This window comes from Sphaerodactylus townsendi, unplaced genomic scaffold, assembly GCF_021028975.2.
Source record: "Sphaerodactylus townsendi isolate TG3544 unplaced genomic scaffold, MPM_Stown_v2.3 scaffold_18, whole genome shotgun sequence".
Lineage (NCBI taxonomy): Eukaryota > Metazoa > Chordata > Lepidosauria > Squamata > Sphaerodactylidae > Sphaerodactylus > Sphaerodactylus townsendi.
The window spans coordinates 2934483-3038866 of record NW_025950341.1 but is presented as its reverse complement, the minus strand read 5'-3'; the positions used below and the strand labels follow the sequence as shown (position 1 = coordinate 3038866).

At 44.2% G+C, this 104384-nt stretch overlaps 3 protein-coding genes across 3 annotated transcripts; 1 reads left to right on the top strand and 2 right to left on the bottom strand.

Moving 5' to 3' along the window:
• Positions 1–1506: 1506 nt before the first annotated feature.
• On the bottom strand, positions 1507–12306 carry ARPC5 (actin related protein 2/3 complex subunit 5). Its single transcript, XM_048482522.1, has 4 exons — positions 11793–12306; positions 6261–6333; positions 5198–5374; positions 1507–2846 (listed from the first exon to the last, which is right to left on the bottom strand). The coding sequence occupies exons 1-4, from the start codon at positions 11933–11935 to the stop codon at positions 2784–2786; spliced, it is 456 nt and encodes a 151-aa protein (XP_048338479.1). The 5' UTR covers positions 11936–12306; the 3' UTR covers positions 1507–2783.
• A 1529-nt stretch (positions 12307–13835) lies between these two features.
• On the top strand, positions 13836–89593 carry ADCY10 (adenylate cyclase 10). The gene is made up of 35 exons (XM_048482532.1): positions 13836–13995; positions 17186–17290; positions 17672–17710; positions 18412–18555; positions 19802–20007; positions 23063–23162; positions 27391–27479; positions 27650–27841; positions 28343–28464; positions 31802–31878; positions 32893–33082; positions 35171–35226; positions 36901–37054; positions 38508–38700; positions 40278–40364; positions 44338–44621; positions 46474–46610; positions 49099–49221; positions 50598–50873; positions 51094–51426; positions 56003–56095; positions 61069–61122; positions 61243–61302; positions 62975–63032; positions 66385–66616; positions 68473–68580; positions 69326–69501; positions 72344–72503; positions 76506–76710; positions 76805–76901; positions 79114–79229; positions 80012–80129; positions 82994–83189; positions 87148–87330; positions 89310–89593. The coding sequence occupies exons 1-35, from the start codon at positions 13836–13838 to the stop codon at positions 89502–89504; spliced, it is 5118 nt and encodes a 1705-aa protein (XP_048338489.1). The 3' UTR covers positions 89505–89593.
• Positions 89594–93744: 4151 nt separating this feature from the next.
• On the bottom strand, positions 93745–99375 carry APOBEC4 (apolipoprotein B mRNA editing enzyme catalytic polypeptide like 4). Its single transcript, XM_048482469.1, has 2 exons — positions 99276–99375; positions 93745–95395 (listed from the first exon to the last, which is right to left on the bottom strand). The coding sequence occupies exons 1-2, from the start codon at positions 99276–99278 to the stop codon at positions 94343–94345; spliced, it is 1056 nt and encodes a 351-aa protein (XP_048338426.1). The 5' UTR covers positions 99279–99375; the 3' UTR covers positions 93745–94342.
• Positions 99376–104384: the final 5009 nt, after the last annotated feature.

Genomic DNA, 104384 nt, shown 5'->3' with positions numbered 1-104384 from the left:
AAATTGCTGTGAATAAAAATACAAGACTGGAGACATCCCAGTTTGTTGATCAAATGCAGAGGAAAATTGGGTGTTTGGATCGACAGACTAGTCTCATCATCTTTATATATTTGTAGTATTAGTATCAGAGGCGTAGCTGGGCCAAACTGCGCCCGGTGTGCATACTATATTTTCTCCCCCCCCCCCCCCACGGCGCCTCCCCTTCCCACACTTACCTTAGTTCCTTTCCTTTTTGAGAACTTTTTCAGGCTGCAAAAAGCCTGTTCTCAGTAAAAACGGCCTGATGGGAACTATACTTCCCAGGAGACCTTGTGAGCCCTTTAGTAAAGAAAACGGACAGCAAGATGTAGCTTTGGGTCCCTTCCTTCATTATGAATCAATTCAGTGGCTTTCAAACAGTATTTCAAGGAATTCTGGGTTGCCATGGAAAGTCACTGGGGATTCTTCAATGAGAAGTTCACTGCTAGCAGCCTCACTGTCAGTCTTTGCAATGCGTGACCATGGGCACTGAATGTGTTTCTGGAATGCACTTGGAAGAGAAGGAACCCAGGATCCCGGGAAGCGTTTGAGCCCTAAAGGGAAGGAAATGGCCATGTTGTGCTTTGATAGCTGAACTCTGCCCAGATCTGACAACTTTTCAACAGTGGGTCTTAGTAAACCAAAAGCAACTGAAAAATATATCAGAAATTCCAAGAAGTTGCCTGCGCTCTTTATCATTTCAAGGTATTTAGTAAAAGGCCTGATTTGTTTAAATGCATTGGTATCTTGCAAGGCACTGTAATGTAGTAGTGCTTAATTGGTACACGGACAATATTCTATCTACATAAAGTTACCTTGCACTAGACAATGCATCATTATGTCAATAATCATTCATCCTACGACCAACTGTGTGTTAGAAATAATAATATAGGAAACACATGTTCACATAAAGGTAAGGAAATACATCTAATGAAACTTTACACTACCAAAAAACTGCTAAGCATCTTTTCTTAGTCCTTGTTGCTTCATGGCCTGTACATCAAATTAGCAAAACCCCATATGTAACCATTTGGACCTTGCTCTAGATGAGATGGTAGTAAGAATCACACTGAATTAAATGATCCAGTCCCCTGGCCAGTCATTCAGACACATTCTCAGTGTTTTCTTTATTAAAAAGCCCTTTAGCAAAATAGCCCCCTTTTCTTTTCTTGTCATCTTCATAATCAGACATCTGTTTTAACTGAAGATATTCAATGCTCCAGAAAAGCTTCTGGCATTTTTGAATTCTTCTTGGACATTCCAGTTTCTAGAGGTTCCTGTTAAATACACACACTCACTCTCCTTAACTTCCTATTGAACAATAGTGCAAGGGCAAATGCATATTTGTGCTTCTTTTGGGATCACTGTAATCTTGCCTCCTTCAAGAACATGATTCTCTAAGCTTAAAGGCTTCCTAGCATTTACTACATCATGTTGTATTAACTACAGGCCAACAAGACAACAAAACTATCATTTGAAACAAAATAATTAACAGTGACCATTTTTTATTTTTCTCATTTTACAAAAAAAGCAGGTATAAAAAATGAGCAAAGGTTTCAGAATTCCTTACCAGTTTTTAGATATGAACTGGCTTTAAGTATACATGAAACATACCAGTCAGCTTCACTCCTAAGTAATTCATATTCAAGCTGTTTCCAGGTCTGGAATGCACAAGGTCTGCTGAAAAGTCACACTTTTTAACTTATAAGCACTTAATTTTTTTTCTTGGTCAATACTTTCTCCTATGATACAACAAGGATCATGACCCTCTTAGGAACAGACGTCAAGCTTTTTTAGGTCTCCATTACCTCAACACTGATTTATGAATCTTAAGGCCAAACTACACATTACATTCAATATGTAGTTTCTACCAAAACCAGAACCCTAATCAAACCTCCCCTCCCTCCCCCGAGGGTTACTTGTCCTCTCTCTCACCGTCACACCTGCATCCAATGGAGAGTGGGAGCAGGAAAACACCCAAAGTTATGATGTCAAGGTACAGGTGTAAGATATCCTACGCATTGTAACAGAGGAAAACCTGGCACAGGGATGCATTTTACATAGTCCCAAATAAAGTACAACAGGTAGTTCTGTGCTAAAACATTTAACATGCACATATTAGATCATTAAGAGGTAACTGCTATACTGAATTCCAGGAAAAAAATTGCTTCATTTCCTTCTTTTGATGGCTCATCACAGAAAGAAGGACATTTCTCCTCTTATTGATTCATCATGAAGGGACTGCAAAATAACATTGTGAAAAATCCTTCTGAACTACATTCACCCACTGAGGAATAACCTGACCTTTTGGACAACCTTGCTTGATGATGTACAATCAGAACTTGATCAGGAAACATGAAGTCCAGTTTCCATTATTAGTAAGGGAATGCTGCCTGATCTGCAAACAATATAGACCTCAATCCTCTTCAGGCCTGGCCAAAGAAAGGGGAAGGCAGCAGTATTCTGTCATAATTCTCTGAAAATGCAAATCATCCTAGGCAAACACTGCACATGAGTCACTGAAATGCTTTGAGAATACCAAATCTCATTTTACAAATAAAACTGCATCTCTATAATTATCCAATATTTAACAAAAAAATCTGATATGCGTATTACATAATTGATAAGAAAAGCAAGAAGGCAAGTGGAGACACACAGAAAGAAAGAGAGAGATGCTACCCACAGGGCAGTGATGGCATTTGGTTGTTTTGGTCTTTGTACCAGCATTTCCCACACCTGTAGCAGAAGGGCACTTCCTGCTGGACTTAAACTGTTTTCCTGGCAGTTAAGACACGGACAATGGAGCCTACACCCCCAGCAGCAAGAGCCTGAAAACCCAAAACAAGAAACAAGAAATTAAAGCAATCACAGAATATCAGTATTATATCAGCATAATGTATTGTTCCAAACAATATAACCATCACAATGCCAACTATGCTAGTGGATCCTCTCAAAGGGGAAGCATGAAATATTAAAACCAATAAATAAAGAAATGTCTCTCATGTGAAGTAAGCAGCAATTTTCTATCAGGTGTGTGCAATGAGATTTTGACAGCATTTGTTTCTAATGTGCACGGAGCTCCCTTCATTTCTTCTTTTTCAGTTATTCAGCTTCTGATGATTGACAACTATGTGAACTGAGTCCTCTAAAACTTATTACATGAGATGAGGTGTGCATGTGAATCTGACATCTAGAGTAGTAGCTCTGTGGGGTCTTATTTCCACACACATGTCATTCATCACCTGATGTTGCAGCCTTAAGAATGTTGCAGCAAAATACTGGAAATCATATCAACTCCCATCCCTAAACAACTGGTACGTCAAAATGTGGATCTACATGGACCTTGACCTATTGACTTTCTCTTTACAAAACAAGGATACACAAAGAAACAAGGAAGATGGATGGTCTTTGTTGAAAGAATTTTTTGCAAACAGGTTCAAATCTATTTGAAACTAAAATGTATACAAATGTATATTTGCTATCTTTTTTATAAGAACGATAATGTTTGTTCCGTAATATAGATGGCTAGTAACAATTAACTGTTTTTTTTCTAAATTAACAACATAACAATCGGTGAAGTCAAACCCGTGTTTAGTTAAATATGCTGTACATTATAAATATGACAATCCCCAATAAGGGTTTATAACATTTATATTTTCTTCTCGCTTTAAGTCAATTTCGTGTAAAAAATTTTAACTGATATATAGCACATGTTTTTTCTTGTAATGTTGCATCTTTAATAAACATTTACTAATATAAAAAAAGAATGTTGCAGCCTTAAGAAAATAGAACAGGCATGAATGAATCTGCCTGAAGTGATTATACTCGTACTTACAAAAAGATGCACAGCATAACCACTCTTGCCCTTTTCTAAAAACCCTTATAGTAGTATGAACAGCCACTAGGCTGTAGGATCCTGATGTCATAAAATGAGCTGTAGGTGGAAGAGTCACACATTTGTTCTCCCTCATCTAAAAACTCCAAGCAAATTAAAAACTAGCACATAAGGGTTCTGGGCTACCATATACAGGGAATTAGCAATACAGTACTGCGGAAATAAACCAAACCTAAGTCAAGGGATAGTGAGTGTTATTGCACTATAAAGTTTGCACTTGCTCATTCCATTGGCTTTCATCTACTTCTTTGGAGGAGCAACCTTTCCCATTCATGCATGGCTTTATTTTCTTCTCTCTTATTCTACAATCACATGATGCCTCTTTGAAGCTAAAGTGTTGTCAGACTTTTCTATTCTTCTGAGCAGCTTTTAGTTACATTGTTACAGAGTTACTCCTACCCACGTGTGTGAGGAGGGCAGAACTTAATACAGGCACATGGAAACCAAAACACTCTTTGACTGCTTTAAAACAACCCACTGACCAGAAAGTGACATGAAGAATTATCAGTCAATTCAGTGATCATTCTGTACAAGTACCAGAGGTCACAGGTTTATTTATTTCAGGTTTCAGTGAAAGCCTAGTATCCTAGCTGATGATCACTTAATATTGTAATTTCAGAACTTCAAAATCATACCAAAAATCATTGTTAACAGATGAAATACGATTCACAATTCCACTGCTCTTTTACACTGTACAGAAAACATAATTCTACTGCTCTTTTACACTGTACAATGAATAGCAAGCACACACCATCCCTTCTCTTCCCCAGCCTGCATTTAAAATTAAAATGCAATTTCTAAAATTCTTACCAAGCCTTTTTTATTTAAAAGAAAAGATAAGCCTCACTGCAGCTCAGATCTGAAAGATTTGGAGTTTTGTAAAGATTATTATGTGAGGCTCAAATGACATTATTAAACCATCTGAGCATTCCAAAGAATATTGGTGCAAACTCTGTTCCATTTGTTCTGGGTATAAATAGCCTTTGATTCTTATGTTACCTTTCCCAAGGCTATAAATTGATAAATGAGCTAGAACACTGAAAAAATTAATGTTTACAGCAACCTTCCATGCCTACAGTATCAATGGTTTAAAGTCAAAATACACAGCAATGTTATATCTTTTGCATACACGTGGTTCCCTTTCCTCTTTCTGCCAGCACCTGCTTTAAATACAGAGAAGAGCAAAAAAGATGGACAACCAGTAATACTTGAAGGTATCAAGAAAATAGTTTGGGAGATGCAACAATCAGGCTTAAAGTGCTGCGCCTTGCTAACAAAACATACCTTTTCATGCCACTGCAGTAAGACAGCACTGCTGTTATCAGATGGGCTCTCAAAGCCCTTATAGATGTATTTCATTAAGAGGTCAACCCCATTCTTGTCCAAAGACTGTACAGCCTTTTCAATGTCACTGGCTTTGAAAGAGATGAGAACCTTCAGAACAATGCTTTCTGCACGATCCTAAGGACAAATTAAGAGCATCACAAACATGGGAAAAACCTTTAAAAAAGCATCTCAATCTGAAGATTTAGACTGAACTCCTCAGGCATAAGTCACACAGAACTCAGTTATTCTTACTTCTGAAAGAACATGCACTCTGGATTGGACTGATGTACCTTTACAAGGTGAAAGGTATTTGTGGAAATTCAGTAAGCATCAAGTGACTAATCACACATACACCTATCTCCAGAGCTAAAACCAGACTGGTTGGGGAAAAGTCTTCCCACCCATTCTTTTCCCCCAGGCCTTCACTTTTCTAGTTAGAAGTTAGGAAAAAGTATGTATTAAACCAGGAACCCCCAAACTTGTATCATTTTATGTATTTTTATTTCTTATAGAAATGTCAGCTTCTGACCCAACGAGTTCATAATCGGCCCTGCATTTTTCAACTCACTTTAGGCATTTATTGACCCCTTAGATTGTCCCATCGACCCCTGGGGGTCAATAGTGACCACTTTGGAGACCATCATTGTAAACAAAAATAAAGCAAACATGTGATCTAATATCACTGAAGACCATAAAACCTCATTATTTCATTTCACAAATCAAACGTTCACAAACAATAAAGCAAACATATGCTCTAATGTCACTGAAGAGCATAAAACCTCATTATTTCACTTTCAGAAATGTTCACAAAACTGATCTGAATAGAGCTATTTGCGTATTATAATTAATTCCACATTTCCTAGCTTTATAATAGAATTGGTTTGTGAACATGACTAAAATGGTACTTTTAAAAATATTCTCGCTTTTTGTCCACATTCCCAGTTCAAACACAGTACTAAAAGCCAAAGCAGGTTTCAATGTAAGATTATATAGTCAGGGCACATTTCTCTAGTTACCTCACCTTTACTGCTTGACTCTTGGTGTTAATTGGAGGATTCTTCAAAGCTGCCTGCAAAGCAGCTGTCATGTTCCCTGTTAAAAAATGGTTAAGGAAAACAAAATCTTGACAGGCATTAGAATTCATAAGATGCTACTTAATTATATATGGCAGTTTAATCCTTACAATGACAATGCAATTCAATATTATTATCACCATGGGGCAGTAGCTCACCTAAGTCCTCTCAGAGAAACTATGGACTGCAGGGACATTTAAACTGGGGCTTCTTGGCTCACACCATTTTACCTCTCTTAATCACTATGCTATGCAGGGGTGGAACAGTATTCTTAGTGGGCCCAACAGACAAAGTTGAACTAAACCTATTACTAAAGACAATAAGGTAGACACTAAATGACATTCAATGAAGATCCCAAAGGAACAACTACACAATCTGGGATCCCAAAGGAACAACTACACAATCTGGGATGTGGAGGAACTAGAGTAGAACATAAATTGTAGCAGCTGACAAACACTACACCTTCCAATATTCCTGAATTAAAAACCCACTTACAGAGAGGAAATGGAGATAGTCATCGTATATGTCCATTTGTTTAAACTTATAGACATTTCAGGTTTACAAATATATTTTGTGTGGATAATTATACTGCATTTCCATGCATTTGTGCATTTAGTTATTTATATCCCACTTTTCATCCCATAGTTGGGAATCAAAGCAGCTTAGAACTTTGTTCTCTCCTCATCCACTCTCTCACAACAGCAACCCTGTGAGGTAGGTCAAACTTAGAGCTTGTGACAGGGCCAAGGTCATTCAGTGAGCTTTGGTGGCAGAAGTGGGGATTTGAACTCAGGTCACCTAAGGGCCTAGTTTGTCACTGTCCACTATATCACGCTGTCTCTCCCCAAGATATAAAAGCCCATTCATCAAAAATTATGACAGAAAGAGCTAATCCTAATCAGCTCTGATAAGGAAAGAAATCCAACAGGGAGACGACGAGCTCCCTCTTATCGGCAATCTTTAAGCAGCGACTGAACAAACATTTGTGTGGGATGCTCTAGGCTGAATATAGAAAATTCAGATATCCTATTAACGATGGAACAGTATCTCAATTTACCTCCAGTTCTCTTTTACGAATGAGAATTTCCCCTTCCTAATTTTGCTCTGGTTCATTTCAGAAGCCGTCTGAAATGCATCACAACACCTGGGCTTTTCCTCCAAAAAAATGTGTTGAACAAAAAGCTCTATTCTATGAATTACTATGATCACTTAGAAATAAGCCTCATTGTGTTAAATATGCCTTTCTTCCAAACAAATGCCCATGACTGCAACAATGCATTGATTACACATGGAATCATACATCACTAACTAGATTCAATCATTTCCATAAAAGGAAAGCCCTTGAAGAATTCATGTACTTCCTCAACAGCTTCAGACCAACAGGAGGAAGTCTGATGGCTTGGTCTCCTGTTTCATTACACCAAGATTCAAATGCTTGCTCTACATCTGTGCAAGCAAATCAGGATAAAGACAGATATAAATATTAATTGCAAAGGTGCCATCATAGGAGTTCCGATATGAATATTCACATTGCAATACATATAAAGCATTTAAAAATGTTTGCTGTTCGTATACTGCTGAAGTTTGTTTCAGTAAGTTCCTTAATGGAAACCTACACACTGGCATTTTTTCCTTTTCTTTAAGCCTATTAATTTTGTTGTTTGTCACCACTGAACGAATTACAGAAGATGTAACCGATTTTTGAGATTATTAAGGAAAAAAGACTCTACTACTGCACAGAGATTATAAGATTAGTGACAGAAGCAAGAATCACAGGTCACTAGCAACAACTGCAGCAACCCTGAAACACTTTCATATTAGATGGTTTCTAACAGAAGAAAGCAAGAATCACAGGCCTTATATTCTCAACACTGTCCTTAGAACTAATAATGAAACAACCACAGTCCAGTGGACAGAGTGCTGAGAGATAACACCTTCTTCCCAGACTCATAATGCTTAGGTCAGAAACTGGTGAATGGCTGTCCCCAGAAATCCTCTCTTTGTAGCTTGCAATGGTCTCTCACTGCTCTTTTATATAAACAAAATGTAAGCAAGGCTCATATGAGCTGAAGTAATGACAAGGGCCTGGACTACTCCATTCAAATCTCAGCTCGGTCCTAGACTACAAAGAGTGTACCCCAGATTCCCACCAGTGGAATCTGCTGCCTAGGGAGATGACGAGCTCCTTTTTACGGCAATCTTTAAGCAGCTACAGAACAAACATTTGTGTGGGATACTCTAGCCTGATCCTGCATGGAGCAGGGGCCTGTATGGCTCCTTCCAACTCTATGGTTCTATGAATCACCCTGATCCTTATGAGAGTGCACAAGATTATAAAGCATTTTGCAGTTATGCATTCTGCTCTTGGAACAGGAACTACACCCCTTTTATTACTGGAAGCAATAATGACTGGGATTATTTAAGGCTAATTTTATGCATATTGACTTGACAGCAAATGGGTGTGTGATGACAGCCATCAGCTAAACCAGGGGTCGGGAACCCGCGGCTCGCAAGCCGCAAATGGCTCTTTCGAGCTTGTGGTGCGGCTCCCGGCCCCTTCCTGGGGAGAGTGGGGAATCCCCCCCCCTTTGCAAAGAGGGGGAGAAAAAAGCGGCGGCCGGCGGGTGTCCGTCCGTCGTTTGGGAGAAAGGGAGGAGGTGGCCTGGGCGCCGGTCTCCCTGCCCTGTCCCCGGCTGCTCTGGAGGGCGTTTGGCCTGCTCGACGGCGGCGGCGGCTTCTGCAGCCCGCCTTCCCTCCATGCCATGGTGGGAAAGAGGCTGCAGAAGTCGCCGCCGCCGCCCGTCGAGCAGGCCAAACGCCCCCCAGAGCAGCCGGGGGCAGGGCAGGTACAAAGCAGCCTTCATGGCTGCGATCATTCGCGGGGGGCGACCTGGGAGGGAGGGAGGGGGTGGCCTGAGCGCTGGTCTCCCTGCCCTGTCCCCGGCTGCTCTGGGGGGCGTTTGGCCCGCCCGAGGGGCAGCGGCGGCTTCTGCAGCCTCTTTCCTGCCATGGCAGAGCTGGGGAACTCTCAGCTCTGCCATGGAGGGAAGGCGGGCTGCAGAAGCCGCCGCCGCCGTCGAGCAGGCCAAACGCCCCCCAGAGCAGCCGGGGCTGGCTGCGATCATTCGCGGGGGGGGGGGGGGCGACCTGGGCGGGAGGGAGGGGGTGACCTGGGCGCTGGTCTCCCTGCCCTGTCCCCGGCTGCTCTGGGGGGCGTTTGGCCCGCCCGAGGGGCAGCGGCGGCTTCTGCAGCCTCTTTCCTGCCATGGCAGAGCTGGGGAACTCTCAGCTCTGCCATGGAGGGAAGGCGGGCTGCAGAAGCTGCCGCCGCCGTCGAGCAGGCCAAACGCCCCCCAGAGCAGCCGGGGCTGGCTGCGATCATTCGTGGGGGGGGGGGGCGACCTGGGAGGGAGGGAGGGGGTGACCTGGGCGCTGGTCTCCCTGCCCTGTCCCCGGCTGCTCAGGGGGGCGTTTGGCCCGCCCGAGGGGCAGCGGCGGCTTCTGCAGCCTCTTTCCCGCCATGGCAAAGCTGGGGAACTCTCAGCTCTGCCATGGAGGGAAGGCGGGCTGCAGAAGCCGCCGCCGCCGTCGAGCAGGCCAAACGCCCTCCAGAGCAGCCGGGGGCAGGGCAGGTACAAAGCAGCCTTCATGGCTGCGATCATTCACGGGGGGGGCGACCTGGGAGGGAGGGAGGGGGTGGCCTGGGCGCCGGTCTCCCTGCCCTGTCCCCGGCTGCTCTGGGGGGCGTTTGGCCCGCCCGAGGGGCAGCGGCGGCTTCTGCAGCCTCTTTCCCGCCATGGCAGAGCTGGGGAACTCTCAGCTCTGCCATGGAGGGAAGGTGGGCTGCAGAAGCCGCTGCCGCCGTCGAGCAGGCCAAACGCCCTCCAGAGCAGCCGGGGGCAGGGCAGGTACAAAGCAGCCTTCATGGCTGCGATCATTCGCGGGGGGGGGGGCGACCTGGGAGGGAGGGAGGGGGTGGCCTGGGCGCTGGTCTCCCTGCCCTGTCCCCGGCTGCTCTGGGGGGCGTTTGGCCCGCCCGAGGGGCAGCGGCGGCTTCTGCAGCCTCTTTCCCGCCATGGCAGAGCTGGGGAACTCTCAGCTCTGCCATGGAGGGAAGGCGGGCTGCAGAAGCCGCCGCCGTCGTCGAGCAGGCCAAACGCCCTCCAGAGCAGCCGGGGGCAGGGCAGGTGCAAGGCAGCCTTCATGGCTGCGATCGTGCGTGTGGGGGGGTGTTCATCCGCCGTTTGGGAGGGAGGGAGGGGGTGGCCTGAGTGCTGGTCTCCCTGCCCTGTACCGGGCTGCTCTGGGGGGCGTTTGGCCCGCCCGATGGGCAGCGGCGGCTTCTGCAGCATTTTTCCCGCCATGGCAGAGCTGGGGAACTCTCAGCTCTGCCATGGAGGGGAGGAGGGCTGCAGAAGCCGCCGCTGCCCGTCGAGCAGGCCAAACACCCCCAGAGCACCCAGGGGACAGGGCAGGCGCAAGGCAGCCTTCTTGGCTGGGATCCGTGTGTGTGGGGGGGTCCGTCCGCCGTTTGGGAGGGGAGGGGGTCGCGTGTTTTTTTGTTAATTTTTAGTTATTTTTTTTAAAAGTTCAAAATGTTAAAAATGTGTTCTTTACATAAATAAAAAATATTTTTCTCTGTAGCACTTCGTGGATTTCATAAGCAACACACTATAATTGTTTTATATACAAAGAGTAAAGGTAAATAACCAAAATACAGTGTTATCTTCATTTTAAATGTCAAAAAGTATTTGCGGCTCTATGTGTTTTCTTTTCCGTGGAAAATGGGTCCAAATGGCTCTTTGAGCGTAAAAGGTTCCCTACCCCTGAGCTAAACATACAACCAGGCTGCAAAAACTGCAATATTACACACAACCTGTAATGGAGAAACACAAATAACATCCGACAGAAACAAGTGCCCATGTATGTTCCAGGAGAGGATTCAAAATACTTAATGTAATCCCTTAGACCAACCTTGAAAGGTGGTTCAGTATTACTGTTACTCTCACATTAGGAGCTTTTGGGGGGAAGGGGGAGCCTGAAAGTAATGGCTGATTGAAGTCCCTTATTTATAGTCTGAGACTGGGCGGGTTACAGAGCGCAAATCAAGAACACCACCCAGATGGATATCCAACGAACAAAAGAAGAGGCACTACGGTTTATCATCATCTCTACAGGGGGAAGGTGGTCACAGACCCCAGACGGAATGATGCACCGGTGCTTCATGGAGCAGAAGCAACAGCAGAGTAGGGTCAGGTCAGCATGAGGTTAAACGAAGTGAAAGGCACGCCATCACTGGGGGGGGGGGGGGGGGCGCTTCGAGAGGACCAGGATAGATGTCTGTGAGAGGGAATGGGGGTGGGGGGAGCCTATCCAGCCCCTGAAAAGCATAAGCCACTGCCAGGGAGAGCATCCCTCCACCCACCGAAGGGAACCCGGCGGCGATCCCCAGCCTCCTCCTACTCAGGGCGGAAGGATATTGCCTCAGACAGGAGTCCACCTCGCCCTCGTCGGGACCGACCTGGCCGTCGCCACCATCCTCCTCATCCACGAACTTATTCTCGTCGTACTCGTCCACGTCCACCCGGCGGAAGCGCGCGGAGGAAACCGTGTGCTTCGCCATCCTCTCGCCGCCGCCGCCGCCGCTTAGTTCGGTTAAGTTTGGTCGCTCTGCCTGTCACAGAAAGGAAGCTCCGGCCCACACCCACGCTGGCCTCACGGGAGGAAGGAAGTGGAGGCTGAGTCGGGTGGAGAGTGCTTCGTGTCGCCATTGCACATGCGCAAAAAATGAGTCCGTGGGGGGCGCTTTTTTCCCCTGCGCGCGCAGCCAGCCGTCACTCGGTTTCTCCTACTGTTTGAACAACGGAAACGTACCCAAATTGTAACATTTTTAAAAAATATTGTCTTAAAACTACCCACGAAGGAAATCAAAAAGCAGTTCTCCGTTTCTTCGTGGAGGCTCAGTCTTTGGAATTTCAACTCCTGCCCCGCCCATGAGCTATAGCTGGTCACGTGTTTCTCTACGCAGCACCACGGGACGGGGAGGCGGCAGAACTGGATTGGATTTGTTAAGATCTTGCTGAATCACATGATCCTTACATTCCACTATACTCCCATAACTGAAAGAATAAAGTGTGCCTCTGAAGTAGCAGCACACCTTTTTTGATGGCCCTTTGTCACTAAATATAAGTTTTCTACACTCCATTTTTGTATCAAAATACCAACAATAAAGAAAAATACAAAACATGGATAACACATAACAAACAGAAAGGGGATTCCAAAATATACACTTAAAATTCAAAGTTTCTGTATAAAAGATATCCCTTCAGTGAAAATCCAAAGAGTAACACAAGGATTCCAATTGCTTGATGTTCAACTGGATTACACTTCAGGTGATAGGCCACATACAAACTTCAGTTAGTAGAAACATCAAATGGTGATGGTAATGTTGACTTGGGTGAGTTCACCCCTTTCAACCTTGGTCTTCTTCAGCCACAACAATACAATTAAATACAGCAAATGACAAGGCATCTAGCCCAAAAGTGAGACTTCAGTAGAGTAACAGGCCATATGCATCTAAGCAAAATGGTTTCACCCCCTCCCAGGACTGCAGTGTTAATCTCCACTCTGAGAAGAGGCTGAAGAGTATGGGCTTTGCCATTTCGAGAAAGACTAAGGGGACACAACAGGAGTTCATAAAATTATGCATTGGATGAAGGAAGTGGATACATTTTTTCTCCCATTCCCATATTGCCAGAACTCAGGGGCACCCAATGGATAATAGATTCAGGACACGCATAAGGAAATATTACTTCAGTGAACGGGTAATGAAGTTGTAGGATTTATGGCCAGTGAACATAGTAGACAAGCATAGATGGGTTTAAAAGGGGGTAGCCAAAGCCATGAAGGCTAAGTCTATTAATGACTAGTAAATCCATTAATGACTAGATAAATCCACTAATGACTAGTAGCTATGGTGAGTAAAGTGATCATTAACATCCAGAGAAAGTATAACTCTGAACCCTAGGAGGTCACAGCAAGGATTGGTCTCCATTGCATTGCTTGCTGGCCCTCTAGGGCTACTGTTTGGCCACTGTTTGTAACAGGGTGCTAGATTAGGGGAAACCCTGGTGTGATCCTCAGAGTCCTTGTTATATTCATAACTTTTATGTGGGCAGTCTCTTGTTACTGAGAAAATGGATGTTGGATTCTTGGGGTGGGGGGAGGTGTCCAAAGGTTGCTTGAGCAAAACAGTTTATGGAGAATCATTAGGTACAACAGCATGGGTGCTGTATCTGGGGTCATGAGCTGGCTTATGGCTGAGTTAGTCAAATATTCGTAAGTACAATGAGCTTAGCAACAGTTGTCATAACAGTTGACATAACTTTTACTGAAGGGGAAGCTGATGTCAATCCATTATGACAAGCTTGGCAACACTGATACTACCTCAGTGTGGACAGGACCCTCACTCTCAGGGCATCACTGCAGAAGATCTAATGCCTTAGCAGTATTGGGACAGCGCCATGACAAATCCATCAATTCCACAGGCTGCTAGGAACACAATCTCTATCCTTGGCAAAGTAGCTGCGCATGTCCCTGACCTCATTGTGTATGGTGATTTCTCACAGAACGTGCCCTCCATTGAAACCTTTGATGGAGTCCTCCTCTTCATAGACATTTCGGGTAGGCGAAGAGCAAATTGATCCTGAGATGTGAATGTGTATGGATTTTAATGGCATCTGAGTATAATAAACAGATGAAGTGAACCAAGCTCTCTGTATGGAGAGATAGCAGGCAACAGAGAGCTTGCATATAGGCGCAGACTTCAGTAAGAATTGTCTTCTGTGATTTTATGATATGTGAAAAGTTCTATGTCAGATATTCTCTGTCAACAGCAGAACAGTTGGGCTCAAAGAAATTGTTGTATTTCTAAAATCTTACACTGCAACTGTGAAGACATTTTTTTTCGCCAGGCAGCTGGCTGCTCTAGAATTTCCCCAGTATGCAAATCCTACTGCCCTGACTCTGGGTGCCTTAGTTGTGCAGGGGATAGTTAATTTCTATTAGATATGAAGTCAATGTTGGATCTTGGAAGAAATTGTGGGAAGGAGGACCAGTTGGAAACAGCCTGGAGAAAAATAGATTATCTTCCATTTAGAGGATGAGTGAGATGCCATTGATTGATTGACTGATTGACTGATTGACTGATTGATTGATTGATTGATTGATTGATTGATTGATTGATTGATTGATTGATTGATTGATTTTTACCCCACCCATTCCTCAAGGGGCTCTGGGCGACTACAGCAACAAGATAATGCATTTAAAATTCCAATAAATAGATTAAAACAGTAAAACAGTTTAAAACAAACTAATTAGGCCACTCACTCCAGACGGTGACTCAGCTTTGCACCCCCTTCCCCTGGGAGGCCAACGAACGATGTAACTACTGACCCGGCAGGCCAGCTGGGAAAGCCCGGCAGAACAGTTCCATTTTGCAGACCCTGCGGAAATATTTAGGTCCTGCAGGACCCTGATCTCAAAAGAGAGCATGCTCCACCAGGTAGGGACCAGGACTGAGAAGACCCTGGCCCATGTCAAGGCCAGCTGGATCACTTTAAGGCCAGGGATTTCCAAGAGGTTCCCCTCCGAAGAATGGAGGAACCTGCTCAGGCAGTATGAGGAGAGACGGCCCCTAAGGTATGTGGGCCCAAGACCGGTCACAGCCTTAAAGGTTAGAACCAATACCTTGAAAATAACCTGGTACTCGATGGGCAGCCAGTGCAGATGGAACAGGACTGGTGTAATGTGGTCCCTACTCGAGGCTCCCATCAGGAGTCTCGCGGCCGTGTGCTACACAAGCTTCAGCTTCCAGGATTAGGTTCAAGGGCAGGCCAGCATAGAGCAATTTACAATAGTCCAATCTGAAGGTGACCATTGCATGGATCACTGTGGCCAGGTCAGAACAGGAGAGATAAGGGGCCAACTGTTGTGCCTGGCACAGATGGTAAAATGCAGTCTGGACCATTTTGGTGACCTGGGCCTCCAGGGAAACCCTGGAATCCAGGATCACCCCTAGGCTGGTCACCTGCCTCGCCGTCAAGCACAGGCAGAATAAAGTTGGGTGGCATCTCCCCATGACCTACCCACAGGACCTCCGTCTTTGCTGAATTCAATTTCAACCTGCTACTTCTTAACCATCCAGCCACGGCCTCCAAACACCACTTGATTTACCAGATGATGTTTACCTCTATGCCATTAAAAGTTTCAGCTGCTCTTTCCAACTCATTAAGCCTCTATTAAATACTCAGGACATTTTTTCTCTATACCTGTTGGCAACTGAAATGGGTAACCCCTGGTCGTACGACAGTGTGATTCCCAAGTTGGCAGCATCCATGCTGACAAGTGGATAATTCCAAAATACCCTTTAACATCTCTCCATATAGAATTTTCAAAGGTTTCACTTGGCTTGAGAAGGCTGATTTCTCCTATTTATTTTGTTAATCTTTTGCTTGAAATCTTAAAGCTACCTTATAAACAAAATCTTACCTTCTTTGAAGAAATATTGGAATCCCACCCTATTTTCCTTAGGACCATATAGACCATTTACTTTGCCTTATAAGCTTGTACACACTAGCAAAAGGAGATAAAGGGGTTTTTTGTTTGTTTGTTTTGGAATTCATATTCCTGGGTGGCAGAATTAAGGGAACAAATATTAGTTGGCACCAGAGGTGGGATCCAGCAGGTTCTCACAGGTTCCCGAGAGTAGGTTACTAATTATTTGTGTGTGCCGAGAGGGGGTTACTAATGGGTGATTTTGCCACGTGATTTTTGCCTTAGTTACGCCCCTCCTCCGCTCCTCAGCAGTAGCGCGCAGAACTTGAAGCAGTCTAGCAGGAGGTGCACCGGCGTGCGGCCTGCGCCTGTGTGCATTCATTTCCTCACTCGCGATCACCGGCGATGGGTGCCGCGCCCTTGCCACAGCCCTCGTCCAGCAATGCCCTCACTGCCATGCCCTAATACCCTGCCCTCGTCATGCCCCGCCCAGCCCCATTGGCGCTACGCCACTGTTTGAATCCCACCACCATGGGAACCTGTTACTAAAATTTTTGGATCCCACCACTGGTTGGCACATATATTTATTTATAAAGAAAAAAGGAGTGGACATTGCTTTGGGTGGCCACAGATGGAAGGGTCACTGCAGTAATCCAGTGTGATGTGTACAATTATGTCTTGATTAACCATTCATGTCATTTTGGTTCTGACCCTTTAAGCAATTTGAGAAAAGTAGTTACAATGCCTTTGTGCATCAAAAGACCTTCAACTTTGGTTCAGGACAGTAGGTCTGTTTCCAAACCTGCCTTTTTCCTGCGTTCCTTCTTGGATTGGTAATTCTGGGTTAGGAAATTCCTGGAGATTTGGTAGCTGAGAGTGGGGAAAGCAGGTTTGAGAAGGGTAAGGACTTTAATGGGGTATATTGCCATAGGAGCGCCAGGCCAAGCCTGGCAGCTGGCGGGAGGGTTGGGGCAGGGACATGAAGGGGGTGTGCAACATTGGAGTCACCAACATCACAATATCACTTCTGGGGGAAAACTGATAGCGACATAGGGTAGCTCCAGGAATCTCTAAACCCCTACTTCACTTGATTTTTTTCCTGGAACTGACACAACAAATCTGGCAATGTTGCTGTGTTCGTTCGTTCGCTTAATTCTCTACTGCGGCAGGCAAAGAGGGCTGCCAGAGAGGGACCTCCTGCTGTTACATAGAGAGCCCAAGGCCCATTTAACATTGTTCCCACCCTTTCCATTTTCTGACTTCAGCTGTAAAATTAATATTTCTTACTATTGATGGTAAATGTTTGTGCCTGTTAAAGGTTTCACAGCACTAACAGAAAAATATAGCACGAACACCAACTTGGCGAATGGTGCTGACCAGCTGACCCAAACACTCAATCGCTATGTGGGTGAGATTGTGGAAGGTGAGTATGGCAGCAATGCTCTCAATCTATCACAAGACGAACATCCTCCCGCTCTGTCAAACAGCTTTCCCAGGGTAGGGGGTATTTTGACACCAGTCCAAATGAGTCCCAGTTCAGATTAATCATTTTAGATGAGGATTCAAATCTCAAGTCAACTAAAGATACACTGAGATATAAAAGAATATGAGATCTCCTTCCCTAAATTTGAGATGGGAATCATGCTACTCAAGTTCACAGGAGTGCTATGTGTCTGATTGACACGAGGATTTAAAACACCTTTCGATGCTCAGATGGGCTATTAAAAATGCAAGCATAAGTTTATCCACTGATTCAGTCTAAGGTTTTTTTTTCCTATAATGTTTTTCTCTCTTTTATCAACAGAGGTGATGGTTTTTGGAGGCGATATACTGAACTTTGCAGGTACAGACTGTAGAGAAAAGATGATAAAAAGTTGGGAGACTTCAGGATAAAAGTCCAAAAATAATAAACAATGGCACATCTATGTCTGGCATCTTCAGAGGCATGTCACGGAGAGAAACACATCTTACTGTGACATGCCTCTGAAGATGCCAGACATAGATACGAGTGAAATGTTAGAAGCAAAAACTACTAGACCATGACCACACAGCCCAGAAAACCCACAACAGCCAATCTATAGGCTTTCTTCCTAGGAAAAGGGCTCCAAGCACTTGGTCATCTTAGACTGTTTCCACATGGTGACAATTCACCAGGTAACGTTCTGCTGTGAACACCTTACAATTAGAATACTGTGCTGTGCTGCACATGAGGCTGTTTGTGATGACAGTCTGAAAGCTTTAACTGCGACTCAGTGCTATTGCCTGATTTGCAATGGGTGGTAACTGGTATATAAATTACAACTGTTCTGGAAAACTAAATTGGGTCCAAGGCATTTGCAAGCTTAATGCAAGCTGCTGGTTTTCATTGTGCAAGTCCTAGACAGTTTTGTCTCAGAGAATGCCTCTTATAAAGATGTTTGATCTGGGTGCTTTGAATATGGCTTAAGGAATGGTAGCAGAACAGTGGTTTAAAAATAGTGCTGGTAAATAAATGAATGAGTTCAATCCTTCCCTCCCCCCTCCCCCCCCCCCAATTCTCTGCAGGGGATGCTATGCTCGCACTCTGGAAAGCAAACCGCCAGCACATCAATGACATCATCTTTCTGGTCCTGAAATGCAGTTTGAGAATCCAGCAAGAGTACGGAGTCCGCGATACAGAGGTGGGGCTGGAGCTGCGAGTGAAGATAGGTACTGTCTCGTCTTCCAGGGCAGACTTTAGAAAGCCAGTTAATTCCCAAATTATAAGGTTCAGAGTCATCCTCACAGCATGCTAGGTGAAGTAGAAGAGCAGACAGAGATGGAAAATAGTTAGGCAGGAGCATTCGGGGGTCTCAGCCTCCTGGCTCTATTTCCCCTTGCTAATAGGTATTTCATTAAGATTAGATGAGGGCTTTGAAACCCTGGTTTGAGTAAACTATGCGTACCAGGTGTCCCCAGCATGGTGCCCAATCATGCCTAAAAATTTTCCTGGTGCCTCCCAAGTGTTTTTAGCAAGTGGATGGGGGCACAGTGAAGCTTTTGCCCGGTAGGGCTTCTGGCTGGAAATTTGATTAGCTGCGCACATTAAAAGGTATCCAGTTAAACGGAGTTTATGCCTGAGATGTTAGAGCTGTGCTTAACCTTGCTTCTTGACAATTTGTGGTTGGCTCTGTCTCCCACAGTGGCCATTTTGTGGTTGTGTCCTTCACCCTGTGTCAGAATTCCTGAGGTACCCACAGACTGAAAAGAGTTGGGAACTCCTGATGTAAATGTTAATTGCCTGAAAGCAAACCAATTGCCTGTATTTACAGATAGTTGGAGTCCACCAAACTAGAATCTGAAGGTGATTGATTAAAACACTGCTAGTCCTAATCATGGCTTCGTGTGCTGTATGAATACAGGTGTCCTGGTTTAATCCTGGCTTTGTTAATTAACAGTTTGTTTCCCAGTGATACCCTCCCAGGCTACACAGAGAAGGCAATGAAACTAACATTTGTTGAGGCAAAGCTATGCCCGTTGCCTATGAAGAGAATCATGTTTTCCCAAACTAAGCATGTTTTCATGTGATGACTGAACTGAGCCTGTCATTTCTTCAAATAGCAAATGATGGTTGAGCGTCAGTCAATACAGCAGTAAATTTGTGCCAGCCACAGTTTCTGTATTTAGAAGATTTACCAAGTTTACAGAAAAATATTGCTTTGTACATTTTGAAAAAGGGAAGTTCTCACCTTAAAATGACTTGAGGAGGGCTGAACATTGTCTGGAAACATAGAACTCTGAGGGTAGTTGTATATCAGTTAAAGGACAGAGCAGAAGAAAACTGGAAGGGAAGACCCCAAAGGAACTTAGAGCCCAGACTGACATTTGAAGGCACATGTTAGAGGAGGTACTGTCTAAAATGATCATTGTATGCAGTGGTCAGTTTCCACAGGGAACTTGTTTCGTATCTTGCCAGGAATATCTGCAGGCCACGTCACAAAAGTTGTTGTTGGAAATAACAGGCAACAGTATTTCCTAGTAATTGGCCGGGCAGTGGATGAAGTGCGATTGGCCCAGAACTTAGCAAAAGCTGGTGAAATTATCCTGTCACCAAATGGCTGGGAGCTCTGCCACCGGAACCTCATTGAGATTCAAAAGATCCCAAATGAACGAGCTGTCAAGGTGAGCACATGATGTTGTGGACTGTTGGGGGAAGCGCTCTCTGTTGTGACAGTGCTTTGTTACCAGATCAAACGTTTCAAAGAGTATGATGGAGTCTATGAGAACAACTTGGCTGAGTTCAAAGCAGCTTGCAAATAAAGAACCAACTCAAACAACATCACAGATCATTACACTACTGTTTAAAATGTTTATTTAAAAGAAACAAATAGCTGCAGGGGAAAGATACATTTGTCAAAAGTATTCAAACCAACAAAAAGTAATTTTCACTTGCCATCTGCATAGGTTGATATCAACGTATGTCAGAGGCGTAACTCCAAGGGGAATGGGGGGTGCATGACGCACCAGGTGCACGGCCCCGTGGGGGTGTGGCGAGGGTGTTCCGGGGGCATGCCGGGGCGGGACGGGGCATTCCGGGGCGGGATGGGGGCATTCCGGGACGGGGGCGGTCGGAGGACACACTGGTGCACTGGGCGCTTCCCCCCCTTGCTACGCCTCTGACGTAGGTGTAAAGCAGACATCTCTGGGGGTGGTTGTAGCACTTTACCTTCTTTGGAGCTGTTGGTGATGCTGTGGTATGGCTGGTTTATTTAGATCAATATTTAGATCAATCTGCCAATACTGGCAAAGGGGATGCATTTGCTGTGTACTCTCGATGGCTGAGAGAGCAACTGCCCAATCTTTTGCCTACCTGGCCATAGAAGACATTATTGGTGGACAGGCCCAAAATCCCTGGCTCAGAGGAGAACTTTAGGAGAAGCCAGGAAGAAACATCAGGTTGATGGGAGCAAAGTGGACAAATGGGGTGCTTCTGGAACTGATAATTCATTTCACAGTCCATTATATTTCACAGACAGAATTTTCCTAAGCTAGATACAATTATATTGTTGCTGCTGTTTGGAACCCCACCCACTTTATCACTCAGCTGTGGTTAATAGTTTATACTTTGTCATAAGGGATACTGCTATTCCTTTGTTTTACAGCTTGAAATGATTTTAATTACACAGCAGTCATCATAATGCCAAGTGCACACATTCAACCAGGCAGGGTTTTTTTTTTAATACACACACAGCCCTTTGTGTCTGACGTATATGATTTATGACTGATTTGTCTATTTAAACAATTACCTGCTGTGCAGAGCAGCAAGGATAGGGAGAGTAGAATTTGATTAAAAGGTGAATGAGATCACACATTCCGACTGTTCTGCACTGTTGGGGAAATGGCAAAATATCCCACAGAACTGTTACCCAAATTCATCTGGTCTAGTCCTTTAACAGTTGGGGGAATTATACCCTGTTGAGGATAAAGATGACAAAAGATTTGTGAATTCATCTGCCATTTCCTGGACCGTCTTTGTTCTAGAAATGCTTGGCTTGGGTCCTAGCACTTAGGTGACAAAACTAGATAGGCACTAGAACCCAAGTGGAGCATTCTAGAACAAAAACAGTCCAGAAAATGGTGCATGGATTCACAAATCTCCTGTCAACTTTGTCATGAACAGGGTGTGGCTGAATACGGAACTGCAATGAGAGAGGCAGGTAGGGGAATCTCCACCTGTTTATTCAGAGATCTCTTCCCCCAAAGAAATCCACTCGAAACTGGGATTAAAAGGAAAGGGGGTTACAATTTATTAAGGGATGGAAAATAATAAAAGTACATTCACAAGGTGGAAAACACACACAGTATTTTAAGGAGCCTAGGAAATAGAGCGACGACTGATAGCAGGAATAGAAAAAGGCATTGAAAGGAGGGTGATATTTACTGTTCCAGAAGAAGTCTGAGGAGAGTGATAGAAAAGTGGCCAGCGCTTCTTGCAGGCAAATGTTGGGCTCATGGAGAAAATTCAGGTGTGATTTGCCAAAGATGGGGGTGGGTGGGTGTCTAGTTATAGGAAATATTGACCTCCTGGCAATGATAAGAGGGGCAATCTTCCTGAAACAAAGTTCTTTTCTCAGGCACAGACAATGCCATGGGAAAAGATCTGATGAGATTAAAATCTGGTTGAGCCCAAGACTTGATGAGTTGGGGCAGTTCTGATGAAATCAAAACAGAGGCATTCCAAGTCCTGATGAGCTTGGACTGTTAAAACAAACAAATTCTGGGGGCTTGACAACCTTTAATAGTTGGGCAGGAGATCTGAGATTAAGTTAATGTGGTATTTAGGGCAAAGGGTGCAGGGCAATCTTGCTGGTTTGCTGATGAGATCAGGGTGTGGACATTGCCAGCTCTTTGTCAAGCTGGAGCCAGGCACTCAGTCTTAAGGCTGGGCTGTTGTTTATCAGATTTGAGTGGCTGTGCCCTTCGGAGGGGCATTATCTGAAGCTTTGCATTCTTAATATGGGAGGGGAAAGACTGATGTTATGTGTCAGATAGATCCTCTTGATATCAAAGTAAGAATGGCATCCATCTTACCTTTGCTGTGCCCCAAGAGACTGGACTGCACATGACATCAAGATTATGATTGGTAGAGTACTCAGCTGATCCCAGCAGAAATGCCCCCCCTCCCACATCTGACTACAGCTTGCCTGGGTATCAGAACAGACCCAAATGGGTACCAAAGAACAGTCTGCCAAACAATCAGCCTCCTGTTCACAACTGGCACCCTGCCAGGCTTTGGAGCAATCTTACAACCAAGCTTGTCCCCTCACTATTTTAGTGATCCCTTAAAGCAAATTAGCAGTAGCTCCATGGAACAGACATCAGGAGGAAAATAATTGCAACTGCCTTTAGCACTGAACTACAAATGTACTTTAAAAAAAAACTTCCACTCTCTGACGCTCAAGGAATGGAGCCCCATGATTTGGAAGTTCTTTAGCTACAGGTCAGAATCCTAAGCTCCAAGGACAATTATTTTCTTACCAGTGGAAGTGACTGTGGTAGTCAGAGATCCCACGTATCATGGAGAGACCAGGGTACGGGGACACAGGAGAAGGAAAAAATGGAATACAATTTGCACCATGCGCTGGGTGTGTCGGGATTTGTGCTGGGAAAAGATGGACCTAGATACAAGGAATGGGAGGGACCACTGCTGAATGGCACTAATTCCTTTCATCTTCAGGTTAAATACCTCAAGATTTCCCCTCAGGAGTTTGATGAAGAAAAGTTCTTTAACAGGTGTGTAGAACATCTGGCTGACAATCACATCTGTGATGGTTCAGGTAAGTCCTATTACCATGCCAACAATTCTGGCAAGGAGCACTTTCTATATTGTTTGATTACAGGCACCTCACTCCCTGCCTGTACTGTTTTCCTATTGTGTTTGCCCATCTCACAATTGCTTGTTTGACTTTGAAACAAGTTTCAAAGGGCTGTCCTTAGAACCAGTATCCCTGTTCAATCACTGTCTCCTCTTTAGACTTCCCTATACGTTCTGAGCTGTCTACTTACAAAATAAAGATAATGGCACATAACCTTCCTTACACTGAAGGAAGTCCCTGCAGCCCTTCTTCAGCCTAAGGGGCCTTCCTCCAACTTAAGAATCTCTTTGACTGAAGGAAGAGCCAGTTATGTTGGACAAAGGCTCTTTAGGTTGGAGGACGGCTTCAAACTCTGTTCAGTGGAGTGGTACATGCCACCATGCATTTCATTATTTTTCTGATGCCGTAGAGTCTTGGTACAATGTGATTGGCTGCTAGCTGGAATTGACACCGGGTGCATCTTTTCTGTCACTTATCTGGCTGTAAAATGGGAACTGTGGTGATGTCACCTACCCATCTGTTTTCCCTTCCAAGGTTTATAAGAGCACTCTGTAAGAGAGTAGTTTTAACAAGTAAAACCATGTATGGGTGGAAGGACTAAACCCCTTATCTCCTTTCCACATCACCCCAATCTGAATGGGAGACCTGCATGCTTGAAATTTAGTTTTGAAAGATGTCATGACACCTGTGATCACCAGCTTGTCTAGTTAGATTCTGAGTTTTCCATGAGTAGTTAACTTTTTATCTCTGTGTCTGTACATGGTAGTGAAACATGATTATTGAGAAATTGCTGTCTGGCATTTGGCGGACGGGAGGGTAGCACTTGGAACTTCCATTTTCAGTCTACATTCCTGTTTGTACTCCAGCAGGTGCAAGCAATATCCCTGTCCCCACCCCCACCCCGGCCTTTTAGCCAGCATTGCCTGTCATCTGAAGAAGCAAGTGTAGTCTTTGCCTCTGTCTCTATCATCTGAACCTGAAGTGCACATTCTAAAAAGCTTAAAAAGCAAGAAGAAGAAGAAGAAGAAGAAGAAGAAGAAGAAGAAGAAGAAGAAGAAGAAGAAGAAGAAGAAGAAGACGACGACGACGACGACGACGACGACGACGACGACGACGACAAAACAGGATTTCTTAGACCAAAGATATTCAAAATTTCCAGACATAGTATTGTGCCTAGATATCTTCCCCAAAACCTTATATGATTTTAGCACCTTATTCTCAAGATATGTCAAAGGGTTTCACTGCATATTGAAGTGGGTGGTGGTAGTATTGATTGCCATGGCCACTAGTTCCAGGAAAAAGACAAAAAAGGGCATTCACGCCACAGAAGACATTTCCCTCAACTCTCGAATTTCTCAGGTTCCACCTCTTAATAGGAAAGGAAGGAATGAGAAAAAAATGGTGGGCACAACTTTACAAAAAGGCAAGTCTTACTAATAGCTATCCGGGGCAATATAAATGTTCTTTTCTCAAAGTCTGATGTTTACCAGTGCAGGTAATAATGGTTTTGATGAAAGTGGTACTTCAATAGGATTCTGTAAGGCTAAATTAGAATTGTAAGGGAAGGAAGGCAATCATGAGGATCTCATGGAGCGTTTAAATACAAAGAAGGTTCAGGTAGATGTGGTGGATTAATTCACACGACTCCTGACATGTTTCCCTGAGACAGTAAAGCGTTACATATCTAATAAGATGAAGCCTTGAAGTCTCTGCTGTCAAGTGCCATACATTGATCCACAAAGAAATGTAAATATGTTCATAGAATCAAACAGGCATTTTAAAGAAGGATACTTTGGCCAGAGTGGTGGGCCACTGCGAGTAGCAGAGAGCTGGACTAGATGGACTCTGGTCTGATCCAGATGCTTTGTTCTTATGTTCTTATGTCTTAGAAATATGGGCATGTTCAAGTTAAGGTGACCAGATCAAGTGCTGGCGAGAAGAGGTGGATGTTGGTGGTTTGCTGTAATGTAGTCAAAATCCCTTAAAGAAGGGACAGTATCTATTCCTTTCATATCCAGTTATCTGTAAGGGTCTGTTACTCAAATCAATAATTGTGACTCAGAAAAGGTTCAAGAGCTTTATTGACCTGTGTCAGGACCTTAGGTGCAGAAAGCCAGAGCTGGTGCTCAAGCTTTTACAGCAGGTATATCTTCAAACATTGCCCATTCAGGTGTTCCCCCTTCCCACCGGTTCCAACAATAGCCTGCATGAGAAAAGGATAGTGTGAAGACAGTATTATTATGTGTTCTGCTCAATGACAGTGATAGAACTCACTTCCTTCTCCAGGAAGTGGGGGGAAGGAGTGAGGTATGCATATTTCACTAGTTACAAACACAGCAATAGAAAACAGAATGGGCTGTCAGGACTCAGATAACAGCAAACGCAGGTGTGACCTTGGCTCCAGCCTGTTGATGCCAGACTGGGTGGGAGCCAGGCCTGACATTATCCCTTCCAGAAACAATCCCCCCCCCCCCCCCCGCAATTCCCCCAGTGAATCTGAAGTTCTTGTCTAGTTCAGTACGAAATGCTCAGTTGCCACGTTGGAATGGGGTTTCTCACCAGTTGATTTACTATGCCATGAGTCTGATGATTGATTGGGTGACCCAAGAACTTTTTGAACAGAGAAGGTTTGTGCCTACAGCTCCATTTACAGTTTTAAATGGAAATGAATGTTCCTCATGCCTCTCCACTGCCATTATTTAGTTTGATTCCTGATTGTTCTTTAGCTTTGCTTGCTCCCTCTCTCCCTGTCTTACATGCACGCTTGTCGTACTGTCCACCACTTGCTGTTTCCCTGCTACCTATTTGCCCGCTCTTTACAACTTGAACTTTCTGCCCACTCACTCTCCTTTCCATGTTTTTGCAGGCCCTCTTGTAGCTGGACTGCCATTCATTGTTAGAGGAGGCTTGCTTCTTTGCCTGCATACAGCAAATGCCTGCAAGGAAGAGGTGGAGCTTGTTTGGCATAGCTGCCTCTCATGCTTTTTTCAATGGCTGGGCCCAGTGCAGCAACTAGCCATCTTGATAACAGCCCATTCTTGCACAGTGCCTGGCGGAATGGTGTCACCAGACCTGTAGCTGGAACATTTTTATGGGGTGTGGGGGATGAATGCGTGTTTTGAGGGGGAATCCATCGCTATTTACTATATTTACATTACAGACTCATTTTTACTTGAGGTTCAAGGTGGATTACATGATATAAAGCAACGTAATCAAATAGCATGAGAGCTCTCTAAAGCAAAGCAGCAATTCCCCAGCAATAAGAATTCTTCAGGACTATTATGGAACACTGTCCTGTTTTCTCTGTCCTTTGCTTTGTTCAAAGTGTGGTACAACATGATTTTTACCCCTTCATTACTTAATCTCTTTCTCTCTTTACTTCAACATAATTTTACTTCACTGCTTGCAGGCTTTTAAAATCAGGACTCTTCAGCCGTGTTCCCTATTCATTCTGTTTTAGCCAAATGCATAGAGAATTTATACTTGGAAATATGTATGACAGGATTTACACCTTTTTGCTTCAGCCGTTTCCTTTTCCCTTTACATAGAGAATCGACACTTGAAAAACTTGTGACAGATTTCATATGAACCCCTAGTGCTGATTCGAGAGACACTGCAAATGATTGATGAGGCACTACTCTCTTTTGCCCCACTGTGGCTATGGGCCTTGGTGTCACCCAGCTCCAGGCAGGCACAGAGAGCAAGATTATTCTTTGTACTGGCTGTTGTGTGTTTTCTGGGTTGTGTGGCCATGGCCTGGTAGTTTTTGCTCCTAACATTTTGCCCATTTCCATGGCTGGGATCTTCAGAGGCAAGTCTCAGAGAGAAACACATCTTACTATGACATTCCTGTGAAGATGCTAGTCATAAAGGTGGGTGAAAACTACCAGACCATAGTTACACAGTCCAGAAAACTCACAACAGCTAGTTGATTCCAGCTGTGAAAGCCTTCAACAATTCGTTACTCGTTGTGCTTTATTTTTGCATAAAATTTGAACATATCACATCATAAATGTTATAGTAGTTTTCTCTGAGGTTCAGTTTTTGATGGACATGTTGCAGCTTCATTGACCATGAGTGCTGAAGAACCTTACAAACAGAAAGCAACAAAATGGGGGCAAGCCCTTCAGTCATGGTGGGCTTTTCTACTGCATCTTAATCTTCTAAATGTCCTCTTTTCATCCCCCAGAGATCCTAAGGAGAGCCTCAGTACTGGCTCCAAATGTAGAACTTGAGAAAAGCCTGAGAAAATTCATAACAAGGAATATCTTGAAGAAGGTACTTCAATGAGAGCTTGAATTACTGATTGTTTTTTTATTGCTATAACATGATAAGCCCTCTTCAATACCAGGAACCTGGCAACCATGCAAATTGGGAGTGCCCCCCACCTGCAGTTCTCCCAGTATGTGCAAGTACAATGTTATCCATTACAAAACTCTGTTTTTCAGATTGATGATGACCAGCCGCTGGAGTATTTATCAGAGCTTCGTCCGGTTACCATGGTCTTTGTAAATTTGCAGTTTGATGAAACTGCCGATACTTTCCACTTGTCCAAGGCTGTCCAGGATGCTAACCTTTACCTCACAGAAATATTTCGCCCCTTCAGAGGCAAGATCAACAAGGTTTTCATGTTTGACAAAGTAAGTCTTCTGATCATGGGTTGATTTTCGTGGCTGTTCCAAAGGGATGTATATCCAGTTCCAATTTGACCACTCATCACTTGCTGCAGGAACTGGAAAACTAATCTAGTGTTCCATACTGGTATCATTCCTGCGAAAAGCAAAATTGATTAACCCATGTAATCAAAATTCAGAGCAAACGATCAAAATAAATGGGTATAAGAGAGCTGCCCCCATTTGGACGTACACCTTAACAGAGTTAGGGTGTGTGTGTTTGTGTGTCTCAGTGAAGCTGAGAGCCATACCATAAAGGGTATAGACTCTGTCAAGAAGCTAAACTCCTAGCAGAGTCACTCAAGAAGGGTCACAGGTGGAAGGGAAATCAGTAGCAAAATCAGTGTCTCATCAGCTTTTCATGTCATGGTGAAGGGTATTTCTACATGCCTTTTGCCAACACATGACTGTTTTCGGAACCAACCCTTTCTGATGTTTCTTTTTTTTCCCCTCTCCCCCTCCCTGAAGGGCTGCACATTCCTTTGCCTTTTTGGTCTCCCTGGAGACAAACAAGCGAATGAGAGCGCGCATGCTCTGGATTGTGCCCATAAGATCCACAACTTTTGTTCCGCATCACTCATGAAAGTAAAGTAAGTGACTAAGGGTGGTGATGCCAATGAGATGTATCTAGTAGTGTTACTTCAGAGCTCCACCTTCTGACCTTCTGCACAGTGATGGTCGTTAAACCTGCATGCGTGCCACTTATAATGGCTGCCTCTGCCGCAGTTCCAGATGTGCATACCTATTATCAGTAAGAAACCTGGTAGCTGGGACGTGGATGCAAGCAGCAGAGAAAGCTCTTAGAGCAGGGGTTCTGTTCCAGGTTCTTCTTAGTTGAAATTCATATATACAATTCCCATCAGCCCCTGCCAATTGGTAGTGCTGATGGGAATCGTAGTCCATGAAATCTGGAGGGACATAGATTGGAGACCACTGTCTTAGAACAATAACTGTGATAAAGGAAGAGGAGTCAGGTAGAGAGGCTGAGGAGGCCTGCTGTGTCCCAGGGACTCTGAGGCATTCTGGGATACTATGTATTTATATATTTTCTGCCTTGCTTTTCTCCCAAGGGGTCCCAAAGCAATTACAAAAATACAAATTAAATAAAAGGGGGGGGGGGAATGACAGCTATCTTTGGAGTGGGTGCTGGATTAATGGCTGGCTCATTCAAGGCCACAGTGATGCTGAACAAAAAAAATTTGCTCTTGCCTTCCACCTCTGGTCACAGCCAGGCTTTTATACCTGCAAGGGAAAACAGAAGCTCAGCTTGGATCTGTTGTAGCTGGCAGAGATGTTCCTCCACATTCCTTTCCCTGGTGTCATAAATATGTTTCAAATGGAAAGGGACATGAAAAATGCTGGGGTACTTTATTGTCTCTTGGCTCAAATTTACCTTGAACAGTAACCTGGCCTGAGGGGTCAAAACCTATTTCAGTAGTGTTCTCTGCATACTGATGTAATCCCATGTTAATGCATTGTTAGTTACACACTGACCCCCAGAAGTTGAGACCATAGGGTTATGAGTTCTTGGACTACAGGTGAAGAAGGAGATCTGACACCCACTGAAATATGGCGATCACTGTTCCTGAGTATGCAGCATCCAGCACAACCTAGAAGGGATGTTATCGTGCATGGGGAGTACTCTGGCACATATCCTAAATGCTGTGGTTTTCACAGAGGTTTTCAGTGAGTTCTGGAGCATCACCCAGGTGCAATAGCATCACTTTTGGGTGGCACTGGAAGTTGCATCAACATGCTAGGGACAACTATCGCTTGCTCTCTGTAAATTCCTGTCTTTCCCCTTTTGCGCTGGTAGCCAGGCCATACTCTAGATCAGGGGTCCCCAACATGGTGCCAACTGGCATCTTTTCTGGCACCTGTGCTTTTAAGAAGTGAGTGGGACCCAGTAGGACTTTTGCCCAGCAAGGCTATTAGAAATTTGATTGGCTGTGCTAATTTTTTAAAACGTTCTTTGGCTGCACTGCCACCATAGCACAAAGAGCTGCACTGCATTACTGAAGTTAAGCTGTGACAATCATTTTGTGATTGGCGGCTCCTCCTGCAGCAGCCATTTTGTTGCTGCCCCCACCATGCAGTGAGCAGCTGTAACAAGTGCCAGCCATCCTGAGAGTTTCCTATAAGTACTTCTGCATTGCGCCTGGAAGTGAGATACTAGCACAGAGGCCAGCAGCATTTTCGTCTTTTCTGTAGGAGTGATTGACAGGAGGCCTCCGGATATAAAGGGAGGCCTAGCAACCCTATCTGTACAGTCGAGTTGGAGGATTCATAGAGTGTAGCTGATGTGATGTGATGTTATAATCTCCGTAGCGAAGCCCGGGTATCCTGCTAGTATCCATATGTTGCTGACATGATTACCTGGTGGTTAGCAGCCATCACTAAAACAATCACATCAGCTAGCTACACTCTAGTTCCAATGCGCTTACTCTTTCCCCAAAAGATTTTGGCGATGCCAGAATAGGGCTGGCAACTCTATTTGACCACAAAGTCCTGCTACTGTTATATATACAAAAAGGGACTGCAGATGTGGGCTAACAAAACACAGAGGCAGTGACAAAGGGATGTAAAACTGCGCCCGGGACATGAACTGCCCGCGCACCCCCTCCCGCCCCGCCCCGCCCCGCCCCGCCCCCTCCCTCCTCACTTTCGAAACTCCCCCAGCCCCACCCCCTGACATGTGAATGCAATGGCAGCGCCCGGGCCGAGCCACCTCAGATGTCCACATTGCAGCTCTGCCTCTGCATGGAGGGCCTAACAAAAAGTAACAAAAATAATTGGTGGCCCACACATCAGGGCTCTGTGACATGTGGGCTGAAGAACACTTCTCTACACTTTTTTTTCAAGCTTGTTTTTCACAACAATAAAAGCTAGAAGGCCCCTTTCTTTTCTTTTGGGATTTTTTGGTTGCTGAATCCTTCCCAATCCTCACCCTTTGGGCATTTCTATGCTTGCATGGCATGGTAGGATGCAGACAACTTGTCCATCTCTTTTATGTCTTTACTAGCAGTAAAAACCGGTTGAATGAAGACGTACAACCGGTGCTGGAAAACTGGTGTGTTAAGGGTGCCCACTGAGGGGGTAACTCCTCCTACCTTTCTTGCCTCCTTGGCCCAGCCTCACCAGAAACCATAGGGGGCTTCTTTCACTCCCCCAGGCAGTGTTTCTCCCCACTCACAGGGTCTCACTCCCTCCTTCATCCCCACCCCCCTTCCATGCCCCGATGCCGATGCCTGTTCAGTGCCATGGGGAGCTGCTGGAACTGCCTCCATCTTGCCTCTCCCACTTCTCATGCTCTTCCTGCATTGGACCCGCACTCAGCTGTTCCTGGGCTCAATGCACTTCCCTGCCGCCTGGCCCTGCGGCCCACTCCCTCCTGATTCAACCAGTGTGCTGGCCATCACCTGCCCCTGCTCCCTGCAGCCAGGCACCTGCAGGAGACAAGAGGCTTCTCTTTCGTTGGACAAGCAAGGGAGGTGGGAGGGGATCATCCAGCCCAGCATTGTCTTCTCAATTTATCTGGCTGCTGTGGTGGTTCTTCAGACTCCTGATGACACTGTTGGGAGGAGGAGGAGGGGGGCTTTGGGCTATTGAATCCCAGGCGGCGGCACCTGCTCCAAGAGCCAGACCTGCCACTTTCCTGGGACACATGCCAAACAATTACCTGTTTTGTCTAAGCCCTGCCCCTCAAAGCTTCTCTTTAGTTCAACTGACCAAGCCTTCTCTGCATTTTGATTGGCTGCATCGTTGTCACCCAGCTCTTGGCTTACTCAATTTTCTATAGAGATGTCTGTTTGTAGCTTTGTTCTTTAGACATTGGAAAGAAAGAAAATACTGAGACACTCCAAGGGTGGGCAAAATGTCAGGAGGTTTCTTTGGCCTACTGACCTAATTTTCCTCCTTGTGTTGTAGGCTTGTTTCTGTTGGAGTCACCAGTGGGCCGGTGTTCTGTGGAGTGGTCGGTCATCGCCTGAGGCATGAATATACAGGTACTACCACTGTGGACCTTTGGTAACTGCCCAGTGTCCAAGACAAACCTTTGGTGCTATAAGGGAAACATTAATTCCTCCAACCCTACTTGTACAACTTCCCCCCATTCATCTAGCTGGGATTATGTTGCATCAAATTCCCTTCACAGCCTTCTTCTTCATTGTTTCTACCTTCTGTTATTGTAGCAACTGGCCACCAACTGAGCCTCAGATCTCACCGGCTGCCACAGTCAACCTGAGACAGCTGCTGAGCCCACACTCCACTGAAGTGGTGACTGCACTGGTTTCTCCTCCTTCTGCCTTGCAGGCTACCTCCATATCTACACACCTGTTCTGCTTACTATTTAGCAGGGCAGCTGTAGTGTCTCAGTTATCAGAGAGCGTTTATGGCAAAAATTAAGAAAAATCTCCATTGATGTTAGATTTTTATGGCTTATTCAGTGATTATATTCAAATTCAGTGGCTCAGGTTTGAACAGGTAAATTTGGACAGCTCACCCAAGAAATCCCCCCAAAATAAGAGGTTAGACAAGGTTTTTTGTTGGCAACTTTCTTGATTTGGCTACCATTGATGTTATACGCAGATGACACCGTGCTTCTTTCCTGCTCTTCAATAGGCCTAGGTAAGCTTCTTAAGGCCTTTTCTAACTACTGCTGAAAGGGTCTGGGGGAAGTGGAGAGCAGAACTTGCACTGGGGGACAGTGTGTATGCCGTGAAGTGCAGCTAATAGCGATGCACTGCATTGTTCAGTTGCAACGAGCAGCCAAATGAAGTGGGTTGGGCCTCTTGCCTGTTGAAGTATTGCTTACCTGTTTGCAATTAGTAGGCAGGGCATGGAGAAAGCTGGCAAGAGTTCGAGCAGCCCTAATTCAAACTGCTATAGGTAGCTGCTTAGGTTGATCCATCCCATAAGCGTGGCCTGCTTGAATGTGTTCGTGTAGAAGAGTTCTGATAGTGTCTGATTAAGGCCATAGGCTCAACTTAATCTACTTTCTCACTCTTCCTATGTTACAGTCATTGGCCGCAAAGTGAATCTGGCTGCCCGGATAATGGTCTACTATCCCGGCGTAGTGACCTGTGATGCAGTCACCTACTCTGAATCTAAGCTGCCACACTATTTCTTTCAAGAGGTCCCATCAACTCAGATGAAAGGCATTTTGGACCCTGGGACAATCTATAAATTTCTTGGTATCACTGAGAAAATGTAAGTGCCACCTCCATGTACAGCCAGGCAAAAAAAATGGAAGGACAGGGAGATGTTCCTTGGACTGACTGAAACTTCAATGAGGCACATTCATGGGAGGAAAATGTGTTCAAGGAACACCATCTCCCATAGATGTCATTCCTTGCATTCAGTTCTGAAAAGGCAAAATTCTTGCTTATTTTGATGTTCTATTAATATCAATGCTTTTTGAAAAGATTGCAAAAAATTTTTAGACCAGTAAACTATTGGAGAAACGTATGAACGATACAAAGTGACTTATAGCACTTGATCAGCAGAGTTTGTTGCTTAAACTTTATGCCTTGATTCATGTAATAAAGGAGGGATATAAAAGGACATGGGAGAAACAAAACTAAGAAAAGAGTTAATGCAAAAGATGAGGACCAGAATTTTTAAACAGGGTTTTTGTGTGTCTAGAAATGTTGCATTCAGAGGAAACTGCTTGAAAATAATCTATAGATGGTATTACAAACCTAGTAAGCTGGCAAAAATATATATGGGTAACTAGTCTCTGTTGACAGTGCAAGACTCAACTGAGCTATTTTTGGCATATATGGTAGGGATGCCTAGTGTGAGACATAAGGGAAGTTGCAGATATTCTCACTAAGCCTCTACCAAGACCCTGCTTTGAAGAACTCAGATTGGAAACTACAAATGACTCCTACTTTTCTTTGTGACAAAGCTCACGCGCGTGTTTGGGATATATTCCGCTGTGCTCAGCCTCTGCGCACTCTGCTCGTTGTGTAAGGTTTAATCTCTACAAAGAGATTATGCAACAATTTTTAATTTGCTTGGGGAACACTTTCTTATGAAGTGACATTTGTATAAAGTTGATCTTCAACATCCATAGTATACTTTCCCTTCCTAATAAAATAAATCTGTTTCTTCTCTATTTTCTTGATGAATTTAGGGTGAACAAGATTAATCAGAGCATTTACCAAGGAAGGGGCAAAGTGAATACCTCTGAAGTATAGAATACCTCATGATTTACCTCAGGGGTAGATAGCTTAAATAATGCCAAGTACTGCCAGGCCCATACATAAATATTTCTCTGGTCTCTCTGCAGAAGGTCCTTGGTGGGCATTTTGAGAACGTGTGGTGTAGGCAGTAGTCCTCAAATATTCCTAAAAAATAATCTTGCATTTAACAAGAGGCCTGTGTGTAGAGGGTGGGCTGTTACTAATAAAAATATTTTAGGACCTGTTTATGCCATCCCAACCCATCATACTCATATATATGTAAACAGTTTGGGTTTGGTGCAATTTTTGCTAATAACGTTTCAAAGCTCAATCAGTTAGGGAAAGAAACAAAACAAAGGGGATAAGTTTTTTTCCAATCTGTAAAGTTTTTTAATAAAGAACTGCTTCTTAATACTGATCTAAAATAGAGACAACATGATTACTCTGTTTCCATAGCTCCCAATAACCAAGCAAACCTAAAAAAGATGTAGAGACGAAAAATGGTTTAAAATTTTTCTCTTCAGTCACTGTCTAACTTGCATTACTATATATATTAGCGCTCTGAGGATCTCTGAATATATTGCCGCTCCTTAATTACTTTGTAGGAATGCAGGATTCGTCCAGCAGAACCTTAAAGACCAACAAGATTTACAGGCTAAAAGCTTATAAGAGCTTTGTAGGAATAAGCTTTCTAGGAATGTTAATTTTCTGAGCTTTTTCTCCAAAAGTTTCTTCTGTTTCTGCTTGATATTCTAAGGACAAATAATATGGTTCATAACCATGCTTTTTTGTCACAGAAGATGGGCTTTCATTTTAATTTTAATGTTATTCATTTCAAAGTATGTATTTTCTCCTGAAGTATTTCTCTTCTGTAACTTTTCTGATGAATTTCAGCACAGAGTTGTGATTCCTAGAATTCCTTGGTAGAAACTCTGCTCACTTCTAATAAGCCCCACTCATTCAGGATTCCCCCCCTCCCTTTCCCTTCTTCTCTCCCAGGAATAATAAGTATTTTGCCCTTGGATATTTGAGTGGATATTGTTTGCTGTGGGAAGTCATCTGTTTGGTTTTATGTGTACTGACACTTCCTTGTCTTGTTTCCCCTTTTTAGGGCAATGTTCAAGGCATATCTAACCAAGGAAAGATCTGAATTGTATCCTTTACTAGGTAAGTGGATTACAAGCTTCCCACAATGAGCAGTTACTCAGATGAGAGCCAGAAAGCCATCCGTTTGTGGAGTATGTCAGTAGGGTTTGTTTATTTTCCTGGACATTTATTCCTAAGGCAGCCCTGAACAGGGAAAATACTACAAGAAAAGGGTATCGACAGCCATGATAGGTTTTGTGCCTCAGCTGCAGTATTAGTCTATGATATTTAAGCCAATGCTGCTAATCCCAACATTTTACTTCAGGAATATTATGGGGCAAATGCAATTATGTCTGCTTTCAGCTGTGATGCTTCTTATAACGTTCAGAGGGGAATGTGTTCAGTTATCCCTTCCACATTGCAACTTTCCCCATCACAGTTTTGATATATCTCGGGTTGACGTAAGAAATTAAACCAAATTTTTTGGGGAGTTTTGTGGAAGCCGCAGATGACACACAAAGGCCAGCAGACGACACAGAAACAGTTTAGAAACTCAGAAATGCATACAACGTCTGCACAGTATTGTATAATATCAACATATTTTATCTTTTTAATACCATAAATATACACAATTTCTATTTAAAAGTTAAAAGAAAAGAAAAAAGAAATTTCAGACTTGTTCTCTGGTATCAAGGGGGGGGGCAAATTTTTTTACATGGATTCTTAGATCACAGGGGGTGCTGTGCCCCTTACCCAAGCAATGCAGAAGGGACAACTGTATATAGGGGAAAGGGAGAGGTTATACATTAGTGGTAGAGCACAGGCTTTGCATTCAGAGATCCCAGAAGAGGTGGTCTACCTAAACAATTGCCCAGACTATTAGAAGTATGTGGAGGCACCAGGGGGTCAACCGGCAACCGCAAGCAGCAGCTCATCGCCCCGGCACTGCTTCTGGGGGTCTGCTCAGCCAGCCTGCTGACTCCGTGAAAGAGGGAGGAAGAGAAAGGGAATGAGCTAGCAGTTGCCAGATGGGCCTTTACCAGGTTCCCCATCAACTTGGCTCCTAGTGCAGCAGCGGCAGCACCACAAGTCTGTGCACACCTGGCTCAAGGCACAGAGACTGCCTCTGGGCATGGTGCCTCTGCACAGAGATTGTCAACTCCAGTTTGGGAAATTCCTGGAGATTTGGGGACAGAGCCTGGGGAGGGAAGAGTATGGGGAAGGAAGGGACCTCAGCCGAGTCCCACCCCCACCCTCTTCCATCCCCACCAGATTTCTGCCTTCCAAGTGCTGGCAACCCTAGTTTGGTAGGCATCCTGAAATATTTGAGAACGAAGGGAGTTTACCCAATCCCGCCTCTCCTATGTTTTGTGGCTAGCAGGAATTAGTGCAAGAGCAATCCCAGGGGGCTGGGCAACATCATTTGAATCCCAGTTGCTTGTGGTGCGAGGATGGGAATTAGCTAGGACCCTTGTATTTTAGGTTGCAGGCTTTGAGAGGTGAAATTCAGTAATATTACGGCAATGAGTTTTTGGGCCAGGAAGGGTTTGGTTGATCACTGATAGTCAAGAAGCTTACTTTTATATGGTAACCCACTCTGGAAAAGGGGCTGAAGGTTATGTGAATTTTTGCTGCATATTGGCCATGAATGAAACCCTAGTGTCTTCTTGGTGGGTATGTGGGTATGGATTCAACAAATGATAACGATTTTTGCTGTTTTAATGACATCTCTTCTACATTATCGTTTTCCCCCAGGTCGGAAGAAAGAAACTGATATCTTTGAGGACTTGGTGGAAAATTTTAAACATTCCCGCCAAAGCCATATCTTAATGTACGAAGGCCACTTAGGATATGGGAAAAGCCAGTTATTGTGTGAAATTGCCTACTTAGGGCAAACAGCTGGCCATAAGTGAGTGCATTTTTATCTCACTTTTTTGCATATTTCTGACCACATTGAAAACCCACCCTCTGCTCCTCAAACCATTTGTTACTCTCTCTTCCCCCAACAGGTTTCAGTCATTGTCAATAGCAATACATCACTGTAACACTTCACGTTCCCGACCCAAAACTTTGTGTTCACAGTTGAATGTGCATAAAATTTCTGGGCTCTCATATGAATTTGAGAAGAAAAGGGGTTGTCTAAATTTGTTCTCTCCTTCTAAAGCATAACTCTTCTCAACACAACAAAGATTTTTGAGGGGCCTCTTTAAGTACACCTAAGGGATTCTAATTTTAATGGATGATAAACATCTGTGTTATCCGTTCTTTCCAGAGAGTCATCTGTTCTTAGGTAGCTCTTTTTTTAAAGGCAACTTGGGGCAAATTTCACTTGGTTCAGTTTGGAATGGACTACTCAAGTCAAGTGATTCTTAATTTTTAATGCACTACCACCCTCCAAATATACACTATAATTTAATGTTCCCAGTTTATTCATTCATTCATTTATTAATTCATTTATTTATCTGTTGCACTTCCCACTGACCATTGTTGCTCGAGGCGGTGTACCAGAAAAATTTGACAATTACAAAAACATACGGAAAAGATCCTTGCTTAGGCCCAGAAAACCACAAGGAAGTTGAGAACTACGTGTTAACAGTGTCTCATTCATCAGCTACAAAATGTTATCCCTTAGATCAGGGGTGTCAAATTCATTTGTGACAAGGGTTGGATGTAACATAAATGTGACTTGGTTGGGCAGGGCCCTGTGGAGGATGGGGGGTGCCTTGGCTGGTGAATCTCCAGTATGCTCCTCAACCCAGCTTGGCACTGGAGAGGTGGCTACCTCAGCTTGAGAGGGCTTATCAGGACCACGAATCAGCTGAGGCAACACCCCCCCTCGCTCCCCATCTGGCCTGGTGAGCACATGGCTCACCAGGCCAGATTGGGGGTGGGGGGTTGCCTCAACTGACACGAGGGCCTAATAAGCCCTCTCAAGAGGGCGAATCTGGTCTCCGGGTTGCATGTTTGACAACCCTGCCTTAGATTATGTGCATATCAAGAGTAACGCAGACTGCTATTGTACCTCCAGAATTTCTTCTGAAAACTTGTTTTGCATATGGGGCAGTGCAAAACAGAGTTTCACCCTTCTAAGACCATGGACTTTAGTGAATTTAGAAGAATGTAACTGTGTTTAGGATTATTTAGTGGTATTGCCATTTCAAGCAAGATAGGTGGTGTTACAGGGATCCGAATGCTAGCCATTCTTGCACTGGTTTCTTCATTTGCTTCAAGCTCCCATTGAATCTGATATATCTTTAGCCTCCATATCTTGGACTAAAGGTTGTATTGTGATCATCTCTTGCCTTTTGCATTTCCCGCTCCCTCAGATGAAGATGGCTCACATTCTTCTGTATTCTGGGCAGGGTTGTGGCCATAGAGCTAACGAAGATAAATTTGTCGCAGAACTTCTTCACCATCCGTACACTCATGGCTATGTTCTTGGGGATTGATGTCTGCAAATCCTATGATGCCAGGCAGCATGTCCTACTGAACAGGATCCGTGGAGTAATACATGATTCCGATTTCTGCCTCCTCAACAGCCTCTTTTATGTTAAGGTAAAGGAGCAATTTTTGTTAGGGTATAGTAAAGGAGGGAATGTAAACCGTGGCATAATGACGAGGATCTGGTGATCATTGCCAAGTACAGCTACAGAGACACCCTGTCCGGCATTCGATATATAATGTCAAGTGAAAGCTCTACCCACACTATGGGGCTTTCTCCACTTACCTTCTGCTGCGCGCTACTCCAGGAAAGTAGCACGGGGTCCAGCGGCTCTCCCCACTTGCAAGGGCGGCAACCACGCAGCGCACCTCAGCGCGCGTCATTCCTGGCGCTGAAGAAACGGCACCTTTTGATGACCCCGTGCAGAGCGCGGGGTCGCGGGGAACCCCAAGAGTGCGCCAGGAATGACGCGCGCTGAGGGGGCGCGAGAGCGGCGAGCAGCAGAAGGTGAGTGGGGAAAGCCCCTATGAGGACTGGCTGAATTCCCTGCCAGGTTCAGTACTGCTTCACAGTCAAAGTCTGATGTTTCACAGATATTGGAAACATTTGGCGGTGGTACAGCATTAAGAGCACTGCTTTTCAAACTTTGAAGTGAGGTCCACTTCTGTATTTGTGGAATCACATTTTTTTGCTTACTATGTTATGAGGAGCTACTTGCAAATTAACTCCAAACCACTTTCCCCCTCCTCAACATAATGAAGGAATCTCATGTTTAAAATTGAATAAAGATTTAATTTGGTTTTTTTTCACTGCTCTATTGAGCAACAGACTATGGTGGATTCTGCATGGACCAAAAACAGCGGTGTGAAAACGGTGTAAACCCTTTAACATCATTTTAAACCATTTTACACCACTTTCACACCGCTGTTTTTGGCCCATGCAGAATCTGCCCCAAGGCAGTGCAGCAGCCTCCCCAAAATCGGGACAATTTGTAGAACCCGCGGGATGCGGGACAAATTGTCTAAAGGCGTGACGGTCTCACCAAAAGCGGGACGGCTGGTCAGCCTACTCATGACCCACCTGTGAGTATTAGAATAATGATTGTTAGAATATTAAACTAGGATCTAGGAGACCTCAGTTCAAACCTTCACACTGCCATGAAGCTCACTGGATGAACTTGGGCCTACCCTTCTCTCTCAGAATAGCCTGCCTCACAGGGTTGTTGTGAGGATGAAATGGGAAAGTATATGCCTCCCCAAGCTTCTAGGAAGAAAGGCAGGATTAAAAGGTGAGCATAGTCAATAGTATAATTTCCTGCTTGGGAGCATGGGATCTGTAGTTGTTTCTGACTCCTCATTGAATCAGGTGACGGAAAAGTAGAATCTTATTTTGCCTAGAAGGAAAAGACATTCCAGTTTAGAGGCCTGGGATTTGTATCTGGTCAGTCCTTCCCAGCACCGGTTACTCTCTCTCCCTTATGAAATAATGGTTGTGTGACTGGGAAAGAAGGGAAACTGGCAGAGAATTGGAGAGTTTTTCGCTAATTTGTTGTGTATGTTTTCAATTTTAAAAAACTTGTCTGTCAAGCTTTCACAAGGAAAACTAAAAAAAATATTTTCAAAGTGAGCCAAAGAGACTGCACTACTCATTAACCAGTTGTGTTTTGGGGGTGGGTTTGTTTCCTGATCAGTTCCCTGCTTCAGAAGTCATTTCAAACATGGATGCTCAAATGAGAAACGCACAGCTGGAAAAAATTCTTGTGAAGATTCTCAAGAAGGTAAGTCATGATTTCCATCACCTTGGTGGGGTGATCTGCTAAGTATATACTACTGGTTAACTTCTCAGCAACTTCTGCTATTCCTACTGAGTTGATCAGTTCCTTATTTACCTCCCTTGGATATCCTTAGAAGCTTTTGGTCTTCATTGATACCTGCACTATTCTGTATGATCTTAATTCTGTAGCAGCACTGAACACTGACTGAACCCTGTGAAATAGAAATTATCAACTGGAGGCTAAGATCCATGAGGCGATTTTATATAGCCCCTGGCAACCCACCACATTTTATTCAAGGAATGGTGAAAGCTTTGATCACACTTTTATAGCAAAAAGATTTGTGCATGCCCAGTTGTACACAGCTCCAATGAAATGTTTGATGCTTTGTTGTTGAGGTCTTGAGGAAATAGTTGTAGAAAAGAGATTCCACACTGTAAGACTACATCTTTACATACTTTGTGTGAGTTTTCCACTTATGTGCTGCCCTCATTGCAAGATGGTGCCAATTTTACTGTGCAGCCTGACTACTCAAGAGGAGCAGCAGCAAACATGTTGACCTTACGGTTAGACAGGCTTTTTTTTTGCCATCAAGTCACAGCTAACTTATGGTAACCGATATATCTCAAGGAAAGAGACATTCAAAAGTGGTAAGCCATTGCCTGCCTCTGCATCACAGCCTTGGTATTCCTTGAAGGTTGCTTATGTAAATATTTGTCAGGCCGAGGCTGAGAGTATGCGACTGTCACAAGAACACCTTTCAGACTTGAGGTACTGTTAAATGAAAAAGGTGGATAATCAAGGCAAGATCCTGTCTTTTCATAAATCTCAAGCTGGGTAAAGGGCCTACATGCAACAAAGGAAGACCTTAGTGTGTGAGCACAAATGTAGTTATATCATCAAAATTATAAACCTCTTTTTCAGTGGAATGCTATTGTGTCTATCAATGGTTGTCCCTTTTATCCCTGGTTGACAATATTGGTCGAATCCCCACTACCGTCTTAGCCAGGTTTCAGAACGCAAACCGTCTTAGCCAGGTTTCAGGGATGACCTCCCCATTGCTTGTGTGGCAGATTCTGTTTCTGGTGCTCGTTCTCCCCGTTCTCCCGCTTTCCGGAAGGACCTGGTTGTAAGTGGCACAGACCCCATTGACACGTTTCAGAGCTGATCCGAGGGGAGGGATAAGGGTTGAAACCTGATTCGGGCAACCAATCAGCACTGCTGGCGCTGATGCAGCGTTTCCTTGGTTTCATTTCTGCTTTTGCGATTGGCCAGCAGAAGGGGACACATGTGCAAGCACACGGAAAACGTTTACCCATTCACCAATTAAATGTTTTAATGATAAAACGTGAAATATCAGTGATAACCCTTTAAGCAGCATAAACACTCATAAACATAAACGTTAAATTTTTACACGTTAGTTTTTTTAACACGCCCCAACAAGGTACGTTTCCATGGGGGGAAAAGGTCCCGCCCCATCAAGGCACACCAGCCAATCACGGGAGACTGGCGAAGCAAGATCGCCTGGTAGTGGGGATTGCTAAGAGTTCTGTAACCGGGTGTGTCTGCTGTGTGCACGCTGCGGTGGGGAGGTAGAAACTCTGATGAAGAGGACACAGTTTCACCACAATCCACCATCTCACATAATTTAGTTAAAAAGTAGAAATAGTGTTGCACATTTTCAGCTTAATGACATCTGTTCTAATTTCCAGATGTCCTCTTCTAGAAGTTTTATGTTAAACTGCAAGATGGGGTGGGGAGTGGACAAGAGAAAATCATGGGGGTACTAGAAGCTTGTGTCTGCCTGCAGTGCCATACGGTATTGAACAAGAATGGCAGTACCCCAGTTCCTATCTCAGCTGGGCCAGGAGAATTCTAGGATTTATGTAATCGAAAGCTACTTAGAGATCCACGAGGATCAACAGGGTGTCAGTTTTCCTGATTCTTCCAGCAAAGTAAAGCAAAAGTCCAAAGACATCTTAAAGACTGTACAGTCCAGAAGAGGGGGCTGAAAGGGCTCTGGATGTGGTGTGATCCTGGCAGCAACATAAATGCCACTTATACTGGCATAAGGGGCATTTACACTGGCACTGGGGAGTTCGAGCATGATACCCAAACACCAATGCTGTTGCGCCCCAAACACTCCTCTGGTGACACCATAGGGGCATTCCCATGATGGAGCTGGCTTTCCGAGAGCCAGCATGGTGTAGTGGTTGAGAGCAGGTACACTCTAATCTGGAGAACCGCGTTTGATTCCCCACTCTGCCACTTGAGCTGTGGAGGCTTATCTGGCAAACCAGATTAGCTCGTGCACTCCAACACATGCCAGCTGGGTGACCTTGGGCTAGTCACAGTTCTTCAAAGTTCTCTCAGCCCCACCCACCTCACAAGGTGTTTGTTGTGTGGTGTGGGGGAAAGGAGATTGTAAGCCCCTTTGAGTCTCCTTACAGGAGAGAAAGGGAGGGTATAAATCTAGACTCTTCTTCTCTTGTTGGCTTCCTGAGATCTTTCTGCCTGGGAATGACTCCTTTTTGTGTACGTTTATGCAGTTTACGTAGATTCCGTTTTTCTGATGTTCTGATTGGCTGCAGCTAAGGGGCAGGGAGAGCAGACAGCAAAGCCATAAAAATAAACCGGTCCATCTCCCACAGTGTTTGCATGGGAGCGGGAGCAGCACGGGCTTTTTCAAAAGAATCGCCAATTTCATAGTTTTTTTTAAACCGTGGGATAAGGGAAATCTTGCGGGGCGGCCCCAAGTTAGGCCCAGAAGCCATGCGGAAGCTATGCCTGAAGCGGGATGTTTCACCTCCTTATCCCAGGATATTTTGTCCATGGGGAAAACACTGTGGTGTAGTGGTTAAGAGCAGATGCAATCTAATATGGAGAACCAGGCTTGATACCGCACTCTGCCACTTGAGCTGTGGAAGCTTATCTGGTGAACTAGATTAGCTTGTGCACTCCAACACATGCCAGCTGGGTGACTTTGGGCTAGTCACAATTCTTCAGAGCTCTCTCAGCCCCACCTACCTCACAGGAGAGGGGGGAAGGGAAAGGAGTTTGTAAGCCCCTTTGAGTCTCCTTACAAGAGAGAAAGGGGGGGATATAAATCCAACTCTTCTTTTTCTTTGCCAGCATCACAACAACTTCTTCCGACATTCATATAAATGGTAAGCTTTGTTTCAAGAAACTATCACAGCACAGTTTATTTCTAGGGACTTGTCTGAAATAAAGTTTTTAAAAGCCCTCTCGATCATCGGGGAGGGTGGAGGCAGAGCAGAGGAGGTGGAGTCGAGCCAAAAACACACCTTGTTTGTACTGTTCCTTGCAAAAGTCAACTCTGTTATTATTATACTGATATATTGATTTATCGACATAAGCATTTATAGAAGCAGGAAGGAGCTGAAACATGGAAGGAGGAAAGGTGTGTGGGCAGTACAGGGGAGTGAGAAGGCTGGCTGTCGGAGGGAAGATGTGCAGGACAAATCTGTGCTCACTGTCAAATCTCCCTGCTCTGACTGCGAAGCAGATTCAAAGTAGTGCCAGAAGTGGTCTCGCTTGCTGCAGAGAGAATGGAAAGGGAAAGCGGGGCCCTAGGAAATAGGTCCGTACAAGAAATCTTGAAGCAACAGACACTTGGCCACATCATGCAGCAGACTTTCTGCATAATCAGCCTCTGCTTCTAAGCCAACAAAATTGTGGAACCTTTATAGTATGTGGTGTGTATCCTGCTGACTTGGTGAGCAATGTCTGAAGGATTTCTCCAGTCTTAGGAACCCTCCTCCAACTTAAATGGCTCTTTTTCCTGCAGAAGAGTCACTTATAAGTGAGAAGAAAGTTTCAGACTTTGCTGACCAAAGGGGTAGATTACAGGTTGATATGCTAATTGAACTGGAGAACTCTATGGCTGAAAGATCAACTAATTCTGGGTGATTATATTAAAATGCTTTCTGCTTTGTTTTCTTTGTTCTTACCTTTTTAGGCATCAGAGAAAGAAATTATCATTTTTGTAATTGATGACGCTCATTTCATTGATTCCACCTCCTGGGATTTCCTGCATATGTTGCTGGACTGTGTTCCCATCTTTCTTGTCATATCTTTGTCTCCCTTTGAACAAAGGAGACAACTGCTGTGCTCCACTGCTGCTCAACTCCTGGCCAACACAACTAACACTTACTGCAGATTAAAGGAGTTAACTCCAGCTGTGGTTGTGCAGAAGGCGTGTCAGGACCTTGGGGTAGTCAGCATTGCCAGGGAACTTGAGACGTAAGTAGGAAAAGATGGCGGACTCTACTGGTTACAGTGCGAGTGGAATGTCAGAAGATGTGCTTTCAAATCCAAGCTCACTAGCTAATCCTTGGCCAGTCACTTGTAGCCCAGCTTACTTCACAAAGGTCGATTCCCTACTCATCATTAGATGCATGCTTGTCACTCCAAATATCCAGGTTTACTGCAGCATAGCCACGAAAACAGATTCACCCCATTTCCGCTGCTCCCACCCACCCTCAGCGCGTGTTTTTTCGGAACCTCGATGCATGTACAACTTTTTAAAAAACACGCACCGAACAAGGAGCTGTGGGGAACCTCGGAGATGAATCCGGAATTGAATTCCCCGCTGCTGATAGTGACGTGGAGCCTTTCGTCCAATCAGTGTTCGATACGCGCGCAGCCCCCCCCCCCCTTTTTTTGTGGAGCTGAGATCGATGTCAATTTGAGGCAACATTGAGCCAGTGACATAGTGATGCAAAGGAGCAGTAACCTTGCATTTACTTAAAGCCTAATATTTATCCCTCTTAGCTAGTGGGGTGCTTGTGGCTCAGGTGGCTAAATGTTGCACTGTAGTGTAAAAGGCTGTTGGTTCTAGTCCAGCCACGGACAAGTAATTTTTTTTTAATTGTGTGTGAAGGAATTGGGGCCAATTTTTGAACAGGACAAGTTTTTTGTTGTCTACATTTATCTATTTATTGCAGAACCGTACAGTTTGATCAGGCTGAACCTAAGCAGCATTCCATAGCCGCAAATCTAACTTCTGAACAGAAAGCAAAGTGATCTCTTCGGAAGGGGACGCTGCTGGTTTTCGAAATGGGGTGCTGACACTTTCGCTCGGCTTTCTCACTGTCATTTGGGTTTACTCAAAACACACCATCACAAATCCCTCCAGTTTCTGTCCCCAGCACAGTTCAAACACTGGTCAAAATTCTTGCATACACTTAAAGCCTAGTATTTATACCCTTCTGCCAGTAGGGCTCTTCTAGCTTACGTGGCTAAGCCTTGCACTGTAATAGAAGAGGTTGTTGGTTCTAGCCTAGCCAGAGACAAATAATTTCTTGGTGGTTTTTATAAGCCGTTTCTTCGTCTCCTCGTTTCTCTTTTGTATCAGTCTGCACGTGCTCGCACAGATGAGGATCCAACGGGGGGGGGGGGGGGGAAAAAGTAAAAAAAAATTCCCTCCCAGCAGCAGCAGCAGCCAATCATCAATGTATGAGAAAGTCTCTGTCATTCTTTTACCTCAGCTTTTAGTTTCTTCGGCCTATATCCATTTCCCCTCCATTATTAATTGATGTGCACATTGCTAAAGTAGAAAGGTTGTATTTTTAATTCCCACCTAGAGTGTGAGGCATGGCTGCACCCAGGGTTTATTCAAGATGTAGGATTGTTTTGAGTTCTGTTTCTTTAATCATAAATGCAAGTAGCATGATTTTCCTTTTGGGTCGACAGTACCTTGCTTAATTCAGAACTTGCATTGAAGGGCTGCAGTCTACTTATTTATACTTTTTAATATCTAGCGACAGCGTTAAGTAAAACACTCATTGTGTTACATAGTTTGTTTTAATTCACAATCCTCTGGTTGAGAAATAGCAAGGGCAGTTTTCACTTTTGATTACTGCTTTCTCAGCTGAACATTTCATTTTTCTAATTGCCAGATATCATTGGAAATAACACACAAATGTGCATTTTTTTTGAAATGGTACAAGTCGAGAAAGTCAATTCATCATTTCATTTATAATGCCAAAATTGCTAGAGTAGTGGATGCACAAAAGTTTTTTCTCCATTGTTTTAGATATATTCTGTCTTTGACCAGGTTTCATTAAAATGTGTTACTCAAATGTTGTTCTAGGTTCTTAATACAAAGAAGCCATGGAAACCCATTTTTCTGTGAGGAGCTGCTTCACAACCTTCACCTAAGCAAAGTCCTTCAGTACCACATACTAGAAGATTATGAAGAAACCGAGGATGGGTGGGACAACCTTTTCAGTAAGTTATTAGCCATAAGTCCTCTCCACGGCAATATTTCCTGAACGGGGTGCTCCAGAGACAAACTGTCAGCGCATGAGGGAGTGTTTCATGTGAGTGTGGTCATACTGATTTTCACATTTGACAGCATCACACTGCACAGTTTGTGCTGCTGCTCAGTTTTAATGCATTGGTTTTCCCCCCAGACCAGGGGTAGGGAACCTGTGGCTCTCCAGATGTTCAGGAACTACAATTCCCATCAGCCTCTGTCAGCATGGCCAATTGGCCATGCTGGTAGGGGCTGATGGGAATTGTAGTTCCTGAACATCTGGAGCGCCGCAGGTTCCCTACGCCTGCCCCAGACCTTACCGACAGTAGATTCTTTGCCATTTTCACCCAAACCTTTCCCTGTTTTTTCTGAAACCACCTTTGTGCCAGCCATTGAGGATGGATGAATCCTGAAATGTTTTTGGAGACTGTGTACATTTTGGTACATAGTCAAAGGTCTTGCCCACAGCCTGTCCACTATCTAACACTCTCCTTTTTTTTAGCAGCAGCTGTTTTATAGCACTGCCTAACACTATGGTTTTGTTCTTGATGTTCATATTCCATTGCATCATCTATTATAAACACAGGCAGTATGGTGAGAACTGTTCACTGACATGCCCTGCTTCTTCTGTACAATTGACTGGCTCTTTTACTGACATACTGTGGGAAGACTCTGAGGTAATTTCCTTCTGGACTAAAGAATATCCAGTCCCGTCCCCCCCCCCCACCCCAGTCTGGTTTCACCTATACACTCTTTATACCCCCACAATCAAATAAATAAGGGACACAAGCTTTCATTAAAGATTGGTAGTGTGAAGCTATGTGCTCCCTAAAGTTATCTTATTTGGGAAAGCTGCTAAAATTAAGGTTGTACTTCTGTGTGAGATAAATAAGGACCTATGCTTCTTAGATTTTTTTACTTGAAAGACAAGACGCAGATGGAGATGAATGATGTATTTAACGGAAAAATAAAAATTAAGGTAAATATGATGTGTAAATAATTTAAATAAAGTAAAGTAAAGCTGGCTCCTAAATAAAGTAAACAACCCTTGAGGAGGAATTAGATTAGGAGCAGCAGTGGCGTAGGAGGTTAAGAGCTCGTGTATCTAATCTGGAGGAACCGGGTTTGATTCCCTGTTCTGCCGCCTGAGCTGTGGAGGCTTATCTGGGGAATTCAGATTAGCCTGTGCACTCCCACACATGCCAGCTGGGTGACCTTGGGCTAGTCACAGCTTTTCGGAGCTCTCTCAGCCCCACTCACCTCACAGGGTGTTTGTTGTGAGGGGGGGAAGGGCAAGGAGATTGTAAGCCCCTTTGAGACTCCTACAGGAGAGAAAGGGGGGATATAAATCCAAACTCCTCCTCCTCCTCCTCCTCCTCCTCCTCCTCTTCTTCTTCTTCTTCTTCTTCTTCTTCTTCTTCTTCTTCTTCTTCTTCTTCTTCTTCTTCTTCTTCTTCTTCTTCTTCTTCTTCTTCTTCTTCTTCTTCTTCTTCTTCTCCTTCTCTGTGCAGAGGTTACCTCAGCAGGTTCAAGGCTGCTCTTTTCTCTCACCAAAACACCTTTCTCTCACAGAATCTACCCTACACACCAGATAGGGATGATGGGCCCTTAGGAAGAGGCCTTTTTGTCACATAAAAATAAACCTTCTTCCCTAAGCCACCCCAAACCCTAACTAAAAAGCCAAATAAATGCTTCACTCGGCTGTTGTTCCTTTCTAAAGCCACAAAATCTTTATACGTTCACCCTTCTTAAGCTGAATCTGGCTCACCATGGGCTCTGATTGGCTGCCATTGCACTAGGCCTAAATCACAAGGATTGGTTCAGAGTCCTGGAAGAGAGACAGGGTTTTAAGGATGATTGCCACACGTACAAACATAGTTCCTGATTCCCCAGGGACCAAGGACCTCCAGAGTAGTTGGAAAGAGAGGGGTAATATAAAATCCCATCTACTGGTACATTGAATTTTCATCCAAGTTTCAGGTTGGGGAAGTGGCATGATACAAATGCAAGCATGAAACTCCTAGTGTATGTCCATAGTTCCTTACCCTCATATAGTGGAAGTAATTGGCCTGGACTGCTCTGAGAATCCCAAGTTTTCACTCCCCAGGCCTCTAGGCAAAAAGCACTTCACCCTAACTCCCCCAACTAAATTCAGAGAACACCGAAGCAAACATTGCACGTGGAGCCAGACTATGCAAAACAGGATGGCTTGCACAATTGTTTGTAACAGTGAGTTTATAGAACAGAATTTGGGAACTCTTTTGGCACAGCATGCACCCTGACCCTGATAATTGTTTATTTGCTATTTATTTCCCATAGCTATGATCTCACATAACACTCTCATGAGTCAAAAGAGTAGTCCATTGTTAAGGTACGTGCCCCCAGCTACACCTGGGGGTTTTGCCAGATAAACTGAAAGGTTGTTACTGCACTGCTTTGTCCTTTTCCTCCTCTGTAAAGCTTCTGCTCTTCTGAAGTCTCAAGGTTCCAGATCCGATGAAGACGGTGAGTCCGACCAGTACATTTGCACCATCAAGCAGAATGTGAAGCTGCACAACATTATGCTTCCCCCGACATTAAAAGGTGAGGAAAATTTGTGTGAAATCCTACTTTCCTAAGCCAGTTAAGCCACAGTTGTATTTGGAGGACCAGAGAACAAGAAGCCATTAATTCGACAGACGCCAAAGCATGGAGAAGGTGTTGCTTCATTTCACAGGAGGACTTAATGGGTCGATGTCATTTCAACGGCAACACTGAGTTCTGTGAAATGTTCTGCTTTAAAGCCTCCCAAGTTGGTGGCCCTCACCAAATCCTGGGGCAGAGAGTTCCACAGTTTAACTGTGCAGAATGAAAACAACAGAATGAAAACAAGCCACAAAACCCCTCAACGTAAAATCAAGCCAGGACATAAGACAACATTCAGAAGCTTAAAATGATAGTTGTACATCTGTCATTTGCTGAGAAGTACATCATAAACACACCTTTAAAAGATTGAACTCCCCATTTAAAAGCCTGGATTCAAGTATTTTATCCTGAAGTCTAAAATAGTAGGTGCCAGGCAAACCTCACATTCCAAAGGTGAGGTGCCATCACTGAGAAAACCCTGTCTCTGGTTGCACCCACGTCATCTCTGCAGGTGGGAGTACAGAGATCCAGGATTGAGAAAAGGATCTTAACTGGCAGGCTGGACAGAAAATGGAGTCTTAGATCATCCATCTCCTTCAATACCTTACAGAATAATTTTGTTCAGAGCTCAGTCTAAGGATGGAAAGGTGCATTTGTACTGAATAAGGTGGGAGTGCTTGGAAATCATATCCAGGAGACTGGGATGTTAAAAACGCCCAGGAGCAAGCCAAGCTACATAGTTTCTGGACTACAGCAAGGCAGCTCTTCAGGGGCCACCCAGTCAGCAGCACTGATTATGGAAATCAGCTCACCCATTGCCTCCTTCCAGTCGGTGACAATGCAGGAGGCAATGGGCTAGCAGATAGAAATCAGGGCTGCTGGTAGGTCTCAGCCAAGCAGCCCTTGTGGCACTGGTGAAATTCCTGGGGCTTAACTCTGCTTGTGGCCACACATGGCCCTCCAAGACAGTGGCCTGCCAGGAACGATCCCAGTAAGTTAAATGGGCAGTACACCCCTGACCAGATCTATTCTAAAAATGCAATCTAAATTGTTCCTGCTGAAGGTGGCTGATATAGTTTGATGGTGTCCCTTGTAGTAAATTTGGACTCCACATAACAAAAACAGAACACCAGTATCTCTAGACAAGTGATTCAGCTGTTTTCTCGATGATGATTGATGCTATCTATATAACCTGATGATTTTTCTGTTCCCATATGGCATTAAAAAAAAGACCCACGCATGTTTGGAACAGTGGTGCCAAAATTCTGGTATGTTCTTTAGACTCACAGGTGCTTTTATGTCTGCATAGCTTGATGTGACTTGCTTCTGCATAGGGATTGCTCTGGCCGAATTAGACAACATAAGCCCTTCAGAGCAGATGGTGGTGAAATGTGCAGCTATCATTGGAGTGACTTTTAGCACAGAGTTGCTCCTCCACATCCTTCCTGAATGGACCAAGGTGAAGATGAACCAGACACTAGCAACCCTGGTGGAATTGAATATCTTTGAGTGTTTTTCTGAAAGAAAAACGCAGGAAACTACCACAAAATGGGATATATTCTCACGGGATCTTTACAACTTCTCCTTTATTGCTTCTGCATCTAAAACAGGTAGGTGCATTCTTAGTAAATCATATGAATCAGTAGGCCTGCACACAGGGACAGTCCCCCAATGTGTGTTTTCCCTCAAGCCCTCAATGAACAGCAGTTACAGGCATGTGCAACTCTGTTTTGTTGCTTTTAGCCTCTTATCACAGTAGATTTCTTAAGAGAGGGATGTAGCGGCTTGACAGAATAAAATATTGTGTCCAAATGCCGTCTTGTCTTTCAGATCTTTCAGAAATCATTGCCAGTCAGATTAGGCGAGAGGAGGCAGTGATGCATTGCAAACACATGAATTTCTGCACACCTCTGTTGAAAGAAACAGCCTATGAACTTTGGCTCAATAGCCAGAAAAGAGCATTGCACCTCAAGTGTGCCAGTTACTTGGAATCTGATGCTCACCAGTGCAAGTACTGTGGGGAAAGGAATTTCATTGCCTTCCACCGCAGTGCTGTGGATGAACTACTGGGGAAAATAGATGAACGGGAGGTAATAGATGAGCCAGAGGACACTCTGAGTGAGGTTGCTTCACAACTTGTTTGTACCACGCTGTCAATAATAGGTAAAGTAAAGTTCTTCACTTCCACTAGTCTGTGGTTATATGAGGGTGCCCTTGGTCATAGAGTGCTGGAAAAACCCAAAATGAGGAGGGGGAGAAAGTTTTTGACTGTTACCAGTGGCAGGTAATTTGGGAACAATTGATGTTGCTCACCTAATGACACTCACCTGTGACTGTGGTAAGGAGCTGAGGGATTGTGGACAAAGAATGAAAGCTCTGAAGGAAAGTGAACCCTTTCCTCCTTTCCCTGAGATAGTGGTTCATTATACATGGAATGCTTACCTTGGGTCTCTTCGCTGCACAGTGTGTGTCGCCTCACATTTTTCGGTTAACAGAGGAGGATGCCCACAGCCTCCAGTGCCGTTTATCTACTGAACTCTATCCAGCCTCTGCTTCTCCTGGTTCTCTTTGCGCCACCCATCAACTTAGCCGTAAAGGCACAGTTCTCATCATACCCACTAGTCTTAAGACAAGAGCTGATATTCTCTCCTCCTCCCTTCCCCAGCTCTGTCTCTCTTCCTGCTGCTGCTGCCGCAAGAGGAGAGAGAGGCTTGTTTTATAATAGACTCTTATTTGAAATAAAGTTCTAAAAAGCCCTCCCAATCCTTGGGGAGGGTGGAAGCAGAGCAGGGGTGGTGGGATGGAGCCAAAAATACACCCTGATTGTGCTGTTCCATGCAAAAGTCAACTCTCTGTTATTATTGATATATCGATATGAGCATTTAGAGAACCAGGAAAGAGCTGGCAGCATGGGATGGAGGTGAGGAGGAAAAACAGGAGTGTGAGGGAGTGGGAAGGCTAACTGTGGATGGAGGGAAGATGTCTGGGACAAAACTGCGCTCACTGGCAAATCTCCCCACTCAGTGGCAAAGCAGATTAAAAGTCGTTCTAGAAATGTTCTCACTTGCAGTGGAGAGGATGGAAAGTGAAAGTGAGGCTCCAGGAAATAGATCTGTACAAGGAATCTTGCCATGATGGACATTTGCCCCCACCACTCAGCAGACCCCTTGTGCATAATTGACCAGTGATACTGAAGGGTGAAGGCTGAATGATCAAAGGGTAGTAAGGTTTCTTGTCATTGGGGACTCAGGCAGAACACAGAGTTCATCATCATGGCAGTCCCACTGCCAAATGCAGAAAAGATTTCCCAAAACTTTATAGTAGCCTAAGAGTGCCCTTTTCCTCCCTTTGGCAATTAACTGCCAAAATGATCACATTACCAAGAGGAGGGTCATTACTCCCGCTGCCATATAAAGAGGCTCTCCTACTGTTCTGTTTTTCCTCACCTCATTTTGAGGCCAAGGAGACTTGTTTTTTTCATCAATAGTGATGAGTAAATTACACTTAAAGAAGAAATGTTTATCTAGTGATGGATAAACTACATTTAAAGAAGAAATGTCTTTGCACTACCCAGTTTGACCAGATAAAAATGCACATTATATTGCCGCAAAATTATAGCTAAGCAACTCAGGTTAGAAATTTAAAATTGGAAATTTAAAATTGGAAATTTAAATGGAAATTTTAAAACTCATATAAAACCATAAAATCAGTTTCTCAATTGTCAAACAACATCAGCCAATGACTAGAGTTTGCATGGGAAAGACTTTGTCCCATGAGGCCCCTGTGTCTGCACAGAAGACCACTGGAAGAACAACAGTTACTGCTACATAAAACTTCGTTTCACTGAGAAGTAAAAGTTCATAACACAGCAGAGTAGCTAAGCACATCCCCTGTTTCTCATCTAAAATACCAGTGGAGTAATTATCAAAATACAACACTCTGCCCTATTAATAAATTATTTGTCTTCTAAAGCCCAGCAGGGATGCGGAATTTTTCAAATTCAGTTTTCAGGAAGGGCCTGTCTGTGCCTGTCTTCTGGATTAGTTGGCTCTCCAATACTGTTTTGGATTTTTTTTTTGCCCACTGTTTTTTGTGGGAGCTCCTTCCTCGGGGGTGGAATGACTGGCTGCCAAAAAAAAACCAACAGCAAATTGCAAGGCATTTTGTCCTTCCTGTCCACTAAAGACTCTCCCTAGCCAGTTTCAAGCAAATTGAACCACACCAGCAAAATCCCCATGGATTTTTTCAGTCATCAACATTGCCTGAAAGTTAATATTGAAAGCTTCAAGTAAAGGTGACAGAGCTGATCCAATTGCTGCTGCTTCTTTCTGTCTGCACCTGAACTCTTAACATCACAAGCTCTTGATGATTCACCTGTGCTTTTTTGTATCTGTGCCTGAAGGTTAACATTGCAGGCTCTAAGTGAAATTGACCAAGCTGATCCAATCGCCCCTACTTCTTATCTCTGTCTCAGTATTTCACTGTTAGTTCAATATGACAAAGGGAGAAAAATAGAAAAAAAATTCCTTTAGAAAATGAAGGATGAGGGGGAGGAGAAAATTGCTGAAGGGGAGATTGGGCATGGGGTGTGAGGTTAAAGTAGATACAGAATGTCATGGACTCCAACACCCATGGAAAAGGCAAGGAGCTCTTCAGGATTTTAGCCTTTTATTGTGGCAAGAGGAAGGTTAGCATAGCACTGACCTCAGAGGCGTACCAGCAGAAAATGGAGCCCAGGGCAAGACCTGCTTTTTCTGCCCTCCCCTTCCCCTCTGAGGCAGCTTGCAGGTGCAGGAGATGCCCCAAGATCCTGCAGCCAAGGAGGCATGTATTAGGGACTTGCCAGGAGCCAGTCAGCCAGAGAAACACGGGGGACACGGCGGCGCATGGCAGAGAGGTGCTGCTTAGCCCCATTCGCTGGGACCATCCTACTGTAAGATCTTCGGAGCAAAAGCTGCAATTCAGACTCTCCCTCTCAACTACTTTAACGGGATGGAGGCAACAGACTGGGTACGAACCACACAGCTCTAAACTCGGGTTTTCAAGCTGCATCACGTTTGAACACAACTCTGCATGACAGAACCACCCATGTCTCTGAAGAGGGCCAGGCTGTGCTCGCCCAGGGCACTTATTTATTTATTTATTTATTTATTTATTTATTTATTTATTTATTTATTTATTTATTGTTTAGATTTGTAGACCGCCCCATCCCCACTTAGGCACTTGGCCAAGCCCACCTGCAGGAAGAGCTGGGCCAGGCACATTGTCTCACTATGGAACAGGGAGCTCATCGCCAAGGGGAGCCGGAGGAGAGGCGGCAGCAGCGGCTTCACTAGCCTTCCAGTCACCTTGCTGCCTGGATCATGGACAGGTTCCAAATTTGGGGCCTGGCAGGGTCATCCATGGGCTGTACCAGCCGCCAACACTTCCCGCTCCCAGCTCCCACTTCCCGCTCCCAACACTTCCTGCTGCCCCCCAGCTCCACCTCCACCTGCTGCCTCCCTTCCTCGTTTGTTGGGGGGTGGGGGGTTGCAACTTTGCCCATTGTGGCCCCAGGACAGGGCTGCTATGGCCAGCAGAGTGGGGAGTGCCGGACAGGGGCACCTCTCTACCGGAGGGGTGTGTGGGGGATTTGCATCCCGCCATGTGATCAAATGGGTGACACTCGGGAACATGTGATACCACATGTCCCTCTGGCTGGTACGCCCCTGACTGACCAGGAGGGAGGGAGGGGTGGGGGAAGATGGCTGACCAAGGGCTGAAGGGGAAGTTGGGCACCTACATGGGGACATGAATAAGGGTTGGGTGTTTGAAGGGGCAGGAAAATAAACACCAATCACATACTCAAGGAAATATGGCATAGAAATGGGATAACATTGCAGTAAGAGTATTTGTGACAACAGAGGAAAAAGTAGGTAGAAATGTTTCTGCAACCAAACCAGTCAAAAAGCATACCGAAGTCTAATGATAAAACATAGCATCTGGCGACAGGAAACATTGTAAAAGACTCATGCAGAAATACCTTTGTTTAGGGATGCACTATGAGGTTATAACAAAAATTGAGTCAGTCAGAATAAGATTTTTTAATAATACGAATAAAACTGTAGTAAAAGATAATAATTCAAGTGGGATTCTGAAATGTCTGGAATTTGGGGGCAGTTTTCTTCTTGTTTATTGAATGTGTTAGGCAGTTTGCATTGCATTGTTTTCTAGTAGTCCAGTTTGTAATCCAGTTTTTGGTTTGCATTGTTTGCAGTATGTATTACTTAGTTTTTACTGAATTGTTTGTATTGTTATTGCTCTGATTTCTCATGTTATAATCCACCTTGACTCACTGACTACAGATGAAGTAGGTCAAAAAATAAGTTCCTTAAAATTCTGACCTGCACCTTCCTGACACTTTGAAGCAAAGGCATAGCCATTGTGGTTATGCGGCACATGCAGTGGTGGGATTTTAAAAACAGGTTCCAATGGTGGTGGGATTCAAACAGTGGCGCTGCTGCACACACGCACCTCCAGTCCCTATTGGGCAGGGAGGTTGCTTTAGTAACCCCTTCTCGGCACTCAGAAAAAATTAGTAACCACTTCTAAAGTGGTGAGAACTGGTTGGATCCCACCTCTGGGCACATGTCATATAACATAAAGGTTAGCCCTGAAAGGCAAGGGAAAGAGAACGTTTATGCCTTGTGACCTATAAAGTTGTGAAATGCTCAGATTGGCATCTCTTTCTGCTTGACAGGACCAGATGACAATGGCACCCTGAGTGCTGCTTTTACTTCAGAGGAACTATCAGAGTCGAAGGTGCCAGATACTATCCCCAAGTCAAGTGAAGGTAAATCTCGCTTTTTGAAAGGACGCCAGAACCACATGACTAGAGGATGACTAGCTCTGCTGGCGCAAGCGTCAAGTGGTTAGGGGGAAAGTGAAGAATCAGGTGTTGACAGCTTAATTGTGGGGGGGGGGGGGGGCTAAACAGCATTGTTTTGGGATTCCCCATGATGAAGGAAAATGTGAAGCTCCTGATGACTGCACTGACCTTGAGAATTTCCAACCACTTAGGCTATGGCACCTGTTACATTATTTAAAAGCTGCAATTCACAACCCCAGTGGCAAAGAGAGGGAGGGAGGGAGAGAGAGAGAGAGAGAGAGAGAGAGAGAGGGGGGGGGGGGCTTGTCTTGTCTAACTGCAGTGCAGAGACTGGTGCTATCATTGTCTTGTGGATTCCATAGGTGGCTTCCTGTTTCTTACTTGTATGGGTGTGCTCAAGGGAGGGCTGCATATTCAAGAGAGCATGGCCCCAGTCAGCTCTGGAGCACCGATTTGCTTTTACTGTCCTGATCATGAGAAGAGAAAGCTAGGTATAATGGAAGGAACAGGAAAGAAGAAAGACTAGTCACTTTCAACCATGTCAGTTGTAGTGATGACTGAGCACAGACGACTTCAAAAGGGGGTTAGACAGATTCTTGAAGGAATAGGCCTAACAGTGGCTATTAGCCATGATGACTACCCTCCATATTTTAAGGCACTAAATCTCTGAATAGCAGTGCTCAGAGGCAACATCTGGGGAAGATCTTGGCTGGCGTGCCCTGTTTATTGGTCTTCTGGGGCAACTCTTTGTGTGAAAGATAATGCTGGACTAGATCCAGTAGGGTTCTTCTGTTGTTATGTCAGCAGTGTACTGCCATAGTAAAGCAGAAGATATGACTGTCCATGGTTTGGCCAAAAGAGAATTCCCAGTTCCCTCTGAATTAGCACTGAAAGTTTTGTAGCATATTTTTTTCAGAATCTAGAGAGGTAGCCATGTCAGTCTATTGCAGCAATAATAAACAGGTGGCAACTTAGAAATGAACAATATTTTATTCCAGCCTAAAAATTTGTAGACTACAACCTTCTTCTTCAGATGCAGTGAATCAGATGGAGGAAAATTAAAAACAAAAAGCAGGGTCAAAGGTCCAGGAAATGCAGCTTATATAATTCCATTTTTTCTGTGGTTCATGAATTTCCCAGCCTTTTGACCATGCTGTTTGTTTCTTTCCTCACTTCTTACGTAAAAGGTTTGCATTATGTGAATCTGTTAATTGGAACTGATTGAGTAGGCTGTAGTTTTTGAGGTGCAACATAACTCCTGTTTAAAAATTTTACGTGTTCACCTAACAAAGTACAATGCTTGCAAGCTGGAAATGGGTCCCCAAGCTGCTTCTAGCCATGCCTGGGGTGGGACAGGGCGGGGCGGGGTGTGGAGGAGGTCACTGTACTTGATATGTCTTTCTCTCCCTCAGAGGGAGGGACATTTCCAGTTGGAGGAATGCTCAGGGAGTTAACTTTCATCTCCCATGCAGAACTTTGCTGTCCGAGGGTGGAATTCCCTGAGCAACTTTCTTATTCAGAGATCACACCACACTTTGGCTGGGTTAAATCAATTGACCATAGCCATTCTTTATTAAACATACAGAAGTGTGAGGCCAAGCAGGGATCTCGATCTGGACAATTGAACATCACAGCAAAGCTCCTGCGGGCGGACGCTCCTGGCAGGGGCTCCACTGTTGGAATCTGCTGGGCGGACGCTCCTGGCAAGAGGTGCTTCCCAGATGCCCTGTTCGGCAGGGCAGTTGCCTCTTGCCACTGTCTATCATTCCCGAGGGGAGGGGTTAGCTCCCTAGCTCCCCTCCCCTGGCCCTTCCAGATCAATACCCATGTGCTAAAACCGCCACAAGAGCAACGGGGCCAACCCTCGGCTCCCACCAAACACTTCTCACATCCCCAGCCATTCTTTCAATGTTGCTTGTATGCTACCCAGCCACAGATCCATGCCCTGCTCAGACAGGTGGACGCCTCCCTATACAGGGCTGGGTCCCGGTGGGATATGCCTGTGTGGGCTATGCACCTGCCTCCCGCTGCCTGCGCGGACCAGGACACCACCCTGCAGGTCTTCCTTCTGGCCGCATCCACCTGTCCTGGTGATCGTACCCCGCGCCAGACTCTCCGTTCCAGCAGCTGCGACCAGAAGACTGTGGCACCTGGTAAGAGCAGGGGAACCGCCCCCAGGCTCACCAGCATGTCATGGAGGAGCTGTATGCGCTTCGACTCGGGTAAGTCATTCTCTCCCAGCTGGATGATGACGGTGTGTGGCGAGCTGTGGTGCTGCCGTGCATCACGCAGGAGCTGCAGCAGTGAAGCCCAGCGCATGCCTCTAACACCCAGCCAGTGGATGACTGCCCTGGCTGTAGACCCAGTGAGTCTCCCCAGCCAGAGGTGGCTGCGTACCAAGTTGCTCAGTGCACGATGCTGTGGCTCACGATCCAGACCCATCGCCCCGTGGGACCTGGGGGAACTGAGAAAGCAAAAAGTCATTGTGTGGGGAAGGGGCGCACGTAGGATTATGCGGAATGCATGGCTGCGAACATCAAGACCAGCAACAAACAGTACTTCAAGTACATAAAAAGTAGGAAGCCAGCTAGGGAAGCGGTAGGTTAGATGACAAAGGAACAAAAGGTGTGCTAAAAGATGGCAGGTAGATTGCAGAGAAGCTGAATGAATTCTTTGCAGCTGTCTTCACCCAAGAGGAGGTGAGGAAAATTCCTGCACCTGAACCAAGCTTCTTAGGAGGTGAATCTGAGGAACTAGTGAAGATAGTGGTAGACAAGGAAGAAGTTCTGGCAGCCATTGATAAACTGAATGCTACCAAATCCCCTGGCCCAGATTGCATTCACCCAAGAGTTCTTAAAGAGCTCAAGCATGAAATTGCTGATCTTCTCACTTTAACATGCAACTTATCCCTGAAATCAGCCTCCATCCCTGAAGACTGGAAGATGGCCAATGTCACACCAATCTTTAAGAAAGGATCTAGGGGGGACCCAGGAAATTACAGGCCAGTAAGTTTGACATCTGTTTCTGGTAAATTAGTAGAATCTATCTGTCATGGAATGATGCTATTGCTACAGCAAAGGGAAGTCACACATGACTGTGAAAAGCATCTTTGCCTTTTGATCTCCTGGAGGGAGGACAGGAAACTATGCAGAGGTGCTAGGATGCAACTTCAAAGGCCTAAGTTACCTTGTGGTCTGAACAGAGTTTTCCTGAGAGGGGGAAAACAAAGGTTTTTGGATTCCATCTTGAGATGTGGTCAGAGAAGGATCTCTGGACCATGGGTTCCCGGAATGGGGACAAAGAACTTCCAAATAAGACTGAATTCAGCTGAGTAATTGCATTTAAGTTTTATTTCTTTGTTTTGAACTTTTACAATAAATAGTTGAGAACTCAGCTGGTTGGAGTTATTGGAGAAAAGGACCCAGGTCTTTACTGAAACAAGCATTGGCTCTCCCAGGCTTGCTTTCATCATACTATCATTAAACATGTAGAAAAGCAAGACCTGCTGAGGAAGAGTCAGCATGGCTTTTGCAGAGGCAAGTCCTGTCTTACAAACTTACTAGAGTTCTTTGAGGGTGTAAACAGATATGTGGGTAAGGGGGAACCAGTGGACATTGTCTACTTGGATTTCCAAAAGGCTTTTGACAAAGTTCCTCACCAGAGACTATTGAGAAAACTCAGCAATGAAGGAATAAGAGGCAAAGTCCTCCTATGGATTAAAAACTGGTTGAGGAACAGGAAGCAAAGGGTGGGTGTAATGGGAAGTTCTCACAATGGAGAGACGTAGGGAGTGGTGTCCCCCAAGGATCCGTTTTGGAACCAGTGCTCTTTAACCTATTCATAATCTTTTGCACTCCAACTCATGCCAGCTGGGTGATCATGGGCTAGTCACAGTTCTTTGGAGCTCTTGCTGCTCCACCCATCTCACAGGGTGTTTATTATGGGGTGAGGGAATGGATAGAGAATTGTAAGTCCCCTTGAGTCTCCTTACAGGAGAGAAAGGTGGGATATACATCCAAACTCTTCTTCCTTACTTATGGATGGTCACAATTACAGTTTGAATGTCACTGCATAAGGAATATGTCATCCCAATCTGTTTTTCACAAAAAAGAACACCAGGTATTCACACCTATATATTCACACATTGAGTGCATTGTAAGCAGCAGCTCACCATGTGCTAGCAGAAGGGTGACTTTTTCTAGCATAAAGTTCACATGGGATTTGTTTCTTTCAATCTTTAGATGACCTGGCCAGAAGTTTGGGTTTTTAGTAAGTCCCCATAGGTACTTTTTAGTAAGAATGCATAGGCACTTTGTAAGTCTGGAAATTTTAAATATTTAATCCCTGTTCCAATCAATGTATTTTATCTACTGTTTCGCTATTATGGTGAGTTGGGATTTTAATTGCTAGTCATTGGCTGCAAACAAATAATAATTATAATATTCAGTTCACGTGAATGCCCTCTTTGTATATACCACAGACTACGTATTACCTTTGATCTGTGTTTCTAGTGGGGTTTTTTTGTACACATATAGTCTATGCTAATGGTACTGTGAAATTGATGTCCTTTTTTCTGTTGTACTGGTCGCTGACTGTAAATAAATGAAAAAAAGATTTGTTTCTTTAAGAAAGAATTTTTTTTAAAAAAAATCATTAAATAAATCCGTACTGTGATGAGAAAAGAGAAAATGGCATTCTAGCAACTATCTAAGCTAGAATGGAGATTGAGAGAGCGCATATGGATCTGACCTATCTTTCTGTCTCTCTATAGTCATCCTCTGAAGTTTGAGCTAAGAGACAGCTCAAAGTCCTTCCCCTCCAATGACTCTGTTATCAATAGAAGTTATACGGATGTTTATAACACTGCATTTTTAGGTAACTAAAGTTCAAAGGGAGAACTGTTCTGAGCGTACTGTTGATTTGTGCTTCTTTTGCAGAACAGTCCTTTAACATCATTTCTAAACGTCCACTTTGGATGCAATCAAGTTCTGGTAAAGATGTTTTATCTCCCCCCTCCCCCCCCCACCTATACATTTGCAAATTCTTTTAACCCTTTTTTTAAAAAATCATACAATCGCATTGCAAGTATCTATGTGCTCTTCTTTCTTTAGCATCGATGGTTACCTCACTGTTCAAGAAAACTGACTTTCCAATGCAAACGAGTAGAAAAGGTGAGCTTATTTTTTCATGTAACATATTTTTACTGAACAAGTAAAAGGGCAGACAATAGGGTGGTATGGGATGGCAGACACATTCCACTCTAAAATTTATAGGAGGGAATGATAAAATTTATGAGAGGGAGTGGTTAAGAGCAGGTGCACTCTAATCTGGAGAACTGGGTTTGATTCTGTTCTCTGCCACTTGAACTGTGGAGGCTTATCTGGTGAACTAGATTAGCTTGTATACTCCAATACATTCCAGCTGGGTGACCTGGGGTTAGTCACACTTCTTTGGAGCTCTCTCAGCCCCACCCACCTTACAGGGTGGTTGTTGGGGGCGGGGAGGGAAGGGAAAGGAGATTGTAAGCCTCTTTGAGTCTCCTACAGGAGAGGAAGGGGGGATATACATCCAAACTCTTCCTCTTCTTCTTCTTTCTACCTCCTCATGAATCACTTATTGGCCATTTGTGCATTTGTGGTCTGCCCCACAGTGACTGTATGTTCCCTTTGGGTCAGATTGTTGGTTGCACACGTTTTCCCCCCTCCTGAACTCACGGCACTGCAGATCAGAGACGCCATGCTGTTTCCAAAAGCCAGCAAAATGTGTTTGGCTTTCTCTGGGCTGTCGCTCCTTTCTGCCCTCCCCTGCCTTTCTCTGCCCACACATTCCTTGGCTGGCATTTTCAGCAAATCTTCTTCTTTTATTTTGATACTTTCAATCAATCACAGGAGCAACAGATTGTTAAAATCACTCCAAAAAGAAAAAGGCAGCAAATAACTTCCTGACAGGGGGCAAGCAAAATGGCAGTTTGGCTCAAAGGAATCATCAGGGCACCTCCTCACATGTAAACTGAGAGATGTGGGGAGACCCCACTCTGGAGCAAACAACCTTGGGGTAAATACTGTATGCTTAAAGGGCTTATCTCCTCACTTTCTTGTCCAACAAAAATAATTCCTGATTGGAGCTGAGGCATCTTAGAGGGGAATTGCTACATGTTAGAGGTACTATCCTCTGACAGGATTCCATGAGGCTCATAGGGCCTCTGAATAATACAGCTAGGTCCATGGGGTGGATCACAAATCTCCTTCCCTATGCCATCTTGTTGAGTGACATTGGGAAAGGCCCACTTTGGACCCATCTGTACTGTGCTATCAGGAAAGTAGCTTTTCTACCATTATGAAGTTGAAATTGGTTTATCTTTAGACCACGCTTCCAAGAGAAGTTTTCTCCATGCTCTTTCTGGAATGTATAGTGTTGCCTGCTGTACAGATGGAGATGTTCACATGAAAGGTTACACAATGCTAAACATATTACAGGGATGCAGGTACACATGTGCCCCAGTGTCTTGGTAACAAAATCCAACCCAGTGGGATGAGACTCAACCAATTCTTCTGTTGGAGAAAAAGAAAATGGATTCCCTGTGACCACCAATAGTCTGCATAGGAGGTCACACATGGACCAAGGCTGTGTGGGGAGGGAAGCAGAATTGCACAAGAATTGGGGAGAATTGGGCAAGGCTGAGTAGGAAAAAACTGACTGCATTCACCTCAACAAGTCAAGGTGCTTTGCAACTATGATGGGTTGTAATATTTGCCTTTATAAATTATATCCCCTTCCTTAGTGAAGAAACCACAGACTGTGTTCTAGAGTAGCGCATTTATCTTATCTGTCTTTTTCACTTAGGCACCGTGGCCACACTGGACTACACCCGGACACAGTTAAATGTGCAAGAGATGTTTAGGTGTGGTGGCAAAGACTTTTCTGTTTGGGGATATAAGTGAGGAGTAGCATTTTGATCAGACTCTGAGGAATGATTCGCTGTACATTTTTATGCATGACTCCTACCATCATGTCTTCATACCCCACACAGTCTCATTGTATAGTATCAGTTTTAAATGTGAACAGATTTTCTCATGTCTTTTCTTATTTGAGTGATTCAGGATGTACTGTGTTTTCTTATCTAGATGGTATCTGATGGTAATTAAGGGTTAGAAATTGCTAATATGTACATTAAATTAGTTTATTTAGTGACTGACCTATTACATTTTTATCCTTTCTTTCTTTCAAGGTGCTCTGAACAATATTCATTGCCCTCCATTTTATCTTCACAATAATCATGTGGGTTATGTTAAAGTAAGAAAGAATGACTGCCCCAAATTCACCCAGAAGCTTCATGAAAATTCTGCCTTATAGGCAGAAAATTAAGAACTCCAATCAAAATAAAGCTTTCAGCATAGTTTAGGATATGAAGCATAAATCCAACTAATGCCTTTTAAATGGTCCTTAACTCTCCTAATAGACCTTGGACTTCTTTTGGATTGTTAAAGTTTCCAAAATTGGACTAAATTGGCTGTTGGGTGGAAGTGGAATGCAGTATTTCAATCATGCTGTTTCAAGGACTGCTAACTCATTTCAAAACGCAGAGAGAAATAAAGTTGTATTTTAGGTTTCTGGGGGTCAAAGGAACCACAAATATTGCAGGTAAATCCAGCACTGAAACAATGCGAGGAGTGGCAATTATGCCGACAGAAACAGAACAACTTACACGCTTTCATCTGTTGGTAGTTTCTGTGGAGGAAGATATTGATTGCCAAGAAATTCTATTTTCAAGGTGGTTTTTTAAACTATATTAAAGAACGGTACTTTTATGGAACTTTCCTCCTCAAATCAGAAGTGCTTGGAGCAAAATTGTATATTATAGCTGATATAAGGCACCTCTTTGTCCAGCTTGCAGAGGTCCCCAACCTTGTCGAACCCATGGGCAGTTGGGGTATGCTAACAACAGGAAGTGAGTACCTTAACAAAATGCCATCATGCTGATGAGAACTTATCACAAAATATAGGGAAACTCCATGGAATATTAGGAGATTGCAAGCCAAACATTGCCTAGTCATGGAGGCAGCTGTTTCCAAATGGTATTGGGAATTCAAACGTAATGAGGCCCTAGTTCAATGGTCATACATCGTTTCAAGGCCGTCTCCCATCGGAGAGTTTACAGGGCTGGGAGTTACGGGGACCCTGGACCCAACCTGTGAACTTGGAACATCACATTCACATACTATTTGCATGTTTTCGTTTCCTGCACATGCAGTTCCTGCTCCAGTTTGAGGCTGTGGTGTGGAGCAGAAGGAGCTCCAGATTCCACCCTTGATGTGATCCTGAATGAAGCATGGGGAGGAAGGAACTCTTTGACCTGTTTCAGAGCCTGGGGTCTCCACCTCGTGGAAAGTGATCCTTAGCTGAAGTAACAGAGTGCCTTCAAACCTTTTTCTGGCTTCCATGTCTCAGTCCAGCCCACCTTCCGTCTTTTTGTGTTATTTGCGTTTTTAACACTGACCTGTGCTTTTTTTTTAAAAGATGCTTATGAAACTTTTTGCAAAACATGGCATAATGACCATAAAATATAGTAATTGGAGTGATTTCTGCTGGTAGAATGGTTTTCTCGCTTGCATATTTGAGTTTCTATAGTGTGTAGAGTGATTTGCCATGCTTTAAAGCTTAAATATCAGTGGCGTATTTACCTAGGGAACATGGGGTACCCTATGTCCCCGGGCGGCCCCCCAGTGGAGGGCGCAAAAAATTCAGGTTCGTTTTTGTGTGTTTTGTATTTTTTAGTGCTTTTTCAGTTTTTGGCCAGCAGGGGGTGCAGTTTTTAGGCTAGCAGCACCAAGATTTTAGGGATTTTTCAGGAGACCCTCCTGATGTTACCACCCAAGTTAGGTGAGGTTTGGTTCAGGGGGTTCAAAAGGGGTGCCCTCATCCCCCATTGTTTCCAATGGGAGCTAACAGGAGATGGGGCTACAATTTGGAGGATCCATAACTTTGGACCCCCTAAACTGAACTTCACCAAACCTGGGTGGTATCATAAGGAGAGTCTCCTGCTGATACCACCCAGATTTGGTGAAGTTTGGTTGAGGGGGTCCAAAGATATGGACCCCCAAAGAGGGACCCCATCCCCCATTGTTTCCAATGGAAGCTAATAGGAGATGGGGGCTACACTTTTGAGGGTCCATAACTTTGGACCCCCTGAACTAAACTTCACCAAACTTGGTTGGTACCATCAGGAGAGTCTCCTAAAGATACCCTGAAATGTTGGTGCTGATAGCTTAACAATTGCACCTCTGACAGCCGGCACCCCCCAAATTTCCTCAGATACTTCTTTTAAATCCACCGGCTTTGGTATGGACTGAAAGGGAGAATGTGAGGTCCCCAGTTTAAACATTGAAAGTGATGCTGTTTCAGGGTGGGGGATAATCCACCCCAAAACAGCATCACTTTCAATGTTGTTTTAACTGGGGACCCCAGATTCTCCCTTTAAGGTGGATTTAAAAGAAGAATCTGAGCTCCCTAGTTTAAACACCATTGAAAGTGATTCTGTTTGGGGGTGGATTCCACTGGAGGTGTTTTGTGAGAGATGATGCTGACATTTGTTTGGTAAATGTTTTGCTGGGGGTGATTTGTGAGAGATTTACATGCTTAATACCCACTTGCACAGGCTTGGAGCTGTTTCTCAGGCCAACAACCTACCTCAGGGTTGGTGTGAGGACAAAATTAGGAGAGTTGGTGGGGAGAGAGACATGCATGTTTTGCTTGGGGTAGGAGGTGTTTTGTGTACTGGTGCAAAAAAAATCATTGGCCGTGGTGGGGGAGGGGGCAAACTCAGGTTTTGTCCCCGTGCTCCAGTTTGCTTAGTTATGCCTCTGTTAAATACCCAAGGCTTTGGGAAGTATGAACAAAGCCCAAACAAAATCTTTTTCTGGGAGGCTCTGGAGGCTCTCAGCAGCTCTTTCTACATGCCTCTTTTAAGTTGGAATAAGATCTCCCACACCTGTTGGAGAAATTAATGGGGCAGAAGCATTAGGAACAAGATGGCCATTCCTTTCACATCTTGTTTGACCATCACTTGCCATAATTAATGTAAGGTCACTCAGCAAGCCTCATAATTTAGGCTTAATTCCTGGTCAGTTCCTTCATGCTGACCACCCTTGTTTCCCTATAAGGTTCTGAAGGTTCCAGTTATTGGATGAGAGATGAAATTCGATCCAGGAGCCGCTGACCGTGCTTCCCCCTCCCCCACTTCTCTTTTCTGCCAGAACGGAAGATGCAGAAAGGGCATTTCTGGTCAGGCTGGATGAAATCATCCGGGTTCTTGATTCAGGCAAGGACAATGTCAACAACTTAGGCTCCTGTTATTGTGAGGAGATTGTGGAGTCTGTCATCGTGCCCTTGTCTCAACACTGTATGGCTCTGGATAATTACGTCCGATCCTTTTATTACTTGCTGGAATGTGCTGCTGCCTATGTAAATCTTTCCAACAACTACATGGTGAGTGGGACACCCTATTTCTTTCGCCATCAGTCCCATAATCTTGCTAACCTTTCTTTCCCTTTTGTCAGAGAAACAGCCTGGATCCAGATGTAGTTGACACATTTTGGGGGGCGCCTGCATTTCTTTTTAAAAATTTTTAAATGTGTTTAGTAAAAAGAAAGTTGGATACAAAGCTTTACAATTTCATCAAATATTCTCTAAATGGACCTTGTAGACATTTTTAAGTTCAGTTCACCCTTCTGGTCAGAATAACGTTCCATTTTTCAAACTTACCTAATTTTTTTTTGCCCTGCAACAAAGAGGTTACTTTACTCAACTGTGTACATAACTTAAATTTAATCCAACCACTCTTCTTTATTTGGAGTTATGCTCTTTCCCCAGTATTTAGCACAGACTAATCTTGCAGAAGTTACTCCACTGTTGACCATCTTTGGGAGGAAAGTCCACATAATTCAGCAAGAAACATTTAAGGGAGAAAAGCCACTTTTCATTTTTGATATTCAAAACTCACGTACAGCTACAGATTGCAAATCCATAGTCCATAATTTTACATTTTTCCCCTGCTGATTTAACAAGAGATGATATATCCAAAAATACATTTCTGTCCCCGGCTATTGTTTTTTCAAAATGTGTCATTTCAAAATGCTATCAGACGTGTCTTGCAAGTTCCCTGCTAGGAGCAGTGGGAGTGATTCAGAATCTGAAGCCCCGCCCAATGCAATTTTATCTGTGTGAATTGGTTCTGACTGGAGGTTCTTTTCCCCATTGGAAAACATTCATAAATTGATCAGTATATGTAAATTTCCTCTAGTGCAGGGGTCTGCAACCTGCGGCTCTCCAGATGTTCATGGACTACAATTCCCATCAGCCCCTGCCACCATGGCCAATTGGGGCTGATGGGAACTGTAGTCCATGAACATCTGGAGAGCCGCAGGTTGCAGACCCCTGCTCTAGTGGGACACATAAGATCAGGAAATTGGTGCTGTGACTTCTACATGTCTGAGGAGAGGCTGTAACTCAGTGGTAGAGAATCTGCTTGGTATGCAGAAGGTCCCAGGCCAGACAGTAGGTGAATGGGGAAGACCTCTGTCAAAGTCACTGGAGAGCTGCTGCCTTTCTGAGCAGACAGTGCTGACTTTGATGAACCAAAGGTTTGACTGAGTATGCTACATGTGTTAATAACTCAGTTCCAATCACAGAACTTGCATCACAAGACCTAGCAGGGAACTTTCAAGACACATCTAACAGCACTTCTTCAAGCTGAAAAGTCTAGGGATGTGTAATGCAAAGAAAGTTACCAAAAGTTACCTCACCTGGAATATTGTGTACAGTTCTGGACACCGCAGTTCAGGTGGGATATTGTCCGGCCAGAGCGGGTCCAGAGGAGGGCAACCAAAATGGTAAAGGGTCTGGAGTCCATTCCCTACGAAGAGAGGCTTCGGGAGCTGGAGATGTTTAGTCCGGAGAAGCGTAGGTTAAGGTGACATGATAACCATGTTTAAATATTTGAAGGGATGTCATGTCGAAGAGGGAGCAAGCTTGTTTTCTGCTGCCTCAGAGACTAGGACACGGAGTAATGGATTCAAGGTGAAGGAAAGGAGATTCCACCTAAACATTAGGAAGAACTTCCTGACCATCAAGGCTGTTCGACAGTAGAATTCACTGCCTCAGAGAGTGGTGGAGTCTCCTTCTTTGGAGGTTTTTAAACAAAGGCTGGATCAGCATATGTCAGGAGTGCTTTGATTGTGTGTTCCTGCATGGCAGGAGGTTGGACTTGATGGCCCTTGTGGTCTCTTCCAGCTCTTATGATTCTATGAAAGTAAATTCTCTATCCTGTGATATTCTTGTTTTAGGCTTTTACATACCTGAATACAGCAGAGTCCCTGTTGAAATCCTTGCACCCCAAGCAGAAAATCATCAGCCAGTTTGAGATATCTGTGTTGTACAGTCTCAAGGGTGAGGTAAGAAGTCTTCTTTGTAAATACTGTGTTAGGTGACACTATCTGGATGCTTGCAGTTATTACTCCCCTTTCTGATAAGTCCATAACTATAGATAACTTTTATTGGCATAATGAAATAGGTTAAAATCGTGACTCATAATCAATATTTTAAAGAGAAGAAATATTCAATACAAATTTATCACAATTCAGGAATGGTTTGTTTTCCACTTTTCTGATGGTGAAAACAAAAGGAGGGGGCCCTTTTGAATAGCAAAAATGCTATGCTGGGGACTGAGGGGACAGGAGGAGAATTGGGAGAATTTGAATGAAAATGCTAGCAGAATTCAATCCAGTATCTTCTGGCACAGAAACAAGAGCATACACTAATCTGTTTTCTTCATATGCAGTCTAGCACACGTACCACCCCCATTTGAGACCATTTTACCCTGATGAGAGGAGATCCATTGTGATGCCTCTGAATGCAAAAGTAAAATAGGGTGTGTGTGTGTCTGATTTCAATGATATATGTGCAATTATTTGCGCCATCAGGCATACAAGCTCTCTGTTTCTGATGTGAATGTCTGATTTTTGAGCTTGTTTCCCACACCTTTTATGAAAAAGACTTTTCACACACCTCTTTATGAACCAGAAACAACCATCTCTGGTTGAGGAACGTCAGTGCGCTGGACTAACTATCTTCTGACTGGAGTACCTTAATGGCTTTAACAACAATCACTGTGCTTTTATCCCACCTGTGTCTGCATAGGTCTCTTACAACATGGGTCAGATTCATTTGGCAAAAAAAATGGAGAGGAAAGCTTTGGCGCTGTTGAACAGGAGTTTCCCATTGACCACCATTGGAGCCTTTTTCATGTCCATGGTGGAAACTTCCAAACATCTGGCACATCTGAAGAAGCAGACTTCTTGGCAATTGGCTAATGGGTAGGATGCCAACAAGCCTTTTTCAAAAAAAAAAGTGTGGCTCCATGGAGTTAAAGGATCTAATGTGCTAGATCAGATCCCCACTAATCCATAGAAGCTTACTACATGACCTTGGGCTAGTCACACACTCTTTGCCCAACCTACCTTACAGGATGGTTGTGAGGATAAAACAGAGGAGAATGATGAAAGCTGCCTTTGGACCTCCATTGAGGAGAGAGGCAGGGTATAAATACTATAAAAAAATAAATAAATGAGAGCCAGTCTGTTGTAATGGTTAAGAGCAGTGAACTCTAATCTGGAGAACTGGATTTGTCTCCCCACTCCTACACATGAAACCTGCTGGGTGACCTTGGGCTAGTCATAGTTCTCTCAGAATTCTGTCAGCCTCACCTGCCTCACAAGGTGTCTGTTGTGGTGAGAGGAAGGGAAGGAGTTTGTAAGCCGCTTTGAGACTCCTTACAGGAGAGAAAGGTGGGATATAAATCCTAATTCTTTCTCTTTTCTTCTCTTGTCTAAATAAATAAATAATTTGCACAACATCCCTTTGAGTTTATTTATTAAACTTTCTATACCGCCCACTCCCAAAGGGTTCTGGGTGGTTTACAACATATAAAATGGCAAACTAAAACCCAATACAATATGAAATCACTTAAAATCAATAAATTAACAGAGATAACAATCAGTATATAAATTTTAGATGGCAAGACGGCAGTCCTATTTGCATCAACAAGGGTAGACAAGGTGGTAACAACATTAGATGTTATAAATTTTCAACCACCAGATGGAATGTAGGGAATGGCACTTCAATGGCTAACCGCCCCCCCCCCCACCGCCCCGCCAAGGCCCAGCGGAATTATTCTGTCTTACAAGCCCTGCGGAACTGTGCAAGGTCCCATAGGGCACGGACAGATGATGGCAAGGAGTTCCACCAGGCAGGAGCCAGGGCGCTGAAGGCCATGGCCCAGGTGGAGGTCAGCTGTATTACAGAGGGGCCTGGGACCACCAGTAGGTTGGCCTCTGCCAAATGCAGAGGCTGGGTGGGGACATAGGGGGACAGATGGTCTCTAAGGTATGAGGGCCCCAGGCCACAGAGTGCCTTAAAGGTTAATACCAACACCTTGAAAACTATCTGGTTCTCCATCAGAAGCCAGAGTTAAGGAATTGCTTTAAATGCTTATCCCGTATCCATCTTAAGTGTTCTGTTGACTGCAGTCCAATACAGAATTAAGCATATGTAAAACAGTCAGTTACCTGGATGGCCCCGGCTAGCCTGATTTCACCAGATCTTGGTTGCTAAGCAGGGTCAACCCTAGTAGGAGGGGAGATCACCAAGGAAGTCCAGAGTTCTTGTGCAGAGGTAGGCAATGGTAAAACCATCTCTGTTCTTCTCTTGACTTGAAACCCCTACAGAGGTTGTCAAAAGTCTGCTATGAATTAACAGCACTTTCCACCACCAACCCAGTCCCTCTGCGTTGGATTATGGCCATTTGCTTCAACACATCCTTAGTGTGATTACTCACCAGCAATTGCTGTAAATCTTAGAGGATCAGAAAGGTATCGTAGACCTTTGGAAACTATTGACCTAGCCCACTATGATCTTTAATTGTTTAGCATGTGGCTGCTAGGCTCCTAGTTGGAGCCTCTAGTAGGGACCATATAATACCTGTCCTGTACCATCTTCATTGTCTGCCTATTGAGAACCGAGTTATCTTCAAGGTACTGGTTTTGACCTTTAAGGCTGTGAGCGGTCTTGAACTCACATACCTTAGGGACCGTCTTTCCCCATATTGCCAAGTATGTCCCTCTGCTCCTCGGAGGAGAACCTTCTGGTAATCCCTGGCCAAAAAACTATTTGGTTGGCCTCAACAAGGGCCAGGGCCTATTCAGTCCTGGCCCCTACCTGGTGGAATATGCTCCTGATTGAGATCAGGGCCCTGCGAAACAAGTTGTTTCTGCAGGACCTGTATGACGGAGCTATTCTGCTGGGCTTTCTCTGGAGGCCAGCCGGGCTAACATCTATTTTTCTGGTCCCCGGGGGATAAATTGGGACTTGTAAGTTGCTATCTTGGGTTGTTTAAGTTGTGTGTACTGTATAAATTGCTTTTAATGTATAGGATATTTATTGTTGTTTTAATTGTAGTAGTGTTTTATAATGTTGTATGCCGCTCTGAGCCCCTCGGGGATGGGCGGGGAAAAAAATCCAAAAATAAATAGTTTCCGTCATTCTACTTTTGGAACTAAGCCTATGCAAAGCATACCTCAATATCTTCCATAAAGTTCTAACCGGCTGACATTGGGAGATGGAAGTGGGGACTTCTCCCACCACCCTACTTTTCCTATGTGCCCCAACTTCAAGAAACTGAAACAGGACTGGTCCAATACCATGCTAGTGGCTCCCATATGATTTCATTGGGAGCACCCCCCCCCCCCCCCCCCGCGCTTTCATATACCCAAGGTACGATCATACCATTACCTAGATCAAACGACATGGGTTTCCCCAATAGACCGGATAGCTCCCAACTACGTTTCAGGAAAACATTGGGGGAGTGGTTAGGAAGGAGGATGAAACCCATTCTCAACATACATGGCACTTTTTAACTGTCTCTGATAAGTTATGTGTGGAGAAATGATCTAAATAAACAGATACATACAATCAGCTATATGTCTGCATGGAAGTGGCCAGTGCCTATGAATATGAGGGGAAGGACTTATAAACCCTGAGCTCATAGTTCTATGTTCTCTCCTTGCCGACCAAACCCTACCAGCATATTCCATGTTATTCCTTCAAGGTTGGTAATTCCATCATGAAATAACTGTGATTATCTCGCGGTATCTTTTGCAGCAGAGACAAGAAATTGGCTCATCTTTTCCAGCAGGGCCGGTGCCTTTCTGTTCTCTGGCAAGCCTTTAGCTTAGATCCTGCTGCAAACAGCAAGAAGTTCTCCCGCTTAGCTGCTCTCATGACTGTGAACTGTGCAGAGGAGTCTCAGGATGAGGCCCAAGTATGTTTTTCACTCTTGCCTTGGGGACTTTCTTTCTTTTGTCTTGTCTGATCCTTATTACAGGGAAAGTACACAGAATCATAGAGTTGTATGGCCATCTAGCAGTGGCATACCTATGCAAACTGGAGCCCTGGGCAAAACCTGAGTTTGATGCCCCCCCCATGGGCGGCCACCCTGCCCCACCGTGACCAAACAATGATTTTTTTCCACCAGGTCGTTTCAAAGTCACCATCACATTATAGAACATGCCCCAACTCACAAATCTGAACCACAGCAATGGGCCATGCCACACAGCAGAAATAATTTTTAAAAAACATTTTCAAAATGCTTTCAAAATGTTTTATTACTGCTATGAAAACATTTTATGGTGTTGTATCCAATTGGGGGAAACAGCATCACTTTCAATGTTATTTAAACTGGGGACCTCATTGAAAGTGATGCTATTTTGGGGTGGATTCTCCCCCACCCTGAAACAGCATCACTTTCAATGTTTAAACTGGGGACCTCAGATTCTCCCTTTAAATCCATGTCAAAGGGGTGGATTTAATAATAATAACCTTTATTAGGCATTGAGAGAATAAAAGAAAGAAAGAAAACAAGCATTGGCAAAAAGGGGGTGGATTTAAAAGGCGAATCTGGGGAAATTTAGGGGGTGCCTGCTGTCAGGGGTGCAATTACTAAGATAGCAGCACCAAAATTTCAGAGTACCTTCGTGAGACCGTACTGATGATACCACCCAGGTTTGGTGAAGTTTGGTTCAGGGGGTCCAAAGTTATGGACCCTCAAACGTGTAGCCCCCTTCTCCTATTAGCTCCCATAACTTTGGACTCCCTAAACCAGCCCTCACCAAACCTGGGTGATATCATCAGGAGAGTCTCCCGAAAAATCCCTGAAATGTTGGTGCTGCTAGCCTAAAACCTGCGATCTCTGCAGGCCAAAAGTGGAAAAAACACTGAAAATACAAAAACCCACAAATGAACCTGCATTTTTGGTGCCCTCCCACAAGGGGGTGCCCTGGGCAACTGCCCACTTTGCCAATGGGAGGAACACCTCTGCCATCTTGTCCAGCCCCCTGTTTCAATGTAGGATCAGCCTAGAGCTGTGGTGGCAAACCTATGGCACTCCAGATGTTCATGGACTACAGTTCCCATCAGCCCCTGCCAGCATGGCTAATTGTCCATGAACATCTGGAGTGCCATAGGTTCACCACCACTGGCCTAGAGCATCCCTGGCAAGCGTTCGTCCAGCCGATTGAAGATGGCAGAGAGGGGGAGATGACCACCTATCTAGGCAGCCAATTCCACTGCTGAACTAGTCTCACTGTAAAAATGTTTTTTTCTCATGTCCAGACGGTACCTTTCCACCTGTAATTTATATCCATTATTGCAAGTCCTATCTTCTTCTGCCAACTGCTCCCTGCCCTCAAAGAGACAGCCTTTCAAATACTTAAAGAGAGCAATCATATAGCCTCTCAACCTTCTTTTCTCCAGCAAACATTCCCAAGTCCTTCAACCTTTCCTCATAGGACTTGGTCTCTGTCATGAGCCAGCCCCTGGGTACTTACCAGGACACAAAGGACTCTGAGGCAGAACCTGAGGACACAGTGCAGGCAGAGTTGGCTGATCCTGCGGAAAACCAGGCAGCAGAGCCAATGCCCAGTCTTTCCCTGCCTGATGACATACAGGTGGAGGAGCCTGCAGATCCTTCTAGGGAACCTAGTAATGAGCCAGCTGTGCATAGGAGGCAGAAGAAGAGGCTGCTACTGCAGAAGCACAGAAGGAGTGCTCGTTTGGCAGCAATGTATGGGAGATTAGAAGTCTCTGCATCTGATGAGGACTAACTCCTCGCAGAATCCCAGTCCACTGAACAAGGGTGTCTATATAAGCCTTGCTGTGAACTTGCTTCTGCCTGGGTGCAATGTTACCTATTGCTGCTGTATGCCTGGCTCTTCGTTGATTCCTAACCTGCTCCTTGGTTCTTGACCTACTGGACTGTGACCTGACCACACTTGTGCTTGCCTCCCACTTTGCCCTGCGGGGTCAGACCCAGCCACGCCCTTGCCTGCTGGCAGCACAGTCTCCAGGCTGCTAATCATCCTTGACACCCTCCTTTGCACCCATTCGATTCTGTCCACATACTTTTTGAAGTGAAGTCACCAGAACTGCACACAGTTCTCCAGGTTCATACCTGATATTGTCTGAAAGCATATAGCCCTAGATGGTTTAATGTGGATTAGAAATGTTTTCTCCCAAATTGTATGCAGTGCTTACCTCCTGGGTGTTTGCTTTGCAGTGCGTTTTCCCCATTTTTTTTGTTTAAATAGAGGATTCTCCTGCTGCGAAGTGTCCTCAGCCAATTCGATGCTCCGTTTTGTCTACCCTGACTTCCTTGTTCTACCCTGTTTCCCCGAATATAAGACATCCCCAGAAAATAAGACGTAATAGAGGTTTTGCTGAAGTGCGAAATATAAGGCATCCCCCGAAAGTAAGACGTAGCAAAGTTTTTGTTTGGAAGCATGCCCGACGAACAGAACACAGAAAAATAAGACATCCCTGAAAATAAGACATAGCGCATCTTTGGGAGCAAAAATTAATATAAGGCACTGTCTTATTTTCGGGGAAACACAGTATCTATGCAACCTCCAGCTTAAGAGGTTGCTTGCTTCCATTTTTGGAGGATGCCATCTTTGATCTAGCATTAATTTGCTAAACCTTATAAGTTTTCATTTTCATGGATCTATTATTCAAGCAATGTACCCTCAGTATGAAAATGAAAAACGGCCCCCCAAAACCCTTTTGATCCTTCTGAAGGGGTGCTTGGAAGAGTGAGAGGAACTGCTGCTGTGTGGGTGGGGAAAGGTGTGAGAAAACCTGAAGAAAATAAAATGCACGTTGATTCCCTTTCCCTCTGAAAGGAGAGGAAAAGTCACACTTTCGGAGGTTTCAGAAACTGTGGAGATTCTCTGATCTGAGGCGGGGTGAGTTCAGGAGAAGGGGACACGTGTGTATTCAAGAATCTAACCTGAAGGGGATGAACCGTCAATGTAAGGGAAATCACAAGGGCATAAATACCTTCAATGAGGGTGGTTAAAGAATGGGGAAAGGGTTTCCTGCTTTTCCAATGCATGTTTGTTGCAGAGGTGAGAATTCTCATCCACATTAATAACGCACTCTCACACATTCCTGATCATGGGGAGGAAAATCTATGTATAGATTTTCCCTCTGTGCATAGGTGTCAAGCTCAAAACCCAGCAATTGCATGGAGGCTATCCTGCTCTCGCCCACTCCTGCTGACTGCATGTCCATTCAGTGTCCAGGGAGATAAAATATAGAAGGATCCTGTAAAGATACAACCAAGGTGTGCACTTACTCCAAATGAATTTATGATCCGAGGATGAAATTCTAAATATTCGTTAAGTATGTATGCATTATTTTTAAGAGTCTGTTTCTAGTTTGCAGGAGACTCTTATATCCAGATGTTATGGACTACAGTTCCCATCAGCCCGTGCCAGCATGGCCATGCTTGCGGGGGCTGATGGGATTTGTAGTCCATAACATCTGGAGTGCCAAGGGTTCGCCAATCTAGCCTATGAACTGTTTTATGAGACAAGTTTTAAGATATTAAATGTGTAATGCTATTTTCATTTTCAGGTTCGCTTTTTAAATATTGTTCATGGTTAATGATTTCCTGGGTGTTTGAAGTTTGATTATGCTTTACTTTGTAAGCTGGCCTGAGCAGGCACTCTGGAAAGGCAGCATAGCACTCTTTTTAGGGAGTAAAATAATAAAACGAAGAGCATACTTCTGCCACCATTGAGACATTACAAGATGTATGCTTTCTTCTGCATAGATCTTGATATTACAATTTAAAAAATGAAAAAATACTTTACTCATATTGTCACTCTAGTTTATTATGGTGCCACTTTTTAATGTAAATGGAAGTGCTTCCTGATGGAGATATCTGAGTAAAACACAACAGGCACTTATTTTTCTCGTTTCACAGATAATCTCTTCCTACATGGAGTTCTCGCTCTGCTGTCAGCTGATTGGCTGGCATCAGGAATGGATGAAATACGAGGAAATGGCCATCAAGCGTAGTTCACACCTTCGAATTGTTGGAGGAGAACTGTTTATACTAGCCAAGGTGGCAGCATCATTGGCCTACATGAAACTTTGCTTAGGGAACCTGGCTCTGGCCTGCCAGCTGGGTACGTGAACCAGGCAAGCACCCAACAATAAGGACTGTGCGGAGGAGAGAGAGAGAGAGAGAGAGGCCACTTCACGTGTTTGCTTTCTTTGCAGGCTTTCGAGCACATGAAATTTGTGAACTGACACAGAAATCTAAACTCAACTGTAGTGTTCTCTTTGACCTTTTCAGTGCTCTTTTTCTCAGAGCCAGGTACTTCGTTTATAACTTTTTGTATTTCAGTCTATGTGGTCATTTCCAAATTTTCTACCATCAGGAAACCCTTTTTTCCCCGTTATCTTTTGTTTTCCAGTTATTTTTGCCATGGATTAAAGAAAGTCTTGCATAATGTTTTACGTAGGATTTAACGTCAGCACACTGCTGTTGACCACTAACGGTCAACCTACTGGCTGTTATGGGTTTTCCAGGCCCATGGTCTGTTAGTTTTTGCCCCTAAACTTTCACCCTCATCTACGGCTGGCATCTTCGGAGGTATGTCGCAGCACAATGTGTTTATCTCCGTACAACACCTCTGTGATGTGCCTCTGAAGATGCCAGCCATAGATGTGGGTGAAATGCAGGAGCAAAAACTACCAGACCATGGCCACACAGCCCAGAAAACCCGCAACAGCCAATCTGTTTTGACTATGAAAGCTTTCGACAATACAGTCAACCTGCACTTTATGTGGAAAATGCAGTCTTTGCATGTTACATTGGTATTAACTAGTAGGGTACCACCTGTGTTTTCAGGAACAAAAATGTAACCCTCCGACTTTGATCTCTTTGATGCATGAGGAATAAATTGGCTGAACATTTCCTACAGCTTACTTGTGGAGGTCCCATAGCGTTTTCAAGTCGGAAGTGCATTGCTATTGCCTGCCTCTGCGTGACAACCCTGGTATTCCTTGGAGGTATTCCATCTGAAAATTAATAAGGGTCAGGGCTGAGAATGTATAACTGGCCCAAGGTCACCCAGCAAGCTTCTATGACACAAGTGAGGATTTGAACCTGGGTTTTCCAGGTTGTAGTCCGACACCTGAACTGCTACGCTATGGGCGATTCCGCACATGAGTAAAATAGGTTCGACCCAGTTCCCTGAGAAGGGTACTAACCTAGGTCGAAGCCATTGTTGTTCCCCACTGCAACCAGCTTGATCCCAGCTCGGAGGGCGGGATCATCCTGTGCCTCTTCGCCGCTCCGTTCCGATTGGCTACTGTTCTACGGCCATGTTCCATCTATCCCCACACACGTTATAAAAAAAACTGCCACAGGAATGGAGTTTTTTTATTGGTGGCGTTTTTGATTGGCCGCTTACATTGGTACATGGAAATTGTGCACCATTTGTGCGACCAGCCATTGCTTCGAACGCAAGAAAGAAGAGTGGAAAACAAATTAGGCGCGATTTTTGCTGCGGCAGTTCTCCATCTGTACGCATGCCTGAAACACTCAGCTGTGATTGGCTGAATGGGGGACTCCTGGCACCAGAGATTCTGCACTTTACTGGAATCGAGCTGAGTTCCAGCGTGGTTCCCTGAAAAAGTAGTTGTTCCCAACTGGAGTCGGAAATTTGACCGTTACACTGGGCGAAGCTGGTACAAAGCCATGTCGATCACAGTGGCTGTGCAGAGCACTTAGGTCGATAACAAGTGCGGAATCGACCTATGGTGGTTCTCTACAAACCATTTAGGCAAATGTTTGTGATATCATCTGTCTACATCAAGATCTCTACGGTGATAATCCTTATGTCCTGGGTCCCGTTGGAGGACAGTACATGATTCAGGAATCTTGCTGAACTAGTAGTGCCATCTTAAGCAGTTACACTCTTCAAAGCCCGTTGAGCTTAATGAATGTACAAGAGTGTAACTGCTTACACTGGCACTTTAAGGCTTGGGTCCAATGGTACTGTTCCATTGGTGCAGTGGTAACTCCTTTCTCCTCCATGGGAGACCTTCTAGAAACTCTATAAAGACTACCTCAAGTCCTGTAATCAAAAACACAAAGTTATAAATGATCTAAATATGAAGTAGCTGTGTACCTTCTAACTGTTAATTAACTCAACAAATACAAGACCTGACCTTCCGAAATTGCACAAAGAGGCTGGGGTGGTTTTTTTGTCTGTTTTGGGTTTTCTGGGCTGTGTAGTCAAGGTCTGGTCGTTTTTCCTCTTAAAGTTTCACCCACACCTATGGCTGGTATCTTCACAGGCATGTCACTGTAAGATATATTTCTGTCCGTGCCACTCAGAGAAACACATCTTACCATGATGTGCCTCTGAAGATATCAGCCATAGATGCAGGCGAAAAGTTAGGAGCAAAAACCACCAGGCCACAGCCACACAGCCCAGAAAACCAACAACAGCCACTTGATTCCAACCATGAAAGCCTTTGACAAAACATTTTTTTCTTTTCCTTTGCTCCACCCTTAGACTTGCTGAATCTGCAGAAGTACTGAGTTGGTTGGAAAAGCTGTCGTTTCAAGATGACAATATCATTGGGAAGGCCTGCTTCATTTCTGGATGCATGGATCTCATGCTTTATGCGAGTAAGTCCTGGGTCCTTTTCACAACGTGCCTCACCCCACAAATGGGATGAAAAGAAATAAAATTTTAAACTTAACAATGCAGCCATCAAGAAAGTGGTAGTGGAAGGATTTGACGGAACATGAGGAATGTTCAGACTTGTACTCAAGGGCACAGTTTTCAGAAAAGTAATAAGTGGACTTCTTCTTGTGACCTAGGAAGACTCCACATTAACATATTGTCGAAGGCTTTCACGGCCGGATTCAATTGGTTGGTGTGGGTTTTCTGGGCTGTGTGGCCATGGTCTGGTAGATCTTGTTCCTAACGTTTTGCCTGCTTGTGTGGCTGGCATCTTCAGAGGTGTATCACAGAAAGAAGTGTGATTGGCAACTTCAGAGGTGTATCACAGAAAAAAAGTGTGTTAACACACTTCTCTCTGTGATACACCTCTGAAGATGCCAGCCACAGATGCAGGCGAAACGTTAGGAACAAGATCTACCAGACCACGGCCACACAGCTTGGGAAACCTACAACAACCAGTTTCTGCATTAGCCTTTAATAGCATGAACTCATTCATTAAGTTCTGATTACATGGGTAGCCTTTCTCCCAAGCTATTTTCCGCCCCCCACGTGACTAAATGGCCTCCACCCGGGGACATTTGACCCCATATGTCCCCGTGGGCGGTACACCACTGATTGTTAGGCAACCTTATTAATTCAGGCAAGCTTTTTACCAAGCTATTTCATATAACTTCTGAACCTTTTGTAATTTCAGTTTTTGACTGGTGCTGGTCTTCTTTTGCAGGTGTTTCATATAAACCATTTGCGTATTGCCTGGACTTCATTATCTCCAATTCAGCAAACTGCATCCTTCTGTCGCAAAATGCCATTATGCTGAGCTTGTATTCTTCTATAGCCATTTGGTAACATTTCATAACATCTTGGGTTTCCCATCTCAGCCCAAAACTGCTGTTGCCATTCCAAAGCTGTAGTTGTATGTAGTCTGTGAGCTCGAAAGAGGGGAATATTTTCACTCATAAAACCTAGCTTTAGAATGTTCTGAATTAAGTCTCTGTATAATTACATAGCCCATCTGGAGAGCCAGACTAGTATAGTGGTTAAGAGAGGTGGACTCTAATCTGGAGAACCGGGTTTGACTCCCCTCTTCTCCACACGAGTGGTGAATTCTTATCTGATGAACTGGATTTGTTTTCCCACTCTTACACATGATGCCTGCTGGGTGACCTTGAGCTAGTCACAGTTTTCTCAGAACTCTCTCAGCCTCACCTACCTCACAAGGTATCTATTGTGGGGAGAGAAAGGGAATGGAGTTTGTAAGCTGCCTTGAGTCTCCTTACAGGCCTTACAGGAGAGAACAGCGGGATATAAATCCAGACCCTTCTTCTTCTTTGCTTCATCTGTGTGACCAGAAAAAAGATCACTGTGACCGTGCTGTGAAAATGGTAGCAAACAGATGCACCCATGTTGTGCTGAACATCCTGAATGATAGGGGCAATTTGGAGTAGCTCAACGTTTCTGGCATGATGAAAAGTACTTAATTTGACCCAAGGCTCACGCGAGCACTGCCTTACAACCTGTTTACCTTGGGCTGTAGCAGCTTCTCTGGAATACTTGGCCTTCCATACCACTGCCCTTCATAGCGGTATCACACTTGAGGGATTTCCAACCTGTACGAAAAAATAGTTTTTTAAAGGAAAAAAGGGAAACGCTCCCCCCCAAAACAGCCTGATGATAACTGTATATATTTCAGGAACCACAGAACACTGAGAGCAGTTGAGATAGACAGTGGTCCTTTCTGCACGAATCCCCGAAAATGTTTCTGAAATGTTTTCAATCCCTCGCCCCTTTACCAGTGGCGTATCTGCCTAGGGACAAGGGGTACCCCTTGTCCCCGGGCGCCACTCTTTCTAATATCACAATGGGGCGCAGTTCTCATCGAGGCCCTCACGTGAGGGAAGTCCTGCTGTCTTGTCGCTTTTGCGCTGCTGCAACCCTGCCTGAGGCATGCAAAAATGACGTAAACAGCAGGACTTCCCTGCTGCCTCCTGTTTCTCTTCAACCCTCGGGCCCCAGGGACTCCTCCTTCCCTCCCTCCCTTCCAGCTGGGTCAAGGGCAATGTGGGCGGAGACGAGGTGGGCGGGGCAGGGGCAGAGCCTGGGGGCGTCCTGGAGACAATTTGTCTCCGGACGCCATTAACCCCCGGTACGCCTCTGCCCTTTACACTGATTTATATCCACACCCCCTCCAAATGATTCCATTTTGTAATTTTCCCCTTTATTTTGAGTTTGTTGTGTGGAATGATCGCTGCTTCAGTGCTTCATAGCAGGGTGCTGCAATTCTCTGTGTGTTCTACTCTCCCTCCTTTGAAAATTAGTTCTTCAAAACTGAAAAAAAAAAACCTCTGCTAAATTGCTCAAAAATGATTCAAAAACAGGTGAGGGGAAAGGAGTGAGCTGAGAAAATGGTGCTGATGAGAAAGGCAGAGGCTTGGGAAATGTCTGAAAGATGCTCAGGCAAATGAAACCATTTTTAAAATGTTTCAGCCAGAGAACCATTTAAAAAGGGGATTCATTTAAAACATTTTGGGACTGCAAATAAAAGATTTTAGGATAAAAATAATGCAGAACTCCACAGAGTTTCTTTTCCTGCCTCAAAACGTTTCAAAGTGTCTGTGTGGAAAGGGCCAGTGTGTTTTAGTAATGAGCGTGTTGGGTCCTGAATGAGCAGAGTTTGAATCCCCAGTATGCTTGCTGGGTAATCCTGATCTAGTCACCTCCTCCCTATCAGCCTAATCTACCTCACAGGGCTGTAACTATTAGGAGAGAATGATGTCCTAAGCTGCTTTGAGTCCCCAATGAGGAGAAAAGCAAGGCAGACATATCTCAATAAACAAGCCAGTTACAGAAAAGATAGAGGGAGGGGAAATTAGCATGTGCATGTGCCTGAAAACTTAGTGCATCCACAGGGGGGAGATTTGGAGATGAGGGGAGCACTTCCAAATGATTTATCCTACCCTTCTTTATGGTTTCTCATTCTCCCCTAGCTTGTATACTTGTACATTTCAAGAACATTAATCTTTGGGTTGGACAAGTGGCAGAGAAACCTAGTAGGCAATTTCTGCTGAAGGGCAAGAAACTAGATAGTGTAAGAATCAGACTTTTGGCAGGATGAAAATATCTAGTGCTGATCTAAATCCTACCCCATAGCTCCTGCCCATCAAGTGACACCCAGTCTCTCCTTTCCCATCATGAAAAGAGAACTAGATTTCCTGGTCCTACTGTCTAGTGGGCCCCTACTGTATGGTGGGCCTCATGGGCCGTTTCCGCACATGCCGAATAATGCACTTTCAATCCACTTTCAATGCACTTCGCAGCTGGATTTTGCTGTGCAGAGTAACAAAATCCACTTGCAAACAATTGTGAAAGTGGATTGAAAGTGCATTATTCTGCCAGTGCAGAAGGGGCCATGGTATTTTTTAAACAACCACAAATTCTTCTCAAAAATGGTGATAGCAACCAATGGTTGACCCATAGCCACTATAACATCAAGTTTGGCTCTCTATCACAGGGATTAATGCACTTTGGGAATGCATGAAACCGTGCTTGTATTATCTTGCCTGTGTGAAGGCGATTGGTGGAGATTGCAGACAAGCAAATATCTCACAGTTTTAGGGCCAAAATATTTCGAAACCGGACTAGGTATTCAGAAGGGCCTCTTGCTGCTGCCTAAAATGTGCTGCCTGTTGGTCTGTCTTGGAAAATAAAGGTATGCCAGGCTTAATTTATGGGAAGACTTCAAAGAGCCATTTGAACAGGCGAGAAGGATGGCCAGGAGAACAAGCACCTCGCTCTCGGCTAATTACGGATTCTGCAAGTTTGTGGAGTGTCAGACTCTGTTGTTCCAAACATGTATTGGATGGAGGACTGACAGAGTCCGCGAGCTGCGCAACAAGATAGCAAAGGTGAGGGCAATGGGATGGCATGGGGCACGTTTGTCCTTGCAGAGGCCACGAAACCATAAGTCTGAGGAGGTAAAGCTCAGGGAAAATGTCCTGATTCTCAGGGAGGACGGGAAGCATCATCTGCAGAGCTATTCTTTGTTCTTGCCATGATAATTCGTTTCAGCCTGATCCTTGTCACCAATTGAGGCCCCCGCCCACTCTATCCCTGTCATTTCTGCAGGGGCAGAGTTTGCCGTCCGAGGGTGGGAACCTCCTGGGTGGACCCTCTCCCAATAACCACATAACGCTTCTGCTGGGATAAAACAATTGGCCATAGTCATTTTATTAACCAAATGGAAGTGTGAGGCCTAGCATGGGTCTTGATCTGATCGTGTCTGCATCATGGCGAAGCTCCCGCGGGCGGATGCCCCGTACTGGAGCTTCGCTCAGCTGAGGGGCTCTGCTGGGCAGACGCTCCTGGCAAGAGGTGTTCCCCCTTTTCCCTGTTCAGCATGGCGGTTGCCTCTTGCCGCCATCAGCCACTCGAAAGGGGCGGGGGAAGAGATAGCTCCCTAGCTCCCTAGCTCCCTTTCCCTGGCCCTTCCAAATCAATACCCATGCGCCAACCGCCGCTGGCTATGACAATAAAACATGCATTAACAAAACATGTAAAGATAGGGAGAGGTGGGCGGACAAATCGTCGGCCGGCCAAAGCACATGGCCAGCACAAAGGAGGGCTTGGACCTTTAAAGGCTCGGGCCAGCCCTCCCACCCCAGTGACATTTTGCCCTGGCCTAACATGGGCAGGGCTCTGCTTCCACCCTTACTTGGGCAGTAGCAGCCAGCTCAGCTCCACTTCCCCCCCCCCCCCCCCACCGGCAACTGCAACCCATGGTGATTCACAGCTGTCTTTCTCAGAAGTTCTTGCTCTCTTTCCTGCCATTTTGCTCCCCTTTTCAGCAGCGTGGCCTGGATAATTCTTGGGTAGTACAAACCGGATTGGATCTAGATCAAATGAGCCATTTTTCCCAATCTGGAAAATTTCTAGTGTGTTATTTTGCCACCTTGGGGAAATGTAAATGAAACCTATATGTAGAAGAAGAAGAAGAGTTTGGATTTATACCCCACCTTTCTCTCCTGGAAGGAGACTCCAGGTGGCTTACAAGCTCCTTTCCCTTCCTCTCCCCACAACAGACACCTTGTGAAGTAGGTGGGGCTGAGAGAGTTCAGAGGGAACTGTGACTAGCCCCAGGTCACCCAGCAGGAATGTAGGAGTGCGGAAACACATCTGGTTCACCAGATAAGCCTCTGCCACTCAGATGGAGCAGCGGGGAATCAAACCCAGTTCTCCAGATTAGAATCCACCTGCTCTTAACCACTACACCAGATCCCCAGTGAGGCAAACAGCATTCCTCAGAGATGTTTCTGGTTTGGGAAGTCAGGGCAGGCATAAGTCCCAATCCAAACTAGGCCCACATGTGCCTGGGAATTAAGTTTTTATCTTCACAACTTCTATGCAGGCATACTTGTGCAGGCCACCCCTTCTCAGCCTAACCTTTCTCACAGGTTTGCTGTGAAGATAAAATGGAGGAAGAATAATGGAGAAGCAGGTATTTCACTTTGATCTCCTTAACCTAATTTCACTTTGATCTCCTGGACCTAATGATCACACAGAAAGAGAAGAACATACAAGGAAAATGTAATGCGTAGCAAAGTCTGACACTATTCTGACAAAGATGTTCAAAGACCAATCAAGTCATTTCTCACCAGTTTTAATGGCCTCTGCATCTAGACTCAGCCAGTGTGGTGTAATGATTAAGAGCAGGTGGACTCTAATCTGGAGAACTGGGTTTGATTCCCCACTGCTCCACATGAGTGGCAGACTCTTATCTGGTGAACTGCATTTGTTTTCCTGCTCCTACATATGAAACCTGCTGGGTGACCCTGGGATAGTCACAGTTCTCTCAGAAATCTCTCAGCCCCACCTACCTCACAAGGTGACTGTTTGGGGACAGGCGCTTGAGTCTCCTTACAGGAGAGAAAGGTGGGGTATAAATCCAAAATCTTCTACTACCTGATATCTGTTATTCATTCTGGTCAGTCAGTTACCCTTTCTTGTTGCTTGCCCTGCTTTCTGTTCTCAACAGTCATCCTGCCCTCTTCCAGACTGCTTATAAAAGCATTGTATTGGTGGCACTTACTTTCCTCACACCCCTCACCTCCTCCTCAGGGTTCTGATGCCTTTCCCTGGTAATCTGTCCAATCATCCTGAATCACCTTCATAACAATGACTCACAACTTCTATTTTCTCTGATGTCTCCGCCACAGAAACTTCTAGTGGACAACTCGCTGAACAGACCCAGAGCAACCTTCTATGCTTCCCTCAAAGCTTTTATCACCGTCTCTTTTCCTGTCCTGTTGGGAAGCCTGTGGGGTGTAGTTTATTTATTTATTTATTTTTTAAGCTTATATACCGCCCCATCCCCAAGGGGCTCTGGGCGGTGTACAACATTAAAAGACAATATAAGCAATTAAAACATTTAAAAGCAGCGAAAACCATAAGATATTTCCAATAATATAATAAGCTACAGTAAAATAGATGGCGTTGTAATCTGCTATTATAATTCTGTCCCTTCCCTAAGGGGAAACACAGCATCCCACATTCCGATCTAAAAATCCCTCCCCCTTCCAAAAGGGAGGAGTGGCGAGTCTGAGATGACAGCTGGCCCCGGTATCAGAGCCGGGGGCAAAGGGCACCATTAACGGCTGGTTCCTCCGAAGGCCCGGCGGAACAGCTCTGTCTTACAGGCCCTGCGGAACTCACCAAGGTCCCGCAGGGCCCGGACAGTTGGAGGGAGAGCTGCTCATTTCAGGCCGGGGCCAGGAGCTGCTGTGCTGCCTCCTTGGCTCCCGTGTGGAGGCCAGCCGTATCGCCGAGGGGCCAGGGACCACCAGTAGATTGGCCTCCACTGATCGAAGAGGCCGTGCAGGGACGTATGGGGTGATGCGGTCCCGAAGATACGACGGGACCGCAGTGATGAGAGCATAGGACTAAGATGAGGAAGCCCTGCTTCCACATCCCTATGGGCCATGAAATTTACTGGGTGACTTTGGGCCTAACTGCTCAGCCTAACCATTCTTACAGGTTAGCTGTGAAGGCAAAATGGAGGAGGAATGATGGTGCAGCACTTTGATCTCCTTAAAGAAAAGGTGGAATAAAAATTTGCACTAAGTAAACATCACTTTCCAGTTCCGTTACCCACATATGAAGCTCTTGTCTTTTATTTTTCAATTTCTATCTCAATATGTCAATAGGATTTATCTTCTAGTTTTCTCTCCTGTCCCAGTTTATTGCTAAAAATTCACACTTTCCTCTTAACCTGAAGTGCCCGGCCTTTATGTGCTCCTATCTTGTCTCCCTTTGATTATTCCAAGTTCTTCTTGCCTTTTTTTGCAATTTCCGTTTATTTTCTTCTGGTTCCTCCTCCACCATCATGGTATCTGTTACCAAGAGACATAAGAAAAAAAATCCTATGCCCTTTATTTCAGGGGGGGGGGGAGGGAGGAGGAGAGAATATCAGCTGACATCTGTGACTTTAAGGCTGTTGATGGGCAGCGTTAAGAGAACTGGAGGACCAGAGGCCCATACAAGCAGCTGCTCTGCAGGCTGTGTACTGCCTCCTTGCATGCAAACAGAAACATGCAAGGAGAGCCCTTTGCAAGCCCAGTGCACAGAGAACAGCCTTGAGGTAAGCATCCCATGGGTAATGGGCCGTGAATAGCAATCTACATAACGAGGGGACAGCAGCAGAACAGACAAGAGGAAACTGCTCAAAAGGAACTGACCCATTCATCTTGCTAGCTCTAGTGCCCCCTCTATAGTACTAGTGTGCTCGGGGCAAAGAGATGTTACTTCCAACATGTCCCTAGTCACATTCATGGCTCTGCCTGACATGAATCTCCTTTCATCTTCCATTAGAATTTGGAGCAGGCATTGGAACAGTGCTCTACAAGCCCAGTCTACTACCCCAGGGTTTTCCACCTGAAGGCCTACGTCCAGCTGATGCTAGGGAATGATGAGCAGAGCGGAATGTTTCTTGATATGGCAACCCAGAGTTGTTATGAAAACTATCTGGAGAGATCTTGGCTGATAATCAGCCAGGTAAGGTGTTCAGAACTTATTGTTAATCTGCAAAATATATTTGAACCCCAGAACATGGACTGTGGTGCCACAGAATACCAAGCAAATTGAGAGCTGAACCTTCAGTTAGAGCTGGCATCCACTTAGCCTAGTTAACTGGATCTTCTCCAGGGATTTTTAAACATTTGTGTGAGTGTGTGTGTGCGTGGGGGGGGGGGGTTAAATGGCCAACAGTCCTAGCAAATGTACACAAATCTAGATTTAAGACGTTCAGCTGGTAACCAAGAACACTTGCATTTAATCTGAAAACCATCAGAAGTTTGAACAGTAGAAGTATAAAGTTTGATAGAAAATTCTAGCAGCTCCTTTGTTGTACAGATTACTCAACAAATATAAGTTCTGCACATTCCATCTATTTCAAATTATTCCCCCCCCCCCCCCCCCCCACACACACACAATAATATTTCTTCAGTAGCCAGTTCAGGTCCATTTTATAATCTTTACACTGTCATGATGTTCTTGTGTGTTCAGAGGCACTGGATGGATAATTGTACATGTTCAGCAGCAGCTGACTGAGAATATTATTTCTGGCAGATTCTGATTTGATTTCCCATAGACATGCACCCTAATTGTACCACCAGCTCCAAAATTTCCACGGAACACAACAAATGAAATCTTCAAAGAATGACAACAATGAACAAAATAAATCCATCAATTAGTGTACTGTCTGTTAAAAGAAGGAGACAGTCTGTGGCTCAAAAGGAAACTATGAAGAGCCACTACCAGTCTGAGTAGACAATACTGATTTGGATGGATTAATGAATCAAAGTAAGGCAGCTTCATGCTATTAGGAAGCCTCTTTTTAAAACTACATTCTCCCTTCTTTCTTTGAGAGTCAGCGTGGTGTAGTGGTTAAGAGCAGGTGCACTTTAATCTGGAGAACTGGATTTGATTCCCTGCTCTGCCACTTGAGCTGTGGACCAGATTAGCTTGTGCATTCCAATACATGCCAGCTGGGTGACCTTTGGAGCTCTCTCAGCCCCACCCACCTCACAGGGTGTTGTTGTGTGGTGTGGAGGGAAGGGAAAGGAGAGGAGATTGTAAGCCCCTTTGAGTCTCCTTACAGGAGAGAAAGGTGGGATATAAATCCAAACTCTTCTTCTTGTGGGAGTTCGTCCCTGACCAGCCCAATGAAAGAGCCTTCCAGGAATAATAGGAAAAGTGTGTGCATAAGTACTCAGAGCAGTGCATACCAAGATTTGAAATTACAGTTTAGGAATGCACACAGAATTAGTTTTAAATGTCCTGATTGCATATTCTGCTTCAGTTTAGAGACTCAATACAACATACCACTATATGACTAATCAACTTGCTAAATGTCCAGCAACTGACTGGAGAGGAAAGGTTGATTGGATTACATTTTCTGAAATTCTTTTATTATCTCCCTTCCCCAAAAGATCAAAGTTGATAATAACATTCAGAACGAATACTTTCTTAAAAATCGATATGGGTCCCTTTTCCCCATTGATATAGATCTTCCTATTAAATACAGAGGTGTTTGTGTGAAACAGTAGCTCATTTCTTACTGCATTGGCATTCCAGAATGCAATCCTTAACACACTTTAAATGAGTTATCACCTGAAATTTTAAGCAGTTTTATTACATTGCTCTTTGTTTATATTATACTGGTTTTGTAGCATTATTCTTCAATTTTGTAATCCTACCCTAATTATACAGTTTTTCTAGTGCATTACTTTTGAACCGCCCATATGTATGGCATTGATTGTTGCATGCATTGTGATGTTTTTATTGCATTGTTTTTTACTAGGTAATTTAGCTTTCTCAGCGAGAAAGGCAGATTATAAATGAAGTTAAGGAAAGAACTAATAAGTCACAATAGCACAGGCCACAAAGATGGAGGCCCTTGTTCCCCATCTATTTAAAAAATCCAGAATTGGCTCCTTAATCATATTTTGAGCAGCTGCCTATATTTTTCCTAGATGTGGTGGTTCACTGGAAAGACTGCCATGGAAGATGAGTGGGTAAAGACAGCTCCAGATTTTCCAGTGTGGAAAGAAGGAATGTCAAATGAAGAGCTTAAAGTATACGAGGGATGCAGGTACCTATTGAAGATGCCAGAACTGGACATTGACCAATCATTTAAAGACATTAATAGTCAGGACCTGTTGGTGTAGTTATAAAGTATGCTTCAGGACAAGGATGTCCCCTAGGAACCTTTCAGATCTTCAAGCAATTGCCTTCCAACCTGCAAATAAAGACAACAGATAATGAATCTTATGTTAAACTGTGTTAAATGAATATCAACTCATCTGTACACCTATTAACTATCCTCCTCTCTCATTGCCTACTAAGCTGCTTGAAGGCATGTCTGTGTAACAGACAATTCCACCCTTGTTCAAAGTTCTGAGTGGCATTTCTGCAGCTCATCTCTGTTCCTTGACTGCACACCTAAATAGTGATTCAGTGAGGAACTAAGGCCCTTTCCGCACGGGCCAATAAAAGCAGAGGAAAGGCGGGTAACATGAACCCACCCGCACCCCAGCCCCTTCGCATGGCTGTCTGTCCTGTGGACAGCCAGCTCGTTGGCCGGCATGCGCACCTTCACATGAAGGCGCATCATTTTTTGTTCTTCTCAGCCAGCTTTTTACCCCTATGTGCCTACGAAGCACAATTTTGCAGGCAGGCAGGACTGACCATCCCTGGCCATGATATGGCCCATTTCCCCTGCGTGGCTCCACAGATGGAAACCAGGGAAGGGGTTTTCAAGAATTGTGTTACGCGAGAGTCTCTTGTTTTAACGCGTCTCACAGTCATTCGTTCAGTCGCGGCTGCAAGCTCCGTTAAAACAAAAGAATTGCACATAATGTGATTCTCAAAAAAACCAGGGGGGGGGGGGCGATGAAGAGCGGATCCGCCTTAGGATCAGGATCTGTGTGAAGTTCCTCCCCAACCTGGGTTTTTTACCAGTGTTATGGTTTAATTGGCCTGTGCGGAAAGGGCCTAAGACTTGACCTCCATTCCTCATCTGCCGAATATGATTGGCTTTGAGAGGTTGGTTTCGAATATTCCTTCATCATAAAATGCCTCTGTTTTTTTCCCATACCTCCTTACTGTAAGCAAAAACCTACACTTGGCCAGCCATAAAAGGAGATTAGCAGTGCTTTCACTCTATCACAAACAATAAAGTAATGCAGGCTCTGAAAAATGAACACCCTCCCACTCTATAATACATGTGTGGTTCCTATTCTGAACCGAGGTCTCTCTGATGCTAAAATAACACAAGTTTATTTGTTGGAATGGGTAATCAGATTTACCATCTGCAGTGTAATTTTTAGGGTGATGCATGACTTGGGAAAATCTAAGCAGGCAGTGAAATTTTTGGTCGAATCCCCACTTGAAAATTGCCCGCAGATCAAAACCTATTCGTTGTGAAACTGTGTCCTCTTCATTGGAGTTTCTCCCTCCCCACTGCAGTGAGCACACAGCAGACACACCCGGTTACAGAACTCTTAGCAATCCCCACTCACTTCAGGCGCATCTTCGCTTTCGCCGTAAGTCTCCCCTGATTGGTCTGGCGCGCCTTTGATGGGCGGGACTCCTTCCGCTGAAACGTGATTCTCGTAGGGCGGATCAAAACCAAACGTGGTAAAAAAGTTTAACGTTTATTTTTACGAGTGTTTATGTTGCTTAAAGGGTTACCAGTTAATTGATTACCTGTGTAAACCATTAACTATTCAAAGTTACATGTTTGACTGTTTAACGTCTTTCTGCGTCCCCTTCTGCTGGCTGATTGCAAAAGCAAAAACAAAACCAAGGAAAGACTACGCGCACATCGCATCAGCGCCGGCAGTGCTGATTAGTTGCCTGAATTCTGCATCACACTCTGCAGCGGGAAACGAGTCAGGGTTTCAACCCTTGTCCCTCCCCTCAGATCAGCTCTGAACCGTGTCAATGGGGTCTATGCCACTTGCAACCAGATTCTGCCGGGACACGGGTTAACAGGGAGAACGAGCGCCAGAAATGGAATCTACCACAGAAGCAATGGGGAGGTCGTCCCTGAAACATGGGGACTTTCCCCACTCACCGTTTGTTGCACGGTAACCCAGCCAAATGACCCGGGGTTTTCAAGCGCTCCCCACCACGCCAGCAGCGACAGCGCAGTCACCCTGAATTTGCCGCTCTCCCCGCTCCTCAGCGCGCATCAATTTTGCTGCTGTTTTGAACAGCAACTTTTGGGAAATCATGAGCCACAAAAATATCCACCTGACAAATGTTCATCCTCCATTTAGAACCTTCAGTGTGTGGTAATGTTTAAAGACAGAAATTATTTTGCCTCCCCTCCTGGCCTGCATGGCTATTACACTTTATGGATTGTGTGACCTTTGGAACAAACTTTTTAGAGTCAAAAAGGACGGGGGGGGGGGGGGGGGGGGAAGGAAGGAAAGTTTACAGACCTTATAGGATCTTTGCTGAGCAACATAAGGCAGACTGGCAGAGTTGAATGACCACCTACTTGTTTATTTTTCATTAGTCTGAGGAAAAAAGTCTTGTGTGAGGAAAGAGGGCAGCAAGAAGCATGCATTGACTATGTACTGCCACTGGCCCCGTGGGATTTAAAACAGTAGCCACAGCAGGCAGGACAACTTCCTCTTCCCCAGGTTGGAAGCTGATAAAAAGTCAGGCCCAGCTGAGCAAGGGAAAGAAAGACTGCAAGGAAAGAAGGGTAACAACGGCAGACTGACTTGAAGGCAGCTCACTGCAGGGAGGAACAGAATCAGTTGTCAACGGAAAGATAGGTTGGAGGACTGAAGGTACCAAGAGAACCAGACAGAAGGCAGAGCTGTTTCCTGGAGGAGGCAGGGCCAGCAGAAAGGCTCCAAACCTATGGGAGGGACTGTGGGCTCAGACTGAAGGGACAGCATCCTTGAGCTGTGTGTGTAAAGAAGAGTAAGGAAAGGGCTCACAGTAGTCTGTGATGAGGGTGCACTAAATGGGGAACACTGTGAAACAGGTAGCCATCTTATATGCCCCAGATAATGCTGACTACCACTTTGGGTTCAGGAAGCAATTTTCCTCCACGCCATATTGGCCAGGGATGCTGAAGGTTTTCATGCCGTTTTCTGAGCATGGAGCAGGGGTTACTGGGGAGAGGGGTAGTTGTGAATGTCCTGCATTGTGCAGGTGGTTGGACTAGATGATCCCGGAGGTCCCTTTCAACTCTGTTTTGATTATTCTAGGTGCCCCAGCCCCCTGAAGCATGGTTGAGCACAAGTGTGGCACGTTGATTAAAAAGTTGTTTCTCAGGAAGAAACAATTTACGAATGCTGATTGGTCTGCAAGGAATCAGATAAGCATTGGGTGAGGAAACTCGGCCCAGAAAATGTTCAGAGTACAAATAAAAATGAAGGTGGAGTAAATGTTTGCAAGTCAAGATAACCATATCACTGCTTTGAAAACAAAAGGAGATGTCAGAGCAGGTTTTACTGATCCAGAGTTTTCTTTGCTTGAAAAAATAACTATGAATTTCCTTTTCCAAACTTTCTGTAATGCATGGCACAAGAAAATTATATTTTTAGCTTGGTGCATCTAATAAAATATTTACCACCATCACACCACTCCACTGTGTTCCTGTTCTGCCTCTGAGTCCTTTTAAAGAGAAAAGAACAATTGTTTTTTCACAATACAAGAAGTGTAATTAGTCTAGATCCAGTACTTTTATTTAGTTGTAGGTGTGAGACCAGGCAATAGGGTGAGTATATCTCCCCCACTGAAAAAGAATGACGATCATTGAAAGACTTACATCTTAAGAGGAGGGCTTAGAGAGATCAAAATTCACGATCAGAATTGAAGCAACTGCTATTCTACTATCGAAGGGACATCAACTCCTAGATCCTCCATGACAGGAAAATAAAGTTGCCAGGTCCGTTCTGGCAACTGGCAGAGGGCGGGGGGACTTACCATAAGCAGGAAAGAGGCCAAGATCATGTTACTAGCGATATGGTGATGTCATCCCATCCCCAGAGAAACTCTGGTATCTGGGCAAACACTCTGTGGTAAAAATGGCTTCTACCATCAAATTTTTGCTCAAAATACCAGAATGTCACTGCAACTCCGGTACAGGAAGACAGTGATGTCGCAAATGACGTGCCCTGGTCTACTTCACCCTGCTTGTAAGTGCCCCCACTGGCCAGCTGACCTGTGGAAGAAGGGCAGGATAAGCAACTGTCAGAATTATTACATCACTCTTATTATAAATTCAGAGTTTGCACAAATAAAGAAGCAGAGTCAGTTGCTTTAAGGTTAACAAAGGCCCTGTCTGCACATGCTGAATAATGCACTTTCAATCCACTTTCACAATTGTTTGCAAGTGGATTTTACTATTTCGCACAGCTGCAAAGTGCATTGAAACTGGAGTGAAAGTGCATTATTCTGCATGTGCGGAAGTGGCCAAAGTTTACAACTATAAAAAGTAGGGAAGGGTAAACTTGGATACAAAACAAGAAAATATCTTTCCAACTGGCTTGCTATATTAGTAGTATAGTGGCTACTATACTACTCAAGAGCATAAGTAGAGAGAGAACAAAGGATATATACCTACATCCTACATCAGATCCAGCATGTATCTCATGCTAGCCCACTTGACCAATTGGGGCCAATTACGTGGTCACTGACTTCTGACCTTACTAACTAATAAGTATGCACAACATTAACTGCTTCATTACTGGATTGTGTGACTAGCACTTGCCAAATACCAACAGCAAACCTAATTTGGCAAGCCTATTGTGGATATCCGCATGTCATATGAAAATAATATCTGCATGACATATGAAAATAATATGTGTTCATCACATGTAAATTAGCACCAGGCCTCCTACTCATGATCTTTTTGCTGTGTGGCCAATTAGGACTGACATAATTGGTTCTGCCTGTATTAGACTTTTAGGTAAGGTGGCTTTAATTCTTTTTCTTCCTGTGATCTTCATATTCAGCAGATCAGTTAGTTGAAAGATGCTCAGAAATTATTTCCATTCGAACGGATTTCCTGCTTGGAATCACTTAAACTTTCAACTTCCTGAAATATCTCATCTGGCATTTTTAAGTGCCTTACGGCCAATGTGGGGTAGAACGGTTGTTTTAGGGGAGGACGAGAAATGTTCATGGAAGGTGTTGAATGGGGTGGTAGCATCAACAGCGGGGGAAGTCTGCCAGTCATCATGTGTAGTGGAATCTGGGAGTGTGAACTGGAAAAATAGTACTGCTGCAGGTTAGGCCCAGGGATCGGCTGAGGTGAGGTAGTCATAAAAGGAAACTTCATCCCAGTGATGCTTTTAAGTCGGTTTGAGTTTTGCCTATCAGCCAACGCTCTCACAGGCAAAATTGGTTGGTAAAATGGCCCCCAAGGCATAATTGCCACAAAATTGGAGAGCAGGTTGTGCCAAAGGCTGCCACACAATGGGCTGAGGCTAACTCGCGGCCACATACTGGCCAGGCTCCGTAAAGCTTCACAGTTCCAAGGGGAAACTGGAAAATCTTCATCTGTGTGATACAGCTGTGAGAAATAAATACACAGTGTGATGTCTGGATATTTGGTCAAGAAATTGTAAATCTTGCTTATGCAGCCATGCTCGGCCTCATTACAAGGGGAGTAATTTGAATAAAGGATGATGTAGTTGCTGTTCTTGTAGTTGGATATCATTGAGTCAAGGTAGCTGCCCATCTCAAATAACATTGATTCTGGGTGAATGTCATACTCTGTGCAGCTTGTTGCATGGCCCTTTTGAATTAACTGGCCTGAGAAGTGCCTCAGTTCGTAAAAGATCAGGTGGTTGTTTGGGTCACACATTGGACCATATGGGAATCCAAAGGCCTTGTGAAATTCTTTGTAAGAGACTCTTGCTTCTTCACCTGTTCGTATGTGATAAGGGCACTTTGTACAGCTTTGGTCCATTGTTAACCAGTAATAGGGCTTCACAACTGTACCTTTAGGTGCAAGGTATTCTTGGTAGAATGTTTCTCTTCCTAAATCCATATTGTCAGGAGTCCCAAACCACGTATTTTGGTGATCCTAAAACACAAAATCATAGTCCTGGTCAGCTCTCTCCTCATTACCTGGAAGCTTTGACATTCAGGTACCTTCTACGTTACATGTTGAAACCAATTTGAAACCAGTTGAGCAGGTATGGTTTCCACTCAAGAACTCTGCAATCTGTAAGGAGGACTTTTGTTGGAGAATTCTAGCCTTTTTCATAGAACTATAATTTTGGGTTTCCTTAAATGGAAGATATAAAAGGTTTAAACATGTAATACAAGCATGCCCTAAGAAATTTATTAGGGTGCCTATTTAGCAAGGAAATTATAGCATTTTTTTCTTATGGTCATTTACCATTAAAACCTCATTGCCAAAAAATTGACAGTCAAGGGCCCCTTCCGCACATGTAAAATACTGCACTTTCAATCCACTTTCACAATTGTTTGCAAGTGGAATTTGCTATTCCGCACAGTAAAATCCAGCTGCAAAGTGCGTTGAAAGTGGGTTGAAAGTACACTATTCTCCATGTGTGGAAGGGGGCAAGATATCTTTGTTATAACGTATTGTGAGTTGTTGTTGCACACACATGTGCATTAAAAATGCGTGGAAGGTGGTACCCACATTTATAGTGCCGTGCATACTTGCCCTGGGTTTTTAAAAAATGCAGTGCACAATCGTACCATGTCAGCCTTGACCTCTGGTCTCTGTTTTGATTTCCCTATCTGAAGAAGTAAGCTCATTTTGAAATAAGTGTTAGTAACAGAATAACATGGCTACTCCTGTGCATTCTCTGAATGAGAGGACTACTAAGACTGTTGACATCACATTGCATCAGTAAAACTGCATGCATGTGTATTTGTGTGCTTCAGCTAGTGTGCATATGTTCCATCCAGTCTAAAGTAAGAGCCAAGAATCTCCTTTTCAGCAAAATGGCAACCTGCCATCTTATCCATGGCCACTGTTCTCAGATAGGGCAGTGGCTATGGAGTTGCTGCCTCCGTGAGGCAGACTGAGAATAAGGCACTAGATTCCAAGCATACCTGGACAGTCATTAGACAATTTTCTCTCTCTCTGCTCTTTATATTTTAAAGATCATACTGCCTCTGAATATTTTACTACTGCACGGGTGATCACTATAAGATGTTTCCAAATAATTTTGCTGCTTGGGTACCCTGTTTTTACGCTTCTCTTTATTATTTTTCTGTTTATTTTTGTTCCCAACTCATTGACTTTAAGAGACTATATTGCATAAACAGTCGAGCAATAGTAGACTTTAAATTTTTTTAAAAGTATAACTTTAGCCGCACTCCAAGCGTGGGCCAGCTGGAGAAAATGTCTGCTTCCGAACACTACCCTTTATTCATCCCTCTAATTTTAGGGCTAGTACCCTAAAATTATTTAATTATTCAAACTGGCATACAACTATAGCAGTGGTGGCGAACCTATGACACGGGTGCCAGAGGTGGCACTCAGAGCCCTCTCTATGGGCACGTGCAGAGTCCCCCCCCACACACACATCTAGGCTGGCCTGGGACGCTAGGCTTGATTATTAGCATTAAACCTAAGACCTAGTTTTGGGGAAGCAGTGTAGGTAACCCTGTTAAGTGCTGTTAAACTCCAGTGATTTTCATGCGAAGAACTAAAGGGTGATCCTTTACCTGGGAGTGAGCTCAGTTGCTGGCAATGGGGCTTGCTTCTGAGTAAACCCTCCTAGGGTTGTGATTCACCTGTTGGAAGAGTTGCATGGTTGCTTCAAAGCAAAGCCACCGACTACCACCAAGCTTACTCCTGAGTAATGCACACCTCGGAGCCAACTGTTTTTTCTAAACTAAAACCTCAGTTTTCAGGTTAAATTGCTGGGTTGGCACTTTGCGATAAATAAGTGGGTTTTGGATTGCAATTTGGGCACTCGGTCTCAAAAAGGTTCGCCATCACTGAACTATAGCATAATTAATCCCACCCAGAGGAGAGCTTTGGCTACTGCAAGATGTAATATGTTGCCATCAACTCTTCTGGAGGGAAGGTTTAAGAATGTAGAATGTTCTAAAAGGGTTTGTTCTTGTGATCTGGTTACGGTTGAAACACTTGACCATTTGTATGCCCTAAAAATAATAAGATACACATAAAACCCATGAATTCCATTTTCTTGCAATGTTCTCAGCAACGTTTTCTTGCAATGTTCTCAGTGGCAAGAGTGTTACAAGACACCCAACCTCCTGAACAGCTCTGATGTGCTCTTTTGTGAGACTGTTGCAAATTTTATACTGGAAATTAGCAATGTTAACTGTGTTTTTTAATCCTGTTTTACTTTGAAATTTTGTCCTGTTTTGTATGCCAATAAAGGCTTGTTGTTGTATAGCATAATTATTCAAACTGGCATGAATACAAACTCTCTAGATTTTGTGATGTCTTATATGACAAGAAAACATTGTAAAAAGTTGACATTTCAAAGGCCCCATGTGTACACCAATATTAATATTTGTAAATTAGACACTTTACATATAGACTGTATTACCATATACGAAGTGCCAAAAAACCCTAAAATAATCCTCTTGAGTTTCCAGAAAATCTCATGCAGTAAGACAGAAACTCATCTATAGCAAGAATGCTAATTGCAGAATGATGGGAAAATAAGTAATTTCCATCAATACAAAAATGAATTGAAAGATTGTGGAACCATTTAAGACTTGATAAAATAATTTCACAGTTTGCAACCAAAGAAAGGAAAGGACACACAAGCCATTTTCTTGAGAAATGGCAATTATTTCACACTCTGAGCAGAGCTTACATTTTTAAAAAAAGACAACATTTATTTCATTTCAATGTCAGTCATTCAACTTATTATTGATATATTTTTATCTCCCTTGGCAAAGCACCTGGATAAAACGACCATGAATACCTTTCTTCTGTCTCCCCGAAGATATCAGAAAATTATATATTAATATGCCTAATATTCTTCATGCAGTTATTCTTATTAGTGTATGATTTATATTAAATGGCAAAACAAATACTTTTTAAAAACTTAGAAAATTAATCATTCGAAATGCTTCCTTCTCTCTCTCACGAGAACACACTCTCTCTCTGTGTATGTGTGTGTATACAATTTGCCATTAAATCCTTTACTGAAAAACATATTACCAGGTACAGAGAACTCTGTGTACTCCCAAAGATATTCAGTCCAAGGGCCATAATTTTTGAAAACAACAATGTGACAATCCCAAAACCCATAGCATGCCTTCTTGGATGAGTAGGATTTTCTGAACATTTGATACCTGTGGAACAAGTTTTAAAGCCAGAGGTAAATGTCATTCTACACTCAAAAATATATTTATCTCCCATATCAACTTCCAGCACAACAATTTTGGAACTGCTTTCTCAGCTAGAGTGGAGGTTGCATCAGGGGCTCTTGATGCATCTTCTGTGTTCACTCCCTGGTGGTGATGTTGTCCCAGTCATAGAGAAGGTAGAGGAAGAACTTTGGTTACATAAGTTCTTGCCAGTCCAACAGGTGTGGAACAGCGGAAGGATCCACTAGGGAAACTTAATTTCCAGGCCACAGGTTACCTGTCTTGGGCCATATGTATTTGTCCTGAAGAATCATTACTTCTGTCTAGCATGGGATCCTTCTGAATCATAGCACCAGATTGGTGGCATTGGGTTAAACTATTTGAATGTGGAACATGGGGGAAGATATTAAGGATCTCGGTCTTTTCCTCTCTTGGAGTTTGTAATTTTGAACAAACTGCTGCTGAGAACAAATTCAGTCCTCCAACACACACATACACACCCTGTCCTTTGCTCAGTCTCCCCCCCTCCCCAAAATATTGTATCTTGTTCTACAATGCAACCTAAGCCACAGAGGTGACTTTCTACCAGAAATCATACTTGCAAAAATGGACAATTCAGTTATATTTACCATCAATGGATCTCTAAACCAGTCTGCAAGCAGTGAACAGTTGATCAATGTTATGATGAGGGCTACTTGAGTCGTTGGCTGTTTTCTGATGCCAGCTCTTTTCAGCATTGCTGGATTGTGGCAGTTTTCAGTGGCTCAGAGGAGACACAGCTTTGTCAACAGTCAAATGCTAGGATACCCAGCTATAAACAAAAGAGTCGGCCTTGCTTGGGCTTTGAAAGGCTGGTCAGATCAGCTGTCTGGTTCCTGTTGAAAGTGTGGGTTATATTACTACACTATACAGTGTAATATGCAGCTTATGAGACGCTTTACAAAGTGAAAAAGCCACATGTCACTGTATACATTATCCCAGTGCAGGAAGACCAAATAAAAAGAGAGAAGAAAGAGGTGAGATTGAAGGGAAAAAAGGGAAAAATGAAAGAAGTCAAGATAATAGGCATAAATGTCAGCAGAAGCATCAAATCAGTACGTTTCCACAAAACTGACATGAATGATTGTATCATGGCTGGTGTAAAACAACTTCACTGGTTACGTTTATATTTCTGGGTTCAACGAAAAGTGGCAGTTCTTTAATGGGAGAATGCTTAGGAAACAAAGTTCATGTAGAAGCATCTTTATCTTAGGCCCCTTCTGCACACGCAAAATAATGCGTTTTCAAACCATTTTCACAACTGTTTGCAAGTGAATTTTGCTATTCCGCACAGCTTCAAAGAGCACTGAAAGCAGTTTGAAAGTGCATTATTTTGCATGTGCGGAATGAGCCTCTGTAAACTAATACAAGAAATTTCTTATAAGGAACACTATTCTAGATGGGATACCGTAGAGAAAGCATTCCCACCTGCCAAGCGAAACTAGGGCTGATTTTGCATGGGCCAAAAACAGCAGTGTGAAAACGGTGTGAAAATGGTGTAAAAGGGTTTCAAATGGCGTAAAAGGCTTTAAACTGTTTTCACACCGTTTTCACACCGCTGTTTTTGGCCCATGCGGAATCAGCCTAGGATGGATGAAGTTGCAGGAAGGCATAAAGAGAAGATATATAGGGTCCTGACTGACCTATCTATCTGTCTGGTTCTGTAGTCCCCTCTGAAATCTGAGACTAAAAGACGTTGCAAAGTCCATCACTTCCAACATTTTAAACCCTTCACAACCTGGGAATCCACACGTCTCACTGCCGCAGTAGTTTGACAATGGAACCAATTATGGATGGGGAATAGTTCCACTAATGAAGCCAAAGGAGCATGACAACAAGCCAAGATGCAGTAAGCTGAAAATCCTTGAGGAACATTATTCCCACAAAGGCTCCTTGTACTGAGTCAACCCACTGGCCTGTCAAGGTCAGTATTTTGTACCCTTTGTAGCAGCAGCTTTCTGGCAAAGATTTGCATTGCTACTTACTGCCGCCTGATCCTTTTCAAATTGAGATAGCAGGGAATGAACCTGGGATATTTTGTGCATGCAAAGTAGATACTCTTGCACTTAAGTTCCCATCTACATCTGTACAGGCTGCAAGCAAATAATGGAAAGATTTTTCCCAAACATAGGCCTTTTCTACATGAGCTGGTTACAGCATTTCTTGCTTCTAGATGCTTCATTTTTTTCCCTTTTAATTCTGCACTTTCCCCTCTGGTTCTGGAAACGTTTTCCCTTCATTTTTCTTCTGTTGTTTTTCCAATAACTTTTACCTCTCCCCCGCCCCATGCCCAGTCCCTGACAGTACCACTGCAAAATGGCACCTGGTGAGGGGGCAAACTCAACTACCTCACATGACCCCAGTTTGGCTCCTCCCTCTTCCCCCTCCTGTGCCCAGCCTCAGCCATATTGCTGCAAAATGGCGCCTGGTGGGGGAGGCGATGGGAGTTTGGGGAGCTGGGAGCAGGGGGATGTGGCGCCCGCACCATTTTGCAGTGGTATGCCACTGACCATCATTTGTTACTGAAGATCAAATTTGACTGGAAAACGTGTTTCCTGTGTGTGCGCGTGCGTGTGTGTATAGGTGACTGTGTGTTTCTGCTCCTTCAGGTTATGGTATCTGCTTCAGTAAGGGGTGGGGTGGGGGGTTGCTTTCATTTTGTGCAGACACCTGGCTCTTTCCCATGCCTCTTTAGCCATTTTCTCCTCTCCTTCTTCATTTTCCAAAGGATTTTTAAAGACAAAATTAGCTTCCTCATATCAAACTAGTAATGTAGTGACTGAAGGCCAAACTAGTGATGTGATGGAATCAGCATTGTCAGTTTCAAATAGAACTTGCAATATTAGTGTTCAGGCGAAGATACAAACTAGCATGGCCGATTGGATCAGCTTCGTAATTTCATATCAAAGTACCAATGTAATATTAGAGCAGAGAGCCATTTTGAAGCTAGGGGCAATTGAAAAGAGTACTGGGTGTAATCGCTGCATGTAATTGGGGATTGCTGCAGCAACAATGTTGCATTACTGGAGATCACATGTTGGAAATTGTGGTTTTGTGGGGGGCAGGGCGGGCTATGTATTTCTGTTCCTGTAGGTAATGGTGCGTACTCCAGTATTTATTTTGGCTTCCATTTTGGGTTCTTAGTTCTCAATAGTAGAAATGGAAGCTGAGACATTTTTGAATTGCTGCTTCGAAACACAACTGTTCCGTAAAACTAGAGCACTTGTACAAAAGTGAAAAAGGGGGATGGTTGTTCTGTGTCAGGGATGACATCCTACCACCATTAGGAATATGTTTTCTGCTGTAGTGTGTGGAATACATGCAACTGAAGAGAGAAGGGGGGAACCCAAATGATTGCGTGCAGGGAACAGGTATGTAAAATGACTTCACAAAAAATGTTTCCAAGACACAAGGTTTGACCACGAGGTAAAGCTGTGAAGTTGTGCATGAGGAAAAGGCCATAATTAGAACTCTATTATTAAGCAGTGAGACTAAACATGGAATGATGTTTGTATGATAACTGCCAAAATGGCCACAGGATGGCAGCATAATATACAAAGATCCTGGTTTTGTGCAAAATGACCCAAGAGAATGTTCTGAGCTGTATTTAACTCATATTTTAAGAGACACTGGTTTTTTTTCAAAGACAACAGGTAATTTTATCTTTCTGATGCAACAGATCTTCCAGTGCTGCCTCCTAGGGGCAAAGTTCATGAATGTGATCAATGGGGAGCCAAAGAGAGTCTCATTTGTGAATGTTGCTTTTCAGTGTGTACATGTTTTGTATCAATCAGCTGCACCAGCCTCTTCCCTTGTGCCAGCTCCATCCCTGAGGGCAGGCAGAGGCTGAAGCTGAGAAGGGCCCTGCTTTCCATCTCCTCCCCATGTGGCATTCTCATCAAATCTGGTCCCTTGCCAGCTTTTTGAGAAGAGAGCTGGCAGGGGAGTGGAAGCCAAATGAATTGGCAGATACAGAGAGTCTGCTGCTTGTTTGCTACAGACACTATTCTCTGTGTGTCAAAAAAGAAAAGCTGGCAAGAAAGGCACCAGAGTCACAAAACAGATCGTTCTGTGGATTTTGAAGACATCAACTTTAAAAAAAAATTAAGCACCATTGAAAGTATGAAAATTAAGTTTATTTCATTGGCGACCTCCCTGTTCTGAACTGAACTCCATCAAATCTTTAGAGGAGATGCCAGCATTAGGTTGCAGATCTTTGGGGGCAATTCAACTGTCCTGGAGATCGTGTTTCAGAAGACAACCTCTGTGAGACCAGGACTGCATACATACAACATGCAGCAGGTTATAAGTATATTATCCACATTATTGTTATTTTGATCCCTTAAAAAAAACTACTCCAGTTCAAAGTGAACTTTAACTTTTTAATGTCCTTTCCCAATTTCATTAGCCTTTTGCTTTGGGAAGCCATGTACCACTGAATTGATCTGTTTGAGCAGTGGGCGTGGGGGCAGAAGCGGCTAGGTATATGTGTACATGAAAGTGCTGTAAAAGTTAGGTTTTCACTCATATGTGCCCAAGCAATGCCTCTCGAAGGACCTGATCAAGGACAACACTGCTGTGGTGCGTTTAGGGCCACTTATTCCTTCCAGGCAGGACTCCACTGTGTGGATTTGGGGGGGGGGGGGTCAGGTTCCTGTTGCCATCATGGATCTGACTGGAAAAAACACATGGGTCCATAGCAGCTAGAAAATGCAGCCCTACCTGCAACAGGGGGAGATGGGGCATGGACAATAGGGGACACTCTTGAGATGGGAGAGATCTCCTGTCCTTCATCAAGGGCCTCTTGCTCAGCATCCTCCTTGGCCTTTCCTTTCAAGCAAAATATATTTTTCTTAACTCAGTGCAAATAATGGGAAGTAGCATCATCTCCCATCTTTTCAAAATTGCAAAGACTAGAGTGAGCAGGGTCACTGTAGGGATGCATTTAGACTGAGTTGTGGTACTGCATTGAGGAACTATTTGTAGGCAAAAAGTACAGATGTGGCCTCCATAATGAACATGGGAAATGGCCTTTCTTTTTCTAAGAGGGCCCCTGGCAGAAAACCATTAACAATTCAAAAAGGGTAAAGCACAACACTTTTTCATTTGGAGTGCAGAATGGTACTGTCAACATAGAGCATTCATTCCCAATCAGCAACCTCAGAAACTCCTAATTATTTGGTCGTATGCAAAGACATGAGCCAAATGCACAACAGAAAATACTATGGAGAGAAAGCTGATGTGCAGAAGGATCTGGCGAAGTTGGATGAAATATTTGTGGATCAACAGCTGAGAAAATTAGGCATAAGTTAAATGTGCAAATAGGCCCAGAACTCCAGTTCATTTAATTAAACTGTCTGGCAGTTGTTTCAAGATTAATGCTGTTCATGCAAAACATACTTAAAATATGGAATTCATTACTACAAGAGGTAGTGGTGTTAGCCTTTAAATTAGCTAGCTTTTAAAAAGGATTAGACCAATGAACAGAAGATAGGTCTCCAAGTTGTTTTTAGTCACGACAGCCAAATATATCCTGTGTGTTTAAAATTGTAAAACGCTGTCAACAGGAATATGCTCAGGGTCTTCTTAGGTTAACAAAGCATCAGAACAAACAGTATGGAATAAAATGTTTAACATCTTCCCTGGATTCAGACGGTAGAGAGCCATAACTAAGACCTCACTTGGAACTGCTCCAGGTT

What these genes read in the sequence shown, in the direction of transcription:
- ARPC5 (XM_048482522.1), bottom strand. Translation starts at nt 11,935, where the DNA reads ATGGCGAAGCACACGGTTTCCTCCGCGCGCTTCCGCCGGGTGGACGTG. An exon ending in GTGGACTCCTGTCTGAGGCA is followed by an intron (nt 6,334 to 11,792) that starts ATATCCTTCCGC and finishes CCATTTTTTAAC; the next exon opens with AGGGAACATGACAGCTGCTT. An exon ending in CCAAGAGTCAAGCAGTAAAG is followed by an intron (nt 5,375 to 6,260) that starts GTGAGGTAACTA and finishes ATTTGTCCTTAG; the next exon opens with GATCGTGCAGAAAGCATTGT.
- ADCY10 (XM_048482532.1), top strand. Translation starts at nt 13,836, where the DNA reads ATGACAAATCCATCAATTCCACAGGCTGCTAGGAACACAATCTCTATC. An exon ending in GCATCACTCATGAAAGTAAA is followed by an intron (nt 28,465 to 31,801) that starts GTAAGTGACTAA and finishes CTTGTGTTGTAG; the next exon opens with GCTTGTTTCTGTTGGAGTCA. An exon ending in TCTTGGCAATTGGCTAATGG is followed by an intron (nt 69,502 to 72,343) that starts GTAGGATGCCAA and finishes TATCTTTTGCAG; the next exon opens with CAGAGACAAGAAATTGGCTC.